General features: G+C 37.1%; 1 pseudogene; it reads left to right on the top strand.

The window, feature by feature from the left end:
* Window positions 1-15,479: 15,479 nt before the first annotated feature.
* On the top strand, window positions 15,480-75,760 carry LOC132527798 (protein tyrosine phosphatase type IVA 1-like; annotated as a pseudogene).
* Window positions 75,761-144,179: the final 68,419 nt, after the last annotated feature.

Here is a 144,179-nt window from a genome sequence, read left to right on the forward strand (position 1 = left end):
ATGATCTAGACAAGAATTGATGGGGACTTGATAAATAACGGTGGCTGTGAGGATGGAGGTAGGTGGACTGATTTGAGAGATATATAGGAGGTAGAACTGGCAAACCTGGTGATCATAGGCAGAGGTGAGAAAGGAAAAGGTGTCAGGAAAAATGCTGAGGGTTCTGACTTGGGCACTGAGGAGAAGGATAACACCATTTATTGATTGAGGTGGTGAACATTGAAGGGGAGAGATTTGGCCGACGTAGATAATAGTGGTTCTCTTATTTATGTGATGAGCTTGAGGGTCTGGGGAAATTCAAATGGAGATACCCAATAGGTTGTTGAATATTTAGGTGTATAGCTCAAAAGAGAGCTCTAGACTAATGATATAACTTTGAGAGTCGTTGACTTGTACGACTTGTAATTTTAGCGTAGAGACTGGATGAGATCCTGCAGAAGAGAAGGTAGAATGAGAGGAGAGTCTGCAGAGGAAAAAGAAAAGTTCCTCTGAGTAGCTTGTTTAAAATAAGAAGCTGAACAAATAGGAAAAGAAATAAGAAAAAAAGGTGAGCATCTAGAGTATATGCATATCCACTAAAGAAGCAGCACTCCAAAAAAAAAAAAAGAAAGTAAATAAAGGATAAAGGATGGGTCAACATCTTGTCTCTAATAATATTGCTTAATTTTACATTTATTGTCTCCAACATTCAGCATTCCCAAATAATAAATCAAACATACCAGAATTGTACATTCTTTTTTTTTTCCTGTGCAAGACGAAAATGTACCTGTTCGATGATAATATCATGACAGGAGAGCCCCAAAGAAAAATAGCTCCCATTTGGGAATCAGGGTATAATTGCAGCTCACTCCCATCTCTCCTGATAAAGCTCCTGTTGCTTATTTTGGGATACGTGTTGTGAGGGTGATGGGGGTGGAGTGAGTGGAGTCTAAGAGGAGGAAATCCTGAAAGATGACATAAAGTGTAAAAGGATTTAAGCTTTATAGAGCTTTGAAAAAGTGTACTCCCTGCAAAGGATGTATTGATTTGTTTCAACTATGCCTGAGGTGGTGATGGGCACCACACTAGCAATACGATTTCCATCATCACCTCCGACACTGGGGGTTTTATGGCTTTCCTTTAAATCTGTTTTTTGAGGCTCTGTTTTTATAATGCTCTTCCTCTAATTAACTTGGTTATTTTGAGGATGTAAAAGTCCGCTTTACTTGTCAGCTTTGGTACTTAATTTGGTGCCTAATTCCCACTTTCAGTGGCATCGGCAATCATCTTTAAAATGGCAATCACCAAAATGGATTCAGAGTGTCCACCTATTTCCTGTGTGCAGCTGAGGGGCCTAAAATGGCCTAGCTCAGGTCAGATCCAGTGTTGATTAAAACGTCAGTTATGCCTGCCTCATCCTATTAAGAAGTAAAATGCTTATTTTTACTTGTTTCTGGATATAAACATTTTAATGTACACTTTACCTACAACAAAAAGCAGCATAGTCTAGATATGCATTAAAATGGAATAGTGAGGCCTTGAAAACAAGAAGGAAAGAAACCTACAAATCTTCCTCCAAGGAATAAACTCAAATGAAAGCACTTTGATATAAAGCAGAAACTAACACACCATTGTAAAGCAATTATACTCCAATAAAGATGTTAAAAACAAAACAAAAAAAAACAATAGCTTTATTTTCAAAGAAAACCACTTTTAAAAGTCCTTTCACACTCATTACTTTGCTGCCTCACTACCAATCCTTTCAACCCCCACTTTACAGATGAAGAACTTGAAGTAGGTGGAGTAAGTGACTTAACAAGGTCAGAGCTAGAGAAGAGATCAAAAATAAAACCCAGGTCATCCATAGTCACGTGCCAGAAATCATTCTTTATTCCATGGAAATGGAGAACCGGTGATCTGCAATTCTGTTACGTAAGAAATGATTGGGAAATCATACACTTCCAAAGTGCATTGAAAGCCTCTGGATTACCATCCTTAGGAAACAATCTTGTCCAAATAAAGACACATTTAGCGTTTGTGTTTTTGCACTTGGTGTTCATTAATTAAAAATTTCTTAACAATTAGTATATTTCACAGGTGAAATTGAACTGTTCTGACAAGAACATTGATTAAATAGTGTAATAAGAGTCCTAGTTTAATTGTTTTCCTTTTCAAACAATGCAGTAAGCCAAACTTACTGTTTCTTTTCTGGTTTGTTTTGGTTTTATGAACTTATCTGATGTGAATATTCCAGGGTAGGCAATTTATCGAGTTCACAGTGAGCTCACTAACAGCCAGTATGATCAGGCCATCAAGATGGCTGTTCTCGTGTTCTCTGTACATCCTCTGCCTGACTAGTCCATGCTTCACCTACACCCTACTCACATCACTAGCCAATCCTCTTAATTATAGGGCTTAATCAGTAATTGCCTACAGGCTTGCCCCTGCCCCAGCTGCTGGTTTCTCTGGTAACTGACGAGCCAACCTGACCTCAATTCCCCATCTAACTAGTAGCCTCCTTCTTCCCCCTCGGTAGCGAAGGTGCTGCAATGTCCTGCCTGCCGTCTGCTGTCCGTGGCAGTGTCGGTGCAGGACTTTTGCTTCAAATGTGTAAGATTACTTATCCAATACATTGTGGGTGTCTCCAGGCTCTTTCTTCAGTCTCGCAGCTGGGAAGTTACAAGGTTTGCAGGCCTGCAGGGTGCAGCCAGACACTTTCACTGGAGCATATTTTAATGAACATCTTTTGGTAAGTGACAAACATTTTTTGTAGCTAGATGTGAAGGTTTTCTTTACACATATATGTAATTCACATGTAATATATATGCATATTCTTATATATAAATGTACATGTATTGGCAAATAAATTGATAAAGTGAATATATATATATATATAGAGAGAGAGAGAGAGAGAGAGAACAGAAACTCAAAAGATAGAAGATCCTGAAGCATTCTTCCTTTATTCTAAAAAGTTTCTAATTCTTCTAACGGGTCAGTCAGAGCTATTCTGGACCAAAACTGAATTGAAGAAAGTCTAATTGGATTCTATACTGAAATTGAGATATTTATTCATTTCCATGTGAAATAAGGTGTATGATATATTTTAGAGCAGCCTTTTCAACAAGACTTTGTAAGAGTTTTAATACTTAATTCAAAATAAATAGTTTAATAACTCTGAACTGCACTAAAGAGCAGTCCAAATTTCTGCTCATTTAAAAATCAATCCAAATTTATGCTCATTTGACTCATGGCTGACCAGGAATTTTTACATTAACTTGTCTCCCAAGCCTTCTATAATCCAGGAAAATGTTTCAAATTTAACTTAAGTTAAACACACTTGTATAATTGTGTTATTGCAATGTTTTATCAAGTCAAGCATAAGGTATATACTGCTAATAGTTAATGGTAGGAATATTCATACATTAAATATCTCATTTAATATATTTTATATTGAAGTTTATCAATCCTGTTTCCTCAGAAATATAATTTAATCTTGGTTTAAGATGACATAATATTCCTAGGTATTTTATTCTTTTTGATGTGATGGTAAATGGGATTGTTTCCTTAAATTCTCTTTCTCACCTTTCATTGTTAATGTATAGAAATGAAAGAGATTTCTGCATATTGATTTTGTATCCTGCAAATTTACCAAATTCATTGATGTGTTCTAGCAGTTCTCTGGTAGCATCTTTAGGATTTTCTATGTATAATATCATGTCATCTGCAAACTGTGATAGTTTTACTTCTTTTCTAATCTGGGTACATTTATTTCTTTTTCTTCTCTGATTGACTTCCAAAACTATGTTGAATAAAAGTGGCAACAGTGGACATTCTTGTCTTGCTCCTGATCTTAGAGGAAATGCTTTCAGCTCTTAACCATTGAGAAGGATGTTTAGCTGTGGGTTTGTCATATACGGCCTTTATTATGTTGAGATAGTTTCCCTTTATGCCCACTTTCTGGAGAGTTTTTAATCATAAATCGGTGTTGAATTTTGTCTAAAGCTTTTTCTGCATCTATTGAGATGACAATATGGTTTTTATTCTTCAGTTTGTTGATGTGGTGTATCACACTGATTGATGTGTGGATACTGAAGAATCCTTGCAACCCTGGGATAAATCCCACTTGATCATGGTGTATGATCCTTTTAATGTATTGTTGGATTTGGTTTGCTAGTATTTTGTTGAGGATTTTTGTGTCTATGTTCATCAGTGATATTGATCTGTAATTTTCTTTTTTGTGGTATTTTTGTCTGGTTTTGTTATCAGGGTGATGGTAGCCTCATAGAATGAGTTTAGGAGTATTCCTGCCTCTCCAACTTTTTGGAAGAATTTCAGAAGGGCAGGTGTTAACTCTTCTCTAAATGTTTGATAGAATTTGCCTGTGAAGTCATCTGGTCCTGGGCTTTTGTTTGTTGGGAATTTTTAAATTACAGTTTCAGTTTCAGTACTTGTGATTCTGCAATCCCACTCCCGGGCATATATTTGGAGAAAACCATAATTTGAAAAGATACATGCACCCCAATGTTCATTACAGCACTATTTACAATAGCCAAGACATGAAAGCAACCTAAATATCCATTGACAGAGGAATGGATAAAGAAGATGTGGTACCGTGGGCTATTAGCTATAAAAAAGAATGAAATAATGGTGCAAAATGGTGCCTTTTGCACCAACATGGATGGACCTAGAGATTAACATACTAAGTGAAGTAAGTCAGGCAGAGAAAGACAAATATCATATTACATCACTTATATGTGGAATCTAAAAAAAAAAATGATACAAATGAACTTATATACAAAACAGACTCACAGACTTCAAAAACACTTATGGGGCTTCCCTGGTGGCGCAGTGGTTGAGAGTCCGCCTGCCGATGCAGGGGACACGGGTTCGTGCCCCAGTCCAGGAAGATCCCACATGCCGTGGAGCGGCTAGGCCCGTGAGCCATGGCCGCTGAGCCTGTGCGTCCGGAGCCTGCGCGTCCGGAGCCTGTGCTCCACAACGGGAGAGGCCACAGCATTGAGAGGCCCGCGCACCGCAAAAACAAAACAAAACAAAAACACTTATGGTTACCAAAGGGGAAACATGGCGGGGAGGGATAAATTAGGAGTTTGGGATTAACATATACACACTACTATATATAAAATAGATAAATACACACTACTATATATAAAATAAATAATCAACAAGGACCTACTGTATAGCACAGGGAAATCTACTCAATAATCTGTAATAACCTAGATGGGAAAAGAATCTGAAAAAGAATGGATATATGTATATGTATAACCGAATCACTTAGCTGTACACCTGAAAGTAACACAACACTGTAAACCAGCTATACTCCAAAAAAAATTAAATTTAAAACATGTACATTAAAAAAAGATGATATAATAAATGTTATTTTAATACATGGACTTCTTTATTTCAATTTGGAGACTACCGCTTTGCCAGGTTATTGTTATCCTTATATTTCAGAATTTTTCTGGATATTCTTGTTATTTTTTCCATGTGAATTATAGAATATCTTGTCAATCTTCTCACCCCCAAAATTTATACTAGTGTTTTTTAGAGTCAATTTTATTGAAGGATAATTTACATAAATTGTACTCACTTAAATGAGCAGTTGAGTAAGTTTTGGTAAATATGTGTAACTGTATATTTCCTTTACCCCACAAAGTTCCCTAATGCTTCTTAACAGCAATTCTCCTAACCTGGCCCCAAGCAACCAGTGATCTGCTTCCTATCACTATAGATTAGAATTTCATGTAAATGGAATTCTACTATATGGACTCTTGTGTCTAGCTTATTTTATTCAGCATATTGGTTTTGGTAGCCATTCATGTTCTTGGTATAGAGTAGTTTGTTTCTTTTTATTGCTGAATATAACTCCATTATATAGGAGTACCACTTTTTTTAATCCATTCTGGAAGCACAAGGGAATTTTTTTCTGATTTTTCACAGTGAGAACCCATTGGGGTTCCTGGAGGTAAATCACATGAAAGTGTGGGGATCCCTTAAGAATGGGCCCCCTTGGAAATATCAACACTCAGACTACCCTACACTGAGCCTCCAGTAGTTCATCAGTTACAGTTTGAAGTGTTCCCACTGATAGGGGCTTCTGCTCTCTACACGTTGTGATTCTCTGTATCTGCTTGTCTGTCTCTCCAAATTTCAGAGCAGTAGTTTGTCTTGTGACCTCAGTTCTCTGATGGTTCTAAGAAGAGTTGTTGATATTCAGTTTGCTCAGTTTTTTTTTCTTGTTGTGAGGATAGGAATGACAACTTCTAAGGTCAGCTTGGAAGCTGGAAGTGCTCTTGCTATACATTTTTTTTTAGTAATTCACCTCCTTATTGAGTAAAAGAGTTCTTTATATTTTGTGGATAAAGGTCCTTTGTCAGATACATGGATTTCAACTACTTTCTCTTTTAGTTTTATTTTTTAATTGTTCATTGTTAGTATAGACCCCCCCCCAAAAAAAAGAAAAAGAAAAATGAAAAACCTCATCCATATGGAAAACTAATTTACGACAAAGGAACAAAGAGCATACAATGGAGAAAGGGCAGTCTTTTCAATAAATGGTGCTGGGAAAACTGGACAGTCACATGAAAAAGAGTAAAACTAGACCACTATCTTTTACAGCATACACAAAATTAATTCAAAATGGATTAAAGGTCTTGAATATAAGACCTGAAACCATAAAATTCCTAGAAAAAAAAGTAGGGTAACCTTATTGACATTGGTCTTAGTGATGCTTCTGTGGCTCTAACTTCAAAGGCAAGGGAAAAATAAACAAATGGGACTACATCAAACTCAAAAGCTTTGACACATCGGAGGAAACCGTTATCAAAATGAAAAGGCAACCTACTGAATTAGAGAAACTGCTTGCAAATCATATATCCAATAAGAGATTAATATCAAAATATATAAAGAACTCCTAAAACTCAATAACAAAAACCAAAACAACCCAATTAAAAGTGGGCAGGGCATCTGAATAGACATTTTTCAAAGAAGATATACAGATGGACAATAAACACATGAAAATATCTTCAACATCACTAATTATTAAATCAGAAACACCTCACACTTGTTAGAATGACTGTTATAAAAACACAAGAAATAACAAATGTTGGAAAGGATGTGGAGAAAAGGGCACCCTCATATGCTGTTGGTAGGACTATAAATTGGTGCAGGCACTGTGGAAAGCAGTATGGAGATTCCTCAAACAATTAAGAATAGAAATACCATATGACCCAGACATTCCACTTCAGGGCATTTATCCAAAGAACACAAAACATTAATTTGAAAAGATATATACAGCATTATTTGCAATACCTAAGATAAGGAAACAACCTAAGTGTCTATGGATAGATGAGTGAATAAAGAGGATATGGTATATATACAGTGGAATACTACTCAGCCCTGTAAAAGAATAAAATCCTTCCACTTGGGACAACATGGATGCAGGTATTATGCTAAGTGAAATAAGTCAGAGAGAGAAAGACAAATACTGTATGATTTCACTCATAGGTGGAATCTAAATAAACAAAACAAACAAACAAAATAAACTATAGATACAGAACAGATTGCTGGTTATCAGAGGGCCAGTGGGTTAGCGTCTTGGGGAATTGGTGAAAAATTGGTGAAGGAGGTCAACTGTATTGTAATGGATGGTAACTAGACTTACAGTGATCATTTTGTAGTGTATACAGATGTCCAATTACAATGCTATACACCTGAAACTTAAAGAATAAAAAACCCTGATTTTTGTATGTTGACCTACTATCCTGAAAACTTGCTATATTATTAATTCTAATAGCATTTTTGTAGATCCTTTAGAATTGTTTATATACACAATCATGTTGTCTGCAAATACTGTTTTACTTATTTTTTGCTATCTATAGGTATTTTATTTCTTTTTCTTGACTTGTTGCACTGTCTAGAACTTAGTCTACAGTGTTGACAGCATGAGAGCATACATGTTTGCCCCATTCCCAGTCTTAAGAAGGAGAGTTTCTCTTTCACTATTAACTACCAAGTTTGCATGGATGTCCTTTATCAGGCTGAGTGTTCCCTTTTATTTCTAGTTTTATGAAAGTATGGGTTTCAATTTTGACTAATACTATTTTTCCAATAATTTTGTTTCCTTGATGAATTGACACTTTATCATTATGAAATGTCACTTTATTTTGTGTTGTAGTATTCTTTGTTCTGTAGTCCTCTTTGGTATTGATATAATGACTCCAATTTTCTTATGTGTTTTTATGATCTATCTTTTTTATCTTTTACTCTTAAGCTCTATATTTATTTATATTTAAAATGTTTCATGTAGATAGCATATTTGAGTCTTTTTATATCCTTTATGGCAATCTCTATCTTTTAATTTGAGTGTTCAGAATATTTATATTTAATGTAATCACTTACATGGCTAGGTTTTAAGTCTATTATCTTGATATTTTTTCTATTTGCCCCATATCCTTCATTTTATTTTTCCTCTTTTCGTATGTTATTTTGGATTAAGTTAGTATCTCTTAGTATTTCACTTTCTCTCATTTTGGTTTATTAGCTATACCTATATCCATTAAATTAGTGGTTGCTCTGGTGTTTAAAATATGCATATTCAGCTTATCATGATGTATTTTCAAAGAATAATATACCATTTCCCAAATAATACATGGAATTTAGAGCAGTATGTTACCCTTTACCCCTCTTATTCTTTGCAGTTTCTTTTCATACCTTTTACTTCTACATATGGTTATATAGCCAAAATACAGTGATAATATTTTTTTGCTTTCACAGTTATCTTTTAAAGAAACTTAGAAAGGAGAAAAATTGGGGGTTTTTAAAATTTTTTTTAATTTTTTTTAAAAAATTTACTTTTGGCTGCGTTGGGTCTTCATTGCTGTGCGCAGGCTTTCTCTAGTTGCGGCGAGTGGGGGCTACTCTTCGTTGCCATGCACGGGCTTCTCATTGCGGTGGCTTCTCTTGTTGGATAGCATGGGCTCTACATGTGCGGGCTTCAGTAGTTGTGGCATGCAGGCTCTAGAGCGCAGGGTCAGTAGTTGTGGTGCACGGGCTTAGTTGCTCCGTGGCATGTGGGATCTTCCCGGACCAGGGCTCAAACCCATGTGCCTGCATTGGCAGGTGGATTCTTAAGCACTGCGCCACCAGGGAAGCCCCACTGTGCTACATATCCTATACCAACTATTCCAAAATGTCTAGAAGCACAAGTCTCCCTGTTACTCTTTTATTTCTATCTATTTAAATTGAAAAAAAAATTCCCCAAATATGTTTAATTTTTAATTCATATTAGGATGTATAAATATGAAAGAAAAACACTGTGCAGCTGGAAACAATTTGTATGTCTATTCATAAATATAGCTTTATGTATTAAAATATTTTGTATTATGTATACATGCCAGTTACCTTTCATTAACAAATACAAAACCAAAGGTGACCAAATATTTGAGGAAAATAAATAGAACAAAAGTTATATAACATGAAGTAACAAAAAAATGCCCCTGAAAAAATTAGAGATTACTACAAGAAAGAAAAATAATTCTAATTGGTATCCTCACAGTGATTTGAAATGATACTGCATTTGTAAAATAAGAACTGACTGATCTGAACTGACTGATCTGAAAAAGAAGTTATCAGAAAACAAAACAACAACAAAAATTTTTGAAATTAAAATATTGGGAAAAAATTCAACATGCGGGATTAAAAAGTACAGATGAACTGCTCTAAGGATTATTTCAGCATCCTATTAATGCCAACCACCTAGTAAATATGGCAAAATGGTCACAACAGGAGACAGATTTAGTGGTCAGCTCAGCTCAATGTAAAAGTATTATCATCTTTATTACTATGAAAATAATTACAAAATTCTCTCAGCTGTCCAAAGCATCATTTTGGTAAAGAAAGGACAACACATTGCAAGGTATTATGAATAATAAAGTTTTCTCCTTAAAACCATGCTTATGCTATATTTCCTAGCTGTGCATGCTTTGAACTGTTTCTAATTCCATTGTCCTGGTTAGAAAAGAGAAGTCTTTCAATATTTAATTAACACGAGGAAAGTATTAGAATCCACTTAAGACAAAGGAAAATAAGCTAGAGTTCCTTATCTTGACCAGCATTGCTACATCATGAATCAGAAATTCATATTAACCTTTATTTAATTGCCTGTACTTTTAGGAGTAAAATTGAATAGCAGAACTGAAAATTTTGCTTGTATATGATACAATTATAAAATTAGAGTCAGTACATTCATAAATAATTGTTTGAAGGTTGACAAGAGATACAATAAATGAATTTGATTGTCTGGACCAAATTATTGAGCATGGAAAGTTTGCTTTGCATAAAAGTAACTTACATAAACAAAGCACTGATGAATGGTTAACACCAGGCTGATGTTTACACTAAATCAAATAAGTTGGGCTACTGTAGACACAAGCTAATACAGTAGAACAGGCTTTGTTTCTTTAGGGTAATTGGTATAAGAATGTTTATTATGTTAAGTATGACTGACAGTTACTTTTTATGAATCATAGTAATGAGCTTAAGTCATCAAAATGTCTCAGATAATCAACATTATCATCTAGCGTTTTGTATATCCAAGATATTTGCAGTCAACATGTTTTTCTTTCAAATTACTGTTCAGGGCATTCTTGTGTTTTTGTCCGATCTCGTTACTGCTGGTTTCCAATATACATGATGTTATTTTGCACAAGTTTGTTTATAAGCTAAGGGTTTGAAATGATAAACAACGTTAAAATGGTGACTTTATTCAAGAGTTTTCTCACCACCATTGTGAAAATAATATGGTTGAATACTAAAAATGTTATTCTCTTTCTCTTTGGGATATTCAAGACTAGTGCCGAGCTCTTCTAGAAAGAGTGGCAGTCATGTACTCTCTTATTTCTATTGATCCCAATTATCGAGTTATTTTTATTTTAAAAGATGTTCTAAATTGCCTTTCTAACCAAACAATGGAATATCTGGCATCAATGCCAAATATATGTCAGGTTGACTATAGGTTTGTGAGGAAGCAACAGTCCTTACGATTATCCTTGAAACATGGACACAGTTATTTGGAATGTTGTAAATTAAAAGAAATGTGCTTTTTTTAAAAAAACAACTTTAATTCCTTGGAGAAGGGAAGTTGAAAGACATGATCTGCAAAGAGAGAAGCTGTAAACCAGGTAGTTGCTGGGAGTAATCCCTTCAAGCCACAGCCTAGGATGCTAGCTTCCTCTGCAAGAAGTCTGGCTTCTGGCCAATGTCCGTCTTTTCAGTCTTTTCTACAAAACTTCATCTCTCTACCCTGAATTTCCTCATATTTTCCTTGTCCTCAATCCCTCTCGTCTCCCTTCCCTGAAAAGTTATGTTAAACAAAATCAAATAAGACTATCACTATGTCAGCAAGTTAAGTTTATAAATTAAATAAATATTTATTTTCTTCTGAAGCAAAAACCTGAAAGCATAAATTACTTCCTCAAGTCTTTTCATTCTCTGCTTTGTTCTCAAAATCTTTTAAATGTCACAGACACTGAGCTGATTATCTCTATGTCCTCTCCTCTTCTCATTCCCTCCACTTCTCTCCAATCTGGTATATTTGCTTATGGTGTCTGTCCCTATTTGCATAGCATGGTGCCCATGTCACCATTGGAAAGACTGAAAATTGGACGACCAACCCATCGGAGCTAACCAACATCTTTTACTATCTCAGGTATTTAATAGTTAGTGCATATTGTGCTGGCTAATCACAATAGAGGAGTCTGAAGTAATCCAGGATCTCCACTTGGGAATAGTCAGAGAGGCAGGTTAAGAAGCATAAGAAGCTTAAGTTCAAATCCACAGGGAAATAGAGCATAGGGTGGGAGAGCCCATAGTGATTTCAGGCTGTTAGAGAGATAGGTCCAAATTTCCACATTTTAAATATGTGGGGGGGCACGTCTGTGTCATTTCAAATAACTAGAGTGCTTCTACATAAAACACCAAACTAGGTGTTATGGAGGACAAGAAGAGAAAAGGAATATGGAATCTTTATCTATGAAGTGCATGCTGTGTAGTTGAAACATTGAGATGTTTAGTCAAATGGTGTAATACAATATAAGAACATGTCAAACAAAATACTACTAATTTTCTATGGTTTTAATAAGAATAGAATTTTATCTGGATAGCAACTGTTTTATATTACATATCTCCACTGATTACAGAGTAAGAAAAAGTGAACATAAATTTAAGCCAATGGGTTTGATTATAAGGAGTATGTCATGAACAAAAGACGGTGACTTTTTTTTTAAACAAAATAACAGTGGCTCTGCTTTCATAATGGAAATTGGGAAATACTATTTCATGGTTCCTTTCAGTCCTATGTTTTAGATAATAATAACTATTAATTATTTTCATTCTCATCAGCATTTTTATTTATAGATGTATTTTATCAGCATATTTCCACAGTAACAAATATACTGGCAATTGAAATGCATTAGTTAACCATGTTATCTTTCTTTAGTGTTTTTAACTTGTAAAGGGATTAAGTACTATGTTACAAAGCAATAAACTACGAAGTATAAGAGTCATAATTAGCATTATGATAAAATAAAATGATTAGACAATATAAATGCAAAATATATATAAATGCAAAATATATATATAAATGCAAAATATAATATAAATGCAAAAATATAGATGCAAAATATAAATGCAAAAATATAGATGGTCCATAGTCCATGTAAGTGGCAAATTTGTATTTCTTTTATGTGATCAAATAGTTAAGCAATCATGTTTCCCCTATATCTCTCTCTCTCTCACACCCACTCACACAACACAATTTTGAAAGCAAAACATCAAGAGCTAGCAACCATAAGAAGTTTGCAATCATTTTATTTTTTTCAGATAGACATATCTAATTCTCCCATAACCTGTTCATTTTAATGTATAGATTTTATGTATTTATATTTCTGTTACATTCCAGTAGGTAGATGTTGAAATCTAAGAGACAAACACCCCTGTCTTTAGGTTGGCCAAGTAGATTTATGCTTAGCTCTGATTTTACTTCCACACTGAATTCTGATTTCAAAATATAGCTAGGAATAAAAATGATCTAGTTTTGACATAATATTCTAATGGTATAAATTGAGACCAATATGAGGAAAACAAACTTTGGTCTGAGTATCTATGTTTCTTGATAAATCCAGGTAACTCCAATCAATGTTTCTCTAAATTCTGACCCTCTCCTAAATGCAAACCTCCAGTTTAGTCTTAGAGTCAAAATATAAAAATAGAGAGACGAACTCGTGGTGAGGCACAGCATACAGTGCTATTGTGGTTTTCAGTATGGTTAGAACACAGTTTCTATTTATTAGAGACCTAGTACTTACACTGAAATTTTTTTGAGCAAAACTCTGGACCAATGTCAAGGAAACAGGCTAAATCAGGAAATAAAAGAGTGGGAGTCAAGACTGGCATCATGTGGGATGCAATGCAGAAACAGAACTATCAGATAAACACACATATCAAAGAAAAAATGAGTCATGATGACTGGGGTGAGCAATTTTCTGAGAACCAAACAAATTATAAATAAAAAAAAAAACAAAGCTAGCTAGAAAACTGACTCAAATAACAGTATTAAGATGAGGTACTCAAATAAGGCAGTCGTTCTGGCTTGAGTTATGTGCTTTTATCCCTATTACTCAGAACTGCATTGTCCAATATGATAGCTACTACCCTTGTGTGATTATTTAAATTTAAGTAATACTTAAAGGTCCAGGTCTTCAGTGTCACTAGCCACATTTTAAGTGCTTGGTAACCGTATGTGGCTAGTAGCTCCTTTATTGGGTAGCAGGGGTGTAAAACTTTTCCATCATTGCATAAAGTTCTCTTAGATAGCACTGACCTAGAAAGATGAATCGATCCTATCACCAAATCTAAATGGTTATAAAGAAAAAACTCTACTAGACTCGTCCTCTTCTTGTAAATAGTCATAAAACTGAACAAAATATATGAAGCAATAGCATTCGGGCACTGTACAACAGGCAGTACAAAAGTGCAATCCATGAGAGCTGAGAAACTGAAGGTGAGATCTGTAATCAGAGCAGCTACCTACCTGGACATCATATTCTGACCACAGCACACTGAGCCAGAGTACAGCATGGAAGTCATGCTGAATTTAGGAGTCAGATATCAAGACCGCCTGGCAACTTAAGTCATTGGAATATGTGGGGAAAGACATTGGAGATTAGGCAATTGTGTAGAGGGTTTCCCAGTGGGTTCTTGGCAGTGGGGCGAACTGTGCATGGGCAGGGCAAGACAGCATGGGGCTTACTGGATTACAGCTGGTATGGAATTGAGCTCAGCCAGGGTGTAGAAAACTTGTAAACATTCTTCTAACATGGTGGACATTCAGCTGAGACATCAGAAACCCCTATCTTTAAAACAAACAACAACAAAAAGGACCTACTCTAGATCTGCCCTAATAAAGGCTAAAACCCTGCCCTGGCCACATATACAGGGGAGGCAGTGTTTAAATATTGAGTCCTATCAAGTTAGAAGGGCTTGGGAAATGTGGTAAGCTTCTTAGAGATCCCCACTAACATGTAAAACAGCATACACAAGTTCATGATGTTCAGCCAGGAACTGAACATTGAATTAGAACAATAATCACTTTCCAGGGGAAGATAACAGACTTCAGAGTTTCTAAAAATGTCTCATTTACAGGGTCAAGTACAAAAGAAAATATTAGTAGACATTTAAGAAATAGAAAACTATGACTTAGAGTCAATAGAATAAAAAGTAGTCTATAGGAACTGACGCACAGTGACTCAGATGTTGGATTAATCAGGCAAAGACTTTAAAGCAGGCTATGATAAACAAATAGGTTCAAAGAATTAAAGACAAAGATGTTTAAAGGATTAAGGGGAAGAAGTAAGTCTTTCCTCAGGGTGTGCTGGCAGCTATCACCCTGGTAAGGGGTGGGGTTGGAGATGAAGGGGCTAGAGCTGACGCCAGGTGCGGGGCAGGACTTCCTCTCTGTGGCCATCACCACCCTATTGGTGGGGAGGCCTAATCCCAGGTTTCTGGAGCAGAAGCCCTAAGGGTCAGGCCAGAACTGGCTTTGTTCCCTCTAAGTGTCTGTTTTGCCCTCTCCCTGAACCCGGTGGGAAGTACTAAAGCACTGGGGCCTGTGCAGGCTTCGGCTCAAGTCAGTCACAGGCTGAGGTCCAATGCGCGGCCCGGGCAGCCTCAGGTGCAAGTCCCCTTTGTCCCTCACAGCCCATCACTGCCCTCGGCTTCCGCCACCTCTGCCCTGTCGTGGAACCGCCCGCGGGGCAGGTGGGACCCATGTGGGCTCTCGGCATGTACTGGGGATGGGTGAGCTGTGGTGGAGGGGCGCTGTCAGAGGTCTGGGCTGCTTCCGAGGCGCTGCTTGAATAAGCGTCAACAATGGCTACAGCCGCCCACCCAGCCTCTGCCCCAGGACAGGGTTACCTCTGCATCCCATGGTCAAGTCTTTGACCCATGGTCAAGCCAGTCCCATGGGCATGGCTACCAAGATCCAGTACTGCACTGTGGCGTACAGTGAGCGGAGCCGGAGTGTTTGCTTGGCACAGCCTGTGGCACTCAGTGAGTCAGTTGTGGGAAACCCTGCAACCGCAAGCATAGACTTCTCTCTGCCCTGCCTGGGAGCAAACCAGCGAGCGCCAGTCCAGGCTTCTTACAGCCCTTCTGTTAGTCACAGTGGTCCTCCAACCAGCCAAGGAGGCTTGTCTCTCCCTCCTGGGACCCCAGGACGGCAGCACTCAACCTGCGGCTTGAAATGCTCACTCCTCAGGTTATGTGTCCACCCGTATAATCTCCCTTTTTCTCTGAGTCCCCTCCCAGGGGCACAGGGCCCAAATGGATTGCTTTTCTCCTCTTCTAACCCAATTACCTGTGGATCTTTCTTAAAGCTTTGGTCTTACAGAAGTCCTTCTGCCAGTTTCCAGTTAGTTTTCGGTGAGAATTGTTCTACACGTAGATGTATTTTTGATATGTTCATGGGCAGAGGTGAGCTCCATGCCCTCTTACTCTGCCACCTTGATCAGAATCCCCCTGTTGTACTTATTTAAACTATATTTTGTGTAATTCAGTGTCGTTTGGGCACGATAAAAAAACACCCATTTATTTCTTGACTCATCATTTAGTCATTACTTGGAATTGCTGTTTTTACAACAATTTTCCTGTAATTTTATCTAAATGCTTGTACTTGCCGTTATTTGAAATCTTTGGGGTTGTTTTTATCATACAGATCTCTACAGTGAAAGCTGCCACTTGAATCCCACTGGCAGTTCAAATTTTATTTATTCAAAATTGTATAAATGTACTCTTCTTTCCACATCATCATCTCTCTGAAATCCCCACAGTCCCTAGCATCCCATGTCCAGTCAGTCTCTGTTACATTCCTCAAAACTGGTTTGTCCTTTCTTGTCCCATTTCATTAATTCAGACCCCATTTTTATCTGGACCCTAACTATCATAATGGTATTACTTCCAATCTATTAATTTTCATACTGTTTTATTTCTTTGTTTCAGGATGCACCCCCCTAATGCCCACCTTAATCATTACAGAAGGCAACAATCTCTTTTACTAGGTATCCTTTGAGACTGGGTGTTATAGATACTGTTATTTGGAATCCACGTCACAATGTGTGATATATAGTAGGGAAAGAGAGGCCATTCCCATTTCTCCAAGGTACATGGCATGGCTCCAGCATTCTGAATGCTTCAGGGAATGCTTCGTTATTTCATCAATTGAAAGATTTTGAAGGCTTAGAAATAACCAGTGTACGAATACCCTAGTGAATAAGGAAATAGATTTCCCCAATATCTGTGATGGTGATTAGGCAACAGTGAGATCTGTCTTAGGGTGGATTTTTAGGTGGTGAACATTTAGGATTATCCCCTTCTCTACCATCAGTCCTCACTTAATGGAACTGTCTTCCAACGATTACAGGCATAGCTAGTTTTATTGTGCTTCACTTTATTGTGCTTCATAGATGTGACATTTTTTTCTAAAATTGAAGTTTTGTGGCAGCCCTGTGTCAAGCAAGTCTAACAGTGCCATTTTTCCAACAGCATTTGCTCACTTTTGTCTCTTTGGTAATACTCACAATATTTCAAACTCTTTCAAAACTATTTTTTTTAAATATCTTTATTGGACTGTAATTGCTTTGCAATGTTCTGTTAGTTTTGCTGTACAACAAAGTGCATCAGCTATACGTATACATATATCCCCATATCCCCTCCCTCTTTAGCCATTATATTCGTTATTGTGATCAATGATCTTTGATGTTACTACTGTAATTGTTTTGGGGTGCCGTGAATTGCAGCCATATGAGATGGTGAACTTTATTGATAAATGTTGTGTGTACTCTGACTACTCTCTCCACTGGCAATTCCCCCATCTCTCTCCCTCTCCTTGGGCCTCCCTATTTTCTGAGACACAACAATATTTAAATTAGGCCAATTAATAACTCTACAGTGGCTTCTAAGTATTCGAGTGAAAGGAAGAGTCACATGTCTCTCACTTTACATCAAACCTACAAGTGATTAAGCTTTGTGAGGAAGGCATGTCAAAAAAAAAAAAAAAAAAAAGGGAGGTTGAAAGATAGGCCTCTTGTGCCAAACTGTTAGCCAGGTTGTGAAGGAAAAGGAAAAGTTCTTGAAGGAAATGAAAAGTGCTATTCCAGTGAACACACGAATGATAAGAAAGAAAGAAAACAGCCTTATCGCTAATGTGGAGAAAGATTTAGTGCTCTGGATAGATCAAACCAGCTGCAATATTCCCTTAAACCAAAGCCTAATATCCAGAATAAAGCCCTAACTCTTTTCAATTCTATGAAGGGAGAGAGGTGAGGAAGCTGCAGGAGAGAAGTTTGAAGCTAGCAGAGGTTGGTTCATGAGGCTTAAGGAAAGAAGTCACCTTATAATGTAAAAGTGCAACGTGAAGCAGCAAGTGCTGAAGTAGAAACTGCAGCAAGTTATCCAGGAGATCTAGCTAAGATCATTAATGAAGGTAGCCACAGTAAACTATAGATATCCAATGTAAACGAAACAGCCTTCTATTAGAAGAAGATGCCACCTAGGACTTTCAAAGCTAGAGAGAAGTCAGTGCCTGGCTTCAAAGCTTCAAAGGACAGGATGCCTCTCTTGTTAGAGGCTAAGGCAGCTGCTGACTTGAAGTTGAAGCCAGTGCGCATTTACCATTCAGAAAATCCTGGGGTCCTTAAGAATTATGCTAAATCTACTCTTCCTGTGTTTTATAAGAACAACAAAGCCTGAATGATAGCATGTCTGTTTGCAACGTGGTTTACTGAATATTTTAAGCCCACTGTGGAGATCCACTTCTCAGAAAGAAATATCTGTCTTAAAATATTACTAGTCACTGACAATCCACCTGGTCACCCAAGAGCTCTGATGCAGATATACAAAGAAACTAATCTTGTTTTCATGCCTGCTAACAAAACATCCATTCTGCAGCCCTTGGATAAAGGAGTAAGTTTGACTTTTAAGTCTTATTCTTTAAGAAATACATTTTGTAAGGCTATAGCTGCTAAAGATAGTTATTGCTCTGATGGATATGGCAAAATAAATTGAAAACCTTCTAGAAAGTATTCACCATTTTAGATGTCTTTAAGAATATTCCTAATTCATAGAAAGAGTCTAAATATCAACATTAGTAGGAGTTTGGAAGAAGTCGATTCCAACCCTTATGGATGACTTTGAGGGGTTCAAGACTTCAGTGGAGGAAGTCATTGCAGATGTGGTGGAAATAGCAAGAGAACTAGAATTAGAAGTGGAGCCTGAAGATGCGACTGAATTGCTGCAGTCTCATGATAAAACTTGAATAGATGAGAAGTTGCTTCTTATGGATGAGCAAAGAAAGTGGTTTCTTGAAATGGAATCTACTCCTGGTGAAGACACTGTGGAGACTTGAAATGACAACAAAGGATTTAGGATACAAATAAGTTGGTAAAGCAGTGGCAGAGTCTGAGAGGATTTGACTTTGATTTTGAAAGAAGATCTGCCATGGGTAAAATGCTATCAAACATCATTGCAATGCTACAGAGAAATTATTCCCGAAAGGAAGAGTCAATGGATGTGGTAAACTTCATTGGTGTCTTATTTTAAGAAATTACCAAAGCCACCCCAACCTTCAGCAACCAACAGCCAACACCCTGATTTGTCAGTAACCATCAATGTTGAGGCAAGATCCTCCACCAGCAAAAAGATTATGACTCACTGAAGGCTCAGATGATGGTTGACAATTTTTAGCAGTAAATTATTTTTTGATTAAGTTTGTACATTGTTTTCTAAGACATAGTGCTATTGAACACTTAACAGACTATAGTATAGTGTAGGCATAACATTTATATGCACTGAAAAACTAAAAAATTTGTGTGACTCACTTTATTGAGGTATTCACTATTGTGGTCGTCTGGAACCAACCCATAATATCTCCAAATTATGCCTGACCAGACAATGCTCTAAGGTCGTAAAATTATCCATCTTGTTATGATGATGTTGATGGTGGTTAAAATAAAGCATTGAAGAAGGTGCCAGAGTGTTTAGCAAGAAACACATAAATAAAAAGAAAATTAAGAAAAACCAGCTTTATCTAAGAACAGAGTAAAAATGCAAATACATATAGATCTTTTTAACACAAAATTTTTGTTAACAAGGTACAATGGAGAGGGAATATCTAGTCTCTATAATGAAATAAAATGAAAATTGAAGAAGCCATAAGTACAAGCCAAATATTGTTGTAGGACAGAGGGCACTATATAACCATAGCAAGTGAGGTTTTGGTAAAGGAATAGTCGATTTGAAAATGGGAAATGCTCACTTTCTTGGTGCACTGGATTAGTTAGTCTTCAATCTCAGTAGTCTAGACCAATGCTGCTCAACATATGGTCTGTGAATTGATAAAGGCCACCAACTCTGTTGCAGATCTGCAAAAAGATAAGTACTATAAGTGAGTGTAAGCATTTATATTTTTTATAGTAATTTGACATTACTGTGACATCCAAAGGCATGATAAATGGATTTGCCTTTTTGAATAAGATTAGACCAGTTCAGCTGTTGAATTCGTGGTATGATTTTCATATGGTGAGAGGTGCCTACTACTATGCCTTATAAGACAATATAGTGAGATGTGATGTTTTAAGGTGTATGTCGTCGCTATTTCAAAAGATTTCAGAATATAAGAAAATATAAGCTTTTATGTTTATAACAATATTCTATGCTTTTGATCAATCAAAAATTTTTTTTTCTAAATTTAATATTTATAACTCCTAACAAAATTAAGGAAGCCAGTTTTGAATTATTTATTTTAAAATATAACTTACATGTGGCTAAACAAGCTTCATCATACTCTTTGTCAAGCAAAGACACCCTTTTTCCTAACATGGCAATAGTAATGAAACAAATGATAAAAATGGAAGTGATTCTGAAAAAATACAAAAAAAATTCATGCAGGTTATATTTAATTTTGTTTTGTAAACATATTTGATGATGAAGTGAGAAAACCACAGAGTATTATTTGCAGAGATATACTATCTAATGAAACCATTAAAACCTAATTGGAATTTTCAAACAAACCATTACAAATAAATTCACCTGAAAATAATAATTTGAAAGGAAGAATATTGAATTATAAAGTCAACAGAAGACGTTTATTATGTTATATGTGAATATGAATAATCTAAAAGGCACTCTTTCAGTGAACAAATATAGCTTTTATAATTATTTTCATTTTTTAAAATTGTATGTTCTGATTACACTTTTGAAGGTGATTCTATGTCTATTGAATCTAATAAAGATCAGGATTTTATATTGTATTTATTTCATTTTAATATTAATACATTTTTATTGTATGCTAAGTTATATTGGTCTACAATGGATATAAACCACACACAAACAAAAAATTAAAAATATTCACAAATAGTTTAAGAAGCTCTTCTCTAGGCAGCCTATATTTTAGCCTAGTGTTTCTCAGACTTTAAAGTGCATGCGAATCACCTGGGGATCTTGCTAAACTGAGCATTCTGATTCAGTATATTCATAAGACCTGGTATTCTGCATTCTAAAAGGTTTCCAGATGATGCTAATGCTGCTGGTCCATATATCACAGTTTGAGTATCAAGCCATTATAATTTTCTCTTATATGCTCTCCCACTTTACTAACACTGATGAGTATGCGTATGCCCCCCACCCCCACAAAGAGAACAGGAAGCCAGTAGCTATAATGGAAGTTTTGAATGTGGATATCTTAATTTGACTTGGTAAAGAAATATTATCAGGAGATATCTGGAGTTTTCTTATAGGGGTAATGATTCTATGCAGATACCCTAAAGGAAACACTCTTACACACTTTTTTCAGGCAAAAAGGGTATGCTCTGTCCAGATACACCAGTGCTCTTTCACCTGTGAACCTCTGACTTAAGTGCTGGCCCCTCTTGACCTGAAGAGGGAATCTCAGCACCCCTGGAGACTGCTGGCTGCCTCTGTAAATAACTCCCTCAAGGGTGAGATTGTGGCACATAATCTTATTGGTTCAAGTGCTGGAACTAAACAACAATTTTAAAAAGGGGGATGGGGTTGTATTTCTTGTTAACAAGACTAAACATAAAATAAGAGGCAGGTCCATGGCATGAATGACAGCTTCCCTGGCCTTCACTATTATAACATGTGATATCCACAAAATATGGTAAAGGGGGCGTACAGATTCCAGTAACAGCAATGTGGAATGCTGAGACTAAACCTCTAGCAGATACAGCAGAAAGAGATACCAGATATAAAATCGAGGTCAAACATATAACATCACCCAACTGTATGAAGGCACTGGATAGTGATCAAAATCAGGTAGAAACTGGATGGGAATCTTCCTCTGAGAGACAGGAAAGATAAGATCCTGGCAATATTTGTAAATTTAAAACTTTTTTGTCTGATTCATACCCCAATCTTCCCATGGCTCAAGACATCAGAAAACTGTTCAGGGTGTCAGAAAACTTGAGCTTTACTAGCTTTATATATCAGAAGACAACGTTTGAGACTGGTAGAACAAAAATTAAGGGGCAGAGAATCTAGGAAGGAGGAGGTCCCACAGATGGAAGCCCCCAAATCTGCATGTAAAATGTGAAATCACTGAAATTTTTGGCTAATCGAGAAACTGTGCAATTGCAGAGGAGACACCAGTGTCTACAGTAACTTGAAGGTGGAAGAACTGATCAGAGATTTCAACTGCTGATCTAAACAAGAAAGCTGAATTTGAAGTTTGACCTAGTTGAGTTAATTGTAGGGTAGAATAAGAATTAATCTCGAGACAAAGATAACTAAATTCAGAATCTCTACAATGTATCCATCATAAACTTTAGTATCCACCTTAAAAAAAAAACAAACTAAACATGTGAAAGAACAGAAAAAATTGACTCATACAGAAATAAAAAAGTCTGGGCACCCAGTGTTAGACAAGATAAATTAACAACAGTGCACCCTATTCATTCAGAAATTTAAAACTAAAACCCTGAAAGAAATAAAAAAACTATCACAAGTCTTTGAAAGTGGGAAAAGGAAGTCAAATTGGCTGGAACCTTGAGACTCAATGGATAATGTTTCAGTGAGTTTCCTAGGATAAGCATATATTTGTCTCCTGGTAACTAAAGCAGCTTGCAACTCAGAAACAACAATCAATGCAGACAAAATTAGCCTCAAGGAAAGCCCACACCCTAGCCAAGGGCTGAGAAGAGGACTGACCTACAGAAGAGTACCCTTTGGACTACCAGACCTATTATAGGCAAGTTCTACAGAAGGAGTTGGACCCCACCCTCACACCAATGGGGTTTTCAGAGACTGTGGGACAGAGCCTTGCCAATCATGAAACCCATCTTTAAATATAATGCTATAGATGGGTTTTCTAAAAAAGCATTATAAAAATATAACCTGTAAGTACTAATCAAAAGAAATCTTCAGTGGTTTTATTAACATCAGATTAGTGGACTTCAGGGCAAACAAAATTATCAGGGCTAAACGTGGCAGTTCACCAAGAAGACAAAACAATCCTGAATGATGGTGCACAAAATAAAGATCTTTGAAATGTGTATAGCACATGTATTTATGTAATATACATAAAAACTGAAAGAACTGAGAGAAGAAATTAAAAATACCCTTAAAATTTAAGAAGACTGAAATCATTTCAAGTGCCTTTTCCAAACACAAAAGTATGAAACTAGAAATCAATAACAGGAGGAAAACTGGAAAATTCACAAGTATGTGGAAATTAAACAATACAATCCTGAACAACCAAATTGTCAAAGATGAACTCAAAAGGGAAATCAAAAAATATCTTGAAACAAATAAAAATGGAAACACAAAATATCAAAGCTTATGGGATACAGCAAAAGCAGTGGTAAGAGGGAAGCTGACAGTGATAAGTGAGCACATTAAAAAAAATCTCAAATAAACAACCTAACTTTATGCCTTAAGGAACTAAAAAGAAGAAAAAACTAAGTCCAAAGTTAGAAGAAAGGAGATAACATAGATTAGAGAAGAAATAAGTAAAAAGCTCAATAAAATTAAAAGTTGGTTTTTGAAAAGAGAAACAAAATTGACAAACCTTTAGCTAGACTTTTAAAAAAAGACAGTCAGGACTCAAAATTAGGAATGGAAGCGGAGACATTACAACTGATATTACAAAAATGCAAAGGGTCATAAGAAATTACTATGAACAATTATATGCCAACAAACTGGATAACCTAGAAGAAATGGATAAATTCCTAGAAAACATATAACTTATCAGTATGAAATAATAAAGAAATAAAAAATCTAAACAGATCAGTAATGGATAAAGATATTGAATCAGTAATCAAGAACTTCCCAGCAAATAAAAGCCCAGGACCAGATAGTGAATTCTACCAAACATTTAAAAGAAGAATTAATGCCAATCTTACTCAAACTCATCCAAAATATTGAAGAGGAGGGAGTACTTCCAAACTTATTTTATGAGGCCAACATTACCCTGATATCAATGCTAGATAGTGATATTGAAAGAAAAGAAAACTATAAGCCAGTATTCTTGATGAATATAGATATAATAATTCTCAATAAAATACTGCCAAACTATATTAAACAGTACTGTAAATCCTAGCCAGAGTAATTAGGCAAGAAAAAAGGCATCCAAATTGAAAAGAAAGAGGTAAAATAGTCTGCTGGTGACATGATCTTGTACATAGAAAAAGCCTAAACTCCACCAAAAAATTGTTAGAACTAATCAATGAATTCAGTGAAGTTGTAGGATACCAGATAAATATACAAAAATCCGTTGCATTTCTATAAACTAATTATGAACCATTTGAAAAAGAAATTTAAAAATCTCATTTACAATGACATCAAAAATAATAAACTATTTAGGAATAAACTTAATCAAGGAAGTGAAAGATTTATACACTGAAAATTATAAGATATTGATGAAAGAAACTGAAGACACAAATAAACAGAAAGATAGCCCATGTTCATGGATCAGAAGAGTTAATATTGTTATGATGTTCATACTACTCAAAGCCATACATATATTCAATGCAATCCCTATGAAAATTCCAATGACATTTTTACAGAAATAGAAAACACAATCAAAAAATTCATGTGGAATCACCAAAGACCACAAATTGACAAAGCAACCTTGAGAAAGAACAAAGCTGGAGGCATCCTATTTCCTGATTTAAAAGTATATTACAAAGCTATAGTCATCAAAACAGTATGGTATTGACAAAAAACCAGATACATAGACCAATGTAACAGAACTTAGAGCCCCAAAATAGACCCTCACATATACAACCTACTAATATTTGCCAAGGGAACCAGGAATATACAATGGGGAAAGGATAGTCTCTTCAATAACTGGTGTTGCTAAAACTAGATAATCACATGCAGAAGAATAAATTTGGATGACAATCTTACACCACTAACAAAAATTAAATTGAAATGGATTAAAGATTTAAATATAAGACCTGCACTGCAAAATTCCTAGAAGGAAACATAGGAGAAAATATCCTTCATACTGGTCTAGGCAACTTTTTTTTTTTTTGATTTAAGCACAAGCAACAAAAACAAAAAGAAATAAGTTGGGCTACATCAAACTAAAAAAGCTTCTGCACAGCAAAAACAAACAAACAAGAAACAAACAAAATCAAAAAAACAAAAAATCAACCTACAGAATGGGAGAAAATATTTGCAAACTATCTATCTGACAGGGGTTACTAATATCCAAAATATATAAGGAATTTATATAACTCACTAGTTTAAAAAAATCTGATTTAAAAATGGACAGAAGACATTTTCCCAAAGACAACATACTGGCCACACAAATGGTCAACAGAAACATAAAAAGTTGTTCAACATTGCTAATCCTCAGGGAAATGCAAATCAAAACCACAGTGAGATATCACCTTACACCTGTTAGAATGACTATTATTAAAGAGACAGGCAATAACAAGTGTTGGTGAGGATGTGGAGAAAAGGAATTCTCATGCAGTGTTGGTGGGAATGTAAATTGGTGAAGCCACTATGAAAAACAGTAAGATGTTCCTCATAAATTACAAACAGAACTACAGTAGGATCCATTAATCCCACTTTTGTTTATATATGCAAAGAAAATGTAATCAGGATCTCAAAGAGATATCTGCATTCTCATGTTCATTGCAGTATTATTTGTAATAGCCAAGATATGGAAACAACCTAAGTGTCTCCTATGGATTAATGGATAAAGAAGATATGGTATATATACACAATGGAATATTCAGTCATAAAAATAATTAAATCCTGCCATTGTGCCTTATGCTAAGTGAAATGCCAGAGGAAGACAAATAATGTATGATCTTACTTATATGTAGAATCTAAAGACATCAAATTCATGAAAACAGAGAGTAGATTGATGGTTGCCAGGGTCTGGGTTGTGGGTAATGGGGAGACATTGATCAAAGTGTATAGACTTTCAGCTACAAGAGAAATAAGTTCCAGGGATCTAATGTACAGCATGGTGACTATAGTTAACAATACTATATTCTACACTTGAAAGTTGCTGTACATGTCGATCTTAAATGTTTCACCTTTTAATAACAACCCAAAGATGTGAGGTCAAGGCTGTGTTGACTAATTTTTTACATTTACTAATTTTTAATGTTTACCTTATTGTGGTAAACATTTTTCAATTTAGATGTATCAAATCATTATATTGTACACCTCAAATTCATATGATGTTATTTGATGATTATATCTCAATAAAGCTGGGAAAAAAATCAGTCAATATACTCTACATCTTATAGTCCAAGGAAGGAAACACTCATCATATTATCAGATGCAGAGAAATATTTGAATCCCCATTTATGATAAAAACTCTCAATAAAACAAGAAGAGAGAGGAACTTCTTCAAACTGATAAAAAGCATGAACAAAAATCCTACATCTGTCATCCTACTTAAAGGTAGAAGACTGAATGCTTTCCCCATAAGATCAGGAACAAGGTAGAATGACTACTCTCACCATTTCTATTCAGCATGGTATCAGAAGTCCTAACAAGTGCAATAAGTCAAGATATGGAAATAAAATGCATATATAGTATAAAAAAAGAAATAAACACTTTTCCAATTTGCACATGTTAAGAAATTTAAGATATCACAGTCTACAAATAATCTGGAATTTATAAATGATTTAGCAAGGTCAAAGGATGCAAGGTCAATACACACAAAAAATCAATCATATTTCTATACATTAGTAATGAAAATATTGTTAACTAAAATTAAAAACACAATACCATTTGAAATAGTACTCTTAAGATATATAATACTTATATATAAATCTAACAAAACAAGTACAAGACCTATATGTTGAAAACTGAAAGTAGATTAAAATAAATGGTGACAAGTACTGAGTTCATAGGTTGGAATAATCAGCAATGTAAATAAACAATTCTCCCTAAATTAACTATAGACTTAATGTAAGCTCAATCAAAGTCCCAGCAGAATTTGTGCTACCTATAAATAAGCTGATTCTAACATTTAAATGGAAGGGCAAATATATTAGAATAGCTAAAACAATTTTGAAAGAGGACAAAGTTGGAGGAATCATACTGCTTAATTTTAAAACCTTAACATAAACCTACAATACCCCCAACATGGGTATATTGATGAAGGGAAAGATACTGAGATCATGGTCCAGAAATAGACCCTTACACATATGGATATTTGGGGGTGTTTTTTTAAGTTACACAGGAAATTAAATGTAGAAATGATGGTCTTTTCAACATATGGTGTTGGAATAATTGCACATCCATATGCAAAACAATGAATCTCAATCTAAATATCATGCCTTGTACAAAAATTAACTGAAAATGGATCATAGATCAAATGTAGAATTACACATTTTTTAGAAGAAACCATAGGAGAATATCTTTGTGACCAAGGTTACATCAAAGAGTTTGTAGACATGATACTAAAGCACAATAAAAAATAATAAATTGGACTTTGCAAAATTTAAAACCTCTGATCACCAAAGTTCATCATGAAGAAAATATACAGGCAAGTCACAGACTGAGAGAATATATTTGTGAAACATATATCCGAAAATATCCTGGTATTCAAGATAAAGAACTCCTACAATATAATACTAAAAACATAAGAAAAAATTGGCAAAGATTTGAACAAACACTTCATAAAAGTATGCACGTAAAAAAATGGTCAGTGTCATTAATTTACATCAGGAAAGTGAACGCTAAAATCACAATGAAACACGACTACATATCAACTAGAATGGCTGAAAGAAAAATCCTGTCTAGAAATATTATTTGTATTTTATTGTATAGCCAAAAACTGAAGAGTCCAAGTGTTCATCAATAGGATATGGATAAACAAACTGTAATATAGACATTCAGTTGGATAATACTTAACAGTAAAAGGAACAAACTATTGTCTTATGCAAAAATATCGGTGAATGTCAAAAACATTGAGTAAAGAGGCATTACACAAGAGTATAGATTGTACGATTTCATTTATATGAAATTCTAGAACAAGCAAAACTAATCACTGTTAAAAATATATATAAGAACAGAACTTGCCTCTAGGAAACGGGAGGGACTGAGAAAGGTCAGGACGAAACTTTCTAGGATATTCTATAATGTATCTTAAAAGGGATAGCAGTTAGATAAACCCTGTTTACAAAACTTATAGAATAGTACACTTAAAAGTATTCATTTCCTTGTATGTAAATTTTATCTCAAAAGAAAAAGAAATGTGAATGAAGATGGAACTTAGGTTAGTGTGAACACATTGAAGTACTATGGGATACCTGCACTGATGTTTCACTTACTTGGAAACATATCAAAAATTAGATGGACTTATGTGTGGGCAGACAGATAAATAGGTGGACTGGTATGTAATAAATAAATTACAGTGTATAATGTCAAATATAGAATCTAAGGGTTATGTATATGGTTTTCATTGTAATATTCTTTAAACTAATTTTTTTTACATTTGAACATTTAATATTAATTATTGGAGGAAATACTATTCATCAAGCTTTATTATACAATGAAACTACATTACAAAAGAAGAGCTAAGTTCTGAGGGGATTGTTAGAACACCTATCAGGGAAGACCTTTCTGTAACATGGGGAAATATTAAAGTGGCAGGCAATATTACTGCATTGTACACCTCAAGGGGAGACTTGTGCAACATGGCAGCCCATACAGAGGAGCTAGATTAGGGAAGGTAGGAAGGTACCATAAACCATTCACACTCCCATATTTTTGTACCACTAGGTAAGAATTTTTATTTCCATAAGCATAATGCCATGGGTTCAGAACAATACCTTTTTATAAATTTGACCAAAAAGTCAATTTCTGTTTGCCCATTTTTAAAAATTCAGAGTTTCAGATGAGTTTTACTAGAAGGGCAGAAATTCATATATGTAGCTAAAATTATTTATTTATGTATAGACATTTATAATTCTTTTAGTTCAATGCATATATATCATACAATGAGAAATAACTGAATAAAATAACACATTTATTTTTTACATTATTTTGCAATCATCCTGAACACTTGAATTTAGCATTAAGTAAAAATGGTTTATAACCAATGCATTATTGGATCAGCAGTTTTAAAAAGATATATTTACAACCTTCCAGAAAAAGTGAATCCTCAAATTGATAATGACATATTTCCTTGTGCTTGTTGACAGGATTTCTGTTCACTGCTTTCTTTCTTAGATGTAAGTACATGTACCTTCAGACTCGAAAGCATGCATCAACAACATCCTTTCATGAATAATACATTAACAAGCTTTCAGATGTTTATAGTCATCTCTCCCACTTAAAAGTGAGAAGAGAAGGATCAACTAATTTGTAGAAGGCAAAATTTCTGGGCTCTCTACTGACTCACTTTGTGAATTCATCCTTCCAAGCCTGTCTCTGGTTATACAATGTAATGACATATACTACCTACATTACTATTGAGTACAAAGCTTTAAAACAAAAAACTTGGCTTCAGGGATGCTTTTGTCTTCAGAGAAACCTAAGTCTGTTGCACAAAGTGATAAAGTTTTTCAAAGATGTCTATCAATATTTATGTGCACTTGCTGTAAGGTAGGGTGTATGTTATAGAAACCTGCTATATTGTACAAATAAAGTGCATGAAACAGCAACATAGCACATTTACAGAGCAATACATGTATAGGGTTATACAAAAATACAAATCTGTACAGAAAAATATATTGACATTAATTTTTTTAATTTATATTTTTCTTGTCTCCCCGCTCCGCCCCCAGTTTCATGCTAAGTGGGCTACGGAGAAGCCCAATTGCAAGGAATAACTTGAAATGAAAGGCCTCACCAAGCCTGGCCTCCCTGGAATTAATTATACCAGAAGGCAACTGATTCATGGGACAGAGTGAAGCACAGTGGAAAGGAAAGGGCAACCTATGAGGCAAAGTGAACAAAGATTAGGAGTGTTCAAAATGGAGGGCTTCTCTTTAGTGGGGTACATAAACTCACGTTCCCCAAAACTCTTACAATCCAGGATGAGGTATCTGAATTCTGTGAAACAGGCTACCAAAGATCCAGTGAGGGAATTGCATGAGGAAGTGATTGTGCTGTAAGATATCCCCCTGGAGGTCACAGATACTTAGGTTCCCTGCACAATGCAGAGGAGTCGGAGACCACTGATCTCAGCCCAAGCTCAGCCCAGAAAATTTTCACAAAGAAGTTATAAGTTCAGTATTGCTTTAACTTCTCTAGTCTCCTACCTATTTCCTTTTCCCTCATATCACCATGGATTTAACATTAACACGGGGACAAGAAGATAATGATGACCTTATTCAGAATTTTATTTATTTAGAAACTGTTAAATGCTTCTATTCACTGTGCACTTGATTAAGTGATGGAGACATGATTGTGAGCAAAAAAGAAGCTCGATCCATGCTTTCATGGAGCTTTCTGGGAGTGGGAGAGAGATTAATAATAAAATCTTGCTAATAAATAATTACAAATTTAGATTGTCCAAAGGAAAAGACATTATTCTATGGCAGTGAATTACAGGGAACCTGATTGAGCCCATGGTAGTATTAAGTGACCAGATAAGTTACTAAAGGTGAGATTTGAGGATGGATAAGGATTAATGAGGTGAGGGCTAGTGGGGAGAAGTATTGAACAAAATATATTAAAGTTCTAGAGCAGGAGAGAGCATGGTTCACTGAGAAACTGAGAAAGACCACAGTTGTTAGAGAAAAGATATAAAGAAAACCTGGCACAGAGTGGAGAGGTATCTAATATCTATACCATTAGATCATTTTGACCTTGCTGAAGATTGAAGTCTTTGTCCTAAGGTCAATGGACAGCCCTTGAAATGTTTTAAAAGATAATGGATGCATCATGATTTTTGATTTCTGTTTTGAAAAGATCACACCTACTGTAATTCAGAGAATGAATTGTGATGGGGAAGGCTGTCAGAATAAAAACTGAATTACTAGTTAGTAGGTTCTATAATAATCCCAGCAAGAGAGGATGATGTCCAGGACTAGGGGACAGTGGATAGAGCCGAGTGGAATGGATTGGGAGTTAGTTGGGAGATTAAGCTGGACCAGTTTTAGAAATCAGTGCATGATAGCAAATGAGGGAGAGAGCAATATTACAAATGCCCTCCAGATTTCTGGTTTTCACTTGGATGATTTGTGGAGACTTTCATTAGTACAAAGAATAGTAGAAAAGGTCTTATTAGATTTGGGGTGGAGGAGAATCAATTGACTTCCATCCTGAGTACTTTGAATTTGAAGTACCTATGTGACATCCAATAAGAGACATTAGTAGATGTTAGACATATATGTTCCAGAGCCAAAGATATACTTTGGGAGCCATTCGTGTAGGGGGAGCATTTGGAATCATGGGTTGGGAGAAATTGCCTAAGGAGTCTCCATAGAGTGAAATGAGAATGCAGCCAAGAACCCATGCTTGAGGAACTACAACATTTGATGCCTGAGTGAAGGAGGGCAATCCTGCAAAAGAAACTACAAAGGGAGCCTGTGAAAGAAAGAAGGAAATCTAGGAGAATGTGGAATGATTAAGATCAAAAGAAGTTTCAAGAAGGAGAGAGCAATCAACTGCGTCAAATACTCCTACCAAATCAGATACAATAAGCAATTCATTAAACTGGCCTTTTGAGGAAGATAGAGGTCATCCGTGATGTTTGAAAGAACTGCTTTGGTGAATTGATAGGGGGGTGGATTGGGGAATAAGTATAAAATAAGAAAGTGAGACAGAAAATATGTACATATTTTCTGTACATATTTTCTGATCTTCTCCCCTGTGAAGGGGAGATCAGTGAGGCCATAGGAGGAGGATTTGTGATTGAAGGAAGGTTTCACTGTGAGACCTGTACATGTTTTATGTAACCAGCAGAAGGATCACTACAAAAGAGACAAGGGATAGTGGAGTGAAATTCCTGAGAAGGGCAGAAAGGGTCATATCTAAAGCACCAGTGGAAGAAGTGGATTTAGGTAGGAAAAGGGACTCATCTGATGAAATAGGAAAAAAAAAAGTAAGAGATGATGAGGACAGATGTACGTAGGTTTGTTGGTTTGGAGGCAGTGAGCTGGCGAAGTTTCCATCTGATAGCTTCAGTTTTCCAAGTGATGTATGAACTGAGGCTATCTGTCAAGAAGAGGAAAAAGCTGGAGAGATGGTATACAATTCTGAAAAGAATAGAGAATGGTGTTACTGTTGAGAGTGGAGCAATGAGTTGATCAGAACAACATAGTAGGACAGCATGGCATTACCAAGCATTTATTCGGGATGGTTATTGTGATTTTGAAAAGAAGCTAATAGCCCTGTTCTGAGACTTTCTTAGCAGAGGACTGGTCTTATTCTCTGAAAGACCATTGTATACCCTCCACACACTAAGCCAAAACCATTCTCCTTGGCTTTCTCTTCCTTATGTTACAAAAATCATCATCACCATCATCATCCTAAATGGCATATATCCAGTGAATAGGAAAAGAACATGCCTCATTCTTCTCCTTTTATGACACGTATCTTATTCACTGGGATCATCCCTCCCCTAGCTCAGAAGCCTTCAGACATTAGCAAAGGCATTCTAAAGTGGTTATGGCATAGACACTCCTACATTTTTTGGCTTTGCCCTTTTTATCCCCTCTCACACATCTTCTCTCCTTTTCCAGATAATTGCTTTTCATGGTCATTCTCTTATTTCCTCACTCCTGAAAGAAATGATAAGAAAGCCATTATGTAAATTGTGATTTTTGGAAGGTTACTTTAATTTAAGGAGATAATGTCCTAGCAGGCAAGGTTGGGGGTTGGGTGGCAGGGAGGAAGACCCAAATGTTTTCCCATCAGATTTCAGTCAAGTTCACTCTAAACGTTAGGTCTTCTTATGCTGCTTTATATCCAGTTTCTGCAGTACTACAGCTCTGCAACATTTTAAAAGTAAGTCTTAAAAATCCTACAACACAGGTAAAATGCAAAAAAAAAAAAAAAAAGAGAGAGAGAAAAAACACAAAAAAATTAAATAAAATGCCCTTTTAAGTTCTAAGTTGTTAAAGGTAATTAACTGGCTACAACCCAGTTCTCCAGTCCATAATCCTTAGCCTTTGAAAGAGTTGATTTTTTTAGAAGACTTTAATTTTGCTTCTCTCCTCACAAGTGCCGAAATCAGAGAAAAACACAGGGAATAGAGTAAAGGAAGAGTCTAATTTCTGAGAATATATCACTTTTAAAAAACATTTTGAAAACAATATTTAAAAGGTTTGTAATGAACTATTTTATACATATAAAGAATTATACATAACATACATTGTGCAAAGAATTTAAAACCTGAACATTCATGAACATACCACAGCTAAAAAACTAGAGCATTCTGTCCTTTTTCACTGCCATCTCTGAAGATATCTTCAGAGAAAAGGAAAAAGAAAGATTAAAAGAAATGGAATTACCTCAAACCAACTCCTGCCCACATGAAGGTGACCTCAATTACCCAAGGAAGCTCTCAGCTTAACCTCCAAAATATGGCAGTCTTCTTAAATTACACGCCTGAGACAGAACCCTGGGGAAAGAACCAACCTCAGAAGATGGGCCCCTTGAAGCTGAAGAAAGCACTGAGACACTCAGCCCCACCATTTTTCAGATCTTAAACAACTTGGTAAATAATAAATTTCAGGTGAGACTCAACAGAAACTGTCCCTTGATGCTGGTCCTGCCAAAAGAAGCCAGGATGAAGTGCTGTGTTAATGACTTTAACATACTCCCTGAAGAATGCTGTGTTTATTGCTGCCCAACCTATGACATATCTTCTTTCCTATTAAATGAGAATGAAAACATGTCAGAATTTAATAAAAGTTTGTCTTTACCTATAAACAATTCTAAACCAAATGAAACAACAGTCCTACTCTGGCAGATGTTACTTAAGCTCTTCAGAGATGTTAACCCCAAAGTCCTCACAAGCCAACTTCCAAAAGGAAAGTTTGTATTTCAGTTGCTCATGTAGGACTGAATCATTGAGCCTCAAATTAAAACATGCCTCAGGCGACAAGAGAATTTTTGTGTTGCTAGTCTCTCTACTGCCTGACTGTAATGTGGTATATGTCAGAAGCTTCTTGAATATCCAGACTGCACGTTTCAACTAAGTAATTAATGCTATCAAAGTGTGGTTTCTTTTCTCTCCAGTAATTCTTCTAAAGTCTGATTTTTTTGCCAGACTGAAGCACTTTTCACAGGGTCTAGCGTTGAGGTAGCTGGAAGGTGAAATTGCTAATGCTCATACTGATGCAATAAAAGACTGTCTTAGAATTCAAAGGAACATGTAATGGACATTGAGATTTTATTAAAACTCCTTATAAACAATAAATTAATGTATAAATATTAGACATTAAACTTAACTGTTTATAAAAACTTGAGCATTGAAAAGATTCTACTCTTCCATATTTTCACTCCTTTGAAAAATAAAACCTAAAACCTTTATATGAACAGAAAGACAACATGATGTGAGAACTGCAACAGAAATTGCTCTGTATCAGGATTTAGAAGATGAGAATCTGTGTGGTCAAAACCAGTTTCTTCACTGAAAGAATAGGGAAAATAATTCCTGCCTGCTATACTGTATGGCTCAAAGAAGATCACCATAGTATGTAAAAATGCTTTGACCACTGCAAAAATACAACATACATGTGACCTATTAGACTTCTCTTTTCCATTTTTATGCCTTAACTTTTGTCCTCATCAGTTAAATTAATTCTTATTGTAATAACTTGATTTAAGTGGCTTGAAGATACTTCTTCAAATGTAATCTCATTTCTGAATAAATAAGCAGGAAAAGAAATTGTTATTAAATATTTATAGGAAGGAAAATGGATATATGTGTATATGTATGTATATCTATGTATACACATACAAACATACTATAGGTATACTGGTAGAGATGGTGTATTAGTCAGGGTTCTCCAGAGAAAAAGAACAATGGGGAATAGATGGAAAGATAGAAAGATGGATGAACGGATGGATAGATAGATGAGTCTGAGAAATCTCCTGATCTTCTGTCTGCAATCTGGAGACCCAGGAGACCTGGCAGTGTAATTCCAGTCTGAGTCCAAAGGCCTGAGAACCAGAGGAGACAGTGGTGTAAATCCTAGTCCAAACGTAGGTGAGGACTGATACCCTAGATCAAATGGACAGGCAGAAAGGGAACAAATCCTCCCTTGCTCTGCTTTTTGTTCTATTCAGGCCTTTAACAGATTGGATGATACCCACCCACATTGGGGAGGGCAAGTACCTTCACAGACACACCAGAAATAATGTTTAATCTGGGCACCCCATGACCCAGTCAAGCTGATACGTAAAATTAACCATCACAGATAGAAGCACCTATTAGTTATCAGGTTTTTCTCTTCCCCTAATCGGCTTCTACCTTCATCCTTGTTGACTTAACCAGATCTCCTTACATAAATTTCATTCAGCCTCATTTCTAATCCTTTATTCCTTATTACAGCTGGATCAGGCTTGTGCTTGGCCATCCCTTCAAACTGCTGTACTTTTTACTCACTGGATTTGTAGGCTTACTTCTCACCCACCTCAATATCTTCTGCATTTTTAAACATTCTATCTTGCCATGGCCAACCATATAATCTGTCCTCTTATGTGCTCCCCTTACTCTTCTTAGATCCTCTCCCTCACAACTTTATTCTTCAGGTTTCTGTCTCCAGGTCTCCAGGACACACATTCTCTTGTGTCCTCACTCCTAAAAACATCACTTTTGCCTCTGCTTCCCATTCAACATACTCTCCCATGCTAAACTAATGTCACAAAAAGTCATGTCTGTTCACTCTCTCCATTCTTTTTTCTTTACTCCTCAACCTTAGGAAGTTTTAATTTGGCCATTACATTGTCTCTGAATCTTCTCTGCCAATGGTCACCAATGCCTACAAATCATCAGGACCAACTCCTGCTTTTTGTACTCCATCCAACTTGGCTTCCCTAAAGCCTGGACCACTCCTGCCTCTTCTTGCCTTTTTGGTTCACTGTGCCTCCTCCCTTGATGCTTCCACTTCTTAAGCTATTAAACACGGATATTTCACATGGTCCCCTCCTTAGTAATTGCTATATTTTCCTTTTCTGGACACCTTCATCCACTGCTATAAACCCCAAATTTAAATTTGATGCAGAGGACTCCCAGATCTACGTTACTAACCTTGGCTTCTCTTGACCTGAGTTCAGAGTTTCCAACAGTTATCAGGACATCTTCACATCTAACCAAAAACTCAATCTACTAACAACCAATACTAATTCTATTTCTTCAGTGTTGCTGATTTCTCTTTCCTCCCTCATCCCTATTGCCATTGTACTCACTTGAGGACCCGTTACTTTTTGTTTGGACTATTGTGACAGCCTTTAAATCAATCCTATCTCTCTGTCCCCACTATAGCCACAGGCTTTATCTTCCTAGAGCACTGTTGTGATCATGACCCACTCCTGCTCAAACACTGCTAATGTTTCCTGATTTGCTACAAAAATAAAGCCCGCATTCTTTAGCATGATATTTGTGGTCACTCACTTCATTTTTATCTCCCATTAAAATCTTCCCTTCCCCCACCCCCACTTCTACCCTCAAACGAGAATACTAGTTGTCATTCCCCAAATTTTGTAGTCTCTGGGCCTTCATTGCTTCTATTGGTCCTTCTGCCAGAATATTCCACCCTAATTTATTGTTTATATCCAGATACAGGTTCAACTACGATGCCATTAAGTCATTCCCTAATTGCTCGAGTTGGGTTTTATTTTCCTCTGTTCTGTGCTTATAGGACATTTTTACCATGAAAGCATAATTGTGACTTGAATTTCACTGTCTATATGTCTACTTTCTTCAGCAGATTCTCATCATTAAATTCCTCCACAGCACACATACTTTGTGCAAAATAGTAATTTGATAACTGTATTTGAGTTTGAAATGTTTCTCATGGAAAGATTTTTATATCCCTGAGCAGTACCACCAAATGACCTTAATCAACAGTAACAGCTGCCTGTTAGCGTGCGTGTAGAAATGCTAAATGCTGAATTCAAACTTTTTTTGGTTACGGCACATCAAAATTTCCTTAACTTACAAAGTTCTTTACTTTTTTCAGGAGCATGTTAGCATTGCTGTTAATATTAGTAATTGCTCAACAAATACTTGTGGGATGAATGTCAAATGAATATATTGGTATAGATGTTCATTGTTTTTAGTTTTTAGAAAGTGAAAAATTATATTGCCTAAGAGAGGCTTAAAAGGAAACTTTCAGCTCAAGTTCTAGAGGAGGCAGCTCCTTTTACACCTGACTAATAAAGTGCTGCAGGGCTGGCTTCCAAGACCTGTTTTCCTTATCCACAGGGCAGCTACTCACCAGAGAATGGCTTCATTTCCTCACAGCTGTCATCTTTTAACCTTATTTTTGAAATCAGATCTATGGAAAAAAAAACACCTGCTTTTCGAGCAGGTGCATGGGGACATGCTTTAGTGAGAACCAGCAGGAGTGGCTTCCCAATGCCATCATTTCACGTAGATTAGCCAAGACTACAGAGTGGTGCCCTCACCTTTCAGGTACCATTTAATCCAGAGTGTGCATTTCAGAGCCAGTCCATTGTAGCAGTCACTGTGACATCTCATATCTGCTTAATTACCAGGCTGAAAATGCACCGTATTTTGAGTTTCTGGTTAAGTCCAAGTCGTTTTTCTTCCAGCCACACACTGCTTGACAGCAAGGAAACATTTCATTAGCAATAAGAATGACTTTCATTTTTTTCCTTTCATTTTCAGCTTTTTGAAGAATTCCTTAAATGAAAATGCTAGCAAAACTTGATTTTCATTTCAACTCATTGTCACTTTGATTTATTCTCTAAGCAACCAATGGATGGGAACATAGAGCAAGCAATAAAAATGGCATTTTTCTTCTTCTTCTTTTTTAAAGAACACTCTCATTTTTGCTCAAGGAAGCTTCTTCTCCAATAAGCCAAAGTATTGATCTGTTGAGTAGATCTGAAATTAAAGTTACCCATGACAAGAGGATTTTACCTGTCTTACTACTAAGAGATTTCTTTTTCTATTGAGAGTCGATATATGTGTGTATCTGTGTGTGTTTCATAGGTGGGTATAAGTGTGTGTATATATGTATATATTTACACACTAAAACATATTCACACTATTTCATACTAAGACAGATTTCAAATAAACTAAGTTAAAATAAGACAAAAATATTTATCTGATTCACCCTATTTTTAATTCTTCTCACAGCCCTTATTTATTATTCACTGAAGATCTTTACAAATCGGAGATGAAGAAGTACCAAATAGGAGTTAAGAACAATCTTGGAAGTTAGACAGATCTAGGTTAAAATTCTGATTGCATTATTTCCTAGCTCTAAGGTCTTGGACATTTTGCTGCTATCTCAGAATCAGTTGCTTGATCTATAAGAGAGGAATAATTTTATTTATTGCATGGCATTTTTATGAGAATTATGTGGTAACATATTTAAAGCATTAACATCAAGCCTAGAACACAGGGGTAGCCAGAAGTGATAATGATTATATTTAATCAAAGCACTGTCATGTGAAATTGGAAAAATGAATGAATAACATGCATCCAGTATAGATGGAGTCACCATCCTCGTCCCAACTACCCTCTTACTGAGTGGGCTTCTCAATTCCTGAGACTGACCAATAGCAGAGTAGCTGCTCTACTCTGAGCATTAGGGTCATAGACAGTCAAGTTGTCCAAGAGCTTAAAGATCATTTAGCTCAAACACCTGTCTACTCTCTTCTATTTAAACATAAAATAAACTTTTCTCAATTGAAGATTTGTCATTCAATCATTAGAGTTAGGTTTTAAAAATAAAAGTAAGAGATCATGAAGAAACCTAAGAATTTGTCCTGATTTCTTCTTTTCCAGCACCTCTATCTTCCATCCAACAGCTACTACTATTAGCTATCCCTCCAAAATGCATTGATAACCTTTCTCATCAATTCTACTGCTACCATTCTAGACAAGGCTACAACTGTCTCTCATCTGTGCTTCTGCAACAGGCCCCTAACTAATATTTCTTTTTCCAGTTTTGTCTCCCTATAGTCCATCTAACTACACAGCAGTAGAGTGATATTTTTAGAAAATAATTCAGAACATGGCAACGTTTTTTTTTTTTTGATTGAAGGTTAGGTGATGTATAATATAATATAAATTACAGGTGTACAATATAGTGATTCACAATTTTAAAGGTTATGCTCCATTTAGAGCTATTATAAAATATTTGCTATATTCCCCCTGCTGTATAATATATCCTTGTAGCTTATTTTATACATAACAGTTTGTACCTCTTAGTCTCCTACCCCTATGTTGCCCTGCCCCACTGCCCCTCCCCACTGGTAACCACTAGTTTGTTCTCTATATCTGTGAGTCTGCTTCTTTTTTGTTATATTCACTAGTTTGTTGTATTTTTTAGATTTCATTTCACACATTTGTCTCTCTCTATTCGACTTATTACACTTAGCATAATACCCTCCAAATCCAACCATGTTGCTGCAAATGGCAAAATTTCATTCTTCTTTATGGCTGAGTGGTATTCCATTGTATATACATATATACCACATCTTCTTTATCCATTCATCTGTTGATAGACATTTAGGCTGCTTTTATATACTGGCAATTGTAAATAATGCTGCTATGAACATCGGGGTCCATGTATCTTTTTGAATTAGTGAGGTTTTTTTCCAGATATATACCCAGGTGTAGAATTGCTGGGTCATATGGCAGTTCTATTTTTAGTTTTCTGAGAAGCCTCCATTTTGTTTTCTATGGTGGCTGCACCAATTTACATTCCTGCCAACACTGTACAAGGGTTCCCTTTTCTCCACATCCTCGCCCACATTTATTATTTGTGTTCTTGCTGATGATAGCCATTCTGACAGGTGTGAGTTGATGTCTCAGTGTGGTTTTGACTTGCATTTCCCTGATGATTAGCGATGTTGAGCATCTTTTCATGTGCCTATTGGCCATCTGCATTTCTTCTTTGGAAAAATGTCTACTCAGGTCTTCTGCCCATTTCTTAATCTGTTTTTTTTTTGATGTTGAGTTGTATGAACTGCTTATATGTGTTGGATGTTAGCCCCTTATTGGTCATATCATTTGCAAATATTTTCTCCCATTCAGTACATTGTCTTTTTGTTTGTTGATGGTTTCCTTTGATGTGCAAAGTCTTTTAAGTTCAATTACATGGCATTTGCTTATTTTTGTTTTTATTTCTTTGCTTTAGGAGATGGTTCCAAAAAATATTGCTACAATTTATGTCAAAGAGTGTTCTGCCTATGTTTTCCTCAAGAAGTTTTGTGATATCCAATCTTACATTTAGGTCTTTAATTCATTTTGAGTTTATTTCTGTGTATGGTGTTAGAGAATGTTCTAATGTCATTCTTTTACACGTAGCTGTCCAGTTTTCCCAGCACCACTTATTAAAGAGACTGTCTTTTCTCCATTGTATATTCTTGCCTCCTTTGTTGTAGATTAATTGACCTTGAGTGCATGGGTTTATTTATGGGCTGTCTATTCTGTTCCCTTCATCTATTTTTCTGTTTTTGTGACAGTACCATACTGTTTTGATGACCATAACTTTGTAGTATAGTCTGAAGTCAGGGAGCCTGCTTCCTCCAGCTCTGTTCCTCTCCTCAAGATGTTTTGGTTATTTGGGGTTCTTTGTGTTTCCATACAAATTTTAAAATTATTTGTTCTAATTCTGTGAAAAATGTCCTTGGTATATTCATAGGGATTGCATTGAATCTGTAGATTGCCTTTGGTAATGTAAACATTTTAACAAAATTTATTCTTCCATTCCAAGAATACAGTATATCTTTCCATCTGTTTGTGTCGTCTTCAATTTCTTTCATCATTGTCTTATAGTTTTCCAGGTATAGGTCTTTTACCTCCTTAGGTAAGTTTATTCCTAGGTATTTTATTCTTTTTGATGTGACAGTACATGGGATTTTTTCCTTAATTTCTCTTTCTGATAGTTTGTTGCTAGTATATAGAAACACAATAGATTTCTGTATATTAATATTGTATCCTGCAACTTTACCAAATTCATTGATGAACTCTAGTAGTTTTTTGGTGGTGTCTTTAGCGTTTTCTATGCACAGTGTCAAGACTATGGCAAACTCTTAACTGCAAGCTTCTAATAACTTTCTGTGGTACTTAGAGTAAAATCCATACCCTGACCATAGCTTACCAGGTCCTATGAGATTAAACATCTGCCCCCCTCATTCTTATTTGTCCCATTGTATGCTTCATTCACCTAATCTAAACATTCAACTTTTGGGGACTTCCCTGGTGGTCCAGTAATTAAGACTCCACCTTCCAGTGCAGGGGATGCAGGTTTGATCCTTGGTCAGGGAACTAAGATCCCACATGCCGCAGGTCAACTAAGCCTGGGCACAGTAACTACTGAGCCCACGCACTCTGGAGCCCGCACACCACAACTACAGAGTCTATGCATTCTGGAGCCTGTGTGCCACAACTAGAGAGCACACATGCTGCAACTATTGAGCCCGCATGCTCTGGAGCCTGTGCGCCACAACTGGATGAGAAGCCTGTGTACCACAACTAGAGAGAAGCCCATGCGCTGCAGTGAAAGATCCCGTGTGCCACAACTAAGACCCTACACTGCCAAAAATAAATAAATATTAAAAAAAGAGAAAAACAGCTCACCTTTTTAACTTATCAACTCTGCTCCTTACATAGGCCTAGCTTATTTCTGACTGATCTTTCTTGACTATCAATTTAAAGTTCTCTTACAATTTCAGTCTCTATCATATTACTCTATTTTATATTCTTTATCTTGTTTATATCTTTTTATTTATCTTTCTTTCTTGCAGAATGTAAGCTCTTGTTCCCCAACTGTGACCTCAGCACTTGCAGCAGTACCTGGAACAGACAGTGCTTAAATATTTGTTCAATTAATGAATATGTAAATGCTTTACATTTTAATTAATACTTTCCTAAATCCCTCAAAGATAAACATTATATTTCATCCACCTATGGATCTCTAGCTGCTGTGGTCCCTGCTCTCATGAAACATATTCTGTGGAGGAGATAGAATGTAAATGAGTGAACAAATGAGGTAACTTTCAGATGGTGAGAAGTACTAGGGAGAACATAGTTTCCTAGGGCTGCTTTTACAAAGTACCAAAAACTGGGTGGCTAAGAACAGCAGAAATGTATTGCCTCACAGTCCTGGTAGCCAGAAGCCCATACTGAAGGTGGCTTGTGGCAGCATAATTCCAATCTTAACCTGGTATTTTCCCTGTGTTAACATAGGGAAACATAGTTAACTTTCCTTATATACTTGTACTCTCTTCTCAATTAATTTGTAAACATTTCAAGGCGAAAGACCAGGTTGATGGTCTCACATTCCATGTATGTGATGTTCAGACTTAATATATAGCTAGAAGTAAATGGGCCCATTTTATTAGAGAGCAGTCAGCAATAGTAGGAATGAACTTGTTATTCTTATTAGAGTGAATAGATCTTTTAAAATCTCATGCATTCCTACTGTTAACTGACCCCAGAGGAAGCTGGAAATAAATTGTTTATTAAGGGAAATAACATTTTATGGCCCAGAAGTTTGCCTTAAACATATCTTAGCATATAAATTTAGATATTAGGAATAGTCACAGTGGTATACACAGAAAAGACTTGTCAAATGGAGCTATAATACAGATATCAAAAAATAAAAACTTCTCAAAAGGACATTCCGTACCTTCAACCTTTCTTTCACCTCTCAGTTAACTAACCTGATAATGGGGTTCTGCTATGTCAGTAATTAGAGCTATATTGGAGTAATAAGCCTGCCGTCTGTTTCCCTACCATTTCACTGCATTTAATATGCTATTGCTGATGTTTGGCTTTATAACTCTTTGGAATGACCTTTACCAAAGATGCGGGACTGAGAAGATGGCACAGTGAGGACTTTTAAGTTTAGAAACTCACCCTAAGTGTCTGAGAATAGAATTCCAGTTTTACTTTAGGCTCTCCTGTGACAGTCTTCAGAAGACAGCACATTAGCCACAGAGTTATGCTGTGCTATGGAGTGATTTCCTGCACATCCTAATCAAGGTACTTAAACTCTGAACTCAAACAGCATTGTCAGTTGATAGTTCTACCAGTTGTACATAAGTCTGGAAACTTAGATAATTTTTTTTCTGTATGCATGCATTTACAGTTAGAAAATGTCTTTCATGACATTCTATATATTTGATTATGTTTTCCAGACTTTATGGACCCTCTGTTTTCTCTTGGGATTTTTCTGGACTCTCCAGAAAGTTGTAGAGATATAGGATCTTCTTAAGGAAAATTGACATTTTTGGTACAATTTTACTTCTAAGAGTTTCTATAGTGTTTGTTGAATCCTCAATGTCTACTGTCTTTCTCGAGGAATTTTGGCAATATACATCAAAAGCTTTAGTGTTTTGCATCCTATGAATTAATAATTCTATCTTTAGAAATTTATCATAAAGACATAATCATGAATGTGAATAAAGACTTAACTGTGTAAATGTTCATCAAAGCTCTGCTTGTAAGAGGGGAAGCATAAGTGGTATTTTGCTGCAAGGCACAGAAAATCATATTAATAGTGTGGAAATAGTCTACTCCTAGTTTGATTTTGCAATCCGATTGAGAAACTAGGCTCTTTCTATCCTTCTTCTCTGCCATCCTCATTGGGCAGCATTTTTTTAGTCCTCTTTCTGTTGGCCATAAAATTATGGCCACAGATCCAAGCAGCAACCTGGAGAAAATGAAGTAAATGATAAGTAAAGCTCTCCATTCATCATGGGGAGGGGTGATATTTCCCAGAAGTCTCCCTGTCTCAGTAGATTTGCCCCTACCTGTCATTGGCCAGAAGTGGGTCATATGGCAAATTCTAGATGCAAGGAGGCTGGGAAAGTAGGTACCTGGAAAAAGAGATTGAATTTCCATGATTTATATGGAACACTCTTCAATCATTTCCTAGGGGATAAATACACTGCAACCCCAAGAAAAATCGGGGTTAAATTGACAGGAAAAGGAGAAAATATGGCCATTGGGTAGGTACTAACATTCTTGCCACTCATGTGTGAAATAATTAGGTATAGGTGCAATGAAACTTTCAAAGTTATGTTATAAATTTACTTCATACCATGGAAAGTAATTGTTAACTTATAAATATTACAGTTCTGTGTACTTTGGAAGATTAAAAAAAATTCCTGGACTCAAAATATGGAAAGAAGACAGTAAGGCTTTGCACTAAAGTATTCCAAAATTCATCTCTGGGTATAAGGAATTGTTAGGAATCAGAGTGAGCTTAGAGTTTTGGTAGGTAATATTTGACCAGGTAATCAAGTAATACTGGACTTCCATCCCATATTTCAGCCATTCTTCTACACAAATCCTCCAAGGAACAAATTTGTTATCTGGCAGTATATCTAACATCCCAACAAGCTGGTGCCCCAGGATAGAGATATAAATAATCTCTTCTAAATCTAATGCTCTCTCAGCCCCCATTTCCCTCTACTCCCAAGTCCAGCCTTCATCTTGGGACCTCTCTTTTCTCTTGTGGCAGAGAAGAGAGAGGGGAACAGACAGGGTCTCATGAAAGGCCTGGATTCAATTGCAACTACTGCCTCCTATTTGGAGGTGTGAAGAGGGGAAAAAATTTCATCCAGTGTTTAACTTTTTAAAATATAATGACTCTGACCACTGGAAAATATACCCTAGCAGCATTCCAAACTATAACCTATAATGTTAAATCTCTATTTCAGAAAGTGAAAGAGGAGGAAGAGAGGAGAGAAAAAATGTTTCCCTCTCTTGGTCCACAGGATAATTTACATTTCATATGAATCTTCTAAATTTTCTACAATGAACATATTTTAATTCTATAATAATAAAATATTATAATAGCATGACATTTTTGACATAAGTTGCATATTTAATGAGGTGTTATTTCCTGAAAGACTGTTTTCCACTCTTTTAGTTTCATAGGTCATAACTTTTGCTGCAGTAAATAACATGCAGTAGTCAATACTGGGGAAGTGATTTTTTATAACTAAAAGGAATAGTATCAGGAAAAGGAATATAAACAAAAAATTAAATGTGATAGAAAAATAATATCTTAGATTTGAAATGAAGCTTAGAAGTCATCTACTTATTCTAATTTTTCACTCTCAAAAAGCAATCACCTCTTGACATAGTCACTTAAGTTCTGCTTGAATGCTTTCAGTAACACAGCATTCACTATTATTTATATTAGTATAAGTTATATTACCACTGTTTAGTTATTACCAGCCATTTCTTGTGTTGTACTAAAAACTTTCGCTTTAAGATCCCACCTCCTCTTCATCTCATGGTCTATACTTGCAAACTTCCTGATATGTGTCTGGTGAGATGGATGCAGATGGATCATGTTCTTTCTAAAAGTTTTACATTATTTATTTTTACTCAAAAGATCATAATTTCTATCTATGATCCTAATAGTATTTAAACCCCCATATTTTCAATGTTAGGTGTAATTCTAATATTCCCTACTCATTCATTAATTGATAATTCTCTTGATTTTCTTATCTGAAGAACTTTTCTTTTTATGTGTCTTGCAAGTTCTGTCTCCCTCTTTATGATACCTTTCCTAATTCTCTATCTGACTCTGTGCCACTTTTTTATTCTCCTTCTTGATGACTTTATTCTATTGGTTGCTATATTACTGTGTGGCTATATCACAATACAAGACAAAAGTATTTAAGTTTCTCTCTCTATAGAATTCTGAATTATTCAGATAGGCCGTATGTTACAGAGGTAGTTCTACTATGTTTCATCTGCTCTTAAAGCACAGGTGGAAGTCTCCATGTCTTATACAAATTTGTGTCATCCAGTGCTTAACAGAGAACCTAACTGTAAGGTCTCTACATAGGGTATGCAAGGAAGCATACTATATCCTTCATCTATACTATAAATATTAGCTATATGTGTATATACAATATTGATAAAATCAGATATATATATGTATATATGATAATGAAAAATTTATAGTGAATCTAGTACACTGAAACTGTTTGTCTTTTGAACCTTTAAGAAGCCTGACTGTAAGCGATACTAAGACCATTGGTTTTCTCATCAGCTGACTCTTGAACTAGTTAATAGTTCTTCCAGAAGTGAGCTTCTTGCTTCTGCTGATAATTTCTTGGGAGTACTGAAAAAAGCATTTTTAAAAAGCTAGTATTACAGAAAAGACTGTTAAGTGAAAGAGTGATTACAAAACTATGGAAACAATAAGAAATTTTGAGTTACAGCCATTCACCCGAGTGCAGGATTGATCTTCTTGCCACACTTATGCTCTGTCCATCTTGTGCAATTACTGTTTTTTCACATAAATAGGATCCTTTTTGGAGTATGCCAAGAAGGATGCTAATCTATACTTTTACCTATAATGGTGTATTTGCTCTTAAAAGACAAATACAAAATTACTTATCTTCATTTTTCATGCATCATCATACAAATATAAACAGTCTGTCTGGTTTTAATTAGTGATTCAGATAAGAAACAAATCGATCTTAAAGAATCTTTTAGATTTTCTGCTACTGAATTTCCATTTATGATGCAGACTCCAGAAGTCACCCATGACTTCTCTTGATGAATTTTATCACAGTTTTAGAAGAATGTAGAATTTATCTGCTGTAATTAAAGATTTTACACTCAGTCTTTTTCCTCCAAGCAATTATTTAAAATTCCAAATATCCACAAAATGTAAATTTTTGTTAGTTCTCCTTCCATTGAAAGAAATCAGTGAGGAAAAAGATACAGGAACATTACCTAGCAAATGAGAAATACATAATTTAGAAAGTGCACTAATGGTATTGCTTTTGTAATTGACATAAAGGCAAAGTATATAGGAAAGTTTATTGTTTTTGAGGTCACTCACACCTGATTCAAACTCCAGGTCAGTCCATCACTTTCTAGGTATGTAATCTCATGATATTTATTTAGCACCTGCTTCATTCTTCTTATCTCTAAAATGGGGATGATAATATCTATCTTTTAGCATTGTAATGAAAATTAAATGGAAACATGTATATGAAACACTTAGCTTAATGTCTGACATATATATTATTATTATTAATGTCAAATATAGTTTCTCTTCAATTCAACATTCTATTGGAAGTTCTAGCCAGAGCAATTGGAGAAGTTAAAAAAAAAAAAAAACCATAAAAGACATCCAAATTAGAAAAAAAGATGTAACATGATTTCTGTTCACAGATGACGTAATCTTATATGTAGAAACCCTAACTATTCCACAAAAATGTTAGAGATAATAAATTCAGAAAGTTGTAGGATATAAAATCAGCATGCAAAAATCAGTTGTATTTCTACATTAACAGTGAGCAATCCAGAAAGGATATTAAGAAACAATTTCATAAAAATAGCATCAAAAAGAATAAAGTACCTAAGAATAAATTTAACCAGGGTGGAAAAGACTTGTACACTGCAAACTACAAACCATTCCTGCAACATATTAAAGAAGACATAAAAATAAACTTAAAAAGTCCCACATTCATGGATTGGAAGACTTAATATTTTTAAGATGGCAATACTATCCAAAGCCAGCTGAAGATTCAAAGCAATTCCTAACAAAATGTCAACAATGTTTTTTGCATAAATAGAAAAATCTATCTTTAAGTTCATTTGTAATTTCAAGTGACCCCACATAGCCAAAACAATCTTGAAAAAGATAAAGTTGGAGAACTCATACTTCTTGAATTCAGAACTTGCTACAAAGCTACCATAACAAACAGCATGATTCTAGCATGGGAAACAGATACATAGATAAATGAAATCAAATAGAGAGTCAAGAAATAAACTATTGCATATATGGTAAATTGATTTTTGACAAGGGTGTCAAGACCATTAACAGAGAAAGGACAGTCTTTTCAATGAAGGGTGCTGGGAAAACTAGATATCCATATGTAAAAGACTGAAATTATACCCTTACCTTACACCATATACAAAAATTAACTCAAAATGGACTAAAATCTCAATGTAAGAACTAAAACTGTGACAACTTTATTTAAAAAAAAACCTAGAGGAAAATTTCATGACATTTGTTTGCCAATGATTTGAATATTGTCATAAAGTACAAGCAACAAAAGAAAAGTAGATAAACTGGACTTCATTAAAATTTAAAACTTTTGTCCATTAAATGCCATTATCTAGGGAGTGAAAAAGCCACCCTCAGAATTAGAGGAAATATCTGCAAAGCATTTATTTGATAAGGGATTGATGTCCAGAGTAAAGAACTCCTATAAGTCAGCAACTATTAAAAAATAAACAATTTAATTTAAAAAATACATAAGGACTTGAAAAGACATTTCTCCAAGGAGCATATGCAAATGACCAGTGAGCATATGGAAATAGCTCAACATTATTAGCCATTGGGTAAATTAAGATTAAAATCACAATGAGATACTACTTCACACTCATTAGCATGGCTATTATAAAAAACAGGAAAATAAATATCAGTGAAGATGCTGGAGAAATTGGAAATCTTGTGCATTCTCGAAGGGATATAAAATGGTTCATCCACTGTGCAAAACAGCTTGGTGTGTCCTCATAAAGCTAAAATAGAAGAATTACTATATGATACAGCAATTCCACTTCTCATTATATACTTAAAAGCTTTATTCAAACAGATACTTGAATGCCTATGTTCATAGCAGCATTATTCACAATAGCCAAAACGTTGAAAACAACCCAAATATCCACAACAGGTAAATGGATAAACAAAATGTGGCATATACATATAATGGAATGAAATGGTTGAAAGGGATAAAATTCTGATACATGCTACAACTTGGATGAGCCTTGAGAACATTTTGCTAAGTGAAAGAAAGCCAGACACACAAAAAAATTGTATAATTCCACATATATAGGGTACCTAGGATAGGCAAATTCTTAGAGACAGAAAGTAAAACAGATGTTATTAGGGGCTGTGGGGTGGGGAGAATGGAGAGTTATTGTTTAATGGGTACAGAGATCCTGTTTCGGATTATGAAAAAGTTATAGAGTTAGATGGTGGTGATAGTTGCACAACATTGTGAATGTACTTAATGCCACTGAACTGTACACTTTAAATTGGTTAACATGGTAAATTTTATTTTATGAATATTTTAGCACAATAAAATATTTTCAAGGAACAGGATACAAAAAGATATCCCATATATACACTAATCAATAGAAAGCTGGAGTAGATATATTCTGTCAGAAAAGTTTATATTGAGTCAAGTAAAATTACCAAAAGTAAAGAAGGAAATTACAGTTAACCCTTAAACAACATGGGTGTTAGGGGCACCAACCCTAGCACAGTCAAAAATCCACATATAACTTTACAGTCGGCCCTCCATAGTTTCAGTTCTGCACCCAGATTCAACCAAATGTGGATTATGGAGTATGTATTTATTGAAAAGATTGCATATAAGTTGACCCACACAGTTCAAATCCCTGTTGTTCAAGGGTCAACTGTACATACAATCAAAAGGTCAAGTCAGGGCTTCCCTGGTGGCGCAGTGGTTGAGAGTCCGCCTGCCGATTCAGGGGACACGGGTTCATGCCCCGGTTCAGGGGGATCCCGCATGCCGCGGAGCGGCTGGGCCCGTGAGCCATGGCCACTGAGCCTGCACGTCCGGAGCCTGTGCTCTGCAGTGGGAGGGGCCGCAGCGGTGAGAGGCCCGCGTACAGCACAAAAAAAAAAAAAGTCAAGTCAGCAAAAAGACACAAAAATCTTAAATGTGTTTGCATATAGCACATACCAATAGAATTTCAAACTAGAAGAAACAAAAACTGATAGAACTGAAAGGAGATATGAACAAACCAACAATAATAGTTTGGAGATTCAAAACCCCTTTCTCAGTAACCAATAGAAAGTCAATAGGATATAGAAAAAGAACCAGATAACACCAGTAACCAACACACATGGCATTTTGAAAACACCCCAAACTAACAGAAGAATAAACATTATTTTCAAATCCTATGGATCATTTGCTGAAATAGAGAAAAAAAAAAGACAAACTATATCTTAAAACAAAACTACTATATCATATATTCATAAATTTATGGATCCTCAAAGTACTCGAGATATATCCCAGAATGATAATGGCTCATTGGATTTCTTAAAGATCAAATCAAATCTTTATAAAACCCAAGAATGAAGAAATGCCACTGTCATATTTTCCCAAATTTATTAATACTATTCACATGCTATATTACTTTCCTTGAGTGGCCAAATATCTAACCATTTAGAACACATATTCTCAAACTTTAACATGCCTCAGAATCACCTGGAAGGCTTATTACAACCCTATTTGCTGTACCCTACTTCCAGAGTTTCTAATTCCGTAGGTCTGGGGTGAGGCCCAAGAATTTGCAATGCTGACCAAATTCCCAAGTGAGGCTGAGGCTGATGATCCAAGAACCACACTTGGAGAACCTCTGCTTTGGAGGATTGGAGCCAAGTTGTTCCAGATTTATATAGCCGTTTCACTATAATCTATGAAAACATTCTTTGACTTTCTTACGATCAGGTGGCAAAAATTATACATTACAAAAACGAATTAAGACCAAAATAGCCATAATATTTTCAAATAGATGTTATTTTGAAATAAAATATTATATTAGAAGTACTATACTGAGAAAATACGTAGTTTTTTTAACTCAAATTAAAATCTGATAAAACTCTTATATAGATCAATTTTGTAATACTTATCACTATTATATTTAAATGATTAACTAATTGCATACCTAATATCTCTTTTCTCCACTTGATTTCTCTCACTTGCCCATAAGGGCAAGGACTATCCTCTCCTCTATAGTTTACTGTTGTATCTCTATTGCCTAGTGCAATGTGTAATACATAACGGGTATTTTAAAAATAATTGTTGAATAAATGAATAAATAAACTTTAAAAAACTACTATATCTTAAACCAAACATTAACCAAGTTTAACATAATTGAAATTATGCAAATTATGTTCTCTGACCATATGGAATTCAACAAGAACTTAATAACAGAAAGATAACAAGAAAATTTCCAAATACTTGAAAATTAAACAACATATCTAAATGATACATGGATTAAAAAGGAAGTCACAGGAAAATTAGAAAATATTTGGAACTGAATGAGTATGAAAGTCCAAATAAATGAAAGTTTGTGGGATGTATCTCAGGCAGTGCTTGGAGGTAAATTTATACCCTTAAATGCTTATATTAGAAAAGAAGCAAGATCTCAACTGAATAATATATTTTTTCACCTTAAAAGCTGAAAAATGTAAAATAACCCAGAGTAAGTAGAAGAAAGGAAATAATAAAAACCAAATCTATTCAATAAAATTGAAAAGAGAAAATCAGTGACCCAAGGATGATTCGTTGAAAATATCAATAGAGAAAATCAGTGAAACCCAAAGATGATTCTTTGAAAACATCAATAATAATAATAAATTAATGCTAACTTCTGCCAAGACATACAAGTATTTCTTCAGTCCAAGACATAGTATACCTTCTGATATACTTACATTATCCTTGAATTGTTTCATTAGTGATTCGTAGCAAGTATTTCTCTTAAATAGACAAGTATTTCTCTTAAATACAAGTATTTCTCTTAAATACAAACACAAAAAATCTTCAATAATATACCAGCAAATCTAATCTAATTACATACAGAAAAAAGAGTACACGTAACTGAATGATGTTTAATCCAGGAACAGAAAGTTCGCTCAATATTTGAAAGTCAGTCAATGTAACCCACCATATTAACGCAATAAAGAAAAAAATCACATAATCATATCAGTTGATGCAGAAAAAGAATTTGACAAAGTTCAACATCACAAAAACTAATCAAACTGGGAATATAAGACACTTCCTCAACTTGATAAACAACATCTACAAAAACCTACCACAAATATCACTTAATAGTAAGAAACTAAATGTGTTCACTCTCACCTTGTGAATAAAGCCAACTGTCTACCCTCACCACCACTAGTCAACCTTATAAGTCATAGTCAGTACAATAAGGTAGAGAAAAGAAATAAAAAGCATATATATCAGAAATAAAGAAATACAACTGTCCCTATTCACAGATTACATGATTGTCTAGGTGAAAATGTTCATGGAATCTATCAAAAACTTTCTAGAACTAATAAATGTTTTGGAAAGCAGCAGGGCGTAAGGTCAACACACAAATATCAATCTTATTTCTATGTACTAGCAATGAATAACTGGAAAATGAAATTTTGAAAAATAGTATAACTTACTTTAGCACCAAAACTTGAAATTTGTAGGTATAAATCTACCAAAACATGTGCAGGCTCACTATGCATAATGCTACGAATCACTAATGAAACAATTCAAGGATGATATAAGTATATCAGAAGGTATACTATGTCTTGGACTGAAATACTCAAAATAGTTAAGATGATCTTATAATTTTCTTTGTCAATAATACCTCAGCAAAGCTGAAAAAAAATAGTTAAGATGTCAATTTTCTCCAAACTAATCTACTTATTGAAGAAAAATCCCAACCGGAATTTTTGTAGATAGATACTAGACAAGTTGATTCAAAAATTTATAGGGAAAGGTAAAAAAATAGAATAACCAAAGTAATTTTGAAAAAGAAAAATAAAGTCGAATGACTCACATTACCCAATTTAAACACATATAAAAATGTAAATAATCAAGACAGCATGGTCCTAGTGAATGAGCAGATACAGATATCAACAGAACAGATAGATGTTTCATTGAACATAGAATCCATAAATAGTTCCTCATAAATATGACCAACTGATATTTTATTGTGGGAAAATACACATGAAGTTAATCACATTTATGCTTTTAAATGTACAATTCAGAAGAATTCAGTTCATTTGGCCAATTGATTTTTGACAAAGTTGCAACGGCGATTTCATACAGAATAGATTGTCATTTTGACAAATGGTGTTGGGATAATTTGACATGCAAAAAAACAATCTTGACTCAAACCTCATCCCTTATACAAAAAATAATTCAAAATGAGCCATAGAACTAAATTCAAAACATGAAACTATAATAAAACTTTAAAATAGGAGAAAATCTTTATTACTGGGATTTAGGTTAAAAGTTCCCAGACACGATTTTAAAAGAACAGTCCATCAAAGAAAAAAAAAAGATTGCCAAATTAAACTTCATCGTAATTAACATTTTTTTCAGTGGATACACTGCTGTGAATACACAATGAAATACTGCTAAGAGAATAAAAAGACAAGCTGCAGACTGGGAAAAATATTTGCAAATCTGATATCCAACAAAACATGTGTATCCAGAATACATAAAGAATATGTAAAGAACTCTCATATCTCAACAGAAAGGAAAAAAACAACCCAACTAACAAATGGGCAAAAGGCTTGAAAAAACACTTTACCCAAGAGAATATACAAATGGAAAATAAGAACATTAAAAGTATCACATGCTAACCAGAAACAAAGATGAAAAAGGAATTCTGGGAACTTTAGTTCAGCATGACCAAGTTGGCACATAACAAAAACATGACAATTGTTAAGTAGTATTCTATGATATGGATATACCACAATTTGTTCTTCCATTTGACAATTGACAGATATTAGGGATCTTTTCACTTTTAGACTTTGATGAATAAAATGGCCTCAGAATTTTTTGTTCAAGTGTTTTGATTGAGATGTGTTTTAATTGCTCTTGGGCAAATATCTAGGCATGGGATCCCTGGATTCTATAAATGTATATTTAACTTCACAAGAAACTGCCAAACTGTTTGTAAAGTAGCTGTACCATTTTGCATTTCTAGCAACATTTATTCAACATTCTTGCCAACCCTTTGCATTATCAGTCTTTTTGATTACAGTCATTTTAGTGAGTGTCTAGTGGTATTTCATTGCAGCTTAGTTCATACTTCCTTAATAGTTAATAGTGTTGGTAATCTTTTTATGTACTTATCTGCCATCTGAACTTCTTTTCTGAGGGTCTTTTCAAATATTTTGGCCATCTGTTTTGGATTGCTATCTCGTATTATTCAGTTGTAAGACTTCTTTACATTTTAAGGGCATCTTTTAAAAATAAACTTCTTACTTTATAATAGGTTTAGATTTACAGAAAACTTGCAAAGAGAGTACAGAGAGTTCCCATATAGCCCCCACCTAGACTCTGCCATTATTAACATCTTACTTTTAGTATGGTACATTTGTCACAATTAATGAACTGACATATTAACTAAAATCTATACTTTATTCATATTTCCTTAGTTTTTCTTAATGTCCTTTTTCTGTTCCATGTCCAGTTGAGGATTCCACATTACACTTAGTCATTCTGTGTCTCTTTTGTTCCACTTGGTGGTTACAGTTTCTCAGACTTTCCTTGTTTTTGATAACCTTGATAGTTTCGAGGAGTACTGGTTAGGTATTTTGCAGAATGTCCCTCAATTGAGATTTGTCTGATTTTTATATCATGATCACACACGGGTTATGGATTCATCTGAAAATGCCTTTATTCCCCCTTTCTGAAGGATATTTCCCTGGACATAAAATGTGCCACTGGCAGTTCTTTCTTTTTCATAACTTTAAAAATGTTGTGTCACTTCCTCCTGGTCTCCATGTAAATCAGTGTTCCCCTATAGATACTGTGGGCTTTTTTCAGGCTGGTTGTTATCTTTGTCTTTAGCTCTCTAAAATTTACTGATGATATATCTTGGTTTATCCTATTTGAAATTAGTTTGGTTTCTTGAATCTGTAGGTTTATGTCTTTTGCTAAATATGGGAAGTTTTCAGCTGTTACTTCTTTGAATAATTTTTCAGTTCAACTCTCTCTCTTCTCCTTCTGGCACTCTAATGATATAAACATTAACTTTTTTGTTATTGTTCCAAAGGTCCCTGAGACTCTGTTCATTTTTAGAAAATTTATTTTCTCTCTGTTGTTCAGACTGGGTAAATTCTATTGTCGTATGCTCAAGTTCACTGATTCCATTCTCTGTCATCCCCATTCCATTATTTATCAAGTTTTAAAATTTTGGTATTTATATTTTTTTAGCTCTACAGTTTATATTGATTATTTTTTATAGTTTCTATTACTTTGCTAAGATTTTCTAATTTTTAATGTATTTCAAAAGAATATATAATTGTTTATTAAAGCATTTTAATGATGGCTGCTTTGAAATCTTATCAGATAATTCCAACAATTAAATCATCTCCTGATTCTTGGTATGTGATTTTTATCTACTGTCTCCTGGATATTTTGGATATTATGTTGAGAGACTATGGATTCTATCTTTTTATCATCTTTTATTAGTAGGCAGTCTTCATGTTGAAATACAGCACTAGAGCCAGTTGGATATGTATAGTCAACTCCTCGCCCTTTGATATCAGAAGAGGGGAGGGGGAAACAGAATGCCAGCTAGCCCTGCTTCCCACACCTCCTTCTACTTCGTTGATGAATAATTGGTAGTATCTTAGTTACCCCCTTGGCCGTAAATGGGTGGGGGAGTAAAGCCTGATGGTGCCGAGTCCCACCTCACACTGCTTTGCGAAGCTGGTTGCTGCTGGGTGGGAATAGAAGTTCAGTTGCTGCTGAACCCCACTGACAGCACCTTGCTAGGGAAATTGGAGCACAGCTTTCTGTAGGCCAGCAAGGATGTAACATCAGCTTCCTGCTTGGCTCATCACAGCATAGGACAGGGGAATCAGAGTGCTGCCTGCTTCTGTCAGACTGAGGAGTGCGTGAAAGATGAATTTCCACTTGGCCTTTCTGAAATGATAGTGGGTGGGGGTGAAATTTTTCCATTGGTATTTGATTGGAGTAGGGTGGGAATTGCCAATAAGTTTATCCTTTTTGGGTCACCCTATTGTGGGCCCTTAAACTAGAGGTAAGGGTTTACTTGAAGCCTTTTTAACCGTGCCCATTGGCATTCAGAGTTGAAGGCTTCTGCAGCACGCTGTCCAGAGATATATGGAAGGCAATGAGGAAACAGAAGAACTCACCACTGTTGTTCCTCAAGTCCCCAGAAGCCTAGGCTGTTCACCTCCTTTTTTCCACCTTTCAAACTTTCTTTGCTTGTTGTGTTATCCTGTCTGGGATTTCTCAGTTTTTCCAGTTGATTTTTGATACAGCGATCCAAACAATTCAACGGAACAATTCAATAAAAATTCAACCATTTGCAACTAATGGGTTTGAATATGATTTTGTATTACTGAATATATGTATGAAAAAAAGTAAGCCTCAACTCCAATGTCTCACTATATACAAAAAAAGAAGTTTGAGAAAGATTATTGACCTAAAACTAAAAGCTAACATTATATAACTTCTAGAAAAAAGACATGAGAATGAGAATATCTTTGTGACCTGGGGTTAGGTAAACATCTCTTAGGCAGACACAGAAAGCAACCATAAAAGAAAAAAAATGTTATGGTATACTTAATCAAAATGTAAACTTCTACTCATAAAAATAGAGCTTTAAGAAAATGACCAAGCAAATATTTATATAACATATATATGACAAGTTATATGCAGAATATACTAAGAATTCTTATAAGTCAAGAATAGACAAAATCCAGTTTTAAAAACATATAAAGGACTTGATAAAGATGAATGCCCGATAAGCACATGCAAGCTTGTATTAGTTTTCAGGACATTAGATATTAAAACCATAATAGCATGTCACTTCAAGTCCCTAGAATGGCTAAAATTAAAAAGGCTGTCAGGGGCTCCCCTGGTGGCACAGTGGTTGAGAGTCCGCCTGCCGTTGCAGGGCACATGGGTTCGTGCCCCGGTCCGGGAAGATCCCACATGCCGCGGAGCGGCTAGGCCCGTGAGCCATGGCCGCTGAGCCTGCGCGTCCGGAGCCTGTGTTCCGCAACGGGAGAGGCCACAACAGTGAGAGGCCCATGTACCACAAAAAGAAAAACAAAAACAAACAAAAACAAACAAACAAAAACAAACAAAAAAAGGCTGTCAGTACCAGTCTTTGGGGAGATTGGATAACAACAGAAACTCTTATATGTTATTAGTGGGAGAGTAAAATGATAAAAAACAGAAAATTGGAAAACAGTTTGGAAGTTTCTTATAAAGTTAGATATACTACTACTCTATGATCCAAAAATTTCAGTCCTAGGCATTTACCCAAGAGAAATAAAAACCTGTCCACATAGATACTTGTACAAGAATGTTCCAGCAGCTTTATTCACAGTAGCAATAAAACTGGAAACCATGTAAATATTTATCAACAATAAAATAATCAAATTCTTGTTTAATCATGCAATGGACTACTTCTTAACAACAATAAAAAAATTACACACAACAATGTGCAAGAATCTCATAAACATTATACCAAAGGAAACAAGCCAGATCTAAAGGCTGCATGCTGTGTGTGATTCCATTTATATGAAACCCTAGAACAGGCAAAACAAATCAGAAAAACAGTTGCTTTTAATGGGGAGGAATTACACAGGAAGAGCATGAGACAATAGTCTGAAGTAAGGAAAATGTTTTATATTTTAACATGAGTATGAGTTACCCAGGTGTATGCCTTCTTCAAAACTAATAGATTTGTACACTTAAGACAGAGGCATATCACTGTATGTAAATTTCACTTCCAAAGAAAAAAGAACTGTAATTAAATTTTGAAATAGAGAATTTTCCCCAGCTTACCCTTCCCACTCCCCGTAGGAGGGAGATGCAAGAGGGAGGAGATATGGGGATATATGTATATGTATAGCTGATTCACTTTGTTATAAAGCAGAAACTAACACACCATTGTAAAGCAATTATACTCCAATAAAGATGTGAAATATAAAATGGAGAATTTTTAAATATTAGGACAATGGGTTGAAAGTTCCTGTTTAAAGTCGTTGAGGTAAGTTTAGGGCGAAAGAAGAACATGCTACAAATTTTTCAATGAGAAAAATGTCTATTAATCTCATTCCATCAAAAAGTAATCTAGAAAGAAAAATGTGAATATATTAAAAAGGATATATGCTGAGAGACAAGCATTTACCTCTCAGATTTGTGTGAAGATAGTCCTTCTAGTCTGAACTGGATCACCTCATCTGACAGCTCTGTTGCCAATAATGATGGAAGTGCTGTCAAAGTATGGAAGAGGAAAACAGATCGTACATGGAAGGTGGGTTGGTCCAACAAAAGACTGAAGAACCCTGGCCTCAGGAGCTATTTCCTCCAGAGCCCTTTTCAAATATGCTTCCTGTGTTAGTTTTCATTTGGAGATGGAAGAGCAATGTACTGCTAACAATCTGTGTATGTCAAAATCTTCTCTTTATTATGCTGAGTAACAGTGAAAAAGGACTTTTACTAGACCTACAGGTTGTTGATTAGATGAAAACATTTCCTAGATCTAAAAGCTGTTGAATATTTTGTGGGAAAAATAAACAATTTATTAGAATCTCCAGTTTCTCAAATAGTGTACTTACTTAGCTTCAATGCTATCTAATGCTTTGGGACTGGCTAGACAATCTCAGAAAGGACATTTTAGCTCTGGGATTCTTAAGCATTTTTTTAAGTGTTTCCAGTCCTCATAAATATTTGTTGTGATAATCAGAATTTCATCTTCTCCCCTAGATACAATTCAGCAGATTATTTTTATACTTTGAAACATCAGTGCAAAAATTCACTGTCAGAGTGTCACTTAAGACTAAACAGCACAGTACAAAGGCCATGGAGTAATATTTTAACAACTGATCTATTTCTTGACATTACTTCTGGCTGTGCTGCATTGCCCTCAAGTCCAAATCAAAAACTGAATCATGAGTAAATATTTGAAATAACCACCAAAATATGGTACATGGGTCACAATTTTACCCTCTAAATGTGCCACCAGTAAATTTTACTCTCTGAATGTGCTACTAGTAAGTTGAAGACAAGTGTGGGCTGTCCTTGGAAGTTCTCTTTGTTATGTTTTGCATTTTTTTGTTCTGACATAGAACTAGATCTCATTAACGGTAACAATAGTGCATTAGATGATATTGAAATTTAACTTTCCATCACATTCCCATTAAAGTGTCATTTCTAGTCAATTCTTTGTTCTTATGAAACATTCAGTTATAAGGATGAGCTTAACTTGAACCATTATAACACTGCTAACATTATAATGCTGCTAATAATTGTAATGGAAACTGCTATAACCTTTTATAATTGTTACATTATAGTTAACATGCTGAACCACAGATGATAAGTAATAAAAATTAGGTGGTAGATGTAGCCATTATTATTATTATTATTTTGCTTTGGGGAGAATCCATTTTGTAATATACAAAGTTTATCTGAACAGAAAGTTGCAGTGACAGTGTACTATGCTATGACCTTAAAATGCTATCATCTCAAGGACCTTCAGAAATATTGTAAGTTTTACAGGATTCTAAACTATGTTTTATTTTTTAATATAGGAAGGTAAACTTCTTATGATAAAGCATTGTTTATTAGAAGGATACAAAGTAGTGCAGGAGATTTCACGTCAATATTTTAGTCTGGCCCACAGCCTGAAACTTGGCTTCAGAAAGTGCTGGAGGCAGTGAGAGGAAGACGTGAAAACCAGGCTCCACTAAGTCCTAAAACTGACATTCCCTTCACCTGCCAGGAGCTTCAGTTTCTCCCTCAGCCGACTTTGGTTTTCAGCATGAATAAAGGCAGAGTTTTTCTTGTCGGTAATAGAAGAACATTTGCTCCACTTCTTATTTATATACTTTGTTTTGGATGCCAGAAAGTGAGTTAAGTAGTATATCGTAGGTTTCGGATGTGAAAGCAGCTGCTGAAGGAAATTACCAGCATGAGGCTTCTCTCCTGTGCAGCAAATCCATATTCTTATCAATCTTATATCACACGTGATATAATAGTCAACTGATGGTAATTCTTTAAATGATTGCAAGCAGCTGGAGTTTTTCAAGTTCTAATGTGCTTAAATATACAATAACTACGGCAGTGATCGAGCTAAATACGGTAGAAATAAAATAACATAAGAAACTATACTTACAATCATTGCAAAGCTCTAACTAGAATTAGAATGATGGAAGAGAAACTCTAAACTTACTCTTGCAGCTTTCTCTAACTTTGTAGAACAAAAAACTCTGAACTCTCACCTAAAGGGTAAACCCACCTGATGTGAGATGCTTTTAATTAGATTGAGCCAGACCCCAGAGTAGGTCAGGAAGGAAAAAAGAGGAAAAATGTTCCTCAGAGCTTTTCTTCTACCACTGTTCTCCTGAATAGGCCTAGAAAATAGTCCAAACTTTCTCCCTGGGACAAAAACCTAAAGACATAACTTGTTTTTGAAAATAGTGCATGGTCTTTACATGATTTTCAACTCAATTCAACCCTCTTTGAGTACTATTCTATGCTAGGTACATATGTTAGGCCCCAAACCTGGGCCCTAAATATGAAAAAGACACAATTCCTGAGCCTAAAGAATTTAGTCCATTATGGGAGACGAACCCTTTAGTACTAACTATAAAGCAAAGTGATGGCGATGTTTGAAAAAAGCAAAAATGCATGTCTCTGGATCCCAAATGACTTCATCAGCCATCATTCATTTAAAGGCTTTTTCCTTTGTCATATTGTTTTTATGTTAATGGGAGGATTTATGAAGCTGTGCTAGAGAAAAAAAAAATGTTAAAGGCATACCTATACAGAGCTAGCAATATCTCCTTTGTCAATAACAAATCTAGGTAATTTTAGTTCCTGCTCAATTATGCAAAAGGAAATTGATAGAAAACAGTATAAAACATAGATGTGAATAATACTGAGTAACTCAAGGAGACGGAAATGGAGCGGATTATTCAGACTTCAAACAGGACTGCTAACAAAGATGGCTTTTGTTTCTTGCCACTTCCTTTAGAGCTAGAGAGAACAAGATGATTTTAAGTATTGAGAGTATAAATTGCTTGTACATAGAGTTCCCCTTTTCATCCTCAGATTGGATGAAAGGAAAACTTCCTTAACTGATGGAGAGGCAGTAATAGGTTCAGTCTGATGGATATTATTTGAATTCCCTGTTTTCTTCATAGCCTCTTGCCTAGTTTCTAGGGAGAGAGAAAGACACACTTAGAAATTTAAAAAGCTATTTTACTAAATCAGTAATGTTTTAGAACCCCTTTATCTCAATGTAACACAGAAGGGTTAGAGAAGCTTACCTCCCTCCTGTGTCACAGAACCCCCCTGAAACTTTGGTACCTTGTGTTCTTCAGTTTTTCATTGATAGTACCAGGCAAAGAGCAATATCCAAAGGGGCCATGAAAAGTTCTACTGGGGCAGACATTTGTCCGTACCCGAGAAACTCTCCCTGGAGATACCGAGAAATAAAGGGTTTTGATTGTGAGGAGGGGGAAACCTTTTCAAAGGGCCTGAATATCACGCATCAGAAAGTGTGAGCAAGTCCCAATTAAGTCTGAGTTATTACTACATGTGTGACTCTTTACCTGCCCAGATGTTAACGAGGCTTGGGGCATTTTGGTTAGAAAAATAATTGGGAACAATATTAATTTTATAGGGCTGCCATAACCAATTACTACAAATTGAGTGGCTCAAAACAACAGAAATTTATTCTCTCACAGTTTTGGAGGCTTGAAGTCTAAAATCAAGACGTCGGTAAGATTGGTTTCTTCTGGAGGCTCTGAGGGAGAATTTGTTCCAGGCCTTTCTCCCAGGCCTTCTTGGCCAGCAATCATTTGGCATTCTTTGGCTTGTGAAGACATCACTGCAGTCTCTGCCTCTGTTTTCACATGGTGTCCTTCTTCTGTGGAAATCTCTGTGTGTCCTCTCCTGTTATTAAGGACACAAGTCATTGGATTTAGGGCCCACACTAATCCAGAATGACTTCACTTTATCTAATGATTTCTGCAAAAATCCCTATTTCCAGATAAGGTTGAATTTGGAGTGTCATCTGTGTTATATGGACAATGACTTCTATCTTTTGTGAGAATATTTATATATTTAAGGTCCTAACTTAAGCGGTAACACTGAGCCCTCAGAGGAAATAAATGTCTGCAGCAAGTCATGGTTGAAACAGAAACCAGCAAAAAGCATGTTCATACTTGATCTACAAGGTAGATTTATTATAGGAAATTCTACTTTTAATTATTTCAAATGACATTCTTCTTGGTGCACATTCAGAAATCCAGAATGTCTTTCATGTAGAATTCCACTGTTATTAGGCTTAATTTAGAATGACTCCTGATAAGTCAGTTCATTAAAAAATGGAAAATAAAGGTCATATCGTACTTCAGAAGAAAGGTCCAGAAAAACTGCCTGAATCAAGGGTTTGGAAGAACAATGGCTAGTGAAAGTCAAACATGACAAAATCAAATAAAAGATAACAGGGAGTCTGAGATTCTAAAGCCTGCTTTCAGTTGGCATAGTTTTCCTTTCATCCAATCTGTGGGTGAAAAGGGGAACTCTATGTACAAGCAATTTATACTCTCAATACTTAAAATCATCTTGTTCTCTCTAGCTCTAAAGGAAGTGGCAAGAAACAAAAGCCATCTTTGTTAGCAGTCCTGTTTGAAGTCTGAATAATCCGCTCCATTTCCGTCTCCTTGAGTTACTCAGTATTATTCACATCTATGTTTTATACTGTTTTCTATCAATTTCCTTTTGCATAATTGAGCAGGAACTAAAATTACCTAGATTTGTTATTGACAAAGGAGATATTGCTAGCTCTGTATAGGTATGCCTTTAACATTTTTTTTTTCTCTAGCACAGCTTCATAAATCCTCCCATTAACATAAAAACAATATGACAAAGGAAAAAGCCTTTAAATGAATGATGGCTGATGAAGTCATTTGGGATCCATAGACATGCGTTTTTGCTTTTTTCAAACATCGCCATCACTTTGCTTTATAGTTAGTACTAAAGGGTTCGTCTCCCATAATGGACTAAATTCTTTAGGCTCAGGAATTGTGTCTTTTTCATATTTAGGGCCCAGGTTTGGGGCCTAACATATGTACCTAGCATAGAATAGTACTCAAAGAGGGTTGAATTGAGTTGAAAATCATGTAAAGACCATGCACTATTTTCAAAAACAAGTTATGTCTTTAGGTTTTTGTCCCAGGGAGAAAGTTTGGACTATTTTCTAGGCCTATTCAGGAGAACAGTGGTAGAAGAAAAGCTCTGAGGAACATTTTTCCTCTTTTTTCCTTCCTGACCTACTCTGGGGTCTGGCTCAATCTAATTAAAAGCATCTCACATCAGGTGGGTTTACCCTTTAGGTGAGAGTTCAGAGTTTTTTGTTCTACAAAGTTAGAGAAAGCTGCAAGAGTAAGTTTAGAGTTTCTCTTCCATCATTCTAATTCTAGTTAGAGCTTTGCAATGATTGTAAGTATAGTTTCTTATGTTATTTTATTTCTACCGTATTTAGCTCGATCACTGCCGTAGTTACTGTATATTTAAGCACATTAGAACTTGAAAAACTCCAGCTGCTTGCAATCATTTAAAGAATTACCATAAGTTGACTATTATATCAGGTGTTTAAATACAGCAAATAGATCTTGTTTAGTCCACCTGCCAATTCAAGTGTTTCCAAATTTTAACTATGGATGAATGAGATGAAATCCTCCCTGAATGTCTGGGTGATTCTAGAGTAAATCTAACCTTTCCTTTCCTCAAAAGAAAATGCTTTAGAACTCTCTGTTATTTTCCATGTTTTCTCCCCTCATGAGATTCTGTAGAGGTTCTGATATAATATTATGACAGGTTTTTCTTCAACCTGCCCCTTTTCTCAGGTCCAGTGGGGGGTGGAAGCTGAGTGAAGAGAAAAAAAGTAGGTCAGCTCTTTCAAAAAAAGTAGCAGCCATTAAAAGTAAATATTACCCCAGCTACAGGCTCAGGTGCTGACATTCACTCACATCAGCTTCCCCTCTGCTCCTCCACAGCAAACTTGAGAGCTATTGTTACTGACCAGGGAATGTTTCCTGTGTAACAGTCAGTCTTGCTGATTTGTTCTCATATCAGGTACTGCTAGACATGATGGAAAATATGCTAAAGAGATCACAGTTCTGTACTGAATTTTATAATTTTAACAAATCCCTCTCAGTGTATAGCAGTTGGGAAGAATGGCCTATATGTGGTCGTGGTGGGTAACTCTGGGATAGGCCTGAAAGTGTAAAGGTGCACTGGAGGAAGCTCCAAGGCTTTGATCCTTCTCTTCAGTTCCTACAGTATTTGATTCTGACCCTGTCTCTTCTTAAGTCCAATCTCTAGGCTCTGTGTAGTAATGACCACCATTTATTTTGTTTTTTTGTTTGTTTTAATTGAAATTTTTATCGAGATATTTGAAGATTCATGTGCAGTTATTTTTTCTTTATAGGTTTCTTTTATAATTTATTCTTTAAAAGATTTTTTTTACATCTTTATTGGAGTATAATTGCTTTACAATGTTGTGTTAGTTTCTGCTGTACAACAAAGTGAATCAGCTATATGTATACATATATCCCCATATCCCCTCCGTCTTGCATCTCCCTCCCACCCTCCCCATCCCATCCCTCTGTACCATGCAGTCCTCTCTAGGGTTTGAGTCTCATTTCTCCCTAATAGTTCTTCCAAAAGATCATGGCACATGGGGCTCTCTGTCCACACTTGAAAACAAAGGTTGCCTGAGGAGTTTGGGCACCTGTCTTTCATTTCTACCTTTATCCCCATTCTTCATCTTGTTTGTTCCTTGTTTCTGTGTGCCTGAATTCTCACTTTCTCTCTAGTCCCTTGGACTCATTTAGAAGAGCTGTCTCACAGGTTTTCTTTCTTCCCCAGGACCTTCTGTCTTGTACATCTCCTCTAGGCTCTACAAACTGCAGCTAGGAGGCAATGGAACCCACAAACTTTAGGCTTTCCTATCGTTCCTCAGGCCCAGGTTCCCCTTAATTGGGAGATGGAGAAAAATCAGGATAAAGGGCACCTTGGAAATAAACAGAAGAGAAATTTTTCTATAGTTCATTGTTTCCTAAAGACTTAGATTTCTCATCTAATAAGTCTGGTTAATGGGCTAGACAAATCATAAATGAAGAGGATGAAAGTCCCTGCAGATTTAATAGTGCTTTATTCCCTGGTCAAGCACTGGATTTTCACATGGTCGTGGATCCAATGGCTCAACACAGGGATATAATTATTTTCACTGAAGCAAAGTAAGTGATGACAATTAGATAATCAATCTAATCCTCATGACTATTGTTATGATTGTATTTACTTACTAAGGTCTGCCTAAAGAGAGTAGTTTATTGAAATAATAGCATAAATGATGAAAGGTAGTGAAGATCAAAGCAAAGGTTAGTTTTCTATTGAAATGTGCCTGGTGCATAAACAACATACAAGATTCTTCTTCTTCCTTGTTGAGCAAGTTGATTTTACCATACCACTGTAGAAGTCATCACATTTCAAGTGGATTCGATTTTTTTTCTTGTGGTTTGTCTTCCAAGTTCTGCTTCTCTGTGGACAATGCTAGACATCAGCTTACTGTTGGACATTAGCCTTGGCAAATGTACTGGGAGAAGACTTAAGTTGGGAGACCCAGATTCTATCCTACATCTCCCTACATTGGCTCTGTACTGGGTCAGCTTAGCTAAGCTAAACTATGTTTTTTAGAGCTCCTCTGCATGACTCTGGGTTTGCATGGTCCATAGGAGATATTGTGCACAAGATTTGGTAGATGGAAATGAGGCAGCTGTGAAGGTTGGTGCAGGGCGCCAGGCAATTTGGCTGATGCACAAGAGCATGTGCAACTATGTAGTGAAGATGCCAGCTTGTGCTACATACCCATGGCATTGAGGTTGGATATGGTAAGACACAGACATGAGTTCCAGTTTGTTTTCACAAGTTCCAGTTGCCATTCTTTGTCTCCTTCTATTTTTGCAAGTTCCAGTTTGTCCTTGCTCTCATTCACATCCAGTTTTCCAACTGCCCCTCTGGCTAACCTATAGTGACTTGAGGTTCAACATTAGGCACAGAAATAATAGGCTGCTCCAACAACTCCCATAATTGTATGATATCCAACCCCTAAAATAAATTATTCATTCTGTATCACTTGTAGCAGTTCTGTTTCTATGATATAAACCTGACTGGTATATTCTCTAATTAGGTAAATTTAGGTGTGCTTTAATTTCTAAAATTAGGATACATACTTGGTTTATCTTTATCCTAATTGCTTTGTGAGAATCAACAGAGAAATCGCATATGAAAAAAATTGAAGAGTATTTGGCGTACAAATGAAAGGTATATATGTGTGTGTGAACAGACACAGGTATACATTTTTACATACTAATTGGTATAGTGTCAGTGAGTTTTGCTTTATCTAGGAATAAAATAATTATTAATTTAATTAAAGCTTTTAAAGGTTCAAATTAATTTTAAGACTTCCAAACAAGTGCCCCAGGCAATTTACTTGACACATGCAAATAATATTGAAGATAATTACAGAAGATAATGAAATGCTATAGAGTTGTCTGGAAATGCAAAATATTATTCAATTAAAATATATTTTTTTATATCAAATTTGACTCTGCAAACTAATTGCATTCAGGTTTTGATTTCTGACGTTAAAAGACAACCAGTGTTCCTGAATTTTCCTTCTAGGACTTCCTGGAAGACAATCAAAATCCATTTTGTCTGATTTCTCATCTGTCCTGAATGGAAGAGATGAGATCTTTGTAATTGTTTAAAGTCAGAATGAGCACATATGGAAGGTTCTCTCTGCATGGAACATGATTTATACTACATAATGTTTGTTGAATAAATAAATGGATGAATGAACCAATCAATCAATGAGAACATGGTCTGCACATATTGATGTCTTCTTACATTGCAGAAGAAGGAAAAGCACCTAACTTCTGGTAGATTCCTGCCTCATTTTCTAGGTAGAAGCTTTGCCTGTTTCCACAGATTTGCTTTAGTTAACCTGGTCAGAGGGTAAAAACTAGAGACAACTATGCCAAGTGGTACTCCAGTTAACAATATAGGCCATAAGGCTAAGAGAAGTTGATAGTAGCAATGTATTTTCTTTTTGGTTTATCCTTTATGTAGTTAATGACACCTACTAAGATTCATTGGTGGCTTCTGTTTGATAGTATAAAAAACTGAGATGAGAGGCCAGGTTGTACTACCTCGTACATCTGACGAGCTGATGAATTTCATGAGTATGAGTTAAGAGTATTTTAGAGTCAGGTAACTTTTGAATGAAAAAGATAAAGATCTTCCAAAATGCTAATTCCTCTGACTCTAACTACCTGGATTTTTAAAATTTTATATTATGAGAAAGTCAGAGTCATGGAAGAATTTAGTCACCTCTTAATTAAACATGTAGGTTGATCCAGTTCTGGCCAATCACATGAGATTGTCAACTGGAAATGAAAGTGTGTGGTCTTGTTAAACGAGTATAATTAAAGGCCAGGTAGATTGAGATAGATTAAGTACCTCCACTTTAAATCCGTACTCTGTGTTCCTGTTGTGATACCATGATGGCTGTGATGGATGGTGAGTAGTGAAATTGACTTGCAATGTACACGTAACCCAAGAGTTTTACATAATGACATAATATTTAAAGACTGTTCCTAAGGAATGAGCAGTACTTCAACTATTTAAGGGTTTTATTTTCATGTAAGACTGAAACGCCAATCAGCTTTTCAAATAAAAATGACTAGAGGAAAAAACCTCAAATTTTGTCTTAATGACCTAGTGTTGTTAAAAACATTTTTATTTGCATCTTGATGTTTTGTATTCCCTTAGGCAGAAATAAGATCAAGAGTATGGAAATTGAATACATCAGGATCGCATTATAGCCTGTTAATATTAAGCAGCCAAAATGTCCTCTTTCACCTGTTATAATGACTGCATTACTCCAAAGAGATATTTGTGCTAAGTGATAGATATAATGAAATCTTCAATTTCAGGTCCTTTATGGGGGCAAAGAAGTTAACTGTATAATGGAAAAACTCTTCAGAGCAGAAGGTCATGTTTTTCACTCAAAGATCATACCATTTAGCGTAATTGATTTAAAATATCTTGTTTTAATTGGCAATGGTCAGAAAAGGGGAATAACTGAGCAGAACAGAGAAAAGCCTTCATCTATAGGGAAGCTAGATTATTAGAATTTGAGTCATTGTTTTAGAAGGGCAGAAAGGACAAAAACAAGATGGTTAAGACACCCTAGTGCCGTGTTATTTGGTGCTTAAAAGTCCATGATTTAGCTATTCAAATTAATTCTATGGTACTTTCATCCCAAGATGAGAATTGTATTCCTGAAAAATTTGTGTAGGAGACTTAGACTTTGTGGTTAAGAAACAAGACCTTTAACAAGCATGATTAAAATAAGCCAAATTCATCGTGGCAGTTTTAAAATATAGCCCCCAATTCATTGAGAAGTAGGGTGTATATTTCCCCCTCCCCTTGAATTTGGGAGAATTTGTGACTACAAGAGAAATGATGGTAAGTGACTTTTTGAGCTAGGTCACAAAAGGAAATAAGACTACAGTCTTGCTCACTGGAGTACTTGTACAAGAGCCCTGAGGTTGCCATGCTGTAGAAGTCCATAGAGCCCATGCAAAATCACAGGGACAAGCCTGAGACTGAGTGAGAGAGCCCTAGCAGGTGCCAGCTGCTCCAGCCCCCTTCTCTTCCAGCTCCAGCTACCATCCAAGTGCAACCTGATGAAAGACACCAAGGCAGAACATACTGCCATGCTCTTTAGGAATTCTTGACCTGCAGAAATTGTGAGACATAACAAAAATGATTGCTGTATTAAGCCATTAAGCTTTGAGTTAATTTTTCATGTGGTAACAGAAAAAGAACATAATTTCGTATCTGGAATTGGACTGTATCTGTAACACAAACCTAAAACAGCTGACATTGGCTTTGGACTCCAATGGTGAGCAGGAGTTGAGTGGACTTGAGGAGTCTGTAAATAGAAGCTAGATAGGCCTCAAGGAGATTGTTAGTGAGGACTTAAAGGAAATTAAGAAAAATGTTATTTGAAGCTGGAGGAAAGGAGATTCATTTCATGTAGTGCAGAATGTTTCACAAAACTCTTAATTATGGAAATATTAAAAATAGAAAATGTACCTCATGAACTGATAGATCTAGCTAAGATTTTTGTGCAGAATATTGGAAGTATCAGCTCTTTTAGCCATGTATAATAAGTTATAAACAGATGAACCACAAAAAGGAATTACTCATTTTTCAAGCATAATTTGGAAGAAATATAAAGGATCCAGGGCTTTCTGGGTGTTAAGATAAAATCATTTCTCAGTGCCAGTCTCTCCAGATGGCAAAAATAAAATAATATAACGTTTAAATTAAGAAATAGCTTCAGGGCAAAGACCAAATCCTGGGTGGGCCTATAAGATTCCTTGTTAAGACCTCAGAAAAATTTAACTGTCACATAAATCCTTTCAAACAGAAAAAAAAGCCTTCTAAACATTTTAAGGGCATCCCTGGCAGACCACACCCCCTCACTGGTAAACAATAGGTCCCTAAGAATCTTAGGAGTGTTTTCCCATAGAAACCTCGCAGGGAACTCAAGGTAGAAAAGTGTTTATCTTGAAAAGATTTGTGGGTTTGATCTCTGTCTAAAAGAATCAGTTATAAGTTGCTACACAGAAAGCCCATATCATTTTTAATGTAATTGTGTTAGTGTGGACAGAATGGGACAAAGACAACACAAAATGCAAAAGAGCATTTGGATCTTTGAGTCTCTACAGGCAGGAGACAATCTGAGAAAATGACTCAGTTGCATACACAGCCTCCTTTTCATGGGAAAGGAAGGATAACTCAAGTGGCGGAACAAGGATCCAATAAGATGGAACCAAGAACTCTGAAGAGTCAGTCCCAGGTTGCAGAACTGGCTCCTAATCAAGGAACTGCAAACGTGTCAGACTGGGTTTCAAAATTGCTGTGTATCAGTGAACTTTGTGCCTCCCATTTCCACCTCCCCTTTCCTTTTGAATAGTTGTGTCTATAGCACTTATCCTATGCCTACCCCACCAGTGTATATTGGATGTATAGGAGGAAAATAACTTTTCATTTTAATTCACACATCTTAAAATTGAGAGAAACCACACCTGAGGAGATGCATCCAAGGAAACTAATCCAGGGACCCGCGTGCCCTTCTGTAATGAGGTCTTGGGCCTCAGCCCTGAGCCTGAGGCTGCAATGAGATCAAACTTGTGGAGGCTATCAGGAGAGAGTGACTGTATTTTGAAAGTGGAAATAACGCAAATAATTTTGGACCAAAGTGCAAATTGTGGAGGTTTAAGAATATGACCCCATATTATTTGGCACTTCATTATTGCAAAATGGCTATATTCCCTGTGTTGTACAATATATCCTAGTAGCGTATCTATTTTATACATAGTAGTTTATACCTTTTAGTCCCCTAATCCTAACTTGCCCCTTCCCCCTTCCCTCTCCCCACTGGTAACCACTAGTTTGTTTGCTATATCTGTGAGTCTGTTTCTTTTTTGTTATACTCACTACCTTGTTTCATTTTTTGGATTTCACATATAAGTGATATCATACAGTATTCGTCTTTCTCTGTCTGACTTATTTTACTTAGCAAAATACCCCCAAGTCCATCCATGTTGTTGCAAATGGCAAAATTTCATTCTTTTCATGGCTGAGTAGTATTTTATCATGCATGTGTGTTCGGGGGACATCTTCTTTATCCAATCATCTGTTGATGGGCGCTTAGGTTGCTTCCATATCTTGTCAATTGTAAATAATACTACTATGAACATTGGGGTGCATGTATCTATTTGAATTAGTGTTTTTGAGGTTTATTGAGTATATACCCAGGAGAGGAATTGCTGAAGCATATGGTAGTTCTACTTTTAGTTTTTTGAGAAACCACCATACTGTTTTTCATAGTGGCTGCACTTCCCACCAACAGTGTACTAGGGTTTCCTCTTTTCCATATACTCACCAACATTTGTTATTTGTGTTCTTGTTGATCATAGCCATTCTGACAGGTGTGAGTTGATATCTCATTGTGGTATTAATTTGCATTTGTCTGATCATTAACAGTGTTGAGCATCTTTTCATGTGCCTGTTGTCCATCTGTATGCCTTGCTTGGGAAAATGTCTATTTAGGTCTCTGTGCATTTCTTTTTTTTTTAAGGTTTTTTTTTGATGTGGACCATTTTTAAAGTTTTTATTGAATTTGTTACAGTATTGCTTCTGTTTTATGTTTTGGTTTTTTGGCCACGAGGCATGTGGAAACTTAGCTCCCCGAATAGGGATTGAACCCGCACCCCCTGCATTGGAAGATGAAGTCTTAAACATTGGACTGCAAAGAAGTCCCCCATTCTTAATCAGGTTTTTTTTTGTGTGTGTTGAGTCATATTAACTGTTTAGATAGTTTGGCTGTTAACCCCTTATCGGTCATATCATTTGCAAATATTTTCTCCCATTCAGTAGGTTGTCTTTTCATTTTGTTGATGGTGTCCTTTGATGTGCAAAAGCTTTTAAGTTTAATCAGATCCCATTTGTTTATTTTTGTTTTTATTTCCTTTGCTTTAGTAGATAGGTCCAAAAAATATTGCTATAATTTTTGTCAGAGTGTTCTGCCTATGTTTCCTTTTGGGAGTTTTATGGTTTCTGCTTTTATATTTAGATCTTTAATCCATTTTGAGTTTATTTTTGTATATGGTGTTAGATAATGATCTAATCTCATTCTTTTACATGTATCTGTCCAGTTTTCCCAGCACTGCTTATTGAAGAGACTGTCTTTTCTTCATTGTATATTCTTGCCTTTTTTGACATAGTTTAATTGACCATAAGTGCATGGGTTTATTTCTGGGCTGTCTCTTCTTTTCCAGTGATCTATGTATCTGTTTTTGTGTTAGTACCATACTGTTTTGATTACTGTAGCTTTGTAGTACAGTCTGAAGTCAAGGAGCATGATTCTTCTAGCTCTGTTCTTCTTTCTCAATATCGTTTTGGCCATTTGAGGTCCTTTGTGTTTCCATACAAATTTTTAAATTAGTTTTCCTAGTTCTGTGAAAAATGCCCTTGGTATTTTGATAGGGATAATAAGAGCTCATTTAATTAAGAGACTACCAATTATATTGTACATGTCTTAAATTAGAAATGCTAATTATTATCCAATTATTTTTTATTTATCATACATTGCTCACTAAAACTCTTTTAACGTGATTCTGTAAATCCTTTTTGTAGCTGTAGAAATATACAAATCATAGGTATATTTTTAAAATTTGTTATTAATATTTTTTATTGGAGTATAGTTGATTTACAATGTTGTGTTAGTTTCTGCTATACAGCAAAGTGAGTCAGTTATACATACACATATATCCACTCTTTTTTAGATTCTATTTCCATATAGAGCATTACATAGATATATTTTAATGTATGTAGTTCTCCATGCAAATACTTAGCATATTTCTTTCTGACTTCCTCATTTGGATACATTAATGACTGACTCAGGTTACAGGACTCAGAGATAGTAATTTAGAGGTTGTTAATGGAAAAGCCATTAAAATATTTACAAGTTGTATCCCAATAGAAATGTTCTGAATTTCAAGTATACTAGAACTGAAATCCTGGTAAATGAGAGGTAGTCATACAGAAGTTTGTTTGTTACATGAGCTAGAATTTTGCAAAAGAGAAATCCAAAGTTACAAAGGGATTGATGAATCATGTCTAATAAAGTTTCAAAAGTTTATCTCTATAAATTGTGAAAACTAGGATCCCTAAACCTCAATAGTGTTGAACAACCCATATCTATCCACCTTTTCCCCTGACCAAAAGAGGGGATAGATATGAGATGGGTGTCTCAGAGGCATGCAGGGATGAAAGGAGATGCAGCTCTGGAGGAGTTGTGGGGTGGCTAAACTCTCCCTGGAGAAGTGGGATATATATGCTTTCAGGCTAATATGGTACAGTAAATGTGTTTCTTAAAATGTATCTGCCCCATTTTGAAATGGTGTGATAGCAGGTAATGTTGGTCTGTCTCCCTGAGGGACAAACAGGAAGAGGCAAAACACTCCTGATGGTGATACTTCATCAGGGACTCTAAAGAGTCAGTGTGCGGAATGTAACAGAAAAGTGTCGGCATAGCAGTGAGAAGAGTAATGTGGTTGGTGGGTGCAGTCCAGAGAACTAGGGTAAGTGTGATGTTTGTGAGGTTAGCATGAAACTGTGGGAAAAAGGAGGATTACTGAAATCCTTCCCACCTCAGCAGAAAGAGTATCTGGATTGGGATGAGAGGAGGAGGAGGGAATAGGGAATACTTATATCCCCCTGACTTTCTTGTTGGTTTAGGAAACTCTATGACACTAACACATAGAGAAAATAAGTGTTTTTCCTTCTTCCTATCTTAACTGCACTAGAGGAATGGATAGAAAGCCCATGGGAAAAACAAAGGGAAAAGCTTGGGAAACCATCCACCCAGATCACAAGTCCTTTAACATCAAAATTCACAGTTATCCCTTACCAATGTAACTGAAAGTTAGTGAGGAGACTTGCTTTCCTGTTTGATGAGTCGTTATTTTAAGTTCCCCTTATTCTTTTTTTCTATTATTCTACTGTGCCTTAGATGTATATAGCAATTTATGTCCACAGAGCTCAAAATATTATACGAGTTATCTCATTTATCTTCAATCCCTGGAATTTTATACCCATGTGAAATTTTCCTAGTCAGATTCTATAAATTCAAAGGTATAAATTTGGGTACATTTTACCCAGGGGGTTTTAGATGTTGAGAACTGTCAGGGGCTATTTTTAGACTAGAAGGAATGCAGCATTTCTAAAAATAAGGATTCCATCGACTAGAGCCCTGTGCATTGCTGAAAGCAGCCTTTTGAGCAGAATCATCAGCAGGAATTCGATAATCCACTGACCCTGTCTCTTGGGAATTGGTAAGTGAGGCAGTTGGCTCCAAAGTTAAAGGCATATTCTGCCCTATATTTTTGTACTGATGGTACAAAGAAATGGATATATCAATTTTAGGATGGCCTCCAAAGCTAGCTATATACTACAATTGGATTCCATTTAGCAAGAAGGAAGCTAAATATGTTAGAAAGTTTGGACCTTCATGAGAATCCATGCTTTAACTCTTACCAGCCCTTTTTAAAAAGAGACAGAAGTATGAAATCATGCATCTTAGAGTTATGCCAAGGGACTTGAATTGCTAGAGCACAGGGCGAATGTGGTGAGGATGAGTGGTAATTGAAGACGGAGAGGTAAGGCTGTGGCCAGACAATATATGGTGTGATGAAAATTCTGGATTTTATTCTGAAACAAGGGAAGTTAGCGGAGAGTTTTCAGCCGGTTGGAAACAGAGACTAGAGTAATCCTGAGAAACAGCTAAGAGACATTTCTGCCCAGCCCCATGTACATCCTTACATTTCTCCATGCAAAACACACATAAACATCCTGCCTCTATCCATTAAGTCTCTTGGCTAAATAGGTTCAGTTCATAAATTTTTTCATTAATGTGCTTTTGAATTCCCTCATTTCCCAGCTTTCCCTTCTTTGAATAAAAGTTAATCTTTGGGCCTCAGCATGCATGTTGGCTCCCTCTGCTGTGGGCCAACTTAGCACCAGGCTCTCCTCGGGGCCTCTCACTGCATGGTAGAAGGTGATGCCCCACCACCACCTGTGTCCCTACCACCTACGGTCCAGCTGGATGATTAGACCACAGCCTTTAATGAGTATTCCTTTCTTGGCCACATTTATGGAGTTTCTGACGGCCAGTGGAGATTCTTCCAGGCACAGCATGGCCTCTCTGGAGACAAGTGAAATATAGAAATTCATCACCATTTCACCAAGAAGCCCCCATAAGAGCATTTAACCTGGACACAGAGTGTTGAATTGAAATCTGCAGAATATTTGCAATGAGTTCTGACCTAGATGGGATAAAACTCAGTGTACTTCCTATCCACTGCCTCAGTATTACTGGATTGAAAGATTTCTGCTTCTTGTTAGGAAGTTCACTTCATTTCCTATTACTTCCAGCTTCACACTCAAAGCACTGAGAATTTCAAGTGGAGTATATTAAAATAGACCAGTTTCTTTATGTCATTTCTTTATTCAATTTAAAAAATTTTTTCATAACCTTATTGGATGTTTTTAACTAAATTAACATAGCTTGAATAAACCTTCCAGATCCTGTGGAAGTCTCATACAAGAACATGAGATTTCCCATTACATTCAGTCTAACGAATGCAACCTTAAACATTTTATGGAGAAATTTAAGAAGTAAGGAGTTATCACAACAGGATAGCACTGCCCTTGTGAAGAAAGAAGGTATCCATGTTCACAAGTGGCCTTTTGATGACGGTGTCCCGCCATCCAGCCAGATTGTTGATGACTGGTTAAGTCTTGTAAAAAGTTAAGTTTTGTGAAAAACATGGTTGCTGTGTTGCTACTGAGTTGTAGGTCTTAGCAGAGCACCAGTGTTTGTCGTCCTGGTATTAACAGAAGGTGGAATGAAATATGAAGATGCAGTGCAGTTCATAAGACAAAAGCAGTGTGGAGCTTTTAACAGCAAGGAACTTTTGTATATGAAGAAATATTATGCTAAAATATGGATGTGCTTCAAAACTCCAATGACCTTAGAAACAACTATTATAGTCAACAAAACCAGGATGCCTGTTGCTGTTGCCTTAGAAGTGGAACTTGAGACAGGTCCTAATTTGACGTCCATACTAGCCAACATGGTGGCTTAGTGAGCAAGTCTAATGAAGCTTCCATAGCAGGCTGAAAAGTAGCTTTACCAGATCGCAAGCTTGGCATAATTATAATCTCTATGTTTCAATTACAGTCAACCTATTTGGATGCTTAACGAAAGGTTCTCATTGTTCAGCATTTAAAATGTACTTATTTTTTGTACCAATGGAATGTTCCTTTCCTGAAATCATGCAGAATTATGTTGTCTTTAAATTGATTCTCATGCCAGAATCTTATCAAAGTATAAAAAAATTAGGGATATCAGGTGCCAAAATATCCAACACAATACTTGTATATTTTTAGTATCACGCAAAACTGAAATCCCAGGAACTATGAACATTCTAGTACTTATGTGGTTCATTTCTTCAGTCATTTCAAACACTGAAAGTAGGGCCTATATGGTTATTTGCCTGCTCCCATCTCCCATATTTGTACCAGTCCACATTAGGTTCATACAACCATTGGTATTTACTGAATTTTTACCAAATCTTATGTTGATTATTTAACACCTTCATATGCATCTCCTTTTATGTTCTTTCTTTTATATATAAATTTCTTTCTTTCTTTCTTGATTTATTTTTGGCTGCATTTGGTCTTTGTTGCTGCGCACGGGCTTTCTCTAGTTGTAGTGAGCGGGGGCTACTCTTCATTGTGGTGCATGGGCTTCTCATTGCAGTGGCTTCTCTTTGTTGCAGAACACGGGCTCTAGGCGTGTGGGCTTCAGTAGTTGTGGCAGGCAGGCTCCGTAGTTGTGGCTCACGGGCTCTAGAGTGCAAGCTCAGTAGTTGTGGCACACAGGCTTAGTTGCTTCGTGGCATGTAGGATCTTACTGGACCAGGGATTGAACCCACGTCCCCTGCCTTGGCAGGTGGATTCTTAACCACTGCACCACCAGGGAAGTCCTCCTTTTATGTTCTTATGGAAAATCTCCATTTTGAAAATACATTGTACAGAAGCACATGTTTTTAATGACTCCAGATAAAAAAACCTTACAGCTTATGTTTGTACTTTATGGCACAACTTAACAGGGAGGGTCTGAAAAAATCAGTGGGAGGGGATATTAAATATTTTTCATAAAATGTTGCCTTTGTCTTGTATGGAACATGTAGGATATATCCTTTAATTTAGTGAATATTTTTAAAGGGTAGGGTGCTTTATCATGCTTAAAATAATTTTCAAATTTCTGAAATTCTTATAATTTTCTTATGAACACTGGGAGTTGCTCATCAACTATTATTCTTCTTTGAAGTGTTACTTTTTTCCCTTCTCTTGCCAACGTCTCTTGCAAAAAAAAGTGGGTTTCTGCTAATGAATTGAGTAGACATCTAATAATTTATATCTTTTGCATTGTGCAACCAAATATTTGGATACTTGGTCATTGTTTTTTGTTGTTGTTGTTAACTGATAAGATTATGATGTATATTAATGTTATTTCAACCATATATTTATACTGTCTGGGAAAGTGTGGTTAGAGTTCTGTGGAAGATATCATTTGTCAGTGTTCAGCAGCTTGTAAAAACCCTAGTGTAAGAGCTGAAACATCTAAATAAATAATAACATACAAAATCTAAAATAAAATAAAATCTAAAGAGAGCTACTCTTTGCACCTTATTACAGTGAAGCACCCAAGTTTATTCAAGAATTTTATTTTAACCTCTCATCCAGGGCTTGAGCCCCATGGACACGTCCTCTCTAAGGCAAATGTTTTTGATCTCCTTTTTCCTATTACAACTTCCTATCATGTCTCTTATACTCTAAGTGCTCAGCTCTCTGATACTGATAGAATAATCCTTTCTAAGGTTTCAAATTTTTGTTTTCTTTCTGTGTTTCCTTTTAGATAGTTTCTTTTGTTATGTCTTCAAGTTTACTAATCTTTCTTTCTGTAATGTCTAATCTGTTTTTAATCTACCCCATGTACTTTTCATTACATGCATTGTAGTTTTCATCTATACAAATTTGATTTGCAGCTTCTTCCATGCCTCAATATCTAGAATGCAGTTAAAATAACTGTTTTAGGGCTTCCCTGGTGGCGCAGTGGTTGAGAGTCCGCCTGCCGATGCAGGGGACGTGGGTTCGTGCCCCGGTCAGGTAGGATCCCACATGCCGCGGAGCGGCTGGGCCCATGAGCCATGGCTGCTGAGCCTGCACGTCCGGAGCCTGTGCTCCGCAACGGGAGAGGCCACAACAGTGAGAGGCCCATGTACCGCAAAATAAATAAATAAATAAAAATAAATAACTGTTTTAATATCTTTATCTGCCAATTTTAGTAATTATATTGGTTCTGGATCTTTTTTGCCATTTTTCTCCTCATTATTGGTATTTATATGTTTTTTCCCATGCCTGGTATTTTTTAAATAAATTTTTTTTTTTTTTTTTTTTTTTTTTTGCTGTACGCGGGCTTCTCACTGTTGTGGCCTCCCCCGTTGTGGAGCACAGGCTCCGGACGCGCAGGCTCAGCGGCCATGGCTCACGGGCCCAGCCTCTCCGCGACACGTGGGATCCTCCCGGACCGGGGCACGAACCCGTGTCCCCTGCATCGGCAGGCGGACTCTCAACCACTGCGCCACCAGGGAAGCCCCCATGCCTGGTATTTTTGATTGGATATCATTTATTGGGAATTTTGCCTCAGTGAGTATTGCATATTTTTGTGTCCCTATAAGTTTTCTTGAGCTTTGTTTTGGGATGTAGTTAATTTATTGGTAACACTTTGATTGTTTTAGGTTCTCTTTTTAAGACTTATTAGGTTGCAACCACAGCATTGTTTAGTCTAGGGCTAACTAGTCCCCAATACTGTAGCAAGATGCTTCTGACTCCTTTACCTAATACTCTGTGAAGTGAGATATTTTCCAACCTGGAAGATAGGAACAGGCATTATTCATGGTCCTATATGAGTGACACATTCTGTTCCCTCTAATTCTTTCAGTTAGCTCTTTTCCCAGCCTCAGGTAATTCCCTCCCATGCACATGCATATTTTAATTAAGACTCTAGGTTAAAAAAACTGAAGACTGACCTTATGGAGATTTTTGGAGTTCCTTCTCTGTGCTGCTGTCCCTATTTGTTCATTTTGTGAACTGTAGTATCTTTAGTTTCCTGGATTCTTAGCTCCATTTCAATTTGAGTTGTATAGGTAAAGTGACCAACTGTCCTAGTTATCCCAGAATTTGGGTGGAAGGAGATCATGGGATGCAGAACTTTCACGTTTAAAATTGGGAAAATCTTAGGCAAATTGGAACAAGTTTGTCACCCTCTGCCCTGTTTTCCTCCCTGTGGTGTTACAGCCTGGAAACTCTCTCAAAATAATAAAATGGAGAACCTATGGGATAACCTGTTTGTTCCAGTGTCTTGGGGGTCACTGTCCTGCATTGCCTGAAATCCAGGGTCTTAAAAACCGTTGTCCCATATTTTGTCTGTTTAGTTTTTTCTCTTTTGATTGTTTCAAATGGGATGGTAAATCTTCCATTTTGGCTGGAACTGAAACTCATTCTCTCTTGATTTCAGTCTATCAGGTTTTCTTCACCATCTCTCTCCTGAAAGTGCCCTAATTGGAAGTCACCAATGGGCTGGATGCTGCAAAAGTACAATGATCAGTTTTCAGGTTCATTTTACTCAACCAATCAACTGTAGTTAACACTCGGATACTAATTTTCTTTGAAACAACTTTTTCAGTTCGCTACCAGGATAAAATTATCTTGGTTTTCCTTTAACAAGTTACTCCTTCTTAGTCTCCTTTGCTGAATCATCCTTATGTCCCCAACGTCTAAATGTTATAGTGCCCTGGGGCTTAGTCCTAGGACATCTCCCTGTTTCCCTCTACATTCATTCTCCAGGTGATTTTATCAAGTCTCAAAGTTTTATATATCTTTAAACACAAACTCCTAATTTATATCTCTAGCTTTCCAAAGTTGTGTACTTAAGGGCCTACTCAAAATTTACACATGGAGGGATGTCCCTGGTGGTGCAGTGGTTAAGAATCAGCCTGCCAATGCAGGGGACACGGGTTCAAGCCCTGGTCTGGGAAGATCCCACATGCCGCGAAGCAACTAAGTCCGTGTGCCAAAACTATTAAACCTGCACTCCGGAGCTCACATGCCACAACTACTGAAGCCTGCGTGCCTAGAGCCCGTGCTCCACAACAAGAGAAGCCACCGCAATGAGAAGCTTGTGCACCACAGTGAAGAGTAGCCCCTGCTGGCCACAACTAGAGAAAACCTGGACTCAGCAATGAAGACCCAACACAGCCAAAAATAAATAAATAAATAAATTTAACAAAAGAAGGAAATGATGACAGAGGACATAAGTGCCTTTAAAAAATAATTTACCCATGGAGAAGGTATCTCAAACTTAATATTTTCAAAACTGAACTCTTAATTCCCCCCAGTCCCTGAACCTGTTACTTTCAGATCCATCTTATTCTTAGTAAATGGCAACTCTGTTCTTCTGATTGCTTAGGCCAAAGTCTTGCCATCATCTTTGACTACTTTTTCACACTTCTAATCCATCAGCAAATCTAGGCAGTTTTGTCTTCTCACTATCTTTACCTGTTTACATCCTATCCAAGTCATCATCCTCTCTCACTTGCATTATTGCAAGAGCCCCTAGCTAGTCTCTCTGCTCACACACCTGTGTGTATTTTTCATGTGGCTTCCAAATTATTAATTTCAAATTGTGAACTGAATTGTGTTACTCTGCTTAAAATGCTGCAGTGCCTGCCATATCACTCATATTAAGATGTAGTCTTTACTTTGACCTTCATGGAACTTTATGCCCTAACCAGATATTATAAGGACAACCACCCTTCCTTTTTCTCTACTCCATCTACAATGACCTCCATATTTTCTTCAAATATGTAAAGCATATTCCTGCCTTCAGATCTTTGACCACTGTGACTTACTCTTACTGGAGTGCCTCCCCTGAGATGGGTGATTCACTCCATTATTTCCTCCAGATCTTGGCTCAAATGTCACCTTATCAGAGGGTCTTCCCTGATCATCTAATATGAAAGCACATTCTCTAACACAGTCCCCACCATCTCCCTTAATTATTTTCTTATATTTTTCTTCATAGTACATATTACTGTCTGACATGCTTCTTGCACTGGGTTATTCCAAGAGAAGAGGGATGTTGTTTGCAGAGACATGCCTAGTACCGGCACACAATGGATACTCAATAGGTATATATTAGGTGAATAAATGAGTGAGTGAAACTCTGTAGTTATGGACATTTGTTATTTAGGACATTAAACAACGTAGCTGATTTAAAGTGAGCACCGATTACAGGTAACTTTTCAGGTTGAATGTAGCAACATTCTTCAGAGGCTCTCTCAGGTATGCTTGTAAGACATCAGTTAGTTAAGCCTTATATGTATATGTCTTTTATTTTTTATTGGAACATCATAGGATATAAATCAATTCAAAGAATCATCATACATAAAGACTTTCTTCTCATAATTTTAAGGAAAGGAAAAAGCTTCTTTCAGATGAATAAAGTTTGAACTTTAAGTTTCCAGGGGGTGAAAAAGATATTATTTACAGCTATTTTCTAATGTTTTGATTAGAGCAAAATGGTCCAATTCCTTCCAAAAGCATTACTCACCTGGACACATGATGACAGTATTTCAGTGACACAAAAATCATACATTTTCCTCATTCAGTTTCAAGCAGAAAATGAAGTTTCACTTTTTCAGAAAAAACAGCCCCATAAACCTGATTCCATTCCTTTTATTTCCAAAAATATTCTTTCAATTTAGGTCTTACAGTTTATGAAACATTGTTTAAATATTTTTTATTATTTTTTGGTTAATGAAAATCTTCCTCCTCAATTTTAGCAATAGAATTTTTTACCAAGACAGTATTTTACAATATTTTAACAATTGTTCTCTGGACCAGGAATTATATGGTTTCTTCTGTTGTAATGGGTGATTTTTGCTGCATCTCACATAGAGGTGGTCTCAGTAACAGTGATTATAAGGGACGACAGGTTCAACTACCTACTTACATACACTTTCACATCTACAGGAGAATTTTCAGAGTAAAATATATTTTTGCCTTTTATATAAGTATTTATAGATATGCCTACTCTGTTGTAGAAAAATGTATATGGTATATTTCAAAGTCATAGAAGGAGATAATAATATTACAGCATATATATATATATTTGACTAAGAAGCTGATTAAAATAAAAATTTAGTTCATTGTAAGGAATCATCATAATCTCATAATTATAAGTAAAGGTCACTTTAATATGGAATTATTTTACTTTTAGAAACCCTATTCTTATCTAACATTTCATTTTCTCTCCATCTAAATCTTGTAAGGAAGCTAGCACAAGATATCATTATTCCTATCTTACTGATAAAAAAAACATGTTTAGCTAGGAAAAGTGATTCTCCCAAGGCTTCATAATTAGTCCCTGCTCTTTACAAATGATTATGGAACATGTTTTTCTGGTATGTAATATGCAGAAGGAGTAAGCAAAGGGAAGACGAGAACATAACAGTAGATGTCAGGATCTTTTTTTTTTTTTTACTTTTTATTTTATTTTGAGAACAGTTGATTAACAATGTTGTGTTAGTTTCAGGTGTACAGCAAAATGATTCAGTTATATATGTACATGTATCTATTCTTTTTCAAATTCTCCCATTTAGGTTGTTACATAATATTGAACAGAGTTCCCTATGCTGTACAGTAGGTCCTTGTTAGTTATCCATTTTATTTTATTTTATTTATTTTATTTTTTAACATCTTTATTGGAGTATAATTGCTTTACAATGGGGTGTTAGTTTCTGCTTTATAACAAAGTGAATCAGCTATACATATACATATATCCCCATATCTCCTCCCTCTTGCGTCTCCCTCCCACCCTCCCTATCCCACCCCTGTAGGTGGACACAAAGCACCGAGTTGATCTCCCTGTGCTATGCGGCTGCTTTCCACTAGCTATCTATTTTACATTTGATAGTGTATATATGTCCATGCCACTCTCTCACTCATCCCAGCTTACACTTTCCCCTCCTCGTGTCCTCAAGTCCATTCTCTACATCTGCATCTTTATTCCTGTCCTGCCCCTAGGTTCTTCAGAACAATCTTTTTTTTATTCCATATATATGCATTAGCATACAATATTTGCTTTTCTCTTTCTGACTTACTTCACTCTTTATGACAGTCTTTAGTTCCACCCACCTCACTACAAATAACTCAATTGTGTTTCTTTTTATGGCTGAGTAATATTCCATTGCATATATGTGCCACATCTTTATCCATTCATCTGTTGACAGACACTTAGGTTGATTCCATGTCCTGGCTTTGTAAATAGAGCTGCAATGAACATTGTGGTACATGATGCTTTTAAATTATGGTTTTCTCAGGTTATATGCCCAGTAGTGAGATTGCTGGGTAATATGGTAGTTCTATTTTTAGTTTTTTAAGGAACCTCCATACTGTTCTCCATATTGGCTGTATCAGTTTACATTCCCACCAACAGGCAACAGCGTTCCCTTTTCTCCACATCCTCTCCAGCATTTGTTGTTTGTAGATTTTTTGATGATGGCCATTAGGACCATGAGGTGATACCGCATTGTAGTTTTGATCTGCATTTCTCTAATGATTAGTGATGTGGAGCATCCTTTTATGTGTTTGTTGGCAATCTGTATATCTTCTTTGGAGAAATGTCTCCTTAGGTCTTCTGTCTATTTTTGAAATGGGTTGTTTGTTTTTTTGATATTGAGCTGCATGAGCTTCTTATATATTTTGGAAATAAATCCTTTGTCAGTTGCTTCGTTTGCAATTATTTTCTCCCACTCTGAGCGTTGATTTTCATCGTCTTTATGGTTTCCTTTGCTGAGCAAAAGCTTTTAAGTTTCAATAGGTCTCATTTGTTTATTTTTCTTTTTATATCTATTTCTCTGGGAGGTAAGTCAAAAAGGATATTGCTGTGATTTATGTCAGAGAGTGTTCTGCCTATGTTTTCCTCTGCGGCTTTTATAGTGTCTGGTCTTACATTTAGGTCTTAAATCCATTTTTGAGTTTATTTTTGTGTATGGTGTTAGGGAGGGTTTTAATTTCATTCTTTTATCTGTAGCTGTCCAGTTTTCCCAGCACCAATTATTGAAGAGACTGTCTTTGATCCATTGTATATTCTTGCCTCCTTTATCAAAGACACAGTGACCATATGTGCGTGGGTTTATCTCTGGCTTTCTATCCTGTTCCACTGATCAATATTTCTGTTTTTGTGCCAGTACCATACCATCTTGATTACTGTGGCTTTGTAGTATAGTCTGAAGTCTGGGAGCCTGATTCCTCCAACTCCATTTTTCTTTCTCAAGATTGCTTTGGCTATTTGGGGTCTTTTGTGTTTCCATACAAATTGTGAAATTTTTTATTCTTGTTCTGTGAAAAATGTCATTGGTAGTTTGATGGGGATTTCATTGAATCTGTAGATGGCTTTGGGTAGTATAGTTATTATCACAATGTTGATTCTTCCAATCCAAAAACATGGTATATCGCTCCATCTGTTTGTATCATCTTTAATTTCTTTCTTCAGTGTCTTACAGTTTTCTGCATACAGGTATTTTGTCTCCTTAGGTAGGTTTATGCCTAGGTATTTTATTCTTTTTTTGCAGTGGTAAATGGGAGTGTTTCCTTAATTTCTCTTTCAGAATTTTCATCATTAGTGTATAGGAATGCAAGAGATTTCTATGCATTACCTGCTACTCTAACAAATTCATCGATTGGCTCTAGTAGTTTTCTGGTAGCATCTTTATGATTCTCTATGTATAGTATCTGCAGACAGTGAAAGTTTTACTTCTATTCTGATTTGGATTACTTTTATTTCTTTTTCTTCTCTGATTGCTGTGGCTAAAACTTCCAAAACTATGTTGAATAATAATGGTGAGAGTGGGCAACCTTGTCTTGTTCTTGATCTTAGTTGAAATGCTTTCAGTTTTTTACCATTGAAAACGATGTTGGCTCTGGATTTCTCACATATGGCCTTTATTATGTTGAGGTAAGTTCCTTCTATGGCTACATTCTGGAGGGCTTTTATCATAAATCGGTGTTGAATTATGTTGAAAGCTTGCTCTGCATCTATTGAGATGATCATATGGTTTTTCTCTTTCAACTTGTTCATGTGGTTTATCACATTGACTGATATGTGTATATTAAAGAACGCTTGCATTCCTGAGATAAACCCCACTTGATCATGGTGTATGATCCTTTCAATGTGCTGATGGATTCTGTTTGCTAGAATTTTGTTTAGGATTTTTGCATCTATGTTCATCAGTGCTATTGGCCTATAGTTCTCTTTCTTTGTGACATCTTTGTCTGCTTTTGGTATCAGGGTGATGGTGGCCCCGTAGAATGGGTTTAGGAATGTTCCACCCTCTGCTATATTTTGGAAGAGTTTGTGAAGGATGGGTGTTAGCTATTCTCTAAATGTTTCATAGAATTCACCTGTGAAGCCATCTGGTCCTGGACTTCTGTTTGTTGTAAGATTTTTAATCACAGTTTCAATTTCAGTGCTTGTGATTGGTCTGTTTATATTTTCTATTTCTTCCTGGTTCCTTCTCAGAAGGTTGTGCTTTTCTAAGAATGTGTCCATTTCTTCCAGGTTGTCCATTATATTGGCATATAGTTGCTTGCAGTAATCTCTCATGATCCTTTTTATTTCTGCAGTGTCAGTTGTTACTTCTTTTTCATTTATAATTCTATCGATTAGAGTCTTCTCCCATTTTTTCTTGATGAGTATGGCTAGTATTTTATCAATTTTGTTTATCTTCTCAAAGAACCAGCTTTTAGTTTTATTGATCTTAGCTACTGTGTCCATTTCTTTTTCATTTTTCTGATCTGATCTTTATGATTTATTTCCTTCTGCTAACTTTGGGGTTTTCTTTTCTTTCTCTAATTGCTTTAGGTGTAAGGTTAGGTTGTTAATTTGAGATGTTTCTTTTTTCTTGAGGTAGGATTGTATTGCTATAAACTTCCCTCTTAGAACTGCTTTTGCTGCATTCCATAGATTATGGGTCATCATGTTTTCATTGTCATTTGCTTCTAGGTATTTTTAGATTTTCTCTTTGATTTCTTCAGCGATCTCTTGGTTATTTAGTAACGTATCGTTTAGCCTCCATGTGTTTGTATTTTTTACAGATTTTTTCCAGTAATTGATATCTAGTCTAATAGTGTTGTGGTCAGAAAAGATACTTGATACGATTTCAATTTTCTTAACTTTACCAAGGCTTGATTTGTGACCCCAGATATGATCTATCCTGGAGAATATTCCATGAGCACTTGAGAAGAAAGTGTATTCTATTGTTTTTGGATGGAATGTCCTATAAATATCAATTAGGTCCCTCTTGTTTAATGTCTCACTTAAAGCTTGTGTTTCCTTATTATTTTCATTTTGGATGATCTTTCCATTAGTGAAAGTGGGGTGTTAAAATCCCCTACTATTGTGTTACTGCTGATTTCCCCTTTTATGGCTGTTAACATTTGCCTTAGGTATTGTGATACTCCTATGTTGGGTGAATAAATATTTACAATTGTTGTATCTTCTTGGATTGATCCCTTGATCATTATGCAGTGCCCTTCTTTGTCTCTTGTAATAGTCTTTATTTTAAAGTCTACTTTGTCTGATATGATAATTGCTACTCCAGCTTTCTTTTGATTTCCATTTGCATGGAATATCTTTAACCATCCTCTCACTTTCAGTCTGTATGTGTCCCTAGGTCTGAAGTGGGTCTCTTGTAGGCAGTATATATATGGGTCTTGTTTTTGTATCCATTCAGCAAGTCTGTATCTTTCAGCTGGAGCATTTAATCCATTTACATTTAAGGTAATTATCGATATGTATATTCTTATTACCATTTTCTTAATTGTTTTGGGTTTGTTTTTTTAGGTCTTTTCTTTCCCTTGTGTCTTCTGCCTAGAGAAGTTCGTTTAGCATTTGTTGTAAAGCTGGTTTGCTGGTGCTGAGTTCTCTTAGCTTTTGCTTGTCTGTTACATTTTTAATTTCTCCATCGAATGTGAATGAGATAGTTGCTGGGTAGAGTAATCTTGGTTGTAGGTTTTTCCCTTTCATCACTTTAAATATGTCCTGCCATTCCCTTTTGGCTTGCAGAGTTTCTACTGAAAGATCAGCTGTTAACCTTATGGGGATTCCCTTGTATGTTATTTGTTTTTTTCCCTTGCTGCTTTTAAAATATTTTCTTTGTATTTAATTTTTGATAGTTTGATTATATGTGTCTTGGCATGTTTCTCCTTAGATTTATTCTGTAAGGGACTCTGTGCTTCCTGGAGTTGAATGACTATTTCCTTTCCCATATTCGGGAAGTTTTCAACTATAATCTCTTAAAATATTTTCTCAGTCCCTTTTTTTTTCCTCTTCTTCTTCTGGGACCCCTATAGTGAGAATGTTGGTGCATTTAATATTGTCCCATCTCTGAGACTGTCCTCAATTCTTTTCTTTCCTTTTTTTTTTTTTTTATTCTGCTCTGTGGTCATTATTTCCACTATTTTATCTTCCAGGTCACTTCTCTGTTCTTCTGCCTCAGTTATTCTGCCATTAATTCCTTCTAGAGAATTTTAAATTTCATTTGTTGTGTTGTTCATCATTGTTTGTTTGCTCTTTAGTTCTTCTAGGTCCTTGTTAAACGTTTTTTGTATCTTCTCCATTCTATTTCCAAGACTTTGGATCATCTTTACTATCATTACACTGAATTCTTTTTCAGGTAGACTGCCTATTTCCTCTTCATTTATTTGGTCTGATGGGTTTTTACCTTTCTCCTTCATCTGTTTTGTATTTCTCTGTCTTCTCATTTTGCTTACCTTACTGTCTTTGGGGTCTCCTTTTCACAGGCTGCTGGTTCGTAGTCCCATCGTTTTTGGTGTTTGCCCCCGGTGGGTATGGTTGGTTCGTGGCTTCTGTAGGCTTCCTTGTGGAGGGGACTGGTGCCTGTGTTCTGGTGGATGAGCCTGGATCTTGTCTTTCTGGTGGGCAGGACTGCTTCTGGTGGTGCGTTTTGGGGTGTCTGTGAAATTCTTAAGATATTAGGCAGCCTCTGTGATCATGGGTGGGATTGCATTCTTGTCTTGCTAGTTGTTTGGCATAGGGTCTCCAGCACTGTAGCTTGCTGGTCGTTGAGTGGAGATGGGTCTTAGCATTGAGATAGATATCGCTGGTAGAACTTTCGCTGTTTGATATTACGTGCTGCTGAGAGGTCTCTGGTGGACCAATGTCTTGAACATGGCTCTCCCACCTCAGAGGCTCAGGTCTGACATCCAGCCAGAGCACCAAGACCCTTCAGCCACACGGCTCAGAAGTAAAAGGAGAAAAGAATAGAAAGTAAGAAAGAAAAATTAAAAAAAGTTATTGAAATAAAAAAATAAATATTATTAAAAATAAAAGGGTAATAAAAACAGAAAGAAAGAAAAGAGCAACCAAACCAAAAAACAAATCCACCAATGATAACAAGAATCAAAAACTATACTAAAAGAAACAAGCAAAAGAAAACAAACAAAACAGACAGACAGAACCCTTGGACAAGTGGTAAAAGCTATACAGAAAAAATCACACAAAGAAACATACATATACACATTCATAAAAAGGGAAAACGAAAACATATGTGGAGAGGAACCAAGATGGTGGAGTAGAAGCATGTGCTCACTCCCTCTTGTGAGAACACCAGAATCACAACTACGTGCTGGACAATCATCAACAGGAAGACACTGGAAATCACTGAAAAAGACACCCCACATCCAAAGACAAAGGAGAAGCCACAGTGAGACAGTAGGAGGGGCGCAACCATAGTAAAATCAAATCCCATAACTGGTGGGTGGGTGACTCACAGACTGGAGAACACTTATAGCACAGAAATCCACCCACTGGAGTAAAGATTCTGAGCTCCATATCAGGCTTCCCAACACGGGGGTCTGGCAACGGGAGGAGGAATTCCTAGAGGATCAGACGTTGAAGCCTAGTGGGAATTGATTGCAAGAATTCGACAGGACTGGGGGAAACAGAGACTTCACTCTTGGAGGGCACAAACAAAGTAGTGTGCACAGCAGGACCCAGGGGAAGGAGCAGTGACTCGAGGGGAGACTGAACCAGACCTACCTGCTAGTGTTGGAGGGCCTTCTGCAGAGGCGGGGGGGTGGGGGGTGGGTGGGCACTGTGGCTCACAGTGAGGACAAGGACACTGGAAGCAGAAGTTCTGGGATGTACTCCTTGGCCTGAGCCCTCCCAGAGTCTGTCATTAGCCCCACCAAAGAGCCCAGGTAGGCTCCAGTGTTGGGTTGCCTCAAGCCAAACAACCAACAGGGAGGGAACCCAGCCCCACCCATCAACAGTCAAGTGGATTAAAGTTGTACTGAGCTCTGCCAACCAGAGCAGCAGTAAGCTCTACCCGCCACCAGTCCCTCCCATCAAGCCTCTTAGATAGCCTCATCCACCAGAGGGCAGACAGCAGAAGCAAGAAGAACTACAGTCCTGCAGCCTGTGGAACAAAAACCACATTCAAAGAAATATAGACAAGGTCAAAAGGCAGAGGACTATGTACCAGATGAAGAAACAAGATAAAACCCCAGAAAAACAACTAAATGAAGTGGAGATAGGCAACCTTCCAGAAAAGGAATTCAGAATAATGATAGTGAAGATGATCCAGGACCTCGGAAAAAGAATGGAGGCAAAGATCAAGAAGATGCAAAAAATGTTTAACAAAGACCTAGAAGAATTAAAGAACAAACAAACAAGATGAACAATACAATAAATGAAATGAAAACTACACTAGAAAGAATCAATAACAGAATAACTGACTCAGAAGAATGGAAAAGGGACCTGGAAGACAGAATGGTGGAATTCACTGCTGCAGAACAGAATAAAGTAAAAAAAACGAAAAGAAATGAAGACAGCCTAAGAGACCTCTGGGACAACATTAAAGGCAACATCATTCATATTATAGGGGTTCCAGAAGGAGAAAGAGAAAAAGGACCAGAGAAAATATTTGAAGAGGTTATAGTCGAAAACTTCTTTAACATGGGATAGGAAAGAGCCACCCAAGTCCAGGAAGCACAGCGAGTCCCATACCGAATAAACCCAGGAGAAACACACCAAGACACATAGTAATCAAATAGACAAAAATTAAAGACAAAGAAAAATTATTGAAAGCAGCAAGGGAAAAATGAAAAATAACATACAAGGGAACTCCCGTAAGGTTAAAAGCTGATTCCTCAGCAGAAACTCTACAAGCCAGAAAAGAATGGCATGATATACTTAATGTGATTAAAGGGAAGAACCTACAACAAAAATTACTCTACCCATCAAGGATGTCATTCACATTCCATGGAGAAATCAAAAGCTTTATAGATGAGCAAAAGCTAAGAGAATTCAGCACCACCAAACCAGCTCTACAACAAATGCTAAAGGAATTTCTCTAAGCGGGAAACACAAGAGAAGAAAGGACCTATGAAAACAAACCCAAAACAATTAAGAAAATGGTCACAGGAACATACATATCGATAATTACCTTAAACATGAATGGATTAAACGCTCCAACCAAAAGACACAGGCTTGCTGAATGGATACAAAAACAAGACCCATATATATGCTGTCTACAAGAGACCCACTTCAGACCTAGGGACACATACAGACTGAAAGTGAGGGGATGGAAGAAGATATTCCATGCCAATGGAAATCAAAAGAAAGCTGGACTAGCTATACTCATATCACAAAAAATAGACTTTAATGTAAAGAATGTTAAAAGAGACAAGGAAGGACACTACATAATGAACAAGGGATGAATCCAAGAAGAAGATATAACAATTATAAATATATATGCACCCAACATAGGAGCACCTCAATACATAAGGTAACTGCTAACAGCTATAAAAGAGGAAATTGAGAGTAACACAAACATAGTTGGGGACTTTAACACCTCACTTACACCAATGGACAGATAATCCAAAATGAAAATAAACAAGGAAACACAAGCTTTAAATGACACAATAGACCAGATAGATTTAATTGATATTTATAGGACATTCCATCCAAAAACAGCAGATTACACTTTCTTCTCAAGTGCACATGGAACATTCTCCAGGATAGATCAAATCTTGGGTCACAAATCAAGCCTCAGTAAATTTAAGAAAATTGAAATCATATCAAGCATCTTTTCTGACCACAGTGCTATGAGATTACAAATGAATTATAGGGAAAAAAACCATAAAAAACACAAACACATGGAGGCTAAACAACACGTTGCTAAACAACCAAGAGTTCACTGAACAAATCAAAGAGGAAATCAAAAAATACCTAGAGACAAATGACAATGAAAACATGCCGATTTAAAACCTATGGGATGCAGCAAAAGCAGTTCTAAGAGGGAAGTTTATAGCTATACAAGCCTACCTCAAGAAACAAGAAAAATCTCAAGTAAACAATCTAACTTAACACCCAAAGGAACTAGAGACAGAAGAACCAACAAAACCCAAAGTTAGCAGAAGGAAAGAAATCATAAAGACTAGAGCAGAAATAAATGAAATAGAAACAAAAAACAATACCAAAGATCAATAAAACTAAAAGCTGGTTCTTTGAGAAGATAAACAAAATTGATAAACCATTAGCCAGACTCATGAAGAAAAAGAGTGAGAGGACTCAAATCAATAAAATTAGAAATGAAAAAGGAGAAGTTACAACAGACACCACAGAAATACAAAGCATCCTAAGAGACTACTATAAGCAACTCTACGCCAATAAGATGGACAACCTGGAAGAAATGGACAAATTCTTAGAAAGGTATAACCTTCCAAGACTGAACCAGGAAGAAACAGAAAACGTGAACAGACCAATCACAAGTAATGAAATTGAAACTGTGATTAAGAATCTTCCAACAGAAGTCCAGGACCAGATGGCTTCACAGGTTATATCAAACATTTAGAGAAGAGCTAACACCCATCCTTCTCAAACTCTTCCAAAAAATTTCAGGGGAAGCAACGCTCCCACACTCATTCTATGAGGCCACCATCACCCCGATACCAAAACCAAAGATACTACAAAAGAAGAAAATTACAGACCAATATCACTGATGAATATAGATGCAAAAATCCTCAACAAAATACTAGCAAAGAGAATCCAACAGCACATTAAAAGGACCATACACCATGATCAATTGGGATTTATCCCAGGGATGCAAGGATTCTTCAATATACACACATCAATCAATATGATACATCATATTAACAAATTGAAGAATAAAAACCATATGATCATCTCAACAGATGCAGAAAAATCTTTTGACAAAATTCAACACCCTTTTATGATAAAAACTCTCCAGTAAGTGGGCATAGAGGGAACCTACCTCAGCATAATAAAGGCCATATCCCACAAACCCACAGCAAACATCATTCTGAATGGTGAAAAACTGAAAGCATTTCCTCTAAGATCAGTAATGAGACAAGGATGTCCACTCTCACCACTATTATTCACCATAGCTTTGGAAGTCCTAGCCACGGCAATCAGAGAAGAAAAAGAAATAAAAGGAATACAAATTGGAAAAGAAGAAGTAAAACTGTCACTGTTTGCAGATGACATGATACTATACATAGAGAATCCTAAAAATGCCACCAGAAAACTACTAGAGCTATTCAATGAATTTGGTAAAATTGCAGGATACAAAATTAATGCACAGAAATATCTTGCATTCCTATATACTAATGATGAAAAATCTGAAAGAGAAATTAAGGATACACTCCCATTTACCATTGGAACAAAAAGAATAAAATACCTAGGAATAAACCTACCTAGTGAGACAAAAGTCAGTATGCAGAAAACTGTAAGACACTGATGAAAGAAATTAAAGATGATACCAACAGACGGAAAGATATACCATGTTCTTGGATAGGAAGAATCAATATTGTGAAAATGACTCTACTACCCAAAGCAATCTACAGATTCAATGCAATCCCTATCAAATTACCAATGGCATTTTTTATGGAACTAGAGCAAATCATCCTAAAATTTCTATGGAGACACAAAAGACCCCAAATATCCAAGGCAGTCTTGAAGGAAAATAACGGAGCTGGAGGAATCAGACTCCCTGACTTCAGACTATAGTACAAAGCTACAGTAATCAAGACAATATGGGGGCTTCCCTGGTGGCGCAGTGGTTGAGAGTCCGCCTGCCGATGCAGGGGACACGGGTTCGTGCCCCGGTCTGGGAAGATCCCACATGCCGCGGAGCAGCTGGGCCCGTGAGCCATGGCCGCTGAGCCTGCACGTCCGGAGCCTGTGCTCCGCAACGGGAGAGGCCACAACAGTGAGAGGCCCGCGTACCGCAAAAAAAAAAAAAAAAAAAAAAAAAAAAAAGACAATATGGTACTGACACAAAAACAGAAACATAGATCAATGGAACAAGATAGAAAGCCCAGAGATAAACCCATGCACATATGGTCAACTAATCTATGACAAAGGAGGCAAAGATATACAATGGAGAAAAGACAATCTCTTCAATAAGTGGTGCTGGGAACACTGGAACGCTACATGTAAAAGAATGAAATTAGAACACTCCCTAACACCATACACAAAAATAAACTCAAAATGGATTCAAGACCTAAATGTAAGACTGGACACTATAAAACTCTTAGAGGAAAACATAGGAAGAACACTCTTTGACATAGATCACAGCAAGGTATTTTTTGATCCACCTCCTAAAGTAATGGAAATAAAACCAAAAATAAACTAATGGGACCTAATGAAACTTCAAAGCTTTTGCACAGCAAAGGAAACCATAAACAAGGTGAAAAGACAACCCTCAGAATGGCAGAAAATATTTGCAAATGAATCAATGGACCAAGGCTTAATCTCCAAAATATATAAACAGCTCATGCAGCTCAATATTTAAGAAACAAACAACCCAATCCAAAAATGGGCAGAAGACCTAAATAGACATTTCTTCAAAGAAGACATACAGATGGCCAAGAAACACATGAAAAGCTGCTCAACATCACTAATTATTAGAGAAATACAAATCAGAACTACAGTGAGGTATCACCTCACAGCAGTTAGAATGGGCATCATCAGAAAATCTACAAACAACAAGTGCTGGAGAGGGTGTGGAGAAAAGGGAATGCTTTTGCACTGTTGATGGGAATGTAAATTGATACAGCCACTATGGAGAACAGTATGGATGTTTCTTAAAACCTAAAAATAGAATTACCTTATTATCCAGCAATCCCACTACTGGGCATATATCCAGAGAAAACCATAATTCAGAAAGACACATGCACTTCAGTGTTCATTGCAGTACTATTTACAATAGCCAGGTCATGGAAGCAACCTAAATGCCCACTGACAGAGAAATGGATAAAGAAAAGTGGTACATATATACAATGGAATATTACTCAGCCATAAAAAGGAAAGAAATTGAGTCATTTGTTGAGACGTGGATGGATCTAGAGACTGTCATACAGAGTGAAGTAAGTCAGAAAGAGAAAAACAAATATCGTATATTAATGCATGTGTGTGGAACCTAGAAAAATGGTACAGATGAACCAGTCTGCAGGGCAGAAGTTGAGACACAGATGTAGAGAACAAACATATGGACACCAAGTGGGGAAAGCCGTGGTGGGGTGTGGATGATGGTGTGCTAAATTGGGCAATTGGGATTGACGTGTATACACTGATGTGTATAAAATTGATGACTAATAAATACCTGCAGTATAAAAAAACAAACAAAAAAACAACATAATACTATACTTTCTTTGGGTTATTTGTATGGAAATATGTTAATATAAATGTTTCAGACATTACATGAAATTTCTAAAACTCTTATATGTTCTGGTATAATGTTATAAGTCATGATTCTCATTATTACTTTAAAATGTATATCTCAGAAATAACTAAATTTCCTTGTCAATTGCTTTATTATGAACTTTCATCAAATCTTTAACCGTGGTCATTTTTAAGTCTTTTGTCATTTACAGAGAGTTCTGGGTGTACTCTGATGCTTTTGCAAAAAAGTTCCTATAAAAGGGTTTCATCTTCAAGGAATTCATGGAAAAGACTCTGACAAGTACAGGTTTCTGGTAACTGACTATACTGCTGAACTGAATGAATAAGCATTTTCATAACTCTAATGGAAAACTGATGAATTCATAAAAGTACTAATAAATGATCAACATAAAAAAAATTATATGGGACTGAGTGAATTGATGGGGATGATTATAATTTTTGTGACTTTCTGTTTGAATTAAAAAAAAATCGCACAAGGACTCAGAGGCAAAAAATATACAAATCAATTTTCACTGCAAAGTAAAGGAGCTGTTACAGTGGAGAGTTACGGGACTGAATGTCAATATTATGACATAGTACGAGTGTGTTTCGTGTTTGGTGATTGCAATCATTGTTGCTTTTGTTGCGGTCATTCATTTACAAAAATGAAATATATATATATATATATATATATATATAAAAAAGAGGAAAGGAGCAACCAAATCAATAAACAAATCTACCAATGATAGTAAGCTCTAAATACTAAAGTAAGATAAACATAAAACCAGAGACAAATTAGATGCAGAAAGCAAACCCCAAGTCTACAGGTGCTCCCAAAGTCTACCGCCTCAATTTTGGGATGATTAGTTGTCTATGCAGGTATTCCACAGATGCAGGGTACATCAAGTTGATTGTGGAGATTTAATCCGCTGCTCCTGAGGCTGCTGGGAGAGATTTCCCTTTCTCTTCTTTGTTCTCACAGCTCCCGGGGTTCAGTTTTGGATTTGTCCCCACCTCTGTGTGTAGGTCGCCGGAGGGCGTCTGTTCTTCACTCAGACAGGACGGGGTTAAACGAGCAGCTGATTGGGGGTCTCTGGCTCACTCAGGCTGGGGGGAGGGAGAGGTATGGACTGCAGGGAGAGCCTGCAGCGGCAGAGACCGGCATGATATTGCAACAGCCTGAGGCATGCCATGTGTTCTCCTGGGGAAGTTGTCCCTGGATCACAGGACCCTGGCAGTGGCGGGCTGCACAGGCTCCCGGGAGTGGAGGTGTGGATAGAGACCTGTGCTCGCACACAGGCTTCTTGGTGGCTGCAGTTGCAGCCTTAGCATTTCATGCCCACCTCTGGTGTCCGCGCTGATAGCCGCAGCTTGTGCCCATCTCTGGAGATCATTTAGGTGGTGCTCTGATTCCCCTTCCTCCCGCACCATGAAACAATGGTACCTTGACTCTTAGGCAGTTCCAGGCTTTTTCCCGGACTCCCTCCCAGCTAGCTGTGGCGCAATAGCCCCCTTCAGGCTGTGTTCACGCCACCAACCCCAGTCCTCTCCCTGGGATCTGACCCCTGAAGCCTGAGCCTCAGCTCCCAGCCCCCACCTGCCCGGGCGGGTGAGCAGACAAGGCTCTCAGGCTGGTGAGTGCTGGTCGGCACCAGTCCTCTGTGCGGGAATCTCTCCGCTTTGCCTTCTGCACCCCTGTTGCTGTGCTCTCCTCCGTGGCTCCGAAGCTCCCCCCCACTCCACCCCCCGTTTCCACCAGTGAAGGGGCTTCCTAGAGTGTGGAAACCTTTCCTGCTTCACAGCTCCCTCCTAGAAATGTAGGTCCTGTCCGTATTCTTTTGTCTCTGTTCTTCCTCTTTTCTTTTGCCCTACCCAGGTACGTGGGTAGTTTCTTGCCATTTGGGAAGTCTGAGGTCTTCTGCCAGCGTTCAGTAGGTGTTCTGTAGGAGTTGTTCCACGTGTAGATGTATTTTTGATGTATTTGTGGGGAGGAAGGTGATCTCCGCGTCTTTCTCCTCCACCATCTTGAAGCTATCCCTGGTTATCCATTTTAAATATAGCAGTATGTGCGTGTCAATCCCAAACTCCCTACGTATCCCTGGCCCCCACCCTTCCCCCAGTAACCTTAAGTTCGCTCTGTAAGTCTGTGAATCTGTTTCTGTTTTGTAAATAAGTACATTTGTATCTTTTTTTTATAGATTCCACATATAAGCGTATCGTATGATATCCGTCTTTCTCCGTCTGACTTACTTCACTTGGTGTGACAATCTCTAGGTCCATCCATGTCGCTGCAAATGGCATTATTTCGTTCTTTTTCTCTTTAATAGATTGCAGGACCAGCTCTTCTCAGGCTTCTTTTGTTCATCAACATTATGATCCTTTGCTTTGATGAAAATAGGGAAAACATTTACAAAACACTTTTGACTTTGCCTCAGCAAGACTTAATGAGTTGCATCAGGTAAAAAACCAAAGGAGAAATGTTGAGATTTGTAACATGAATGTTTGCCTCTCTCTAGTTCCCAGTTCTTTCTCTGGTAAGGAAACAATCCCAATAATGAGACCGTTTTCTCTGCTCCAGACTGTAAATATAGAATCACAAGCTGGTAGTTCATGAGCCATTGCTAGTCCCCAAATGTGTGTGCTTGATGTGTCAAAGTCCCTAACATTCCATGTTATGTTACACACACTGTTCTACAAACTTGCATTGCTTATGTGGCCCCTGAAGGTGTCTGAGTCTGGCCCAGAAGACCCATAAACCTTCATCACTGCTGCTCTCTGTTTTTCCTCACTGGGCTGCAGATCATCTCTCCCTTACCTTTATTTTACCCGTGACTAGAGTTAATGCCAGACTGTTGACTGTATATCTATTAGGAGACTCCATTCCCACACTCTATAAATGTCAGCTAGAATGCCTCCCTCTAGCATTACAGAAAGCTCTTTCTGAACAAAACTTATTTTTAGAAATGCAACATAGTGATTTTTTTCTAAAAGTAAAGTTTGAATTTCCATTTCATTTAGAAGCTTAAGGACATTATGGCTGAGGAAATGCATCCTTCAGCCAACAGGCCTGATCATATTGTCCTTACAAGATGACAGTGGGTATATTGCTAGAGTAAGGCAAAGGAAATTAGACCTGTCATTCTTGCTTAGGTATCTGAGAAGTAAGTGTACAGCATGAATGATGCTGGCTCAGGCTTTTAGACCTGAACCAAAGGAGCAACAAGACTCCATTTTCAGTACTATCTGGACTTAGCGCCCATTCTGGGCAAAACCACTGTTCAAGGTCACGGTCTCAGTCTTTCCTCAAACATGTCACAGTATGTTGAGGTTTTAGCATCTCTTTTGGATCTATTCATAGTTATCATTTTTCTATTCCATCCAAGTCTCCCCAAATACAAAGTGAGTCCTGGATGAGTCTCCACTGTACCTAGCTTACCTGTCATTAGCAACCACTCAAAATAAGCCTTGAACCTGCACTTCACTCTGAACATTGCCTTGATATCAGGACTGGTCCACTGGAAGAAAACACAGGTGTTTGTTTTCAGAAAGTCTGGTTATCAGGCAGGAAAAAATATTCAGGCAAGATTAAGAGAGATACCCAAGAAGGATTGGAGCCTCAGTGGGCACCCTTATTTATATGCTTAAAAAAAAACACAAAGCTCCAAAAAGTTTAACAATACACATTTCTTCTCATTGCCATGGTTTGAGTTACTTTCAAAATAAAGATTTTTCTATATAAATGTATGATTTTTACAGTGCAAATATTAACCTTTTTTTAATACTCTCCCATCCCATACTCAGGACTTTACTCAAGTAATACAGAAATATGAAAGAGAGGCTGGCACAAGAAGACTAATGTCCAGTAAACATACCGCCCCCCACCCCCCATTTTATAGCACACGTAGCTTGTTTTAATTCTTACCTGGTAAATGATGGTGTTCTTAAAGGGATTACGACTTTTATTACACTTCAAGGTTCCCATAGGATCATGAGTTTGCAGATGATACTTCTTAGTGCCTGAATATTAGCTCACTAATCATAACACCGTCCCTGTGAATGTGTCTGAGTTTTATCATTTTGCAAGTGGACATGCTTATTTTATCTCTCAATTCTGAGAAATAGGATTTTTAATAATAATTTTATTTGGGTCTGTATAGTTAAGACTCTACTTAAAAGACTGTGTTTTAAGTTAGGACTTTATAAAGAGAACATGTTAATTAAGAAAAACTAAATTCATGATAGAATCAACCATGAGCACAGACATAGAAAATGCCAGCAAATTTCTGGATATGCATATGCATGTATACTCACACACTAATACATTACAATAAACATGCAGTCTGGGAATTCAGAGAGAACCACACATCTCTCTTCACTGCTGCATCGATGAGTCCCTGCATTGACTGCGTAAGGGAAATTACTTTTTTCCTCATTATCCTTGTTCTGGTATCCATTTATCTTCCACTGTATCTGCGGAAGCCCAAATAAGATTCATAACTTCCTTGCATTAGAAAATATATGTCAATTCTAAGATTGGTTAGTTTCTGTTACAAGTGCTTACAGTTTTGACTTTTTAAGGACAAATGATTTTAGAAGGTCTAACTATTTCTGTTTCTGTTTGAGAATGTGAAGATCTGAACAAGTACAACTTCAGGTTACAAGGCTCTCTTTTACTTGCTGCAAAATGTCTTTTTTCTTTTTTCATGTTATGCATTGGGAGGAATTCATACTCCTCCCTGGTTCTCGACAGGACAGGAAAAACATTGGTTTCAGAGTTCTCAAGAGGAGAGTTACCCCGTTATAAGCATTTTTTTAAGTTATTTGCTTTATAATCATTCCCATCTATTTCTTAATTATTTTTTATATCACCCCCCCCCGACCAAACAGTAGTAGCAGTTGGGATAGAAAACTGTCAGATTTGTACCTCCAGATTGTTTTGCTATTTAACAATTTTGTTACAGGTATCAGAACTTATCTTCCAAGGAGTTTTAGCTTCTAAAAACTTTTAAGGCCAGAGCATAATTTAAGAGAGATGGCAGTCTTTCCTGGGAAATCCTGGCACTGTCCGAGTAGGGTAATGGCCTGAAAAAACATTTACAAAGATGTTTAGGCACAATATAAATTTTCCTCTTCCTGTCTCTTCCTAACGCTTCCTCTACTCCCATCATCTTGGAACCCCAGATAACAAGAGACAAGAGCAGTTTCTGGTACTTCTCTAACCTAAGAGCTTTTACATCCTTTAAGAATTATAACTTTGCCAAGTCAACTACAGCTAGATTACTGAGTCTCCCAGGCCATGAATTTAAAATCCCAACTCACCCATGTTTTGTATATTAGAGAGAAGAAACCTGCATTCTTCACTTTTGTCTGTACATTTGCACATCTGTAGCTGATTCCGAGAGCGAATAACTTCAGACCCACGAGAGGCATTCATTCTGAAACGATTAGCTGGAAACTAAAGGAACAGTATGTCCCTGTGTTATAAGTATAAGGCTATTAGGCTTTAAGGAGAGAATGAAATGTCAGGTCCTTAAGAGAAAATGGAAAAGAGGCATGTGTGATCAGACCACCCATGATGGCAGTTCTCTTGCTCTCCGTATGTTCCCTGCTCAAGATCAGTCCCTGCTTCACCTACACTCAACTCACATGACTGACCTTCCCTCTTAATCATAGGGCTTAATGTAAATGCTATGTATTTGTCCCTAGCCCCAGCTACTAATTGTTCTAATCATTAGACTAGAACTATCTCTACTATAATAGTTTATCAAAGGGACAGTGAGGGACGTGCTCCTCTGCTTGATTTCCCTGGTAACTGATGAGCCAACCTGATATCCATTCCCTCTATAACCTCCCTCTGCCCACAGTGAAGACAGCTGCTGTGTCCTGCCCCCTGTGTGCTGCACATGGTGCGTTGTCGCTCCAGGATCTTGCTTCAGATGCATAAGATTCCGCATCTATTAAACCACTGATGTCTCTGTCACTGTCTCTGGGCTCTTTCTTCGTTCTTGAGGCTGGGCAAATACAGGGCTTGCCGGCCCGTGGAGTGCAGCCCAACAGGGCAGATTCAAATGTTTCCTTTTCTCATTCCATTTTACTATTAATCTTCCCATTTGATTTGAATATGCTTTTGTTTCTCTACAGTTACTCACTGTACTTTATGACTCTCATACTCTCAAACATGGTCCATATAAAACCTTACTCAAAAGGAGCAATCCCTTCTAGATGAAGGATATCAAGTAGGGCAGAGTTGCAAGAACCTGTAAGCATTTGTCTGAAAGCAAAATCTGCTTACCTTGCAGGCTGGTCTTTTAAAAACTTTCTTACTCTGAATTCAGTAGAATTGACATGATCCACCTGTACACCAAGACTAAGGCTGTAGTAGTGCTTTGGTGTCTGTTTCAATTATTTTCCAAAAATTTAACATGTCAGACAAACCCATAATGACACTCACTGTGCATCTCTCCTCCACATCTCAATCATTTGCCACTGAAAAGATTAAATGCTCCATACACATCTATAATTTACATTCCTTGCAATGAGTCACCTGTTTTCTGTCCTACAGGCATTTTCTTTGAGCACTCACCCTGGCTGTCCATTGAAGTTCCTGTGTTGGAAATAATTCAAGTATTGAGGCAAAATTCACTTCCCTGAAATGCAAGATATACTAAGTATTGACAGAAAAGTTCTGAGTAATAAACGTGAACCTTCAATCACATGCCCACTTAATACATGTTTAACAGAGGAATTGTCAGCGTTCTGGACTTAGCTGGGTGCCTAGTTCTGGACAAGGAGATGTCCCACAACATGAAATGCTAATAACCAGGACAGACTACCTCCCCATAACACAGCTATCTTGATTTATTTTCTTGATTTCATAAAATATGGAGGGTGCCAATGACCCAAAATTTCTTGTTGAAATAGAACCTATATCCCACCTCTATGAAAATTAATGCTGTCAAAACAAGGCCAGCCTCCTTAACAATCAGTTTCATAAAGGAGGTAGAGGCATTTGATAAGCCTAGAACTAAATAAAATATTCTCAGTCAGATTCAGAATATATTCTGAGGGATTTACCTCTAAAAGAGTTATCCAGGGTACTGACCCCTCTATTTCTGGGATTCTGAATTAGTGCACTGGAACCTCTGTGTCTAAATCTGATTTACTGCTGCTTCTTCAGCCTTGCCCTATAATTTTCAACTCTTCTCATTTTAGCTTTTTCTTTGACCTTGTAGTGTAAGCCCTGACAGTTGGGTTTTCTGTCTTTTTTTTTTTTTTTGTAATGGAAGTGCCTGATTTAAGCTTCGATTGCCCAGGCAGGTAGTTCAAAGATGGCTATCTTGAATAAACACATGGCCAGTCACAGGACTAGATGAAGAGCCAGGCCACCCCGCCCCCACTCCCAAGGCTCCTTTGTTTTAGTATCTTGGCTGATTTCAATAACAACCATTTGGGCCACTTGTTTTACTCTTCCTGTGCTTTAAATTCCCACTCATATGTTTTAAATTTACCAATAAAGAGTGAGCACTGTGAAACCCTAGGCCTCGACCCTTGACCCCAATAAAACCAATAAAATTGGAACCCAAAGCCCGAACTCTCTCTCAGTCTCCGCCTGCAATCTTGCTGTGTGGCCGCAGGAGTGCTGTGTAATTTCCAGGACTTGTAAGTGATAAACGTTTTTTTCTTTTTTTAAAGTTTCCTAATGGTTATAGTGGAGGGCATCTTGCAGTCATAATAAGAACCATGAAGGCCAGTCTAGCCATAGCATTATTTACTGATAGGCTAGAGACTGAACCCAACACAAAATAGACCTCATCCTTTCATATTTCAGATACTTCAGATAACTTGTAAATCATCCCTCTGCCTTAATGTCAAGCCATCTAGACATCTAGTGTAGCTTACTTATACCTAGTACCAGCAGATACTAAGAGGTTTATTAACTGAGAATACCATCTCTCTTACCTCCCTATACCAACACCCTGCTCCAACGCCACTATCTTAAGCAACATCTCTGACTCTCCTAGAGGTTAAAGGGGATTAAAAAGGAACCTGAATACCTAAAATACAGGCATATGTTTCATTTATGGTCAGCAGTGTATCCTTCAACTATCCAAGGAAAATAAGCCACCTGAACTACCCCATAAGATTTCTAATTCTGTACTCCAAGGAGTAAATCCTCGGTCAGGCTGACAAAAATTTAATTGGACACAAGGATTTATCTAGAGTGGGTTTGTCAGTTTACAAAAGTACTCCTAAATAATCCTAAATTCTCGGATTAAAAATACAAACTTCACAATAAGAGTCTTGCACTTTCTCACTTGAATAAAGAGACGTAGATAATGAGATTGTGGCTCTGAGGATTTCTGAGGTACTTTATTTTGTGGGGCTCTCTTGAGTTAGAGAAGAATCATGGAGCTGACCAATGGAGGCCTAGAAGCAATAAGATGATCCTCCAGCTGCGACCTAAAGGCAAATATCCATGCCTATAATGGAACACAGAGATCAGCCAGGACAAGCTTTCACAAGCAAAAAAGGGAGAATAGGATAGGAATCTCAGTATCTGTGTGAGCAAATACATTCCTGAAGTTGAGATCATCGACTGAGTACTAGTTTGCGTAGAAAAATATCTTGGTATTTGACACTGATGAGCATTCAACTCTTTTCAAACTTATTTTGAAGAGTTGTCCTTGTACTTACTTGCACCTCCTGAGAGTAACTTTCAATGTCCAAACAAATGTCTTTTGTGTTTATAATTTAAATCATATTCAGAGAGTTAAAGCAGGAATAAAGTAGATAGGTACCAACAAAACTTATTGGTGTTGTGAAACCATTGCAGCTGAACATCGTATGAAAGCTAATAATAGTACTAGTGTTACTGTTACTAAAACAATTTGAAAACTGAGTGCTTTGTAAAATGCAGTTGGTTAAACTGTCTTCAAAGTTGTTTGTACCCCTCTAAGTCAAATGGTACAATCAGCATAGCTGTAGAAATGTTTCAACTTGAATGAGTCAGGTGAAATATGAAGACTGTTAACTTACAGTAACTCCCTACATAGATTTAGTAGAAAATTTAATTGACTTCCCTAAGTGCTTAGGTCCATGTATACTGCAAAGATCTTACATTCGATTGATACTGACTTTAAAAAAAGATGGATGGAAATCACCTTTCTCCACACCTGTATATCATTTCAACCTCATTAAGAGTTTCTCCTTTTATCTATCTAGGGATAAAGGCTTAGCAATATTATAAGGGATTGTTTTGAAAAAACTTTTCATTTTAGCCAGATACCTTACTGTGGAACAGGCATTAGAGTCAAGTAACACATTGCTTATTGCTCTCTGGACTATCAGGTTCCTTGCCAAACAATGTGTTGCATGCACTGTTGGTTTCTCTTATTAGAGTATGTATCATCTAAGGGAGGAGAGACAGGGTGACACTCTTACAGAAATAGTGCTGATTAGGAGTTGCTGTTCAGTTTAAGGACGTTTCCAAATTAAGTGTGATAATGACTGATACAGTGCAGTATAACATGTAGCTCTTAAATACTAAGGGAACTCAAGTTTGTTTCAATTGATTAACGTAACAATATTCACTTTTCTAATCCTTTGCAGACTGTGATGTGGAGGGTGTTACATTTAACGACCTTCCTTATGATCTTAGAGAAAACTGTCTAACTTAAGTACTTCAAATGATTTGTGTCTCTGTTTTGCTCTATAACAGCTTTAGAGTATCATTTTCACAGTTTTCTCATGAGATTAGAGACTACACGGCACAGATGTTTTCTCTTTCAAATACTCATCAAGTAAACACATGTACCTGGCACCACACTGTTTTTCCTCCCGTTCCACTTCACCAGTTGAAGGTCCATTTGATATGAATTGTGACACTAACATATCAGGTGGGACAAATTACAAAATACAGCAGGCAATTGCAAGAGACTTCTAGGAACAAGTGGTCAAATGCTTCATTCCATCCTAAGAATTTTTGGTGTGCTTTGGAGCAAGTGGCTGGCTTGAAGGATAGGTGACCTTTCTTGGATTGATACACCCATGTACTCACTGAAAAAAAAATCTTTATGTTGTTCAGAATAGGGCAAACTGTAATCACACACTTGAATGAGATTAAAAGATTGCTTTTCTAACATTTCCACTGTATTATTTTCTTCTCTTGTTTTGACAATCTCTTAGATATTGTTTACTAGACCATCGTCTCTCATGAAACATTGGCTAGTTGATCTACTTTACCCTCAGAATTTCAAATTACTGAATCTCTAGAATCTTTTACTTCAAATTCAACTTACACCTTTAATTTCACACTATCTGTTAAACACGTAGGTATTCCCTAGCCATTGTGACCATGAGAATAAAGCAATCTAAAACTTAAGAGTGGAAAACTTCAATTCAGAGTCATGTCAGTGGTCTAGAGAGAGATGATCACCAGAACCAGGGTAATAGAAGTAAGAATGGAAAAGAGGATATGGGTGAAAAAAAATTCATAAGATTGAAATCTTATGACTTCAAAGACTCTTAGATATGGAAGAAATGGAGAGGAAGAGGAATGGGCCTGTGATGATCACAAATTTCTGACTTGGCAGCCTGAATGGGTATAGGGAATATGGGGAGAAAAGATACAAGAGGACAGGACAGATAATAAAACCATTTCTGGAACTGGGGACGGAGATAACTTCAGGATATACAGGTGAAGATATCTGTTAAGGAACAGAATATAGGGGCCTGAAATCCAGGAGAGAATTCTGGGCTTGAGCTGAAATCATGGGCATGGAATATAATACCCTGAAAGAACATGTAGAAAGAGAGGAAAAGATGATGAATAAAAATCCAACACAGAATTTCTTGTCTTACTATACCTTCATAGTAATCACCTAATTGATTTTAAAAGGTTGTAATTGTCTATATTTTTCAAAAAATCACAAATTATAAACATATGATTAAGAAAATGAATAAAAATCTAGCCTTTTCAAGTATTATAATATTTACAATAGGTAATAAAATTATATATATAGTATATATAGAGTGTATATATGTATATCAGAATTAGATACAGCATCTTTTACCAATCTTTTAGAGTCATATTCAATTTTGAAAGAGAAATGAAGTGATACATTTACATACAGTAGTTTAAAATGCTGAAAAGTGTTTGGTAGGCAGTAATTAGACCAGAATTATCTGGTTTGGAATTTTACAGGCCACTGAAGTTAACATTCCCCTTATATCTAGGGATTCAGATGAATCACCAATATCAACAGAGGCAAAAGCAGCAAACTAATTTAGGCATCTTTGGGGTAGGCAGTATTACTATCGGCATACTCACTCATGCCATCTGCAATAAGGAAAGGACATAAGTTAAATGCAAAGGGGATGCCCAGAAGATTTGAATACTTTTTTATTCAGGTATGTAATAGATGGTCTTTTAATGCTAAGCTTCTGAAATGGTAAAAAGATGTTAGTGTCCCCATAGCATTGGCTTCATTCTCTCTATAAAATTGTTTAAGAAGAGCTCTGTCATCTCTGATAGCACATCAATGCCTTTGGATAAATTGGCCCACTCAGGGCAATGGAAATTGTTTGCATTTTCCTCATAGCCATAGATGTACATGTTGCCCACTTTGCTTTGAGAATTATCTTCTATGGTTGAAAAGAAAATTTAAAACCACAGTAATTTTGTTTAGGGTAGATATAAGAATACATCTGGGATTATCAATACCAAATTTGATATACTTTGCACAATAAAGATTTGACATTACTTTTGAAGTCATAGAATTTGCAGATATTCTAGGCAGCTTACTTCAATGTTTTGCCTCTTCCAATCTGTAGATTTAGAACCCCACTTGCCTTATTTACTACCATGTGAGTAAATTTGATCCCTTCTTCTTATTTACTATTCATATATATATATATATATGATACTGTAAGTAGCATACATATTAGAAGCAATATTTCCTCAGCCGTTCACACCCTCTAGACCATAAACAGACTGGACAAGGGACTATGTCTTTCTCTTCTTACTTCCCCAGAATATAGAACATAGCATACAGTAGGTGGTAAATATGTGTTTGTTGAAATGAAAAATGAAATGCATACTCTTATTTTGAAAGTATAAAACTGAAAATGAAAGTATTCTGGAATGAAATCTATATTATGGGAAGCTTAAGCTAGATGACATTTGAGAAAAATGAAGCAGATAGAAAATAATACATTTTCAAAGTGCAGAAAAATATAAGCTAATTCTGAAATATATTACTGTTCATATCAGTTTCATTTGAATAAGTTGTTTCAGAGAGGTGAAATTTTAAAATATATTAGTGTTATACTTTCTACTATTTGGTCTTGACTTTTTCAGAAATGTACGTGAAAGGTAGCTGGGGTATCAGTTTCTTATTATGATATAGGTAGAAATATCTGTAATTAATTCAATTTAGACATAGTTGAGCTAATTCTGAGTGGGAAAAAAAAAGAAAAAAATCCTACCTGCACAAAAGAGCTCTCAAATGGGATGCTTTGGATACAGATGTGCTTACAGATGTGCTAAGGAGTTGATTTCCTGGGGCCATGATGTAGCCACCATCCAGTTACCTCAGTGTAATCTATAAATATTATTTTCTACATGGGCCAAAATATGAAAATGGTGGAGAATCACTTCTTTGTGACATAAGAGTAAATCATGACGTTGACCTAAGCCATTTATTATGAATAGCAAAATGTTATAAACAACAAAATTATATTGATATTATCCATTTGTACATGAAGAGAAACTTTAAAAATCTTTGTGCTATTTGTTTATATTGACAACATAATACATGGTTTATATTGGCAAGAAACCAGCATGACCTCAGTAGGCATCAAGTTTAGGCACAATATTAGGAGTAGTTGTCTTTCAGGTATTATATATTCTTTACTCAAATTAATTATCCACTTTAATGAAGTCAGTTACACACTAGGGGTTCATGGCACCAGACACCAAACTCTGGTATCAGGAACAGGGACAAATAGCAGGTGTGGAACTGTTATTCCAAACTAAGGATTGAAAAAGGCCAGTAATAAGGAGAAGCTGAAGTTTAACAATCTGAGTCATAGGAGTTCTTATTCAACCAGAGTTCAAGCAGCTGGGAAACTCGGACAGAACACAGCCATATGCCTGTCTCTACAAATGACACAATTTCATTCCTTTTTAAGGCTGAGAAATGTTCCACTGTATATATGTACCATATCTTCTTTATCCATTCCTCTGTTGATGGACATTTAGATTGCTTCCATGTCCTGGAATAGTGCTGCAGTGTCTTTGAAATATGGTTTCCTCTGAGTATATGCCCAGGAGTGAGATTGCTGGGTCAAATGGTAGTTCTATTTTTAGGTTTTTGAGGAACCTCCATACTATTCTCCATAATGACTGTATCAATTTACATTCCCACAAGCAGTTCATGAGGGTTCCCTTTTCTCCATACCCTCTCCAGCACTTATTGTTTGTAGATTTTTTGATGATGGCCATTCTGATCGGTGTGAGATGATACTTCGTTGTAGTTTTGATTTGCATTTAGTGATGTTGAGTATCTTTTCACGTGTTTGTTGGCCATCTGTATGTCTTCTTTGGAGAAATGTCTACTTAGGTCTTATGTCCATTTTTTGATTGGGTTGCTCATTTTTTGATATTGAGCTGCATGAGCTGTTTCTATATTTTGGAGATTAATCCTTTGTCGGGTGCTTCATTTGCAAATATTTTCTCCCATTCTGAGGGTTGTCTTTTCATCTCATTTATGGTTTCCTTTGCTGTACAGAAGCTTTTAAGTTTAATTAGGTCCCATTTGTTTATTTTTGGTTTTGTTTTTATTACTCTAGGGGGTGGGTCAAAAAAGATCTTGCTGTGGTTTATGTCAGAGTGTTCTGCCTATGTTTTCCTCTAAGAGTTTTATAGTGTCTGGTCTTACATTTAGGTCTTAATCCATTTTGAGTTTATTTTTGTGTATGGTGTTAGGGAGTGTTCTAATTTCATTCTTTTACCTGTAGCTGTCCAGTTTTAACAGCACCACTTATTGAAGACACTGTCTTTTCTCCATTTATATATTCTTGCCTCCTTTGTCATAGATTAGGTGACCATATGTGTGTGGGTTTATCTCTGGGCTTTCTATCCTGTTCCATTGATCTATATTTCTGTTTTTGCGCCAGTACCATACTATCTTGATTACTGTGCGTTTGTAGTATAGTCTGAAATTAGGGTGCCTGATTCCTCCAGCTCTGTTTTTCTTTCTCAGAATTGCTTTGGTTATTTGTGGTCTTTTGGGTTTCCATACAGATTGTAAAATTTTTTGTTCTAGTTCTGTGAAACATGCCATTGGTAGTTTGATAGGGATTGCATTGAATCTGTAGATTGCTTTGGGTAATACTGATGTGGATTGAGCTAGAGAGTGTCATACAGAATGAAGTAATTCAGAAAGAGAAAAACAAATACTGTATATTAACACATACATGTGGAATCTAGAAAAATGATATAGATGATCTTATTTGCAAAGCAGAAATAGAGACACAGGCATAGAGAACAGATATATGGATACCAAGGGGGAAAGGGGGGTGGGATGAATTGGGGGATTGGGACTGACATATATACACTATTGATACTATATATAAAATAGATTACTAATGAGAACATACTGTATAGGACAGAGAACTCTACTTAATGCACTGTGGTGACCTAAATGGGAAGGAAATCCAAACAAGAGGGGATATATATACATGTATAGCTGATTCATTTTGCTGTACAGTAGAAACTAACACAACGTTGTAAAGCAACTATACTCCAGTAAAAATTAATTAAAAAAGAGACACACCATGAGTATCACCTCACACCTGTTAAGATGACTATTATCAAAAGACAAATAATGTGTTGGTGAGGATATGGAGAAAAGGAAACCCTTGTGCACTGTTGGTGGAATGTGAAGTGGTTCAACTACTATGGAAAATAGTATGGATATTCCTAAAAAAATTAAAAGTGGAACTACCACAAGATCCAACCATTCCATTTCTGGGTATATATCAGAAGAAAATGAAAACACCAATTAGAAAAGATATATGCACCCCCATGTTCATTGCAGCAGTATTTACAATAGCCAAGACATGAAAACAACCTAAATGTACACCAGTGGATGAATGGATAAAGAAACTATTATATATATATATATATATATATACATATATATATATGGAATATTATTCAGCCATTAAAAAGAATGGAAACTTGCCATTTGCAACAACTTGAATGGGCCTTGAAGGCATTATGAAAAGTGACATAAGTCAGACAGAGAAAGCCAAATACCATATGATCTCATTTATATATGGAAGCTTAAAAAAAAAAAAAAGAGTTCATTGCTACAGGAACAGATTGGTGGTTGCCAGGAACAGGAGGCGGGGGTGGAGGGGGTGGCAAAGTAGATAAAGAGCATCTAAAGTTACAAACTTCCAGTTAAAAAATAAATAATCATGGGGATGTAATGTACAACATGATGACTATAGTTATTAATTCTATATTAATAATACTATAATCGCATATTTGAAAGTTGCTAAAAGTAGATCTTTAAAAAAAATTTTTAACTATGTATGGTGACAGATGTTAACTAGACTTACTGTGGTGATCATTTCCCAATGTATACAAATATTGAATCATTATGTTGTATACCTGAAACTAAAATGTTATATGTCAATTATACCTAAAAAAAAAAAAATCCAGAGATCAGGATCCAATTAAGAATAGTAAGGTCAAGGACTTAATTTAGAGGTCAGGGAGGCTGTCTATAGTAACTAGTTGTCGGGGCCAGAGGTCTGGGAGCCAATCAGTTGCCTGGAGCATAAGAAGAGGTCAGAGGAAACATGAGGTCCAAAATTCAGGCCCAGAAAGCCTGAATTAATGAGACCAATACCCAAAGAATTGACATGATCTAAAACCAGCAGTATTTTAACTTAAGCGTTCTTGATGATTTCTTCCTACTTTCTGTTGGGACAGGGGTAGGTCTCAAGAGGCAGAGATAGCCTAAGATCCATATCTATAGTCTATTTATTTGATCTGATTCATCATGTCATTGGCCTCCTTCTCTAATATTCATTCCCCTAATATCTCTGTGGTAGCCTCACTGGGCTACTAGCTGATCTTTGAAAATGTCAAGCACTCCCAGGGGATTCAGATTTGCTGTTGCCTTCAAAAGCTGTCTCCCAGACATTTGAAGCATTTGCTTTCCCATTTTGTTCAGAGGTCTGTTCCAATAACACCGTCTCAGCGAGGTCTTTCTTAACAACCCTATGTAAAATATCAATGGTACCGTATATCACCTTCCATCCTTTAACTATTCTCATTTTCATTCATAGACCTTAACCCTATGATACTGCATTGCATCTTACTTTTTATTTGTAAACAGGATATAAGCACCATAGTGGTAGAAAACGTGTTGTGTTTCCCATCTTATCACCAGAACCTAGAATAAAGCCTAACACATAATATTTATTGAAAGAATAAATAAGTGAATGAACAATTTGAGTAGAAGCTACAGGTAGTTGGAAACTTAAATGAGAAGATGGAGTTACAGATAATTTTATAAGCTCACTGATGAAGAGGATTCTGTCCTTGGGTATAACTAGTGTGACCATATGTTAGAGTCTGAGCAGGACAGTCTTGTTATATAATTATTGTCCCAACAAATTACTGATAGGACTGTGTTTCTGTTTATGCTCATAATATTTTGATTTGGATGATAATTTAAGATCACCCTAAGGGGACATTTGTATGGGAAGGGAGCAAATAATGGGTGAATTTAGACAGTGGTAGTCTCACCTGTTTTAAATTACAAGCACCTGAGGGGAAATTATATGATCATTTGGTTTGATTGGGTTTTTAGCCATTGAAATTGCATGTGCCTCTATTGGAGGCCAATCTCTAAGGTAATAGCTTTAATCTCAAATGCTTCAGGAGATAGCCAGGTAACAGGAGTGTGTGGAGTGGGCAGAGTGAAAGACAGTGGGGAGCTGTGAAGACTACATGAAGCTAGATTTCCATGTCCCATAGAAAGAGGGAAGCTGCTCTGCAACCACAGCCAACTGTAGTCCGTGTCAAAATACAGGTCCAATAGTGCAGTCCTTACACATTTAGAGAAAAAATATAAATGCAGGAGAGGAGATCATGATGGTGGAGTAGCAGGATGTGGAACTCACCTTCCCCAACAAACATATCAGAAGTACATTTACATGTAGAACAATTCTCACTGAAAACTAACTGGAAAATAGCAGAAAGATTCCTGTCCAACCAAGGTTGTAAGAAAGATCCACAGGGAATTGGGTAGAAAGGGAAGCAAGAGATCAGGTTGGGGTCTGTATCCCAGGCAGGGGACTCAGGAAAAGGGAGATTACATGGGTAGAAATTCTCCCTGGGGTGTGAGTAGTTCGAGTCCCAGATTGGGCATCTCTGCCCCGAGGTCCAATACCAGGAAGATGAGTTGTCTCGGCTGGTTGGAAGGGTGGTGGGACCAAGAGGAGGGCTATGGGAAGCCTGGGTTCTGTTCTAGAGGAGCATGTACACCCTTGCTTACTCCTGAAACACAGCAGAGAGCAGATTGAAACTGCATGGACAGCTGACTCGTTTCCCACGACCACCCTAGCACATGCCACGCACTGAGCTAAGTGACTGCTCTGGCCTTGCTTGCTTTGTGACACAGCTCCACACTGAGGCAAGGGCTCCTGCAGCCAAGAAGAAAGCTCAGCTGTGAGACACAAAAGCAGCTTAGACCCAAAGTGATGTATGAGCAGGGCGGGGGGCAGCCCTTACTTGCACTTACCGAGGCAGTGCATCAGGAGCCGCCCCAAGTTATGTCTATGGCTGGACCACCATCGTCTGCATCCTGTCCTATGCCAAGAGCCCACACCAGTGCTGCCTGCCCTGCGGTGTGGCCCCACATTAGGGTGAGAGTGGCAGAGGCCAAGGGAGAACCCAGCAGTCAGGGACAAAGGCAGATCAGACCCAAAGCTACATTTGAGCAGGGCCAGTATGGGTGCATACACAGGCAGTGAATCAAGCAGTCCCAATCTCTGTCTGTTGATGGACCATCACAGCACGTGCCCAGACCCACACTGAGTACACACACCAGGCCCTCTTGCCAGAGCACTTCTTCCCTCTGGGGTGAGGGTCCTGGTGCTGGGAGGTGGGAGAGCTTGAACCTGACCCACAGGGCTTCTGCTCCAGCAACTTGGGACCTGCCCTCACCCCAGATAGGGTGATGACAGCCACTGCGAAGAGGAGAAGCCCCAACTCACATCTGGCTCTGGCCCTAGCCCCTCCATCTTCAGCCTCGTCTCCTACCAGCGTGATAGCTGCCAGCACACCCTGAGGAAAGACATGACTTGTGTTCATGTCGGATTCAGCTCTCCCATCAAAGTCACTGTTCTCACATAGACTCTATAGGGATGCTCCCACACAAGGGCACCACTTCAAGACTGCAATAGGTAACTATTTCAGCTAATTTCACAGAGACAGTGAAAATTAAGCAAAATGAGAAGACAGGGGAATTTGTTTCAATTGAAAGAACAAGAGGAAACTGCTTAAAAACAACTAATGAAACAGAAATAAACAACTTACCAAATCAAGAATTCAAAGCATTATTAATAAGAATGAATGCCAACTAAATTAGAGAAGAAAATATATGAACACATGTGTCCTAGCCACAACAATAAAATAAAGAAAAATAAAAGGCATCCATATTGGAAGAGAATAAGTAAAACTGGCACTGTTTGCACATGGTATGATACTATACATAGAAAACCCTAAAATCTTCACCAAAAAACTATTAGAACTAATAAATGAATTCATTGAAGTTGCAGGATGTATTAATATACATATTACCCAGCTATAAAAAAGACTTAGCCATAAAAAAGAATGACATTCTGCCATTTGCAACAATGTGGATGGACCTAGGGAATATTATGCTTAGTGAAGTACGACAGAGAATGGCAAATAAACACTGTTATCATATACATATATGTGGAATCTAAAAATTAAAACAAATTAATATAACAACTTATTCTGGCAAAGTTGGTGATAGCTACATGCAATCTACAGAAATAGCAAAATAGGTAGACTGATTCTAGCATGTGATTGGGGACATTATTATTGGCTTGATAGCCGATTAGCCTGATCTGGCCCATCCAGAGATTCTGAGAGCTATTTAATATCAATAAGTTCCCCTTCAGCTTAAGATAGTCAATTTCTATAGTTTTCAGTTAAAAAGCCTGATTAACACCACCCTTCCAAAATAGTGCCCTTCCGTTTATTCTTTATTTTTTCCATTTACTTTTTTTTTCATGGAAAAGAATTTTATTTTAAATATAGCAGTGTGTACATGTCAATCCCAAACTCACAGTCTATCCCTTCCCCCTACCCTTCCCCCCTTGGTAACTGTAAGTCTGTTCTCTAAGTCTGTCTCTTTCTGTTTTGTAAATAAGTTCATTTGTGTCATTTTTTTTTTTAGATTCCTCATACAAGTGATATCACATGATATGTGCCTTTCTCTGTTTGACTGACTTCACTTAGTATGATAATCTCCAGGTCCATCCATGTTGCTGCAAATGGCATTATTTCATTCTTTTTAATGGCTGAGAACTATTCCATTGTATATATATACCACATCTTCTTTACTCATTCATCTGTTGATGGACATTTAGGTTGCTTCCATGTCTTGGCAATTGTAAATAATGCTGCAATGAACATTGGGGTGCAATATCCTTTTGCCATGTTTTTCTCCAGATATTAGGTATATATCTGGAGAAAATCTATCTACTCTTTTAAATAACTAATGTTTTTGAAAACTTGCTACATATTTGCCATGGTGCTAAACATTTGGATTCCATTACTTCAATTAATTTCTTTGATTTAGGTGCAAAATTACTCTTAACTTCTCACTATATGGCCTCTCCAAGACCTATGCATGATTGACATGTATGTGCTCATGGTGTCTATGATGGTGGTTTGGACTTAGTAGGCACTCAATAGATATTAATGATGTACTAAAATTTTTCATAGAGATTTTTGTCTTAATCTTCACAGGATGCCATAATGATACCATAACTGAATTTTATTTTCTCACATTTCTGGAGGCTGGAAGTCTGAGATCAGGGTGCCACTATGGTTGGGTTCTGATGTGAGCTCTTCTCCTTCCTTGCAGGTGGCTGCCTTCTTGTTGTATTCTCACAATGCAGAGAGAAAGCAAGTACTCTTTGATGTCTCTTCTTATAAGGGCACCAATCCCATAAGACCAGGGCTCCACCCTCATCACTGAGTTACCTCCCAAAGACCCCATCTCCAGATACCATCACATTGGAGGGTAGGACTTCAATGTATTAATTTTGAGTGGACACAAACATTCAGTCCATAGAACTTTGAATAAATGGAAATTTTATGGTTTTTACCTTTGGGTAGAGGCAGTAGAAAGTTAACCTATGAGCTGAGACAGAAAATGGAATCCGATGGAAGGAACCTTCTCTTTGGAGAGGTGGTTTGGGAAAATGTGAAGACAATAATACAGTTACTTTGATGAAATAGCTGTAAAAGCTTGCAGATTAGTGGACCTACAAAAGAAAAACAAATGATCTCAATCTTATTTCTATTGCTCAAATTAATGAAGTAAACTTTGTTATGAAAAGATTACCTGCAGAAATAATGCTATTATTTTTCATACCTCTCATTGTGAGTCTCCATTTATTTTGGGTTTGCTCACCAGATGCTCCTTTAGAAGGATCTGCAGGTATATTAAGGGAAGCTTTTGAAACTTCCTTAGGGAGTATAAGAGGAAATGGAGGAAGAGTTAAACATCCATCCCTGTACAATTTTTGCTGTTCATCCTATTTGCTTCTCCTGTGGCTTTTGGCTCTCTCTTCTACTTGAAGACTTGGATTAGATAATATCCTCTGACCTATTATTTAAATTCATTATTTAGTCTTATTCCCACCCCTGGCTTCAATCTAGGGAGCTAGAGAAGGACAATGAATAGAAATTGGGATTTGTTAACACCCGTGGCTCTGCATTAATGAGGCAAGATTCTGGAGCTTTGAACCATCACTGGCTCAGGAGAGGAGGACAGCAGTATCTGCTCACTGAGTGTGTTCTGGCCGCAGCTCAGCCAAGTCACAGTGTAGTTCTTCCAGCTACCCCATGACGTGAATCACAGGGCAAGCTGTCAGAGAAACAGGCATTTCATAGACTTGAGCTGGAAAAAGTTTGAGCATTCCCTATTGTGGTGACGAGAATGGGGCTTACAGCAAACTTCATTTCAAATCCCAACTAAGCCCCTAACGAATTGTGAACAATTCTTTCATGGCCCTATGGCCCAGGTTTTCTTTAATAAATGGAATAATTCTTCCCTTCCTTATAGGGATGTTGTGAAGATTAGATGTGATAATGCACTATGGAACATACTGTGAAATAGGGGCTTAAAACATGTGATTTGAGTGGATTAATGAGTGGACAAGTGTAGTGTGTTTAGTATACTACCTTGTACTTTTGCTCAACAAATGGGAGCATTGGCAGGCCAGAGCTGGGGAAGGATCCCATCTCCTAGCTGTATCTTTGTGGTTAACATCCTCAAATGGAGGAAAAATTCATTCATCTGCTTCCTCAGATTCCAGCATGCCCAGTGAAGCCCCTAAGTGTTGTAAGAGACAGCACGTGAGCAAGCTCCCTTCTCTTTTCTATATTCCATGTCACCAGAGTAGTAGGTGGCGGGCTGCTCTCTCCATGTCTCTATTCTGTGTGTCAGGAAAAACAAAGGTATGTTGGCTCTGAAGCAGATCTAGGACGCTTCTTTTTAGTTTGTTCCTTCTGTGTAACTGGAATAAGATAGGATATGGATTTCAGCTAGTAGGTGAGAAGGAGGCCTCTGGGCCCCTATCCTAGGCCACATGTTCCTCTCCAGCTTTCCTTAGATTCTTAGGTACTGGATATATCTGGAATATTGTGAACCCTCTTTCTCTTGCCATCAAGTTGAATTGCAACCACTATACTTAACTAACAATATTAGCTTGGATCATATAAAACTGCTGATAATCAAACATTTTTGATCAACAAAAGCAGTGATTTCATGAAGTTTAATAAAAATAAATAAAATGAGTTGCCTCAAACAAACTCCCAAAGCATGATGCATATTTACTGAACAGATTTTTTTCAGAAGACGGAGGGGGGTAATTTTCAGAGCAACATTCCCTGATAAACCCTTTTAGACCCCTCCCCCAATCCCATCCTCTAAGGCTGTTCTCACATCTCTCACCCCCTTCATCTCTTTCTTTCTCTGCCTCTCTCTACCATCACTTTTCCAGGCCCCCCAACCTCCATCTTTTAACCCTTATCTTCCTCCCATCCTGGGATTAGGCAATTTTTTTCTCAGGTAGAACAATTTGGCCTTTTTAGCTTCCTAATTTCTCCTCCTCATCTCTCACCCCACTCAACACAATAAAATCCAATAATTACAAAAACAAAGAATTCTCTCTCTCCACCAAAGAGGAGGGTGATAGGATTATAAACACTTATAATTTAATATATCTCCCTGACACATAAGAAGATTTCAGATGGAATTATAAGCATCTTCCTATTTGTAAGAGGCATATTTAGCTAGAGGGGAAACAACAAACCTTTTTATTTTCAAAGTGTGAAAATTGCTGCCTCTCTGTTGCACTTTGTGTGATGAAACTTTATTAGCACAGTGAGAGAAGATGGCTATGGGGCTCCTGAAAAATGACAAACTGTCATTTTTTATGTGTAACGACTGTGGGTAATTAAAAATCTAACAATTTTAGAAAGAAAAATATATTTGCACATGGAAATGTGTACAACACACCCACCCATATGTATGCATATGTTCACATTACCTCATTGTTACAGGCTGAATTGTGTATCTCCCCGCCCCTCCATCCCATTCCAATTCATATGTTGAAGCCCTGACTCTCAATATGACTCTATTTGGAGATAAGGAGGTAATAAAGGTTAAGTGAGGTCACAACGGTGGGGCCTTAATCTGACAGGACTGGTGTCCTTATAAGAAGAGGAAGAAACACTGGGATGAGAGCACACAGAAAAAGGCCATCTGTAAGCCGAGAAGGGGTCTCTTGCCAGAAACCAACTCTGATGGCATCTTGATATTGGACTTCTAGCCTCTAGCACTGTGAGAAAATGAATTTCTGTTGCTTAAGCTCCCCAGTCTTTAGAATTTTGTTATGGCAGCCCTAGCAGACTAATGCACTCGCAAGTCCCAAAACATCAATGGTGACCACACATATTCTAGATTTGCATGTACGGCAGCAGGGAAGACTGGGGGTCTATCAATTAAAGCCTCCAGCAACATGGGAAAGTCATTGTACCTGTCTCATTTTAGGAGCATGTGGTCAAAAACATAGTCTCTTAAGTCAGGTTTTACAGATAACATGATGCTAGTGCTTGAGACTCTTGAAATACTGCTGTGTGGGAGCAGGAGAGGTGAGAGGTGGCTGTAACATTTCAACTAGTACTTTTAAGGTGAACTGTGTTGCAGCCTGGAAGGTTGTTCTGGACTTTAAAGCTATCCTTATACCTGTCCTGCCCTACCCACTGGATTTATTTGGAGTACCCATGATTCCTCCTCCAGCCCCTATTTGGTAGAATCCTTGCCACTAAATGACTTTGACTCTGGGTCTCTTCTCAGCTCTTGAAGCTTTCCCTCCTTCTACCTGGCCATCTATGTTCGGCTTTGTCTCCTTTCTACTGGCCTGGCCTCTCGGCCAGGTCTGCACGTTTGCATTCTGTTCTCCAGGCAACCCCCTGGATTCCACTCTGCTTTGCCCCTCTGCAGCTGGTATGATGTGTGATCTGGAGGCAAAGCTTTGGGTCCAGGGAATTCTTGGGACATCAGAAGTCCCAAAGGAGTAAAAGGATTCCAGGATCAGACATTCTGTATAAGGTCATCACCCACTTTCTCTGTGGTCTCGGGTAAGGGAGAGGAATCTGTTAATTAACACTGAGCAGGGGGGCTCAAAGAAAAAAGTAGGAGTTCCCAGGATGTCAGTTTCAAGTACAGAAATTTGCCTACCATCTTTCTCTTGAGGCACTGCCCTATTGGTCTGCCAAGGCATATTGTCATTTCAAGCACAAGATCCAACTAACCTTTTCTACCCTCTTCCCTTTCTGCCCACTTCTTGATCTGGGTGAGATTTAACATCAGGAGAACTGAGGACTCAGAAAGGCATCACTTCTTGATGACTTTTTGGGTTGGTCTTATGGTCTAACCAACTATTTACTCATTCAACAAATATTTGTTGAGCATCCGCAATGCACCAGACATTGTTTTATTTAGGCACTTAATTTATATCACACTGAGGTGTAGAAAGTTGTTTATCAGAGAAAGGAAGTTCCCTGGGTAACCTGGGGAAGGAGGTGATTTGCAACTTAAAATTGAGTGGTCAGGGAGTTCCCTGGCAGTCCAGTGGTTACATCGCAGCGCTGTCACTGCTGTGGCCCGGGTTTAATACCTGGTCAGGGAACTAAGATCCTGCAAGCCATGCAGAGCAGCCAAAAAAAAAAAACAAAAACAAAAAACTGGGCTTCCCTGGTGGCGCAGTGGTTGAGAGTCTGCCTGCTGATGCAGGGGACACAGGTTCGTGCCCCGGTCCGGGAAGATCCCACATGCCGCGGAGTGGCTGGGCCCATGAGCCATGGCCGCTGAGCCTGCGCCTCCGGAGCCTGTGCTCTGCAACGGGAGAGGCCACAACAGTGAGAGGCCTGCGTACGGCAAAAAAAAAAAAAAAAAAAAAAATTGAATGGTCAAGGTGGGTCTCTTTTGAAGGTGGCCTTTGGGCAAAAGTTTGAAGGAGAGAAGGGAGTTAGTTGACCACATGTGTATCTTGAGGAAGAGCAATTCTGGGCAGAGGAAACATTAGTGCAAATGTTGAGGCAGGAGTATGTCTGGTGTGTGAAAGACCACCAATAAGACTACTGTAGCTGGAGTGAAGTGAATGAAGTGGATAGTAGGAGAAGAGAACAGAGGAGTGAGAGGGTAGCAGGGAGGGCCGTGAGCCAGACCGTGAAAGGCTGTGCATGTACAGCATCATCACAAATGGGAGAGATTGACCTTTGTTTTCAGGCAGCTTCCTCCAGATTCTTTTTCTTAATGTGTGGTTCCTGAACCAGTGCATTGGAATCACCTGAGAGCTATTTAGAAATGCAGAATCTCCAGCCCCATCCTGGCCATACAAATCAGATAATGAATTTTAACTAGATTCTCTGGTGGTTGATACTTTTATTAACATTTGAGAAACTTCAGTAGAAATCTCTTCTATCATTGTAGTAACAACAATCATATCCACACTTTAAAATTTTGTAAAGGTGCCACTTTTGGAGGATATGCGCCGGGGACCCATCCATATACTCCTGCTCTGGCTACCCCAGTTTATAGGGTATAGTTTGCACATCGGTGGTGGAGATTTGTATTCCTTCTTCCTTGACGTGGATTTGTGGCAGGGAGGCGTGCCCCCCAGCCAGGGAAAGTATTTTCTGGTCTTCTTTGCACCTAGATGTAACCTATTCACTTGTTCTCAACAATGAAGTGGAAACGTGTGCTACTCTCGAGCCAAGGATTTTAAGATGATAATAGGGGATTCTCTACTCTTTTTCTCCATCCATCAGAACTACGCAGAGAACTCTGAGGCCATAGTTGAATGGAAGAGATTCAGGATGGAAGGTGTCTGGCTGCCTCAGTCATCATGTGGGAAGAAGCTGGTCACTGCTACACTGAGCTGTTATGTGAGTGAAAAATAAATGTTTATTATGTTAGGTCGCTGAAAATGAAAAGTTTGTTTGTTAGAGTGGATAGAATGATCCTAACTCAAAGATTCTGCAACTTTTAGGGTATATCGGAATCATCTGGAGGGCTGAATAAAGCACTCATTGTTTGACTCCAGAGTTTCAGATTCTGTAGGTCTGGGGTGGGGCCCCCAAATTTTCACTCCTAACAAACTTCCTAGTTGATGCTGATGTTGCTGGTGTGAAACACTTTGGTTTTTCAAATGTGAACTTTCTAATGAAATAGGGGAGATTGAAAAGAGCATAGGATTTAGAATCAGAAGACTTTGCTGTGTCACTTCTTAGCAAGTCCTTTAGCTCTGTAATGATGGATACCTTTGTTTCTGTGTGCAGTTAAGCTTGGGGGTTAAGGGCCCATTCTGCAGGCAGACTGGGCTAAACTCTTGGTTCTTTCATTTACTAGCTGCGTCATCTGAGTAAAAAACAATTATTGATTATTACTGCTCTGGCTAATAGCCATGGGAGTGTGGGAAAGCTCATGACCTCAAAGGATATATCACCAAATAAAATATGTGAAATTAAAAGTAAACCAGCTTAGCCCTACCGGGGACCATTTAGTGCTGCTGTATCGGTTGATTTTACCTAATGTCGCACTGTACCATATTCAGTTCAAAAATGGATATAGAAGGGAGAACTGAAATTCATTAAGCTTAATTTTGAAGGGATGATTTAACTGATACTAGTATCCCTGATTTTCTAATTTTCCCACCTTTCATTCTGCTCTTCCAGTGCCTGAAAAAAGCAAGCAGTTGATTTATGACCCTCGTAGAGCTCTTAGCCCAGGTAGTCTTGTTTGCATTTGTGGGAATACTACTGAGCTTTGGGTGACAGGTCCTTGGGTCCTCTGCCTCTCACAGAAGGTGAGGGACATGCAGCTCTTTTCCTGGCTCCGCCTTTAAAAAACCACCCCAAAATTTCCCTGTCACTTAGTGTTATAATGTAAGTTTAAAGGAATTTGCCTGTCTCTGTTGGAGTATTCTGGGCTAGGCTGAAATGAATTAACTTCTTCACTTTGGAAAACTTGCTTCACTTTTGGAAGGAGTTACTGTAGGTCTTTCCAAATTGGACTTAGACCTTTTAAGGTGCCTAATATAAATTAAGCCTTGGAATTCTTCAGAGAAAATTGTGATTTGATAGCTCCTCTCATCCAAAGTACTATTATTAAATTACCACCCTGGATTGCTTCACTGACAGCTCTACTTCTTAAAATAGAGATCAGCTATATCCTTAGACACTAGCCTCAAAAAGCTGAATCTCAAATTCTAGTTTCCAAATGGTCGCTGGTTTCTAACAACTACTTTTCTATTATACTTTCTAAGTTCACTTGATTTAGAAGACATGGCATGTTTCTTCTCCAAATGTCTTTTGTGCTCAGTACCTACACATAATGAGTACCATTTTCATTTGCCTCTCTGTTGCTAATTGGTACCTGGGCTCCCTTTTCTTTCCTAGGTGTTTTACATCTCTAAATCTCACTTCCAGCCATGTTGTTGTCAGGGCAGGTTTGTAATGGGCTTGCTTTGACAATGCAAATGCCCTCAGGTATAACCTGATGGGTCCCACCTTGGTAAATGCAAAAAGGCTAGATATCTTCCTTCCCCTCCCGCTTTCCTTGTTCCCTCCCTCCCATGTTCAATCATTTATTTACGACCTACTCTATGCCAGGCTCTGCTAATTCCTGAGTGAACAAGGTGGACAAAATTATGAACCTTATATTCTAGGGGAATAGAGGAGACAATAAAAAATTGATCAGAGAAAACTGTTCAAATAGCATTAAATGTTCTGAAGAAGATAAAGCAGGGTACAGTGACAGCCATGTACTGGTCTAGAGTGTTCTGGGTGATAGAGAATGGTTAAGGAAGTCTTACTTGAAAAGGTGGTATCTAAACTGACCAATGGATGATAAGTGAGTCACAGGAAGATCTGAGTAAAATGTGTTCCAGGCAGAAAGAAAGGTAAGTGTGAAGGGTATGAGTTGGGAGCCATTTTAACGTACCTGGGGAACAACAAGGAGATCATTGTGGTTGGAATCTAGTCAACAAGCAGTGGGAGGGGCATCGTCTGATGAGATTGAATCTGGCACAGGTCAGATCACAGGACCTTAATTAGTGAATTCCTTTAAATCATAATTTCAGTTAAAATCTTGGTAGTTAAAAGGACTGAATTTTTTCATTATTTTTATTTGTGCAACCTGTTTAATTAGCTGCTTCATTTCCTAAATGGTGCTCTGTCTTAATTAGTGGGTGTTTTGAGAGAAAAAAACCTGCTTTAAATTCTGGTACCAGCATTCTTAAGTACTCCTGTTTCCCTCTCCTTTCTGTTTTGGGGACCAGGGGGAGGACAACCGATTCAACCCAGCAGGTTGAATGATGCTGCATTGGACAGGCACTCAAAGTTATCTTTGTTGGAGTGATGGAGATTGGTTGAAGGAAGCTGACAGGGTCATTCTAGGAAAAGCAAATGAGTAAAGATTTCCTGAGGAGAAATTTCTAGTTGTCAAATGCAAAGAATTTTTAATTTTTTTGTGATTCTAGCAAATGTTTCCATTGAAAATGAAACATTTCTTTTCCAAATTGACTCAAGTTAATTTGAAAATAAAATGTGAACTTTCTAATGAAGTAGGGGAGATTGAAAAGAGCGTAGGATTTAGAATCAGAAGACTTTGCTGTGTCACTTCTTAGCAAGTCCTTTAGCTCTGTAATGATGGGTACCTTTGTTTCTGTGTGCAGTTAAGCTTGGGGGTTAAGGGCCCATTCTGCAGGCAGACTGGGCTAAACTCTTGGTTCTTTCATTTACTAGCTGTGTCATCTGAGTAAAAAACAAAACCTCTCAGTGACCCTGGTTTCTTACCTATAAAGCGGTGAGATGTTATTGAAAGGATTAAATTATGTAATTCAAGAAATGCATAGGGTACAATATCTAGCTCACGGTAAATGTTATTATTGCCATTATTGATACTTTATGTACTATACTAAGCACTTAATTTAAATCATTCTCTAACTAAAAATTTACCAGAGTAATTAATTTACATAGTTTAAAAAGTCAAAATACAAGAGGACATTTGACAACAACAAAAATCTCTTGCTCCCAACCCACGGCACTCCATTCCACTCGTTAGAAGCAACTCCTTTCAACTTTTTAAGTTGTTTCTTCTGATTTTTATTACCATATATCTAAATGTTGTAATTTTTTTTATTTGTACACTTAATTATTATCTGTAGACTTTTACATTGGTGAGTCTACTTTCCCCCCTGTCCTCTCTTCCCCCAGCACTTCCTCTCCATCCAATATGGGTATATCCCAACATAGTTATATCAATATCATTACTATACAGAGACCATTTCTTGCTCAAATAGTGTATTCTGACTACGCCTTTTTTTTTTCCCAAACAACTTTATTTTTTTCCCCTGAAGCTGTTAAGTGTCTTTTTCTCTTTGGTGCATCTCTCTCTCTACATTGGTGTGCTTAGTTTTCTAGTTCCATAACTATCATTAATTTTTCACAAATTCCTTATTAGAATTGTAAAACCCCATGGAATTATGTTTCCTATACGATCAAACAAACGAGCTAATCTATCCGGTTTTGTTTTTTCTTTGGAGTATACTTCTGGAATTTTCTGTACTCTTTAACACTAGACTAGTTGTTAGCTTGACCTGGTACACATGCAATCTCTGAGGACCTCCATTTTTTGGTTTCCTGGGTTCAGTGTCTTCCTCTTTGGTTTGATTAAGCATTTCCTGCTGTAACTTCCTGAGAAAGTGTACATGGGATGCAGTTAGAGATGTTGACCATCCAAAAATGTCTTTGTTCGATCCTCACACATTGTTGATCTCCTGCTCGGGTAGAAATTGGAAATAATTATTCTCAGAATATTTTAATATATTTATTACATGTTTCATAATATACACACAAACATACATGCTTAAGCTCACATACCCATGCACATACTTTTACCTCAATGTATCTATGTGATGAAACCACATGTGCTTTTTGCTGTGTGAGCTTTTTGTTTGATCTCTTCCCTTTTGCTTGGGTATCTGCCTCATTCACCTACTAATTTTGGAGTTGTTTGTTTTTGTTTTCCCGTTGTCTTCTAACTCCGATGTTGCTCTTGTGGAGCCATACTAACACATTTAAAACATTCTACTTCCTTGTATATAGTCTGTGATTTATACTCTGAATCTTTTAGAATCTTCTTTTGATCCCTGGTGTTCTGAAATTCATTGACAGTGTGGCTTGGTATGGTTTTTGTTTTGTGTCAATTCATATGCCAAGCACTTGGTGAGCCCCTTTAATCTGGAAATGCATGTTCTCTAATTCTAGGAATATTTCCTGTAACTGTTCTTTGATAATTTTCTCCCATCTATTTTCTAAATTTTTCCAGTTTTTTTCTTCCTGAGGCTCCTATAAACTAGTAGTGGGACATCTTAGGTTTTGTTATTTATTTATTTATTTTTAACTCTCCCTTTCTATTTTTTTTTCTCCCCACCCCCTTTTGGGAGAAATCCTTAAATTTATCATTCGATCTTTCCATTGAATTTTAGTATTTTCTTATTCTCTATTCCTTTTTATATGGAATTAATGGCTTTTCACTTCTCTGAGGCTACTAAAATATTTTTAAAATATTTTTATCTGTTTTCTTTATTGTCCATGCTTTTTACAATTGCTGTTTTCTTTTTTTTTTCCTTGTCTTTAGCTTTCATATTGGAGGTTTCACTCAAATAGCTGTTAACCTTGGTTCTACTTTTTCGTTTAAGAGTAAGTTACTGTAAAGTTTAAAAGATTGTGACTACCCAATGTTGGTAAGGATATGGGGGAAGAGGAAATTTCTTGGACTATTTTGGGGAAGGTAAATTGGTACAAAATAACTAGGAAAAAGTAACTTCCATATAAAGTTGAAAATATGGACACCTATGATGCAGTGCTTTCACCTTTAGGTAAAAACCCAAAAGGGATGCTTGTACATGTGCATAAAGAGATACATGCAAGAATGTCCAAAAGCATCAGTATTCATAATACATAGAAAATAGAAAAATATGAAATGTATATCAATAGTAGAACTGATAAAAATGTGTTCTTATAATGGAATGTTATACAGCGTTGAAAAAATTGTACTGTAGTTATCTACAACGACATGAAAAATGGACTATAGTTAACTAACAAGATGGATAACGGACTGTAGTTGTCTGCAACAAAAAGGATAAATCTTACAAATACAATGTTGAAAACAATATATGATGGCAGTAGAGTAGATATATTGTGGTATTGTCATCCAAGAATATTATACAGCAGTATAAAACAAACTCTAGATGCTTCCAAACTCATACGTCAATCTCCTAAGCATAATGTTGGTGAAAAGAGGCCAGACAAAAAAGAATATATGTGTTAAATATGTCCATTTAGGTAAGGTTCCAAAACAGGCAAAACTAAACTGTGATGTTAGAATACAGGATAGTAGTTATCTTTGAGAGGCAGCAGGAATTGTCCTTGGCCATGGAGGGTGGAGGGTGGTGGTTTCTGAGTTGCTGGAAGTGTTTTATTTCTTGACTTGTCTAGTGACTACGTAGGTGTTCACTATGTGATATTTTATTGAGTATATTAACTTATGTTTTAGGCACGGTTCTGTATGTGTGTTGTATTTACAATAAAAATCATTTTTAAAAGAATGAAGAACTAAAAAAGACAAATTCTATGGCCATGTTCAAAGCTGGACAACTTGTAGCCTTCAGTGAAGATCTAATGGGCACGGATATAGAAGTTTCCTAAGGGGACCCTACATTTTTATATTTATTAACCTGTTTTCCCCTTCTTGGATCTATTCAACTATTCCAGAGAACAGTGTAACAATTACATTTCTGAGGCAGTATTTGCCTGGCTGCCAGCATTCCTAAAGCAGAATATAGAAAAGAGGTGGGGGTCGTGTCATTTGGTTGCCAATTTTAACTCAATCTGACTATTTTCAGTAACATATCTCCCCTCCCCCAATCCTCCCTGTGTTTAGAATGTTCATGGTTCATTTTCTCCAACAAATAAGTCCTGTTTGTGCACCAGAGAATGCCTGGGAGTATAACTACTTCTAATATATATTTTCAAATAAATATCTTGTTTCAACCCTTTGCTTCTTGTCCCTCTTTTGGAGAATGAGTTACCACAATTTCCAGAGCTTTCCTGGTATTCAGTGTTTGAAATGCCTCATTTCTTGTTTGTATCCATTTCCCCACCCCAGACCCCATGTGCACTTGACATTCAGATTTCTTAGATCTTCTATTCTTCTGTCCATAGTTTCACCTTCTAAAGCTCTGACATTTTTTTCCATTTTTTTCTTTGTGGTTTGAATTTATGAGTTGAATAGTGTCTTCCTAAAATTCATATGTTGAAGTCGCAACCCAGTACCTCAGAATGTGACCTTATTTGGAGATAAGGTCTTTACAGAGGTAATCAATTTTAAATGAGGTCATTAGGGTGGGCCCTAATCCAATATGATAAGTGTCCTCATAAAAAGGAGAAATTTGGACACAGACACACACATAGAGGGAATGCAATGTGAAGAGACATAGGGAGAGGACAGCCATCTACAAACCAAGGAGAGAAGGCTAGAAGAGATCTTTCACTTACAGTTCTCAAGGGCAACTATCCTGATGACATCTTAATTTTGAGCTTCTAGACTCCAGAACTGTGAGACAATAAATTTCTGCTGTTTAAACCCCAAGTACTTTGTCTGGCACCCATAGCAAAGCTAATACAATGATGAATTATTTGTCATCATTATAGTAGCATTTAATTTTTTTAACATTTATTGGAGTATAATTGCTTTACAATGGTGTGTTAGTTTCTGCTGTATAACAAAGTGAATCAGCTATACATAAACTTATATCCCCATATCTCCTCCCTCTTGCATCTCCCACCCACCCTCCTTATCCCACCCCTCTAGATGGGCACAAAGCACCAAGCTGATCTCCCTGTGCTATTGACTGCTTCCCACTAGCTATCTATTTTACATTTGGTACTGTATATATGTCCATGCCACTCTCTCACTTCATCCCAGCTTAACCTTCCCCCTCTCTGTGTCATCAAGTCCATTCCCTACGTCTGTGTCTTTATTCCTGTGCTGCCCCTAGGTTCATCAGAACCATTTTTTGTTTTTTTAGATTCCATACGTATGTGTTAGCATGCGGTATTTGTTTTTCTCTTTCTGACTTACATCACTCTACATGACAGTCTCCAGGTCCATCCACCTCACTACAAATAACTCAATTTCGTTTCTTTTTATGGCTGAGTAATATTTCATTGTATATATGTGCCACATATTCTTTATCCATTCATCTGTCGGTGGACCCTTATGTTGCTTCCATGTCCTGGCTATTGTAAATAGAGCTGCAAAGAACATTGTGTGATATACATGACTCTTTTGGAATTACGGTTTTCTCAGGATATATGCCCAATAGTGGGATTGCTGTGTCATATGGTAATTCTATTTATAGTTTTCTAAGGAACATCCATACTGTTCTTCATAGTGGCTGTATCAATTTACATTCCCACCAACAGTGCAAGAGGGTTCCCTTTTCTCCACACCCTCTCCAGCATTTATTGTTTCTAGATTTTTTGATGCTGGCCATTCTGACAGGTGTGAGGTGATACCTCATTGTAGTTTTGATTTGAATTTCTCTAATGATTAATGATGTTGAGCATTCTTTCATGTGTTTGTTGGCAATCTGTATATCTTCATTGGAGAAATGTCTATTTAGGTCTTCTGCCCATTTTTAGATTGGGTTGTTTGTTTTTTTGTTATTGAGCTGCATGAGCTGCTTGTAAATTTTGCAGATTAATCCTTTGTCAGTTGCTTCATTTGCAAATATTTTCTCCCATTCTGAGGGTTGTCTTTTGGTCTTGCTTATGGTTTCCTTTGCTATGCAAAAGCTTTTAAGTTTCATTAGGTCCCATTTGTTCATTTTTGTTTTTATTTCCATTTCTCTAGGAGGTGGGTCAAAAAGGATCTTGCTGTGATTTATGTCATAGAGCGTTCTCCCTATGTTTTCCTCTAAGAGTTTGATAGTGTCTGGCCTTACATTTAGGTCTTAAATCCATTTTGAGTTTATTTTTGTGTATGGTGTTCTAATTTCATACTTTTTCATGTACCTGTCCAGTTTTCCCAGCACCACTTATTGAAGAGGCTGTCTTTTCTCTACTGTATATTCTTGCCTCCTTTATCAAAGATAAGGTGACCATATGTGCGTGGGTTTATCTCTGGGCTTTCTATCCTGTTCCATTGATCTATATTTATGTTTTAGTGCCAGTACCATACTGTCTTGATTACTGTAGCTTTGTAGTATAGTCTGAAGTCAGGGAGCCTGATTCCTCCAGCTCCATTTTTCATTCTCAAGATTGCTTTGGCTATTCGGGGTCTTTTGTGTTTCCATACAAATTGTGAAATTTTTTGTTCTAGTTCTGTGAAAAATGCCAGTGGTAGTTTCATAGGGATTGCATTGAATCTGTAGATTGCTTTGGGTAGTAGAGTCATTTTCGCAATGTTGATTCTTCCAATCGAAGAACATGGTATATCTCTCTGTCATTTTTCCCTTGCTGCTTTTAATATTTTTTCTTTGGATTTAATATTTGATAGTTTGATTAATATGTGTCTTGGTGTGTTTCTCTTTGGATTTATCCTGCATGGGACTCTCTGTGCTTCCTGGACTTGATTGACTATTCCCTTTCCCATATTCAGGAAGTTTTCAACTATAATCTCTTAAAATATTTTCCCAGTCCCTTTCTTTTTCTCTTCTTCTTTGGGACCCCTATAATTCAATTGTTGGTGTGTTTAATGTTGTCCCAGAGGTCTCTGTGACTCTCCTCAATTCTTTTCATCTTTTTCCTTTATTCTGCTCTGCAGTAGTTATTTCCACTATTTATCTTCCAGGTCACTTATCCATTCTTCTGCCTCAGTTATTCTGCTATTGATTCCTTCTAGAGAATTTTAAATTTCATTTATTGTGTGTTCATCATTGTTTGTTTGCTCTTTAGTTCTTCTAGCTCCTCGTTAAACATTTCTTGTATTTTCTCCATTCTATTTCCAATATTTTGGATCATCTTTCCTATCATTACTTTGAATTCTTTTTCAGGTAGGCTGCCTATTTCCTCTTCATTTGTTTGTTCTGGTGGGTTTTTACCTTGCTCCTTCATCTGCTGTGTATTTCTCTGTCTTCTCATTTTCCTTAACTTACTGTGTTTGGGGTCTCCTTTCTGCAGACTGCTGGTTCATAGTTCCCATTGTTTTTGGTGTCTGCCCCTAGTGGGTAAGGTTGGTTCAGTGTCTTGTGTAGGCGTCCTGATGGAGGGGACTGGTGCCTGTGTTCTGGTGGATGAGGCTGGATCTTGTCTTTCTGTTGGGCAGGACCGCATCTGGTGGTGTGTTTTGGGCTGTCTGTGGCCTTATTATGATTTTAGGCAGCCTCTCTCCTAATGGGTGGGTTGTGTTCCTGTCTTGCTAGTTGTTTGGCATAGGGTGTTCAGCACTGTATCTTGCTGGTCGTTGAGTGGAGCTGGGTCTTAGTGTTGAGATGGAGATCTCTGGGAGAGCTTTCGCTGTTTGATATTATGTGGTACTGGGAGGTCTCTGGTTGACCAATGTCCTGAACTCGGCTCTCCTACCTCATAGGCTCGGGCCTGACACCTGGCTGGAGCACCAAGACTCTGTCAGCCACCCCGCTTTTGGGAAGTCTGAGGTCTTCTGCCAGCGTTCAGTAGGTGTTCTGTAGGAGCTGTTCCACATGTTGATGTTTTTTTGATGTATTTGTGGGGAGGAAGGTGATCTCCATGTCTTACTCCTGTGCCATCTTGAAGGTGGTCCTTGTATAGTAGCCTTTTAGAAAGGAGCAGAGCAAATCTATATTTAACAGGAAGTTCTAACAGGCATTTTACATGTATTATTTCACTTAGTATAGGTGCTGCTCTATAAAAAACGTTTCTATCAAGGATAAGACAGATGGAGAATATAAATTGAGGTATGCTGAATTCAAGCCTTAGGCTCTTGGTTACTCCACTAAATCTCTCTGAGCTTCAACTTCCTCATCTTTTAGACAGTGTTAACATAGATCTTGTTTATGAATTTGATAGGCAAAAACTAAATATGTCAGTGAAAGTGCTTTGTCCACTGTCAGCTATATCAATGATAATTATACTTTTTATTCTTTAATGTAGGAGAGAAGAAAGGACTTATATTGGTTGAGTTCTTACTATATGCTTTATTTACATAATTTTTTTTTATCCTCAACATAGCACTATTGAGGATTGTATAATTATTACCTTTTTAGAGAACTGAAAGTCAGAACATTTGTCTTAGATTGTAAAGTCAGAAAATGGGAGAGATGGAGTTTAAAGAAAAACTTGGATGCCACCTTCATCACACATTTTCAGTTATATGCTCTGCAAGAAGAGATGCAAGTCCTGTGGACAGAAGGTGAACCAGATCCAATGATACTCCAGAGACCAGGCTGTCCCATTATCTTAAAGTACCTGGAGGTACTACATCCCTTGGTATGTGATGATTTCACTGATCTGGTACTTTGGTACTCAATGTGTGGTCTATGGATTAGTAGCATCAGCATCACCTGGAAGCAAAATTTCTGACATATCCCCAGACTTCCTGAATCAGAATCTGCATTTTAATAATATTCTTCTTCTTCAGGAGATTAATATGCACAATTAAGCTTGAGAAACACTTAGGATAACATTGGGTGGCCTGAGGGCTGAATTAATATTGACTGAACCCTGTTCTTCAGGAGACTTATCTCTTTTCTGTTTGCTCATTGCCAGTTCTCCATGGTTTCCTGTTTTCAGTAGATCTGTCACTGGCATTTCTTACTCTTTTATCCAAATCCCTCAATGACTTACTAGTATATCTCTGCTCAGCTGCTCTTGAAAAAGTCCTTTATCGAGTACCCTCTGGACTATAGGCCTTTCTAGTCCCTCAGGCTCACTCTCACCCTATCTTGCTGCGTATTCTATTTCTCTGAGTGTTGCTAACTGCATTGAATAATTTGGGGTCTCTCTTAGTTTACTACTTACCATGTCTATGAAATTTTCCATTCCCTGAAACTCTACATTAATGAAACTCATTAATGAAACTCCTCCTAAGGAAGAAATAACCCAAGGTTCTCCATGATGAGGAACTTTTAAAACAATTATTTACAAACTGGAGTAGAGCTTGATATCCCTGTTTACGTTCTCACTTATTTTCTTCTGTTTCATCAAGGTGTGGAATACCTGCACACCTTGTACCTGCACCATCAGTGTTTCTTGTTTTCCTATTTCATGACTCTAAGCAATGACCTTCTGTCTTCATTGCCTCATCCTTTCTGCATCCTGAAATGTCCTATATGCCAGAACCATATGCTGTATGCCACTAAATGTCCTATCTACCGTACAGATTTGCTTCCTATTGGTTTAGGATGAGTAGTTTTTGTTTAGTGGTGGGGGTAAACTGAATGAGCCCAGTCATCTTTATATCAGTGGTAGTTCAATTCTGACAAGAGAAGCTGTAATTATTGTGGGTTCTTATTTGGATCTGTTGCTGGGAAAGGTTACGCATACTCAGAATAGACCTCTGAATCTTCTGATGTTTAAAAGTCTTCACGTTATTTCCTCTGTCTAAAGAATAAAAGAGACAATACTGGCTGTGTTAGAAAATGAATGAATATTCAAAGGGTCTTCAGGGATAGTGAAAGACCTATCTTATTTAATAAAGAAGTCATTTTTAGTACTTTATTTTATGCTCTCCAGCCTGCCTCCAATAACAGTACCTAATTAATGGGATTAAAACCATATATTTAAATTTCCCCATTGTACAACTCTTCCAAGTCCAGTTTCTGTGCCTTATACTTGATGTAGATTGAAAATTCTGTAGGCAAAGAGCTGGAACCCACAGAACAAAACTGAAGATTTATGAGGCTTTGCAATCCTTTGGAAAAAGGATCAAATATTTGTGAAACATCTTAAAGTTTTACTTTCATGCTCTTCTCCAAAGCTTGTTTTAGGAAATTACATCTTGAAAATTCAGTCCAAATACAAAAGAAAATCCTTTCTCTTTGAAATTGTGTAATGAAATCTGGCACAGTTTTTATCAAAGGAAAATACCAGAGGCAGGCACAGAGAAAAGAGGTTGGATTTAGCAGAAATAGAGTCCAGGAAAAGTAGTCCTGGTCTTAGGGTCTTGGTTGGGAGATTTGATATGCTGAACCTGGTTTTTAAACAATACACTGAGTTCCTAAATTCTATAAGGTTACAGCACACCTATTATTATATCCTTTCCTTTTTGATATTTCTCTGATCTCTTCTGCCCAATACTTCCATTACCCATCCCTTCTTCATCTTCTGTTTCCAGACCTTATCTCCTCCTCCTCCTTCATCATTACTTACCTCACATGAGATGCTTTGGCCTCACCCAGAATCAAAATCAGTGGATCAGTTTTAACTTTTTGCAAAACACACCCAGATTTCTTTCTGAGCTAAAATTTCACATTTCCAACTGAGAATATAGCTCCTATGAGGAAAACTCTGACACTTTGCCTCTGGTGGAATTATGAAATTTTGTGAATTTGCCACAGGCAAAGCTTACTGTTTCTGCAGAGCCTAAACATCTCTATCTTTTTTTTTTCAGTCAAAAACCAAAGTTCATGATACTTTTCTAGTAAAAAAAAAAAAAAAAATCCCTGCCACATGTTTTTCATTAAGGTGTTGCAAGTTTTTCTGAAACAGCAAAATTTTTGGAAGACTCTTTTCAAATGTCTTTGTTTTTCCTTCTGATCTGTAGGACGACAGGCAGAATGGACTTCCTTATATATTAACTGAGCACCTGCTCTGTGCAAGGCAATGGTTTCAGTAGATATTATTTCTTCAACTCCCTTATGTCATTTATCTATTCTATTTGGGAAAATGCTTCATGTATTTTCCTGAATTCTCTTCCTAGCTAGCTAATAGTCTTTTAAAATTAAGAGAAAAATTCTTTTAAAGAATTGTGGAAAATGCATTACACTGACCTGACAACTTTTGAGCCAGCTAAAGCATGGTCAGACTTTAGGATGTTTGCTTTTTAACCCTGGTCTTTTTTTTTTTTAAGTATAGTTGATTTACAATTTTATATTAGTTTCAGGTGTACAACATAGTGATTCAATATTTTTATAGATTATATTCCATTTAAAGTTATTATAAAATAATGGCTATGTTTACCCATGCTCTACAAGATATTAATTTTATACATAGTAGCTTGTGTCATTAATTTTATACGTAGTAGTTTGTGTCTCTTAATCCATACCCCTACCTCCCTTCTCCCCACTTCCCTCTTCCCACTGGTAACTACTAGTTTCTTCTTTATATTTGTGAGCCTGTTTCTGTTACATTATATTCATTTGTTTGTTTTTATTTTTTAAATTCTACATATATGTATATGATAACATGTGGTATTTGCCTTTCTCTGTCTGACGTATTTCACTAAACATGCTACTCCCTAGGTCCACCCACGTTATTGCAAATGGCAGAACATCATCGTTTTTTATGGCTGAGTAATATTATATATACACACACATCTTCTTTATCCATTCATCTGTTGATGGACACTTAGGTTGCTTCCATATCTTGGCTATTGTAAATAATGCTCCTATGGACATTGGGGTGAATATGTCTTCATGAATTAGTGTTTTTGTTTTATTTGGATATATACCCAGGAGTAGAATTGCTGGGTCATATGGTGGTTCTATTTTTAGTCTTCCGAGGAACTTCCAGACTGTTTTCCATAGTAGCTGCACCAATTTATAATCCCACCAGCAGTGTATGAAGGTTCCCTTTTCTCCACATCCTCAACAATATTTGTTATTTGTGTTCTTTTTGAGAACAGCCGTTCCAACAGGTATGAGGTGGTATCTCACTGTGGTTTTAATTTGCATTTCTCTGATTAGCAATCTTGAGCATCTTTTCATGTGCCTGTTGGCCATCTGTATATCTTCTTTGGAAAAAAGTCTATTTGGGTCTTCTACCCATTTTTTTTTTTTTTTTTTTTTTTTTTTTTTGTGGTACATGGGCCTCTCACTGTTGTGGCCTCTCCCATTGCGGAGCACAGGCTCCGGACACGCAGGCTCAGCGGCCATGTCTCACGGGCCCAGCCACTCCGCGGCATGTGGGATCTTCCCGGACCGGGGCACGAACCCGTGTCCCCTGCATTGGCAGGTGGGCTCTCAACCACTGTGCCACTAGGGAAGCCCCTTCTACCCATTTTTTAATTGGGTTCTTTATTTTTTAGATATTGAGTTGTATGAGTTGTTTATAAATTTTGGATATTAACCCCTCATTGTTCATATCATTTGCAAATATTTTCTCTGCTTCCATAGGTTGTTTTTTCATTTCGTCAGTGGTTTCCTTTTTTTGTTCAAAAGCTTTTAAATTTAATTAGGTGCTGGAAAAATGGACAGCTACATGTAAAAAATAAGATTAGATCATTTCCTCATACCATATAGAACAATAAACTCAAATTGGAATAAAAACCTGCATGTAAGACCTGAAACCATAAAACTCCTAGAAAAGAACATAAACAGAACACTCTTTGACATAAGTCATAGCGATATATTTTTGGATCTGTCTCCTAAGGCAAAAGAAATAAAAGCAAAAATAAACAAATGGGACCTAATTAACCCTGGTCTTTGTGGGAGTCTTAGGGCACCCTAGAATACCCAGCTAGAGAGTAAGTCATGGATTACTGCTGGGTCCTAAAAGGTGCCCCATGCCTTTTGAAAATATCCTTTCCTGGTTATTGATACATTCATCACAATTTCCAAAACATTAGTTTAGCATAGGTTTTACTTGACATTTAGTTTAGCTTTATATTTAAGTAGCATAGCCAATTTTCTCACCCTCGCCAAATATTTCTCTCCCTAATCTTTCCTTCATTCCAATTTGAAATAAGATTTACAATGCAAATACTATGGGAGGAAGTACCATAATATGAATAGCTATCATTTATTAGGATCCTTCTGTACAAGGCTACTTCCTAGTTACTCCTTTAAACCTCATAACTACTCTTTGCAGTGGGTATGATTATTCATTATCCCCATGTCAGATAAGTAAACTGAGGCCTAGAGTGATTAACTAACTCACTCCAAATCACACATGGAGGCACATCAGAGCTAGGATTCCAATATAGGCCCTCTGGTGCTGGCAGTGCAATACCAGTGCTTCTAAATGGTGACTACAGTTTCTCCTTGGCTATAAATGACTTATACTATAGATATTTTGGGATCCAGTTTTGAAGGGATCCTGGATAGGGAAGAAGGCAAAAGAATGAGGCAACTACATGGCCAAAGTGGAGAGGAGAGGCAGAATTAAGGAAAAGGTCTAGGAAAGAAACATATTCTGGTTAACATTGTTCAATAGAACTCATCCTGGGCATAAGACAGTATTGTTTCTTACTTGTTAAGAACAACTACCAATTACAGTAGTCCCCCCCTTATCCATGAAGGATACATTCCAAGACCCACAGTGGATGTCTAAAACCACGGAGAGTACTGAATCCTGTATATACTATGTTTTTTTCCTATACATACGTACCTATGATAAAGTTTAATTTATAAATTAGGCACAGTAAGAGATTAACAAAAACTAATAATAACATAAAGCAATTATAGCAATATACTGTAGTAAAAGTTAAGCGAATGTGGTCTCTCTCTCTCTTATTGTATGAATTTAATGACTTTTCCATCATAGCTAAGCACTTATTGCACACTGTGACCTTAACTTTTGTGAGAACAAAACTAGCATGAATTTCTCTCTTTCTTCACAGATAGATTTGTTCTCATCATAAATCTTGGCAATCTCAGCATACGGTTTTTTTTTTTTTCTTACGTTGAGAACTTTCACCTTTTCACTTAAAGGAAGTGCTTTTCGGCTTCTCTTTAGCATATCAAATTGCCAGCATCACTACTCTTGTGCTTTGGGGCCATTATTAAGTAAAATAAAAGCTCCTTGGACACAGCACTGTGATACTGACACTGCAGCAGCCCATCTGATAACCTAGAGGGCTACTCAGTGACTAACGGACAGGATATTTCACAAAGGATAATTCACATCTTAGCCAAATTGTGCAAGACCTCATCATACTACTCAGAACAGTGTGCAATTTAAGACTTATGGATTGTTTATTTCTGTGACTTTCCATTTAATATTTTTGGACCCAGTTGACTGCAGGAAACAAATCATGGAAAGTGAAACCGCAGAGAAGGGGGATAACTACATCCATGTGAATGGGCAAATGACATAGTAAATTCAATAGAAATGATTAGGGACCTTCATTAGATTCCTTTTTCTATCATCCTTCACTTATATATCCTGTCTTCTAGAAGAATCAGAGGTGATAAGAATGAATTTCCTTTAAGTTGCCTGTCATGACAGTGCAATGCCTGAATGGCATGACAAAGGAAAAAATGGGAAACAGCAAAGCTGCAGCTGATTTGCAAACTCATTTATCATACCAATTAATAGAAGCTCTCATGACTCTAATGTTACAATTCAACTATACATTAAAAATATTTTTAATTCATTGGTGGGAAAAATTTCTAAGAATATCTATGTGTTCTGTATTTATGCGTAGCGTGAGATCTAAAGGTTTTTTTTTACTTGTTTTCCATCCCTGGGGTGAAATAGGTCCATCTCAACCTTTGCCTTGATTCTTCAGCATTTATTTCTGTGTGATTCTTTGTGCATTTTCTACCTCACACCCAGCGTTTGCAAGTTTCCTATCTCTGAGCAGCAATGCTCTTATTAAAGCTACTATTTGACATCGCCATTCTCTGCTGACATTCTTGGAAGCTGTTTGAGCAGTGTTTGTACAGCTATACTCTGTTTTCCAATCAAGAGAGGATAGGGAATATGCTAATGAGCTTTCTGCACAAATCTAGAGAACATGCCCAGGTAAGGATCACATGGCTTGAATTTCTATTTTCATTTCTTTCTGACATAAATTCTTTAACCAGGCAAATGTGTCAATTTGGGTACCATCAATGTCAGCAATATACTTCCTGTACTTTTTGGATTTTATTTTCAAATATTTTGCCAGAGGCAATTAAGGCAGAGTTTTGTTTTGGAAACACTGGAGAGTTCTGGCCAAAATTCTGCAGGATGAGAGTGCCAGGCACAGAGTTCCCAACTAAATTTATTTCTAATGAAATATAACAACTAGGCATACAAAATGCTCCTGAGAGGCGTGTCTGCCACATAACCACCAGGCAGAGCATTACAGAACTCATCCACCAGCCTGGAGGCGTCTCAGATCTCCCTGTACCTGTGTGCTCACTGAGACAGGAAAGAACGGAGAAATTGTGTGACTGAAGATGAACACCTAGAGTAAAGGGATGAGCTAGCATGACGGAGAGAAACTCGGACAGGAAATAGGAAGTCACCAACTGTTGAGGTTTTAGAGGACCAACTTCAGACCCAACTGTGAGAGGCATCAGCAGAAAGCTAAAATATCAGCCCTGCTACTGGTAAAGCTGGATTGAAGAAGTTGGCTTTGATGTGAGGCTGTGATGAGCTTCCTAACACTGTACCTCAGAATTAGATGCACTGTACTAGTCATGGGCAGTGCTGGATAACTTCTGGTCTCCTTCACAAAGGCAGGACTTGCCTCTATAAGATCGCCACGTGGAGGAGCAGGCTGGCTGAAAAAACAGAGAAAGAATGAGGAATGTTATCCTACCAGAGACCCCTCCGCAGGATGACATGAGGTGAGGCTCATGACACCAACTACAAGGTTTATCATAATGGCATCTTTTAAACTTCACCTTAAAGCCAGAACTGCTTAGTAGGGCACAGCCCACAAGGCTCTTTAAAACCTTTCGCATACCTACCTGTTTCTAGTCTTTTCACGTTCCTCCAGTCTCACCTTGTCCACTCCCTCTGACGTGAACTCTGTGTTCCAGTCATATGGAACTGCTTGCAGTGCTAGGAATGCCTCTGTGTCCTTTGCTTGGAATGCTCTTCCTATCTCCCCTTTCTTCCAGTGCATGCTCTCAGTGTGTACACCCCAGTTGTTCTTGGGAGCATTTCAATACTAAACTTAATTACCCTTTCCTCCAGAAAAACTTCCCTGATCTATGTTGGCTAATCCTTTTGGGGTTTCCATAGTTCCTGGGATAGATACTACTAGTTGTCTACCAAGTTGTACTTCTCCACTTCTTCCTCATTTATCAGAAAACATCATGGTACAACTAAAGAACTTATCTTCCCATACTACCTCACTGATAGGTGATGGAACCGTTTCTGGCCACTAAATTGTGGAAGGTTCTAGATAAAGCTTCTGGGAAAATTTTTTTAAAGTGACAGATGGACGGTATGCTTCTCTTTGGCTTTTGTCGCTTCCTCCTTTTTCCTGACATGTGAATATAAGGTGTGGTGCTAGTTATACCATTTCGTGACCATGAGATTGAAACTCATATCCAAAGGATGATGGAGTGAAAAGATAAAAAGACCCTGGGTCCCTTATGCCATAATTAAGCCACAGAATCAGCCCTGTGGTGACTATCCCCAGATTTTTTGTTAAATGGGCAAATAAATGCCTTCCTCTTAAAGCCACTGTTAATTGGGTTTTAGGTTACTTGTTGCCAAATACCTTTCTGACCAGTAAGTACCCATCATTGTGTTTTTAATCACCACTCATTCTTTGGTTCCATAACTAGTGTGTGAGCATTTTGAGATAAGGAACTGTGCTTTATTCATTTGTTTGCTCAGCACTGAGCAAGCTTTCTAGTACAGAGCAGGAGCTCAAAACATCTTTTTTGCACCTGAGACTTGTAATATCACTAAAAAAGCCAATATTCTCCTTGCTGATGATCATAACTATATTTATTATTAATATTACACTCATATCCATAAAGCCCATAGCTTTCAAGTAGCTGAGAATAATTCATTGCAATAAGATAGGAATTTAAAATCATGAGATTGATTTTTATGTGTAGATTTTATCAGCCTCAGTTTTATTTAAAACCTGTCACTGTTGAAGCTGATGGTGAATATTGGCAGCAATCCCAATAAATGAAAGAAACACAAGGTTAGGCATTTATCTTAGAAAATTACCTTCTTTTTTTGAAGTCAATGAATTCAGACTTGGGGGAGAACTTTGAATAAACTTAATTTTTAGCTTTATGTAGGGTATTGATCACAGGCCCCTTCCCCACCAAAAGAAATCCTAAATAAATGAATGCCTTTCCTGTTTGCTTATTGGTGATACACACATACATGATATAAAATCTTGATCCACATTTTGGGTTTGCTTTCTTTCATCAGAACAAGCAACCTGAGGCCTATCTTCCCTAAGACCAAGTCTCCTCTGTTTAAAAAGTAGCAAAAATAGCCTTGAATCTTTATCACTGGCCATGATTCACACTCACAACATGGTCATGAAGCGTGTGCTTGTGGGGTTAGTGAGAGGTTCCATCTTCAGTGAGGCTTCTAAGCAGGTTGATTCTTCCTTCCAAATTCACTCTCGGGCAGGGCACATGGAGCAGTGGCAGAAGCCGGAATCGCAAGATGCTGATCTCCACCACAAGCACACAAGGAGAGGGAGTTCAGATAAAATGCACAGGCCCAGCACTCCACAGGCGTTTTCAGTATTAACTACTCAATAATCAAGGATTGTACAGAGTCACTGCATAAGCAAAGACTTGGATGCAGTTAATAGGGGCCCTGACATAAGAAATTAGCATCTCAACAAAGATCAGAGCTCACTTAGGACAGGAATAATGAGAAACACACAGGTTGGATCAATGTAGAGACAGTTACCCTGGCCACAGTCTCTGAGTGATGATGAACTGCAATCTGATATTTGAATCTATTCGAAAGCATTTTAATTATAAAGTGCATATAATTGGCCTTACATTTCTTATTACAGAATGAGAGATTGCCATTCTCAACAAAGTTTTTAGTCATATTTTTTAAAAATCCCTGTTAAAAATCACTCTAAGTTCTTTGTGTAAGCAAGGTAGCTCCAACATGATAATTACCACCAAGACATAGGTGCCTAGAGTGGGTCAGATCAGATGAAGAGGCCATCTTGCATACGTATGTCTTAATGAAGCCCATTTTTCTATATATGCTACAAATTAATTATAAAAACATTATTGAGATTTTTGTTTATTTTTCTTCTAATCATTACTCTTGGTGAGATGACCCCAATACATGGTGCAATGCATAATAGCTCTGAAAATCTGTAGTTATCTTAAATAAAATTGTTGGAAGATTTCCTATTTGCAGAAGTACCTGAAGCATGATTCATTGCTTTATTCGGGAAAAGTAGATTTTTTTTTCTCCCAATGGAGTGAAAAAAGTAAGGGGCAGTGATGGGTGGGAATCTTTTCTAGGGTGTTTTATTTTTATCACTTCCCTACATGATGGATCACATTTTAAGGGTTCTGATATTCATGAGTCAGGGCAAGAAAAAACTGTGTTGCATGTGTTTGTATGTAGATATGGATAATCACCCTTTCTTTACACAGTATTACTCAATATCTTTTATTGTAGATCTGATTACAGATTGATTGATTTTATCTTTCTGCTGGGACATAACCACCATCCTTGAAGGATGGAAGGGATGGTTACAATCTTAGAGCTGAAAAACCACATGCTTGTTAGAATGTGAATTAGACAATTATTTATTTTTACACAAAGTGTCATGCGAGTAATGAAATGAGTTTTCCTGGTTAATCCCTCTGACTTTTAGGGGAAAAATGGAGCCATCTGTGTCATTTGGATCCATCTGTGTCAATGTGCTATTGGTTCATTCTTTCAGGAGACACGGCAGACCTAGCAGGACAATCACACATGCATTATAATACCTGTCTGGGCTTCTTTTTTCCAGCTCCCACCTTTCTGGCAGACATTCCAAGGGCTGGAGTTCTGTTACCTTGAAGATCTCATAGGACTTGGGTCCTTTGCTCTCAAGTATCTCTCTCTTTTGCTTTATTTCTCTTTAGGCAACCCTTTGGAAACCCTCACTTTTGCAAATTCCTTCTTTTTTTTTTTATTCTTGCTTTTCCAGGGCGGCTTATGATGTCTTAATTAATGTTTTTATCTAGTCACTATTGTGACTGCTTTCCAGGGCAATGGTAGGAGGGGAACTTTATAAATAAAATGATTATTCCCTCAAAATCAAACCAGGCAGGATTTAGCCTCCCTTGTGTGGATGGACTGCTTCCTCAGGGCATCCTCCAGTTGAAATCTGCATCCACGAACATTTCCTTGCATGTGTGTGTCGGAGGGGTCGAATCGCACAACCTGTTTACTTGAGTTGGTTGACACTGTTGGGATGCTGTTGGGTGGCCTCACAGCTGCTGTTTGGAAGCTGCCACAGCAGGGAAGAAACTACACTAAACAGTAAGGAACAACCTGTACCAAAGTGGGGAAAAACGGTACAATTGACAAAACTATTCAGCCCCAGAAATAGCCACAGAAGCTGGACTGTAGCACCAACAAGCCTCCTCATTTGGAGAGTGTCTGGGGATAGTATGGCCTCATGGTTTTCTTTGACTTCTGCCACAGCAAGTTTTCAAATGGTATCGGGTAAAGGGGACACAGAGCACAGATTCACAGCTTCTCTGGTCCCCATCAAAGGCACTTAGAGCCCTGCATCTCCCATGCACAGTGATAAAGGTCCCTAACCTGACAGGCCTCTGGGGCTGCAAACATTGAATGTGGAAACTGCATTTTGAGAGAACACCATATTTCCTTTGGCTTTACTTTGGAGCTGTGAAAATAATCTCAGCATCAGCAATCATCACTTAAAAGGAGGGAGGAGACGACTTACGTCATTGAGTGTTTGCTACATAGTTGAGTTTGGCTTTTAATTACAAAGAAAGGTCATGTGGTAAGAAAGTAACTGTCACTGCAGTGCGCCCTTCGCCATTGAGTTCTGCCAGTTTTGGCAAACACTGCGTCCAGTACAAAAGCTCTGGCTGAGTTATTAATCATGTTTGTCAGGTAAGCTGCAGTAATCTGCTGCCGGGATACAAAGCCAAGTACAGAGTCGCTGGAAGGATATGATGATAAAATACTTGATACCTCTCATTTTCAGACTCTGTTACTGCTAAGGATTTTTTTTTTATCTGCATTTAATTAAAGGGGGTAAAAACGGAGAGAAGGGATTTCAATGTTGTCTCATGCTCTCAGCTGTCTTGTTCTCGTTTACAAAGAAATAGATGACCTGAAGGTTGGCAGAACTGTTTGGATGTAGGGCACATGGGCTGTGGGCTACAGAAGGAAGGAACCCAGGGCTCCTACAGACAGGGGGATGAAGAATACAGCTTTCACATCCAGCCAAAAGCCCCCTTATAATTTCTGTCTCTTTTCAAGGGGGCTTCTGATGTTTTATCAAACTCTGCCAACTGAGTTGGGGGAGAAGAGTCAACACTTACTCACTGGCCATTAGAGGTGGCCCTCAAGGTAGAATAAAAGTTCTTAACTGCCCTTATCTTTAGGAAAGCTCTGTAATCTGATTTAGAGCAAGCAGCTATCATGTCCAGTCCATGGTATCCAAGATTGAATAATGATCATCAATTAAGTTATTCAAGGACCGAGTCCTTGAGAGGTCCTCTCCCTAGCCAGAAAAGCCTCAACTCGCATAAAATGACCTCAAATAGTTCATAGAATTAAAGGGACTACTTCTTTCATCAGAAGCAGCAGTTCTCAAAGTGCACACCTTGGAAAACTGATTCTGTGGATGTCGAGGGCTCGATGGTAAAGAAGGTTAAAAAAAAGTGAAATGAAATAAGCTTTTAGAATCTTTACTATGCTAACCAGCATGTCTGACTCTCCAAAACAGAGACACATGGTTAATATTTCATGGGCTAGGGTATATTTTATAGGGCACACTTTGGATAAAATTGTTCTACAGAATGAACATACTAAAGCCTTAAAACATCTTTCCTCTTGTTCTCTATGGCCCAAGAATTTTCACTCTGGAATTTAAACTTCTACTCTTATATCTTACCTTCATCTATAGTTTAAATGGTTAATAATGCAGTCTTTGAACTCATATCATCCAGATAATGTTACAGTGGTCACTTGCCATTCTTTTGGATGTCTAGCATCTGAGTCCCCTGTTGACTGTGGGGAATCCCCCGTTGTGTGGCTATGAGTAAGGGGCCAGGAAACCTCTCCTTGTTCCATGGCAGGCAGGATGGGCTACGAATGAAGCTTAGCCAGTTAGATATTTCTGCCTTAGAAGGGTGAATCTTAAGTGTGTAGCACAAGGAAAAAGGGTGGATGGGACTGGAATTGAGGCAGCATCTAGCAGTGGTGATACTGTGAACATCTCTACTGTGAATAGTCTCAGGTTCCTGTTTGTTTCTAAGCTGGGTCATCCTGAATCTTATATCCACATATTTCAATAAATACCCTTTTTTTTTTAAATTAAGACAGTGTTTTCTTTTACATGCCAGCACCAACTGACTGGCCCAGAACTCTTAACTATATGTATCTGAAGTCTCTGCTCAAGACAAACGCAGTAGAAAAAGATACCTTTGCTTTAATGCCTGTCCTGTCTTCTTTAGGAGAATGAGCCTGACTGAGCTCTCTTATCAGGAGTGTATATGAGCAGTATGTCATTGGGTGTTTACTGCTTATTCATTTTTTCCCCCTGAGTCTTCAACCTCAACTAGAAAAGGCCAATAATTCTAACACGGAATCCTCCAATACTCAATTTAACAAAGAATCTATAAATTACAAAAACGA

This window comes from Lagenorhynchus albirostris, chromosome 1 (assembly GCF_949774975.1).
Source record: "Lagenorhynchus albirostris chromosome 1, mLagAlb1.1, whole genome shotgun sequence".
NCBI classification, from domain to species: Eukaryota; Metazoa; Chordata; class Mammalia; order Artiodactyla; family Delphinidae; genus Lagenorhynchus; species Lagenorhynchus albirostris.